Source organism: Pteronotus mesoamericanus, unplaced genomic scaffold (genome assembly GCF_021234165.1).
Source record: "Pteronotus mesoamericanus isolate MK-2021 breed Mesoamerican mustached bat unplaced genomic scaffold, CSHL_Meso_final contig_25, whole genome shotgun sequence".
Lineage (NCBI taxonomy): Eukaryota > Metazoa > Chordata > Mammalia > Chiroptera > Mormoopidae > Pteronotus > Pteronotus mesoamericanus.
Genome location: NW_026555105.1, coordinates 19,994,029 through 20,110,308, shown reverse-complemented (window position 1 = coordinate 20,110,308; position 116,280 = coordinate 19,994,029). Strand labels below are relative to the sequence as shown.

The 116,280-nt window shown below is 45.1% G+C and overlaps 4 protein-coding genes and 1 non-coding gene across 7 annotated transcripts; 3 read left to right on the top strand and 2 right to left on the bottom strand.

The window, feature by feature from the left end:
• The first annotated feature begins 7,387 nt into the window (after positions 1-7,387).
• Positions 7,388-55,130, top strand: TM9SF4 (transmembrane 9 superfamily member 4). 2 transcript variants are annotated; one of them, XM_054573904.1, is made up of 18 exons: positions 7,388-7,469; positions 27,374-27,487; positions 29,722-29,821; positions 34,355-34,523; positions 34,623-34,752; positions 35,592-35,715; positions 36,960-37,078; positions 37,174-37,285; positions 38,640-38,710; positions 40,661-40,793; positions 41,811-41,892; positions 41,987-42,062; positions 45,079-45,162; positions 46,831-47,006; positions 47,483-47,546; positions 49,001-49,120; positions 49,696-49,785; positions 53,187-55,130. In XM_054573904.1, the coding sequence occupies exons 1-18, from the start codon at positions 7,455-7,457 to the stop codon at positions 53,334-53,336; spliced, it is 1,929 nt and encodes a 642-aa protein (XP_054429879.1). In that variant the 5' UTR covers positions 7,388-7,454; the 3' UTR covers positions 53,337-55,130. The 2 variants fall into 2 exon arrangements, with proteins under 2 accessions (XP_054429879.1, XP_054429878.1); XM_054573903.1 differs by having other exon boundaries at positions 7,391-7,469; positions 27,371-27,487.
• On the top strand, positions 26,137-26,271 carry LOC129071044 (small nucleolar RNA SNORA5). The gene has a single exon (XR_008529204.1). It is a non-coding gene; the product is annotated as a small nucleolar RNA SNORA5 (small nucleolar RNA).
• Positions 55,131-63,610: 8,480 nt separating the features above from the next.
• LOC129070783 (putative testis-specific Y-encoded-like protein 3) lies at positions 63,611-70,310 on the bottom strand. 2 transcript variants are annotated; one of them, XM_054573902.1, is made up of 2 exons: positions 68,444-70,310; positions 63,611-63,664 (listed from the first exon to the last, which is right to left on the bottom strand). In XM_054573902.1, the coding sequence occupies exon 1, from the start codon at positions 70,293-70,295 to the stop codon at positions 69,015-69,017; it is 1,281 nt and encodes a 426-aa protein (XP_054429877.1). In that variant the 5' UTR covers positions 70,296-70,310; the 3' UTR covers positions 63,611-63,664; positions 68,444-69,014. The 2 variants fall into 2 exon arrangements, with proteins under 2 accessions (XP_054429877.1, XP_054429875.1); XM_054573900.1 differs by lacking the exon at positions 63,611-63,664 and adding an exon at positions 66,433-66,573 and having other exon boundaries at positions 67,676-70,310.
• Positions 70,311-73,559: 3,249 nt separating this feature from the next.
• Positions 73,560-86,734, bottom strand: PLAGL2 (PLAG1 like zinc finger 2). The gene is made up of 3 exons (XM_054573899.1): positions 86,672-86,734; positions 80,936-81,309; positions 73,560-77,469 (listed from the first exon to the last, which is right to left on the bottom strand). Exons 2-3 carry the CDS (start codon positions 81,193-81,195, stop codon positions 76,239-76,241), a joined length of 1,491 nt encoding a protein of 496 aa, XP_054429874.1. The 5' UTR covers positions 81,196-81,309; positions 86,672-86,734; the 3' UTR covers positions 73,560-76,238.
• Positions 86,735-86,908: 174 nt separating this feature from the next.
• POFUT1 (protein O-fucosyltransferase 1) lies at positions 86,909-112,596 on the top strand. The gene is made up of 7 exons (XM_054573898.1): positions 86,909-87,074; positions 88,928-89,049; positions 93,244-93,426; positions 94,610-94,722; positions 104,599-104,791; positions 106,503-106,745; positions 109,817-112,596. The coding sequence occupies exons 1-7, from the start codon at positions 86,942-86,944 to the stop codon at positions 110,003-110,005; spliced, it is 1,176 nt and encodes a 391-aa protein (XP_054429873.1). The 5' UTR covers positions 86,909-86,941; the 3' UTR covers positions 110,006-112,596.
• Positions 112,597-116,280: the final 3,684 nt, after the last annotated feature.

Sequence of the window (116,280 nt, the reverse complement as noted above, 5' to 3'; positions counted from 1 at the left end):
CGTGGACCTAACCTGCAGTTTGGAGTTAAACCCAGCTGCTCCCAGCCTCAGTCAACCGAACCCCTGCCCTGTGGACATGTGAGAGAGGAGTACATGGTTACTTTCATAAGATTTTGAGTTTTAGCATTGTTTTGTTATTGAGCATTATTATAGAAATAGCTGGCTGAGCCCTGGCTGGTGTGGCTCAGTGGATTGAGTGCCGGCCTGCAAACCAGAGGGTCACTGGTTTGATTCCCAGTCAGGGCACATGCCTGGGTTGTGGGCCATGTCCCCAGTAGTAGGTGTGTGAGAGGCAACCACACATTGATGCTTCTATCCCTGTCTTTCTCTTTCCCTTCCCCTCTCTCTAAAAATAAATAAAATCTTTTTAAAAATTTTTTTAGAAAATAAAGAGAAAGAAATAGCTGACTAAGACATGATCACGACAGTTGGAGCCCATTGCTATGTGGATGAGATCAAGATGTCAATTCATGCCCTCCTGCTCTATCGGTTTACATTACTCTACACTCTGATTTATCCCCTGGTCACAGAAAAGACAGGTGGAAACAAGGGGACAGATAGAACACCAAGAGCATGATCCATGAAAGAAAAAACTGGTAAGTTAGACTCCTTTAAAATTAAAAACTTTGCTCTGAGGAAGACAGAGAAATGAAAATGAAGGGAAAGGCAAGCTCTGATAATGGGAGAATATATTTGCAAAACACGTATCTGTTAAAGACATCATATCCAAAATATACAAAAAAACTCTTAAAACTCAATTTAAAAATGGGCAAAAGAAAAGAAGGGTCAAGCCAAGGAACATGTATAAAGGACCCATGGACAAAGCCAAAGTGGGGAAGGATCGAGGGTGGGAGGTGGGGGTGGGTGGGCAGGGGAAAGGGGTGGCAGGAAAATGGAGACAAATGTATCTGAACAATAAAAAAAAATTAAAAAATAAAATGGGCAAAATCCTGAACAGACACCTCACAAAAGAAAATATGCAGATGGAAAATAAGCAAATGAAAAGATGCTCAATATCACATGTCATTAGAGAAATGAGGTATCACCACCCACTTATTAGAATGGCCAAAATCTAGAACACTGACAACACCAAATGCTGGTAAAAATGTGAAGAAACAAAAACTCTTATTCATTTATTGCTGGTGGTGATGCAAAATGGTGCAGCCACTTAGGAAGATATTTGACAGTTTCTTATAAAACTAAATATATTCTTACTATACAATTCAGCAAAGCACTTCTTGGCATTTACTCAAATGAGTTGAAAACTTATATCCTCACAAAAACCTACATTCTAATGTTTGTAGTAGCCTTACTTATAATTGTCAAAACTTGGAAGCAACTAAGAGGTCCTTCAATAGGTGAATGACTAAACAAACTGTGGTACATTCATATAATGCAACAGTGTTCAGTGATAAAAGGAAATGAAATACTAAGACATGGAAGAAACTTAACTGCCTATTGCTGAGTGAAAGAAGCCAATCTGAAAAGGCTGCATACTGTATATTCCAACTACATGACATTCTGGAAAAGGTAAAACTGATAGAGACAGTTAAAAATCAGCAATTGCCAGGGATTTGGTGAGAAGGGAGGATGGGATGAATCCCCGGGTAGCAGAGAACAGAGGGGATTTTTAGGGCAGTGAAACAGTTCTGTATGATACTCTTAGTGGTAGATACATGTTATTATATATCTGTTAAAACTTATGGAATGTACAGCTCAGAGCACAGTACAGCACAATGTGAACTATGGACTTTGATTAATAATAATGTACCAACACTGGCTCATTAGCTGTAACATATATACCATATTAAGGCAAGATGTTAATAATAGGGGAAACTGGGAGCAGGTGAAGAGGTGTTTGGGAACTCTGTACTTTCCGTTTATTTTTCTGTAAACCCAAAACTGCTCTAAAATATAAAGTTTAACAAACAAACAAACCAAAACATAGGGATACATTTTGCGGCACCAATTCCATGTGAAAAGTGCACACAGTCCTCCCCTGGAAGGCGGCAAAGGGAGGCATGGACACAATGCCCCATGTTAATGGCTTGTTTCAGTCTATCCGCTCGCTGTGGCTTTGAGTTTAAATGTGGGGAACGCGCTGGTTTCCCTGTGATTTGGAACAAAACTGCCTCCTTATTCCTCAGAATACGCCCTTAATTTTGTCATGTCTCTGTCCTCATCACAGGATATCTGACATAAGGCTATATCAATTTGCATTCTATTTGTATCCCTTCCCTTTTGGAGGTTGGCCATGACTGCTAGTTGTCCCCATATCCACCTTCCCCCTTCTTGTAGAGAAATAGAATTTGTATCAGGGCCATGTGACTACCCAGAATGAATGCTATACTTCCCATTTCCTTTTGCAGTAAAGTGTGACCATATGATTAAGTTCCGATTAATGGTTTGTAAGTGGAAGTGTGGTATAGCACCTTCCAACATCCTTTCTTAAAAGACAACTTATGTGAGTGCTGGCTGGGCAACTCAGTTGGTTAGAGCATCACCCTGCTACACCACGGTTATGGGTTCAATCCCCAGTCAGAGCACATGCAGAAAGCAACCAATGAATGAATAAGTGGAACAACAAATCAATGTTTCTCTCTCCCTTCTCTCTTTCTCACTCTCAAAAAAATAAAAAAGACAACTGATGTGGACTCTTGCTTGGCCCTTTATTTTTCCTCTTCCTCTGTCATGCTGTCTAGAATGTGCATGTGAAGGCTGGAGCTCTAGCTGCCACCTTGGGCCCTGAGGAAAATGAATTAACTCTAGGGATGGCAAAGCTGGATGGAGTCCTGGATCTCTGAAGACATTTGAGGCACAATTGCCATACGGCTGGGCTGGTCCTCCAGACTTTCACCTTGGAGGACATGAACTGTCAGTATCCCTTAAACATTATCTGTATCACTGTGCCTGAGGGCTCTTTTTCTAAAACTGCAAAAAAAACCTCAGCTGCCAGTGTTCCAAGAAGGCCGAAAGTGCTAAGGAATTAACACCCTCTAGGATCAGTCCTCAACAAATGACTTTTAGGAGCTGGTATATAAATACCCCAGCTGCCTTGCCTCTTGGTTGGGATAACTGTGAGGTGTGTGTTTTGCGTTGTTTCCCAGTTTCCCCACAGGATTGAGCTTCAGTTACCCACAGAGGTAACTTGCTTGACAACATACCCTCTTCAAGTATAGTTCCAACATGAATGTCACTGGATAGTTTCATTGATAGTCAAGAATAAGAAGAAAATGCAATAATTAAGTATGTATGTCTTCACTCAATAGTAGATGACGAGTAACTTCTTTGCTGAATGGGGCAAGAGTTTTGGGGACAATTTTGTGCTAATCACAATGCAAGAGCTACAGACATGACACAAAGTTTCATGTGCTCTGTTAACATTTGCTCCATCAGTTTAAGTCTATACCTGGATTTGGCGAACTATGGCAAATTGCAGTTTATTGGAACACATGCACACCATTACTTATTGTCCGTAGTGTTTTCTTGTGCCACAAGGCAGAGTTGAGTAGCTGTGACCCAATCACATGGTCTTCAAAGTCTAAAATATTGACTATGTGGCCCTTTATAGAAAAACTTTGCTAGTGAAACAATGACTCAAGTCCTGATTTGTAGCATTTGCTGATTTTTGTGTTGTAAACAGTACTGCCATGGCCAATTTCCAACTACCAACCAGAACTGCATTATGACGTTCAGGGGCCTTTGGCCCTTTGGCCTTTTTTGGAAATTTCTTCCATAAAATATATACTCTATTTATAAATATACTAAATTAAATATAAATTATAGTTGACAATTGCATTAATATCAAGATGAATATATTCATGTTATATATGAAAACATTTTCTTCAACTCCAAAATTCATTTTTTTCCTTCTGATTTCAAAAAAAAATTAATTCCTTTTGAACATTTTTGTGACCCCCTAAAAGCACGGTGGGCCTTGCACACTGTGCCTCCTGTGTTAATGGACAAGTTGGCTCTGCTACCGACACACCAGTGAACACAGAGCTGGGAAGGGATATGCAGTAGCATACCATTTAACAGTATCATGCGTAAAATAGATGTGAAAAACTCAAGAAAATAGATAATAGCGAGATATAAAATGATTAGGAAGTGATGAGTTTTAAATACAGAATGTTTTGTTTTTAATATCATTCAATTTTAAATTTATATAATCAAAGTTCCAATAATGTCTAAGTTCGACATTCACAAAATTACTGAAAATTTCACTGTCAGCTCTTACAAGAAGTATAATCCAGCTCCTACACACCAGTATCCTCTGAGGTCCCTTCATTTCCCAAATAAACTATTTTTGCTCGAACTCTTTTCTCAAAGCTGAGTTCTGGGGGAAACTAAGAGGAAAGTAAGCTTCCATCTTGTCAAATCCCTATTTGGGGGTCAGAGGGCTTCCTTATAGTTGAATCTATTCCCAACTGATAGAGTGAGGCTTGAGATTCATTTATAATGCAAGCATTCAACAATTTTTTTTTAGCATGTACTTAATAGGGACACAGTTGAGAACAATATGGATGTAGCCTGGGCCTTTATGGGAGATGGACAATAATAAATAGCCAATTTGTACCTATATATGTATGTGTGGCCAGGGATCACCTCTCGGGGGAGGTGACAGTTGAGGTGAGAGCTAAACATGTGAAGCAGCTAACCACACACGATTTGAGAAAAGAGGATTCCAGATACGAGGAACAGCAAGTGCAAAGGCCCTGAGGCGGAGATGAGCTCAAGTGCTGAGGAGGTCTGTGTGGCTGGGGCCATGTAAGGGAAGGGGAGGATGAGAGGAGATAAGGCCAAATCATGCAATGCCATGGTGAAGACATAGGATTTTACATGAATCAGAACAGGAAGCCCTTGAGTATTTTAAACAGGGGAGAAATATAATCTGATTCTTGTTTTTAAAAGACTGCTTTGGCTGTTAAATGTAAACTCGAGATTAGAGCTGACAAGAGTAAGTGTAGGAAAACCAGGTAGAAGGCTACCACAGAGGCCTAGGTGAGAGAGAGGAGGGTGGCCCAGGTGAGGATGGCACAGTGAATTGTTACAAAATAATCCCCAACGAATCATACCACCTTAAACTCATGCCCTTGTGTGGTCCCCTTCCACTTGGACTCTGGACTGACCTTGTGACTTGTTTTGACCAATAGAATGTGGCAGAACTGTTGCTATGGGAGTTTTGAAGCTTAGGCCTTAGGAAGAGCCTGGTAGCTTTCACCCTTACCTTCAAAGACACCCTGAGATCACAATGAGGAGAAGCCTAGGCTACCCCCGTCATGGATTACACACTATGTAGAGAGAGGACTATCTGATAACCAGCACCAACCACCTAGACATATGAGGCTACCTTGTACCCTCCAGCCCCAGTTGAGCTATCAGATGAGAATGTATGCGATTCCAGGTGAGACCATTGGAATTGTCCAGATTGCCAACCCACAGAAGCAAGAGAAGTAATAAATCGTTGTTTTGAGTTGCTAAGTTTTAGGGTGGTGAATAATGCACAAATAGATAACTAAAACCACTATGAGAAAGACACAGATTAGTACATCGCACACTTCTCCTTGGAGACATCTAAGGATTAGATTTTCTCCTCTAAACCCAGCCCCTCTATCCCATTCTCACAGGTATCTGGAACTACATGGCCCAATGTTACTATAATGCCCTTTGGTTTGGATTTGGTTTTGTCTGCCTGTTTGTACAACAAAGGCATAGATACAACTCAATGGATTTGAGTCAAGCCTTAACCCTCTTCTGACTTGTTGGCTTACCTTGTCCAAGTTCTTCAACATATCTTTATCTTTTTTTTATCTTTTTTTAGATTACTTATTTAGCCCTGGCTGGTGTGGCTCAGTGGATTGAGCACTGGCCTGCAAACCAAAGGGTTGCCAGTTCGATTCCCAGTCAGGGTACATGCCTGGGTTGCAGGCCAGGCTCCCCAGTAGAGAGGCACATGAGTGGCACCCACACATTGATGTTTTTCTCCCTCTCTTTCTCCCTCCCTTCCCCTCTATCTAAAAATACATAAATAAAATCTTAAAATAAACACCAATGTGTGGGTGCCTCTCACTCACCCCTCTACTGGGGAGCCTGGCCTGCAACCCAGGCATGTGCCCTGACTGAGAATCAAACTGGCGACCCTTTGGTTTGCAGGCCGGTGCTCAATCCACTGAGCCACACCAGCCAGGGCAACATCTCTTTATCTTAATGTCTCCATCATTCCAAAGATAAGAAGGCTGTCCTTCTGATCTCAAAATAATAATTGTAAACATGTATACAGCATAGCATTTATTATGTGACAGGCACTATTCTTAACTTTTGATGTATATTAACTTATTCAGTCCACATAACCATCTTACTAGGTAAGGTCTTTTATGATACCTGCTTGAGGTTCAGAGATTTTTAAAAACCTCAAACCTATTAGGATGGTTATTATGAAAAACAACAACAGAAAATAAGTGCTGGTGAGGATGTGGAGAAATTGGAACCCTTGTGCATTGCTGGTAGGAATGTAAAATGGTGCAGTCCCTGTGGAATATAATAGGCAGTTCTTCAAAAAGTTAAACATAAAATTACCATATTATTCAGCAATTCCATTTCTGGGCATATGCCCCAAAGAACTGAAAGCTGGGACTGAAGCAGATATTTGTATACCCATTTTCATCAGAGATAGTGGAAACTGAGGCTTTAGGAATGTTGAATGACTTGGTTCAAGTCACACACCTAACTAACACATGGTGAAGTCCACATTCAAAGATGTCTTCCTCCACTAAATATGCTGCTTTTCATTCATTCATTTAACAAGTAGTGTATTGTACTGGGCAACTACCATATGCCCGAAGGAGTATACATAAGTATACTCCTGATAATTACAACTATGTAATATCGAGGTATTGCAATAATCCCCTGCCCATTTTATGGATGATCATGAAACAGAACGAGGTATAATCAAAAACAGGATCTTATCTTAGTGGGTATTACAGTCTATTGGAGAGGGTAGAGAATAGTCAAGCAAGTAGTTAAATACATAACTACAAATTATTCTCGGAGTCGGGCTGCTGCCATTGGAGCCCCGGTACCCACCTCACTCTCTTAAACCAGGGGCTCAGGTAACCCTGGCAACGGGCTTTACGGCCAATAGTAAAGATGGCGCCCGAAGAACAAGCGCGTTTACGCACAACCCTCATTACCCACAATACAGTGGGGGAGGGGGAGGCACAGTCTCTGCCAGGAGCTAATATGGCTCCCGTAGGTACACCATCGTCTCTCTTTCCCTTATCAGTGACTTGACTGCCCAGACCAGGGTACGGATCAGGAGCTAAGTCTACTTTGCCCCTCCTGACTGCAACTACAGGAGCTACTGAAGTCGGACGGCACCTCGCGGTGCAAAAGTCCGTAACTAGGGAAACACCACTTCCGTCGACGTCATCACGGCGACACGTGGATCCAAGATGGCGGCAGCGATGGTGAGTGAAGGAGACTCCGGGATCCGTAGCTGGAGTGGGGTTCTCCGGGGGATCCCAGGACCTTCCGGCACCTCATGCCTGCTCCGAGCCACCGCCGAAACCCCTAGATGAGGCCTGAGGGACGTCCCTGACTGGGCTTGTCTCTCGCAAAATTCCCCCTCTCTGGCCTTGGCCCTGCACTCAGGCTTGTCAAGGCCTGGAGTTTTGGGGGAGGCGCTGGGTCTGAGGAAAGGTCTCGGCTACCGCCTCCGCCGGTTCCTATTCCGGCTTTGGTCTCCGCCTTTGGTCTCCGCCTTCTGTGACCTCTATTTAACAATTTTCACTTCCCAGCTCTTACTTTATGAAGAGCCCCCTATTATTCCCGCCCTCGCTCCTCCCTCTCACGTCCAGACCCTGCTCTCTCCGCCTCCCCACTGTCCTGACCAGTCTGTGAATGCGACCTCACCTCTGACCAGCCCCCCAGCCCAAGCCCTGTTTCAGATCCTTTTCCTAGCCCTGTCCTCACCTCCACCCTCACCTGTTCCCACCGCGCGGTGGTCTCGTCTGCTATTAACCTGGAGCATGCCCTTACCCACTCCCACCCCTACCCCGATCTTCCATTCCCACACCTTCCCCTATTTTTTTTGTCTCCTCTCTGTCAACTCCCTGCCTCTCCACTGGTTCTCAAATTTCAGTGTGCATAGGACTGGGGAGGAGGATAGGTATGTTGAAAATGCAGTTTCCTGAGCCCCATTCTTAAAGATTCTAATTTCTTAGGGCTAGGTGATGCCCAGGAATTCGCCGTTTTATAAGCACTCCAGTGATTATGATGGAGGTGGTCTGTACTACGTTTTAAAAAACACTATACTACCCCCTCCTGGCTGCCTCCCCTTTTCATGCCCTGCAGGGCCGCATAGACTGTTAGGGATGAAGATTTATTAGCATTGGAGCTCGTTAGGGTGAATCCCGTGTGTGGATAAGGGTGCAGTGTGCCTGGAAAGTGGGTCAGAACTTGTTGGCTCCTTGTACAAAACCCTGGAAGTAGATCTCTGAAGGAATGGCCTTTCTTCCAGAAGCTCAACTCACATTCTGCTTGTAAAAATTAAAGTCATTTAATCCAGAGTGACTTTTTAGGTCTTCCTGCATGTTGCTTCCTTAGCTGATAACTTTGTCCTCAGAGTGAATGCAAAGGAAGACACAGAGAAAAGGAAGTGACATTTAACTGTAACAAAGGAAAATTCTTGTTTAAGTTTTTTGGTGTTGGTGTTCTCCAAACACGGGTAGGTTATTGACTGAAAACGAGTTCCCTCCTTCTGTTAACCACCTGATGACTTACCTTTTTTGTTTAATGAGTAATTCCTTATTTAGAACAAGATCAGGTAAAAAGGATTTCACAGCTTTGCCTGATTTCTGTGCTGTCAGACCAGTCTGAACTATGAATGGAGAAAATCCCGAAAGTGGCATATTGAAACCACATTCAGAACAAGGATGGTGTAAGAACTTAGGAAAAGTCACACCCTCTCTTGCCGTGGGGAAAAAGTTCTATAGAGTGGCATTTATGGAATTGCACTAGGAAATTCCTGCCCTGGTCAGGGGTCTTAAAGAGGTAATAAATTAGCTACATATATTTCTGGAACACATTTATATAATCAACAACTATTTGTGTGCCTGCTCTGTGCCAAAGCCTAGGGATGTAGTTGTGAATTAGAGGGTCAAGGTCCACCCTTGTGGAGCTTTTCTAGTCTGAAGAGAGGGAGAACAAGTAAACAAATACACGGACTAGATAATGTCAGTGGTAAGTTCTGTGAATACAGTAACTGATTTCAAGAAACTGAGGATGTAACCTACACAGTGACCCACAGAGGTCAGTGTAAGGAGTGCGCACAAGAAACTTCATATCTGATGCAATAGTGAAAAAGTGGGGAAGCATGTTCATTACAGGGTAATATGTGTAACAGGCCAAGTGGGGTCACAAACAGACTTGAGTTTGGTCTGTGTCAAACACTTTATTACACGGAAGTCAGAACAGTCCCCACACCCTCTTATATACAGACTGTTTCATAACCATTGGGGATGTAAGCACATGTGTGGGTCTGCTTTGGGGTGTATGGGTTTCCGAGGCAAGTCATACAACCAAAGGGGAACTGAGCTGCTGAATTCAGTGACCGTGGGAACAGGTTGGGTCTTTGGTTTGCTCGTTTGTTTTGAAAGTAGGGTTGTGGGTGCAAGTTTCAAGTAGTAATATTTATGGGCTTTTCCCTCTCCCTTTTTTTAGTGAATGGCTCTTTTTCCCCACGGGTTGGGCTGCCACTTCCCAGGTCTGTGGTAGCACAGTGGGTGTTTCTTGAACCTGCAGAACTAGAGTTCTCCCACCATAGGAGGATGACTGGTTATAAACTGAAGTTCTCTGGTTTTCCTGCCTTCCTCCTGCCCTGGGTTTAGATGACTATAAAGTTACAGGACACCAAATTGATCTAACTGGGTCAGAGGTAAGAGGCAGGCTCAGTCTCACTCTTTATGGAAATATTGAGCATATGGAATATGTTTTTGGGACTATTGTGGTGAAACTTGGGAACTGTCCATCGAATACATTTGTGAACATCTCAGGAGTTTAGAAGCCTCCATTTGGAGTATAAAATTCTGTGTACTTTTCTCACATATCATTGCTCATACTGTTTTGGGCTTTATCTTTTTTCCTTTTTTATTGGATATCATTCGTATACCATAAAACTTGCCCTTTTAAAGTATACAGTTTGGTGGTTTTTGGTGTAGTCACTAAGTTGTGCAACCTTCACCACTATCTTCTTCCAGAACATTTTCACCCCAAAAGGAAACACATTAGCAGTCACTTCCCACACTCTCCCTCCCCTGTCCCCCACAGCCACTAATTTACTTTCTGTCTGTATAGATTTGCTTATTCTGGACATTTCATACAAATGGAATCATACACTGTGTGGTGTTGAGCATATGGCTTTCTTTTTCTTTTTTTTTTTTTAAGATTTTATTTATTTTTAGAGCAAGGGAAGGGAGGGAGAAAGAGAAGGAGAGAAATAGGAATGTGTGGCTGCCTCTTGCACACCCCCATCTAGGGACATAGCTTGCAACCCAGGCATATGCCCTGACTGGGAATCGAACCGGCAACCCTTCAGTTTGCAGGCCAGCACTCAATCCACTGAGCCACACCAGCCATCTCTTTTTCTTTCCTTCTTTCTTTTTTAGATTTTTTTTTTTTTGAAAGGGGGAAAGGAGGGAGGGAGAGAGAGGGAAGCATTAATGTGTGGGTGCCGCTCATGTGCCCCTCTACTGGGGACCTGGCCTGCAACCTATGCGTGTACCCTGACTGGGAATTGAACCAGCAGCCCTTTGGTTCACAGGCTGGCGCTCAATCCACTGAGTCACACCAGCCAGAACTCTTTTCTTTTTTTCTTTTTTTTACATAGTATAATGTTTTCAAAAATAGTTAATGTTGTAGCATTTGTTAGTACTCCCTTCCTTTTTATGGCCAAATAATATTTCATTGTATAAATAGACCACATTTTATCAGTTGATGGGATTGTTTCCACTTTTTTGCTAGTTTTTGTGTTTTTAGTTTTCTTGAGTTTATACCTAGGAGTGGAATTGCTGTTTCAATTCACACTGTTTTAAGGTTATTTGGGTTTGATCCAGTCCAGAGGTGGGGAATGGACTGAATGGCCTGAAGGTTCCTTTAAGCAGATGGAGGTAGGGCTAGCTAGTCCCCCCAGCTCAGTCAGAAGCACAGGAATTGTTTTCAGTGGTGGAACCTGAATGGTAGAGTCCTAGAACAAGAGGCAGGAGGCCTGGACTCTGCCACCCGTCCCGTGTGTGGGAAATCACTGTCTCCCCTGGGCCTCACAGGTAGGGTGAGCATTAGCCCACAGAGGAAAGAGTCAGCAGACTCTGCTTAGTCCCAACACTGCCACGGATGCACCGAGTGGCGTGGGCAAATTAATTTGGCTTTATTGGTTTGTTTCTACATATGTCATGTGAAATTAAAGTTTGGAACTTTTTAAAAACCTTTTTATTTCTTTTAATAATTTATTTTTATTGTATTTTTTCCATTATCATTATACCCTCTTCCATCTCCACCCACCCCTCACCCCACCTGCAATCAGCACACAAGTTTTGGACTTGAGGATTTTTGAATTCCAGCTTGAAAATTTCTGTGGTTTAGAGTACCTGAATTTAAGGTGACTTTTGCCAATATGCCTATAAAATCAGATGGGTTTGGGTTTTTTTTTCCCCCATGATAATAGTTTTCGTGGTCTTTCCAAATTTTTTGTCTGTTGTTGGTTGCGTTGTCTATCAGCTCTCTGAGTTGCTCCACCGGCACATACTCTGCTAGAACTGCTGTGCCTTTCGAGCTGGTGCAGACACCAGGCCTTGGTTCAAATGTGTTTCTCTAAGGAATCCCTTTAAGGGAGTGCCCTTAATCCCCTCAGGAAGTACAGAGAAGGCAGAGATAACATTAGGTTGTCTCTTGGTTTCTCTTTTACAGCTTGACAAAAGTTTCCCTTTGATCTCATCATAAAGATGCAGGTCACAGAATGCTTGAGAAGGTTGAGTTTTGATCTCTGGCACTGGCAGGAAGGTGGGAAGGACCCAGGATGAGCAGGGCCATCTGGCCACAGGCCACAGTAGGAGTCACCTACCACCCCCCAAACCTGCTTTGATCTCTGAACCATTTGCTGACACTAGTGTTTCCCAAATGGGGCATGGTTAGGGACACCCAGGACTTCTCAATTCTGTCTCATTCCTCTTCATTGCTTCCTTCCTACCATGATGTGTCTCACCTATGCCTGAGCATTAAATTGACAGACCTTCCAGGGTTTGAAATCCTGAGGTTTTGTATTCAGAAGGTATGTTAAATGCTATTAGCAGTTACTAGAATTAGTGGGATGATCAGAATGTAAGGCATAAAAACATCAAATCACTATATTGTACACCTGAAACTAATATAACCCATATAAGATTATATTCCAGCTCTACATAAAAAGCAATAAATTTATTTTAAAAAATCAAATCACAAGTTGGAACTGAATTCTTAAGGCTTTTCAGAAGGGAGTCGGGGTGCCCTTTACATCTTTGGACCTCGGTTTCTAACTGAAGTAGATCAGACACTATAAATTGGCAATCCGTGGACCACATCTTCACACTGACTTAATTGGAGGAGTGGGGTAGGCTGGCACAGCACTTTAAAATTGTTCAAGTTAGTTGCCAATGTTTAATGATTGGGAGACTGCGCAATTCTAGATTTTCATTTCTCTTGAAAATTTGGCCCCGAGTTCCCCAACAGGAGCACTCCCCATGCAGGACCCAGTTTGCCATTTTCTCAATTCCCTCTTGTCTTACTCCTGAGCCACTTCACCATTGAAGTCACTTCCATGACCCCTCTAGGTGGCTGAATTGGCAACCCCAAAATGAGATGGTCTCTGTATAAAGTTTTTCTTATTCTGACATCCTGATTCAAAAGCTATTAAAAGTTTGTGGTAATTCCCTATGTTGCTTGACTTTGAGGGAAAACTTTCTACTCACATAGTACATGTCAGTTGATTAACCATATACCATCTATTATGCCATCTCACAAAAGTCCATTTTACAGAAGGGACTACAGCTTGGTCTAAAGAAGGACTTGGCCTAGAATTTCATGCTGATTGATTTTAGGACTTTTGGAAAACTGTTTGCTTCTTTAAACCTCAGTTACTCTTTTTTATAAATCTGTTTTCTAATTGTAAAATATTTTACAATATTTTACAAATTGTAAATTTACAATTTACAAAAACATTACATAAATTTACTCTTTTAACTATTTTATGTGTACAGTTCAGTGGCATTAAGTACCTTCACGTTGTTGTGCAACCATCACCCCCATCCAGCCTCAGAACTTTTTTTATCATCACTTACTGAATCAGTTTCCTCATTTTTATTTTTTAATTTTTTCTAAAATTTTTATTTTTTAATTTGATTTTAGAGAGAGAGAAACATCAGTTTGTTGTTCCACTTATTTATGCATTCATTGGTTGATTCTTTTATGTGCCCTGACCGGGAATCGAACCTGCAACCTTGGCATATTAAGATAATGCTCTAACCAACTAAGCTAATTGGCCAGGAGGTTTTCTTGTTTTTAAAATGAGGATAATACTCCCCTCAAATAGTTGTGATGATTAAATGAAACATGAGTTGAAATCGCCTAGCACAAAGAAAGCTCTCTACCTTTTCTACTCCAAGGTTTGAAGTTTTCGAGAGGCAAACCATTTAAGCCTGTTGCTTGAACTGAGAGTTTCTTTTATAAATACTCAAGGCAGAGGAGGGGAAGGTCAGTGCATTTCTTAAGTTTTATTTCCATACTTTCTGGCCTCAAGGTTCCGGTCTGGTTGTCTGTCGCTTGATGAGGGTAGTCATTTTTTTTCATTGAATTTCCAGAGCCTGCTGCAGGTTTTTCCCTACCCCCAAAGAACAGTTTTGAGTCTTTTTGTATCTGCTCACAGCTACTCTGTGTCTGGGCTCTGAAATAAAAGCTACATTTGCAGACTCTCCTAAGGTTAATTTGATTCTGTTTTTCTTTTTCCTGTGAGTTCTTTATCTCCATGGGGCTGCTTGGTAAGTGTTCTTTAGTTGTTATTAACTATCCTGCATGTGTGGTAGAATTCTTAGGGAGCTTTAGCTGATTGGGTAATTGATTTCAGTTAACTGTTGGCAAACTGTGCCCCAAAGCCTTTTTCTTTGTGTTTTTTTCCCTTAATTTGGAGAGCAGTTACGGAATGATCATCAAATGGCGACTGTATCTTTGAGAAGAAAAAAGAATCTAGCTTACTGTTAAGGAAGATGCTGCTTTTGCAGCAGGAAAGGCACAGAATAGGAACCAGGAAGACTGTTCAGATTGGCCAGCCTGTATCTCTAGGTAATGTCATTTATGGGAAAGGAGTCTGCAAGGCAGAGGGCTCCAGAAAAGAAAAGGTTAACTTTAACCACAGAGAAATGTGAGTGAATGAAATAATTTTCAGTTCTCAGGGGAAACTTCCTATTTTCTTTGGAAGCAGTTAATGGTTCACACCTTACAAACTGGGTGGTGCAGATTTTGGGGAGTAAGCGGTACTCTTTAGTCCTAACACTCCTTCACTGGGCTGTTTGGTAGAGATTCCACCCCCCCCCCCCCCCGCCGTGCCTGGCTCCCAAGAATAAAATAGTTATGGAAGGCAAATCCTTGATTCTTGGGTCTCTTGAGTTTTATAACTTTTCAGGTCACCCATATCTTTGCCAGTGGTAGGGTGTTAGATTACAGCACAAAGGGCTTCTAGATTGCCATCACCTCATTCCTTGACATGCTGTCTTTGCCATCTCGTGACTTGGAAACCAAGTAAAGCAAAATAATGTTGAATGAGCTGGTTCACATCTCTTAGGACTCCCCCTCCTTTCAGGGCTCCGCACATACAAAAGATGTTTGCTCAATACTTAATTGACTTTTCAGACTGAACCTCACATGAGAATTCCTGTGGTGATACAATTAAAAATTAAAGGTGCATGCAATGGAATTTCCCAAGAAGCGGGTACTTTGCTACTCCCTAATTTCCTTACAGAAATCAACTGTGAGTTAGACATTATCTACCAGGTTGCAAAGGTAAAGAATTACAAGAAGTTGCCCTGGCTGGTGTGGCTCAGTGGATTGAGTGCCACCTTATGAACTGAAAGGTCACCAGTCTGGTTCGATTCCAGGCACATGCCTGGATCGCGGGCTAGGTCTCCAGTTGGGGGCGTGCTAGAGGCAACTGATCGATGCATCTCTCCTACACCACTGTTTCTTTCGTCTTTCTCCCTCCCCTCTCTCTAAAAATAAATAAATAAATGAAATCTTTTTTTTAAAAAGTACAAAAAGTTGAAATGGTATCCAGTACAGGGGTACTTAGTAGGGGCTCGTGAACTTCTAAGTCCTCAGTCCTCCTGGACATGTACACCCAATTCTGCATTTTGTAGCATTTTTCCTGGAAGCAGACTCTGCGGGTTTTATAAGATTGTCAGAGGGGTTTGCAACATCCTACCTGAGGTTAAGAATTACTGATCTGATCTGGTTACCCACACACCAGGTTGCGGAATCCCTTCTGCGTTCTTATCTTGTAACTCCCATTTTCTGTATATCTGTGCCCAAATATTTTCAGAGGCAACCCATTTTCTTCATCTTTGTAAAATGTAAATGTATTTTGAATATGGATGATCCATGTACATGGATAAAAGTTAGCATAAGAAAGCTGTAAGTGAAAAGAAAGTCACTCAGCCATTCCCAGTTCATTCAACAGAGGTAAGTAATTTTGATTTTTAAAAAATATTTCTCCAGAATATTTTTATGCACATAAAAATGCCTATTTAAAAACTTACTGTAAAACATTTTTAACATACACAAAAGTAGAGGAAACAGTATAATTTAACTCCCCAGCCTATCACCCAGCTTTCAATAATTACCCTTATTTTGCCAAACTTGTTTCATCTCTACCTCCCTTAGCAGTCTTTTTTTTTTCCTCTTCAGGTTTATGAAGGTATCATTTAACACCACAAAATTACCATTTCAAGTGTATAGTAGAGTGATTCTTAGTAAATGTGTAGACTTACTCAACCATGATCACAATGACACAAAGTTTTAGAACATTTCTGTCATCACCCCAACATGTTCCCTTACAGTCAAGGGATTGACACTTGGGGTCAGTCCCTTCTCCCACAACTAGCCAACCACTGACTCACTTTATGTCTTTATATATTGACCTTTTCTAAACATTTCACACAAGGGGAATCATACAATATGTAGACTTTTGCACCTGGCTTTTACTTAGGGACATTGTGTTGTAACATGAGTTGATAGTTTACTCTTTTTCATTGCTAAATAGTATTGCATTCTATGATTATACTGCATTTATTTTAGCTATTCATCAACTGATGGATATTCAGGTTGTTTCCAGTTTTGGACTATTATGAACAAAGTTGTTAGGAACGTTCATGTACAAGTCTTGATATGGACGTGTATTTCCTTTTCTCTTGGGTAAAGGCCTAAGATTGGACATACTGGGTAATGTGGTAAGTTTATGCCTGACTTTTTAAAGATTTTATTTACTTTTAGAGAGAGAGAAAGGGAGGGAGAAAAAGAGGGAGAGAAACATCAGTGTGTGATTGCCTCTCAAGCACCCCCCACTGGGGACCTGGCCCGCAACCCAGGCATGTGCCCTGCCTGGTAATCGACCAGCCACCCTTTGGTTTGCAGGCCCACCCTCAATCCACTGAGCCACACGAGCCAGGGCAAGTTTCTGTCTAACTTTTTAAAGATACTGCCAAACTTTCCAAAGTGGCTACACCATTTTGCATTCCCAAAAATATGTGAAGGTTTTTGGTTTCTCCACATCATCATTCACACTTGTCACTGTTTTTGAGGTTAGCCATTCTTGTGGGGGTGTGGTAATAACTTCATTGTGGTTCTGGTTTGCATTTCCCCTCTGACAAATGATACTGAATATCTTCTCATGTGCTTATTAGCCATTCCTATATTTTCTTTGATGAAATGTCTGTACAGATCTTTTGCCCATTTTAAAAGTGGACTTTTTGTCTTACCATTGTAAGAGTTTTTTTTAATGTATTCTGGATAGAAGTCCCCTATCACATAGGTAATTACAAAGATTTTTCTCCTAGCCTGTGGCCTGTCTTTCATATTCTTATTATCTTTTGAAGTTTTAAATTTTAATGAAATCCAGTTTATCAATTTTTAAAATGTAGATTATACTTTTGGTGTTAATTCCTTGACAACTTTACTTCAAGGTCATAAAGAGTTTCTCCTAGCTTTTCTTCTAGAGGTTTTATAGGTTGTTTCTTTAATGTGTTATTTATTTTTAGAGAAAGGGTAAGGGAGGGAGAAAGAGGAGAGAAACATCAATGGGTGGTTGCCCCTTGCCCACCCCCAGCCGGAGACCTGGCATGTTGCCTGACTGGGAATCAAACTGGCGACCTCTTGGTTCTCAGACCGGCACTCAGTTCACTGAGCCACACCTGCCAGGGCAGAAGTTGTATAGTTTTAACTTTTCTATTTAGGTCTGTTGTCCATTTTGAGTTCATTTTCGTGTATGGTGTGAGTTTCCTTTTGCATATGGCTACCAGTTGTCCAGGCACCATTTATAGAAAAGACTATCCTTTCACTGTTGAATTGCCTTGTCAACTTTGTTGAAAGTCAGTTCATCTTAAACACAAAGACGTACTTCTGGACTTTTAATTCTGTTCCATTGATCTTTATGTTTATCCTTACCACAGTCTTGATTACTGTAGCTTTATAATAAGCTTAGAAATTGGGAAGTATAAATCCTCCAATTTTGTTCTTTTTAAAAGTTGTTTTGGATATTTTGGGTCCTTTGAATTTACATATAAATTTTAGAGTCAACTTGTAAGTTTGTACAAGAAAGCCTACTGGGATTTGACAGGGATTGTGCCGAAGCTGTAGATCAGGTTAGGGAGAATTGCCTGCCTGACAGTACTGAGTCTTCCAATCCATGAACATGGAAAGTCTCTCCAGTTTAGGTGACTTTTCATTTCTCTTAGAAATGTTTTGTAATTTTCAGTATACAAGTCCTTTAAAAATTTTTATTCCTAAATTTGTTATTTTTGAAACTATTATAAGTAGAACTATTTTCTTAATTTTATTTTTGTTTTGTTGTTAGTATGTAGAAATACAATTAATTTTTATATCTTGCTCTTATAGTCTATGACTTTGCTCAACTTACTAGCTCTAGTGGTGGTTTTATGGGTTCCTTAGGCTTTTCTAGATACAAGAGATGTGATGTGCAAATAAAAGCACTTTCACTTCTTTTTAATCTGGATGCCTTTAATTAATTAACTATTTGTTTTAGTGCACATTGGTTGCATGTGTAAACTATGCTGAATAGAAATGACAAGAGTGGACACCCTTGCTTTGTTCCTCATCTTAGGCCAAAGCATTCAGTTTCACCATTAAGTGTGATGTTAGCTGTGAGTTTTTTGTAGCTGCCCTTTTTCTGACTGAGGAAGTTCCTTTCTTTTTCTAGTTTGTTGAGAGTTTTTATCATGAATGTGTGTTGGACTTTGCCAAGTGCTTTCACTTCATTGATTGTGATAAATGTGTGATTTTTGTCCTTTTTTCTGTTTATATGGTATATTACATTAATGGATTTTTAGATATTAAGCTAACCTTGCATTCCTGGGGTTAACCCCACTTGGTCATTTTTTATATAGTGCAGGATTTGAATTGCTAATACTTTGTTAAGAATTTTTAAAAACCTTGTTCATTAACAGTATTTGTTTGTGGTTTCCTTTTCTTGTGATGTCTTTTTCTGACTTTGGTACATGCTTGTTTCAGTCTTAGAAAACTTTCCATGTCAAGAAGTATATTAATATTTCCTTCCAATAATATTTGTTTTAATTTTTACATTTAAGTCTTGTCTACTTTCTCTGGTACCAGTTTGGATAACTCTGTGCTGTATTTTTAATATTTAGTAGGACTGGTCTACTTTCATTGTTCTTTTCAAAGTAATCCTGAAGTAAAGGATAAATACCAGACTCACTGCAATGGTTTGTTTATTAGAATAAAAGCATTGAATTGGGGGAGGGACAAGGTAGACAAAGAATCAGAGGAGAAACAACAATTGAAAAAAACAAAAAAATCAGAAAAAAGAATTAGAGAGGGAGAATAAAGGGAGACAAAAAGCAATTAATCTGTGGCAGCACAGTTTTTCTTTGGACACCTCTAATCAGGACCTCAAATTGTCCAGTGTCCCATAGCTTACACGATGTTGACAAACCTCTGATCATTCTGCTGTGCCAGGCTTGGGGCAGCTGGCCTTTCTTCACTGCAAATAACTTGCTGTGTGATCACAGGTATGTCACTTCTTCTTTCTGGACTCCTGGATTACTTGACCCCTGAGGTTTTTCAAAAAATGTCTTTATCAAACCAACTCTGGTTAGAACTTTACCCTTGTTTTGTTCTGCCTTTAGGTTGCTAGGGTTGATACAGTGTCCCATATTTTCAAGGAAATCATGAATTTCTTGAGTTTCAAGGGTGGTCATAAGGCTTCTGGTTCACTTTTCTCACTAAAATAGGAGGACTGTCATCTTTCACCTCCTTCCATGGTCTGATTCACTCATGATAATGGCCTTTTCCTTGGCTGGATCTCACTGTTCTGTTTGAAGTTTCCTGTATCTCCCCACTTTTAGTGTATTCATTGGTCCTGCCTTCCTTTGCAAGCAGAACAAGGCCACTCTGCCTTATGGAGCACCTGCTATGTGCCAGGTGCTTTATGCATACTTTATCTAATCCTTACCACCATCACTGCACCACCACCCTGCCATGAGTTAAGTGTCATGTTCCTGTTTTACAAATAAACCCAAAACTCAGTTAAAAAAGAAAAATCTTGCCCAAAGTCACAAAACTAGAAAGTGGTGGATCTAGGTTTTGAATTCATGTCTTCATGATCCTCAGAGTCTGCTTTTTTGCTGCATCTTGATTCTCAAAGTGTGATCCCAAGACCAGACCAGCAGTATTAGTATATCCTGGAAACTAGCCAGAAATGTAAAATTTCAGGCCGTGCTCCAGACCTACTAAAGAAGATGCTATGGGGATTGGACCCAGGAATCTTTTATTAAGTCCTCGTGGTGATTTTCTTGCATGCTCAAATTTCAGAACCACTACCTACCATTCTGCTTCCTTTGGCTGCTGCTTCTCTTCACATCTGACCAAGAATGTATAAGTGATTTCATTTATACTTATTAGATATCAAATTTAGAACTGGAAATTACTTTGTCTCTGGGATAGAAATGTGCTTACACACTGCCTCTCCCCCAAACACACACACATGCAGTAGCCCAAATAATCTTAAAAACTGAAAATATGATGCATCCATTTCCTACCTAAAGTATCTCCCCACTGCACTAAGGACAAAGCCCAGACTCCTCAATGTGGCCTTTGTGGAATATGTCCCTCACCTGTTTTCCAGCCTCCTGTCTACACAGACTTATTCATGCTTGCTATTCAAGAGGTGGTCCAAGGACTAGAAGTGTCATCATCATCATCTGGGTGATGATGATGCATCTTGTTAGAAATGCAGAATGTCAGAACCCACCCCAGATTTGCTGAATCAGAATATGCATTTTAATAAGGTCTCTAGGTGATCAATGTACACAAAAAAGATTGAGATGCACCAGCCTATACTTCACCTGCCAAAACTTCTTTATGGTTTCCCCCAGGCTTTTGTGCTTAAGGTTTGTTCTTTCTGAAACACTTGTCCCTTCCTTCTTCTTTCTTTGGCCTTTGGGTAGACTTGAGTTCTTAGATCTGCACCCCTCCCCACCAAGACCCGGTATGTTGCTACTCCTGTCTTCTCCCCCACACACTGCCCTTAGCCTCTTAATCCTCCATATCATCTGGAACTTAGTATTGTGATTGGCCCATGGCTGAAGACTAAGTTTAGTGGGCATGCATTCTGGGTCAGAATTTAGTGGGTCAGGCACAGTGCCTGACACATAGTAGGCACTCAATAAATAGTGAACTATGGGATCAGACTTCCTTGCTTTAAGTCCTGACTCAGCCAGTGTTATATTGCCTCTTTGAGCTTTGGTTTCCTGGTCTGTGAAATGGGAATAATGAGTCCCTACCTCACAGAATTGTTGTGAAAATTAATTGGATTATTGCATGAAAAGAACCTAGAACTGTACTGGGCTAACAGCATTCAGTACATATTAGCTGCAGATGTTATCAGTATCATCATCGCATGCTTGTCATCTTTTAATGCAATTCACCTGCCTAAAAAGAGCATCCCTGTTTCTCTACATTCTCACCTTGGGCGGGTTATTTCACCTCTGGGTCTTGAGGTAATCAGCAATCAACTGCAATGACGACAGAAATCCCCAGGTAGTTGTAGTCGTGAGGATGGCACAAATCAGTGCTTTTTAAGGGTTTAGCACAAAGCAAGGACAGAGTAAATGGAAAGAAAGGACTATGTCTGCCGTAGTGTCTTGTACTTGCTTTATAGGTGCTCAGTGATTCTGTGGCTTCCTGTTGCTTTTTAGTGTTGTTTTTCAGCATGGTGAGTATTATTCTCATTGTTGTGTCCTTTTGTTTATTTTTGGGGTGTGTGTATGTTCCATTGATTTGAGACTTTGGAACAAAAGCATATTGATGTCTTTGAGGATTTGCTTTTTATTCCTCTGCAACACAACTTAATCTTTCAGGGAGCCCCTGAGTTGTTAAAGAGTGATGTCTCTGCTAAGGGTGGAGGATTCTGGTTTGAAAAGAAGGTGGAGCTGGGGTGATTTAGATTTAATTGGCTTGATAATCCAGGAGATTGTAATCCTGTGTCCTGGCTTCAACTCACATGTCAAATCAGGTTTAAAAAAAAATGTTATCTGGCTTCCTAGAAGGAGAAATTCAGATCACATAAATTTTCGATTAAGCAAGATATAATAATGTTAATATTATTAACTAATGTCATCCCAATAAATTCAATGAATTTTTAAAAATGTTAACTGTATAGTTTTAATATATGGCCTTTATTGTGTTGAGGTAAGTTCCTTTTATACTCATTTTGTTGAGAATTTTAATCATGAATAGGTGGTGAACTTTGTCATATACTTTTTCTCTGTTGAAATGACCATTTGGGGGGTGTTCTCTCATTTAATGTGGTGTATCACATTGATTGATTTTTATATGTTGGATCATCTTTGTATCCCAGGGATAAAGCCCATTTGACTTGGTGTATGATCCTTTTTAATGTGCTGCTAAATTTGGTTTGCTAATATTTTATTGAGGATCTTTCTATTTATATTTATCAAGGATATTGACCTGTTTTTTTCTCATAGTATCTTTGTTTTGGTATCAGGAAGGTGCTGGCCTCATAAAATAAGTTTGAAAGTATTCCCTCTTTAGAAGGGTTTAGAACAGTTTTTTAGAAGAGTTTAAATATTGGTAATAATTCTTTGAATGTTTTGTAGAATGGACCTGTGCAGGCATCTAATCCTGGACTGTGCTTTGTTGGAAGGTTTTTGATTACTGACTAAATCTCCTTAGTTTTTTATTGGTCTGCTTAGATTTTCTATTTCTTGATTCAGTTTTGGTAGGGATCTTTTCTTTATTTCCTTAATTAGTGTTGCTTAGTGTTTGTTGAGCTTATCTTTCAAACAACCAACTCTTGATTCTGTTGTATTTCTTCTACTTTTTAAATTCTCGTTTTTATTTATTTCTGTTTTAATCTTTATTATTTCCTTCCTTCTGCTAACTTTGGACTTAGTTTGTTCTTTTTCTAGTTCCCTGAGAGGTGTAAATTTAGGGGATTTTTTTCCCTCCGATTTTTTTTTTAATGTAGGCATTTATCACTATAAATTTCCCTCTTAGTGCTGCTTTTAGTGCACTCCATAAGTTTTGGTATGTTGTATTTTCATTTTCTTTTTCTGAAATACTTTTAAAATTCTCATTTGATTTCCTCTTTGACCCAATGGCTGTTCCAAAGTATGTTGTTTAATTTTCTCATGTTTGTGGGTTTTCCCATTTTTGCTGTTACTGGTTTCTAGTTTCATTCCATTGTTATCAGGGAGGATACACAGAATGATTTCAATCTTAAATTTAAGACTTGTAACCTAACATGTGATCTATCCTGGAGAATGTTCCATGTGCACTTGAAGAATGTATATTCTGCTGTTGGGTGGGAGGTTTTCTATTACATCTGTTAGTTCCATTTGGTTTGTAGTGTTGTTCTAATCAGCTGTTACCGATTTTTCTGTGTGGATGTTTTACCCATTATTGTAAATAAAATATTGAAGTCCCCTGTTGTTATTGTATTGCTTTCAATTTCTCCCTTCAGACCTATCAATATTTGCTTTATATATTTAGGTGCTCTGATGTTAGGTGCATATATTTTTTAATTGTTACCTCTTCCTATTGAATTGACCCTTTTGTCATTATATATAATGACCTTTGTCTCTAGGCACAATTTTTTTGACTGAAAATCTATTTTGTGTAATATAAGGAGCCATCTCTGCTTTTTCTGTTGTTTTTACCATTTACATGGAATATCTTTTTCTGTGCCTTCACTTTTAGCCTTATGTGTGTCTTTAGATCTAAAGTGAATCTCATATACAACATATCTCTGGATATTGGTGGGTTTTGTTTGTTTACTATGACTTTTGATTAGGAATTTAATCCATTTACTCCACAGTTTATTCTAATATCATCAGCATTGAGAACCACTATTTACATACAGATAGGGTACAGGCATAATAGGTATTCTTAGGGATTCTTAAACTGCCATATTTTGCCATGTATAATGCACAGGCATGGTTTTATGTGTACTATACACAGGATTATAATGCCCATTATTATACCTATGGTGTGTAATGATTATATCCATGTATACTGCCCATCCTTTTTATCTCTCAAAAATTTGGGCAAAAAAGTGTGCATTATACACAATGAAAACAGTAGGTCCTTGGACAGGTGGACTGGTGGAAGTGTTAAAAACTCCTTATTTTTGAGACTTAAAAAAATAGGTTCTAGAGGACATACAGCAAAGTATTCAAACTTTATGTGAGTGGATGGTTTTATATGTTTATTGATGAGAAGTTTGTGCTTATTAATTTGTTCCATAAGAATTTGAGTACCCCTGTCAACAAACCTAGAGAAGTGATCAGTGCAGCTAAAGAAATTGCAGATGCTTAAGTGACTGTATTCAATGTGAAACGTGCACTTTTGGGGGGCTTTTGATATAGACTGCCAAATTGCCCCTTAGAAGTATCCTTGTTCGTAATCCTTCCAGCATGTGAGAATATCAAAACAGTGACATTTTAGCCCTGACCAGTGTGGCTCTGTTGGTTGGGTGTTGTCCTGCAAGGGAAAGGTCACCTGTTTGATTCCCTGTCAGGGCACATGCCTGAATATTGCATATTCAGTTCCTGGTTGGGGTACATACGAGAGGCAGCTGATCAATGTTCCTCTCCCTCTTTCTCTGTCTCTCCCCCTCTCTCTATAAATAAATAAATAAATCTTTTTTTTAAAATAACAATTTAATATCTAAAACTGACAGTGTTGCCTGGACTGGTGTGGCTCAGTTGACTGAGTGCCACCCTGCAGGCCAAAGGGTTGCCAGTTTGATTCCTTGTTAGGGTGCAAGCCTTGATTGTGGGTCAGATCCCTCGGTTGGGAACATGCAAGAGGCAACCGATCAATGTATCTCTCCCATATTGCTATTTCTCTCCCTCCCTTTCTCCCTCCCTTCCCCTCTCTCTAAAAGTAAATATATAAAATCTTTAAAAAATAAAATAAAATAAAATATCCCTGGCTGGCGTGGCTCAGTAGATCGAGTGCCAACCTGAAAACCAAAGGGTCACTGGTTCAATTCCCAGGCAGGACACATGCCTGGGTTGCAGCCCACGTCCTCAGTAGGGGGCACGTGAGAGGCAACCACACATTAATGTTTCTCTCCCTCTCTTTCTCACTCCCTTCCCCTCGCTCTAAAAATAAATAAATAAATTTTTAAATAAAAATAAGACTGACAGTGTCATCTTGGTGTGATCATTAATGGTAACCTGAGCTTCTAAATTGCTTTTGGTTGCCAATTTATATTATTTAAAGATTCAAGCATATTATGGAAGTATTTGCCTTTTTTTTAAATCTATTGGTCCTTCCTGTAAGATAAATTGATTTGAGGTTTGTCAGTGTATCTTTGCATGAGGATTGTCTGTTTGGGATTTTTGTTTTTGTTTTTTAGATTTTATTTATTCATTTTTAGAGAGCGGAAGCGAGGGAGAAAGAGAGGGAGAGAAACATCATTTGGTCGCCTCTTGTACATGTCTGACCGGGGACCGAACCCGCAACTCAGGCATGAACCCTGACTGGAATTGAACCCCAAGCTTCCACTTTGCTGTGCAATGCCCAACCACCTGAGCCACATCAGTCAGGCAGTCAGGATAAGGATTGTCTGTTTCCTTCATCTTTTTTCACAAATTCGGGGTTGGGTTATTATTATTTTTTAAACAAGTTTTGGGCTTTGTCCGAGTAGCTCAGTTGGTGAAAGCATTGTCCCAATGTGCCAAGATTACAGTGTTCAGCCCTGGTCAGGGCACATACAAGAAGCAGCCAATGAATGCACAACTAACTAGAACAACAAATTGATGTTTCTCTCTTTCTCTCTCTCTCTCAAATCAATAAATTTTTTAAAAATTAAACAACTTTTGAATGACGATTTATGCCAGCAACCCAGGATTTGTCTTCCTTGCTTTTTAATTAACTGGAATTCAAGTACAAGGAGGAATTAGAGAGGAAAAAGAGGACAGGGTTTATTTCTCTCCCAACCTGTATATCTGTTTAAAAAGAAAAAAATGTATTGAGCTCAGAAACTTAAAATTTTAAAGCCATTTTCCTCAACTTGTGTTCCTGGTAAAAATGCAGACAAGTCTGTATGTTTGTCAAGCCCCATGAAGGATTCTGATGCCTAAGTTTCAGAAAGAGTCATCTGCATGTGTGAGTTGTGGGAGTGGGGTGAGGGGTAACTTGAATGATGGAGGGGCTGCTGAGACCAGGTGATCAGGACGCTGTGCCCAGTGTTCAGGTGGGAGGAAATTAAGGTCTGAAATGCTGCAGTAAAGGGGTGGGAGAGAAGGCAGATGCAGAAACAAGATTGAATTGGCCTGCAGCCATGTCAAATTCAGTGCCTGCCCCACCCATGGTAGGCACTGGCCCAGAAGGCTGCCATAGAAACACTGTGACTCATGGGCCCTGATCGCCTCTGCTGGGCCTCAGGGATAAATTTGGTTACAGACACCAAGAAAAAGAAGAAATAAGAAAAGAAAAAAAAAAGATTGAGTTGGTGATCCAAGCATGGATAACAAAAGTTCCTTGTTCAGACCAGGCAGAGAAAACTAGGAAGCTCTTCTGGTTCCCCAAGGGGGCAAAGCTTGCTTTGATGGGGTGAATTTCTTGAGGCCAGTATTTGCTCTTTCATGCCTTTGATCCCCAGGTATCTACCCTGCGTGCAGATTGTTTACTGAGTGCATCCTCCATGCCGGGTGCTGGGGACACAGTCCCCCTGCTCCCACAGAGATTACATTCAAGTAGAGGGGGACAAATGACATACAGACAAACAAATACATATTGTATGTGTCACATTGATAAGTCTGTGAAGAGAAATGAAGTAGAGTAAGGAGATGGAGAAATGGGTAACGGGAGCCTCGAGGATGCTATTTTAGGTAGGATAGTCAGTGAAGTCTTCTTTGAGGAAGTTACATCTGAGAGAGACTTGAATGAACTAGGAATGAGATGAGCCATGTAGGTGTCTGAGGGAAGGGGATTCTGGCTGAGGGAACCGAAAAGGCAATGGCCCTGAGGGGTGGAGAAGGAACTGCTCTCGAGAGACAGGAAGGCCAGTGCAGCTAGAGCGGAGTGAGGAGGAGAGAGGGAAGTGATAAGGTGAACAACTTTGAAGAAGGCTCATAGGAAATATATATTGGTAATAGAGGAGCTTCCAGGCAAAGCTAGCCTGTTGCTATATAGAGAAATGGGAATTAATGGAACACTGGAGCTTTATTCCCCGCTAGCTCTACAGGAGAGTGATGCAATATGAAGTGGTTAAAAGAACGTTCATCCAGAAGTGGGGAAATGTGGCTCCTATATTGTAGTCTTCCCTTCTGCCCCAGTTAATTACTCCATTTATTTTATTGCTCATTTCTGGAAGTGCAGAGTTGGGTTGGTTCCTTGTAGCACTGTGGGGGACATGAGGAGGGGGCCCTTAAAAGGGCCTTGGACTTCCCAGGGTGGGGATGAGACCGGTCAGATAAAGTAGACATAAAGGTACTGTGACTTGGTCTGGCCCAGGGGCATGTTCACTTCTTTCCCTCGTTCCAACGTCAGCTTCTCTTTTTCAAAGCAGGATTGGTTGCAGTGGTCCCTGCTACTTCTCTCCCTCGTGTGTGAAACAAGAACCTTCTATGTCCCTGGGGTCGCGCCAATGAACTTCCACCAGAACGACCCTGTAGAAATCAAGGTAAGAGTCTTCCTGGACTGCTGGAGTCTCTGTGCAGACAGTCTGGCTGGAGGACCATAGCAAGTTAGTCACGTCCCTCCTGTGGTTGCAGAGAACGAAGACCTGTGCCAGTTAGCCAGGGAATTAGGGTTAAGAGGGCTCACTGCGTGCTGCACAGGCTGGAAGCCGAGCGCCTCAGGAGCCTGGCATCTCTGCCTATGTGAATGTGTTCTTGCTGTGTCCCCCTCTCTCTCGGGCTCTGTCTCCATTTCTCCCTGTTTTTCTCTCACTTTCACTCTCACACATTTTCCTCCCCCACCCCCATTTCTTCCTCTGTCTGTATCTCTCAAGCTGCTTCCTCTATGACATTTCTGCCTTCCTTTTTCATCTGCTCCCTTTCCTCTCTTACCAGCTTTCCCTGCATAACATATCATCTGTACACACACAACCTATTATGACCTCTGTTTTTAATTTTAGCTTTTGCCACCAGCTAATTCTTTAGTTGAGTATCTTCAAACTGTGTACTGCATATCTGAGTGGTGGTATATGAGATGATTTTAAGTGGTTGACAAATATATTTCATTTTAATAACTGTTTTCTTTTAATGTATATTAGAAAATGTAGCTAGTACTTCAACTCATAATTTCATGGCTGTCATTGTTGATTTTCTGTCTTAATATTGATATAATGTTTGCTTCTTAAATGTATTTACTGAAAAGTTAGTCAGATCCAAGTAAATAGTAGAATAAATGGTAAGTAGGTAGGGCAAGTTGGTAGATGAACTATTGGATTTAAGAAGCACTGCCCTAAATCAGAATCCAGAGAGGAGCCTTCCAACTAGGCCACCTCACCTTTTCAGGCTAGATACCCATTTGTGGGTCAGTCAGCTGTGGCAGGGATGGAGAGTGGAAGGGAGTCACTTAAAAAATGGTTGACCAGAGGCAGTGGGCAGGCTGGCTTCTTGATTATGTCTCTTAAAACAGTGAACTCTTGGTGGCATTCTCAGAGCCCCAGGCAGGGCTGGGGGGGAGGGGTGGATCTTCTTGGATCTGGTTTCCTAGGAAACAAACTTTAAGGCGAGGATTTGTTTCAGGGGATGTACTGGGGAGACTCTCAGGGTCAGCAGCTTGATGAGAGTGAGGGAAGTGGGGCTGGGCAAAGGGAGACATTGCGCTGTGGTACAGCTGAGGCCGGAGAAAGCTCTCGAACTGGAAGGGCTGGCCCTTCAGAGTTGTTCCAAATTGAGGCAAGAGGACGAGCTCTCTAAATCTGCCACGGTTCAGTTTCTGGATATGGACTGCTACCAGGGAAGGAGTGTAACCTTGTACAAGGGCTCCCACCTAAAAGAGCTCCCCTCTACCATCACCCAGGTATACATTCTTAATACTAGGTCCGTTAGTCTTTTTTTTTCTGTGCGGTGTGTACAGTGTAGGATACTTGGCATTCTCACACCTCCATCAGTCCCCCATCGACAAAATAATGTATAGTTGAAATTTTTGAGTCATCCTTCATATTCTTAGTGATGCTATAAAAAGAGCTAGCAGAACTTACAAAGTTAATAAATTCTGCTTCTAAAATAAATGTGCATTTCTTGCTTTGTTACCAGGTTGGTGTGAACCACATCTTTACTGCTCTGTGCAAAAGTAAAGCAGTGACATTGTATGAAAATAAAGTTTTTATTCTGTCCTGAGCATCATAACATTCAAAAGGAGAAGCAGAAGACAAGAAAGTCACATCCACACGACATGCTCTCATGTATATGTCCCTTTGTTTACCACCCAATTTTACGTATTATCGAGATTTGAAATTGCTACGCATCACGCTCATTTGGGGCATCATTTACAAGCAACTTGGTGGGTTCAAGAAACAGGAAACCAAAGACCACTGTGATTATGAACAAGGAGTGAACATATTTGTCCCTAAAAGTTTTCCTCATTTGGAGTTATTTCCTTAGGAAAGATGCCCAGGATTGAAATTAATAGGGCCAAACGATATTAGCATGTTGAAAACTCTTAGTATATATTGGTTTGTGATTTTAAACAAAATCTATACTGTAGCCTAATAAACCTAATGAAATGAATGTGAAAAAATTCAGAACTGTAGGCAGTAGAGTATATAGTATACTACAGTTGTGACTGTAGCAGTTCGTTTGCCTCTTAGATAATATTACCAAGTAGGCCAGAGATGTGTGGGTATGAAGGAGGATTATTAAAACAGTCTGGATTGAAAAATAATGGCCTCTTTTCTCCCATTAGGCAGTGAAGCTTACCAGCTCTCGAACCCAGCTACCTTATGAGTACTACTCACTGCCCTTCTGCCAGCCCCTAAAAATAACCTACAAGGCGGAGAATCTGGGTAAGTACTTCTCTCTCACTACTGTCATCCTGTCCCATTGGAAACCCAGATCTTTTCCTAATTATAACAGTTAACCTTTGTGAAACACTTAGTATGTGCTGGACACGTTCTACATAGTTTACATAATACCAGTTTATTTAATCCTCATAACAGCCCTAGGGAGGTAGCTGTTATTTTTGTTCCCATTTTGTAGGTGAAGTGACTTGCCTCTGGTTATACTGTGAATCAGCATGGAAGCTAGGCTTGAAATCAGATGGTCAGGCTTCAGACTTGGAGCCCTTGGCTACTGTTCAGATTGGTTCTTCCTTGATTTGTAAATATCATACCTTTTTCTCCCTCTTGTGGTTTCTGTAACCCGCTCTACTTCTAATTAAAAGAGCGAGTGTACACCTCTGGTCCTAAAGGAAGCTGAGACGTCACCATAGTTCTTGTTACGCTGTGCAAGACTCACCTCAAATAATGTATGAGGCCCCCAGGGCAACATCTGGCATAAGCGTTCCATACGTAGCGGCTCTTTTATTCTAATTCAAATAATTCTCTATTTGGCAGAGTTTCAGGCTTAAGGAAAAGATATTTGGAGGCATCTATTCAGGACACGCCTCTTAATACTTATTTCTCAGTGTTAAGGCCTGGACATGAAAATATGGACAGATGCTCTCCCTGACTTCAAAGACCTTACAAGACTTAACTCTTCTCTTATACCTTAGGAAGGAGAAAGGAGAGAGCTGGTTCTTGAGCAGGCCCCTGAAAGGGCTGCCTTCTCTGTCAGGGCTCCCCATGACACAGATGTTTCCAGAACCCCTCATTGACAAGTAGATCTACTGCCAGGTACTGTGTGTCCTAGGTCAGTGGAAGGCAGGCCTTGGAGCCATTTTAACCAAAGCGGGCAGCACCGCCTGTCTCAAAGTCTTGCCTTACACTGTTGGACAGAAATTGGTCTTTGGTCTTGGGGCCTAGACTGACTTCCACAGACTGTCTGGGCTCCTCCTTCTGCCTGCAACTAACCCTTGGCTTTTCTCCCCACACCACACCGTTCTCTGCCCACCTTGCCTTTCTGCCTGGGCGCCTGCCCAGCTTGGTCCACCAGGCTTCCTGACACCAGGCCCCTCACAGCAGCCCCTCCCTTACCCTGTGAGCTGGTGTGGATTCGTTGGCAGTACAAGGCTCTGCAATTGAGCACACTTCAGTGTAATACCAGGTGATCTTAACCTTTCTGAGCCTCTACCACATCTTCCATGAAGCTGGGGAAATGGTCCTGCCTTCTAGAAATAGAAACTTCTATGTGCAAAAGTTATCCTGCCATATTTTATCTCATTCTTTCTTTGTGTAGTGCCTCCCTTTATGGCCTAGGGGCTCTTTGAGCATAGGGATCATGTCTTATTCCTCGCCCCCGCGCCCATCCCTCCCCCGTGCCCCAGCTTCTGACCCAGTGCCTAACAGACAGTAGACATTCAGTAATTGTTAGTGTCTTCCTGAGTGGAGCAGAAACATCCTTTATTAAATGCCTGTTGGATTGTAAGCCTTGTACACTATATTATCATCATCAACACTGTTAATACTTACAGGGCTTTTCCTATGAGTGGGGCACTGTTCTAAACACTTCTGTGCTTTAACTTAGTTAATTCTCACAACAAACCTATCATAGGTTACTATCCCCTTATAATAGATAAGGAGGCTGAGGCACAAGAAGGTGAAGTCACTTGCCCTGGGTCACTCACGTAGTAGTGTCAGAACGCAGGAACTCTGGACATACCCTTAAAGCACTTTACTCAGCACGTTATCTTAGTTGATTCCTATAGTAACTCTGCAAAACCAAATATGATTGTCCTATGTCATAGGAAAGGGAACAAAAGCTTTAAGGGTTAGAAAGACTTGCTTGGGGTCACATGGTTGGTACGTAGAGAAATTGAGGTGCTGGCCCAAGTTTTTTTTAACTTTAAAGCCAGACCTTTTCTGTTGTCCCAGGCTGCCTTCTCCAGAAAGGCTTGATTGGGCTGTCTGAGAGCCTTACTCATGATTATCATCACACTGATTGATTCATCTCATGGGGGAGCGGGGAGGGGGTGGTGCGCACCCATCTGTGGGAGACGTACTGAGGTACAAACTCAGGCTCTCTTAGAGGGTCCACATTCATATCTTGTTGCTCATTCAGCTTGGCTGGCTACCAGCTCACAGTTTTAAAGTTAAAAGGAATACTTCCGTATTAGAAATGAACTATTCCAGACCAGTATGTCCTCTTTCTTGGTTTAAGTTTAATTTCTAAATATCAAGAAGTGATACCCATCATACTTGGACTACAGCCCTGTTCCTCTCTGTGTATGTTCTTCCTCAGCTTGTGACCCTGCCATCTCTATGTAACAACTCACAGTTTCCATTAGTGCTGACCTTTCTTCTGAGCCTTATATCTTGATATCTAACTACATTCAGATACATCAAGTCCAACTGGACAAATTAGAAACATGCCTTCAGTCTAAATTTGCTATACTTCCTGTCTTCCCACCTAGTATGTGGTTGTAGAACCTCAGTCTTCCTAATATGCACTGCTCCTCGCTTGTCCCTTGTATCAGTCAGGACCACGTGCCCTAGATTTCACCTCTGCAGTAGCTCCCGGGTCTGTGTACTTGTTTTCACGCTCATCACTGCCTCATCCAGCCACCATCATGGCTCACCTTCAGGGCAGACCGCCGTCATCCCTTGCATCTTCTTTGTTTTCTTCACAAAATATCCAGAGTGAATTTTCCGTAACCAGAATCAGATAATGTCTTCCTCTGCCGCTGTTAGAAACCTTTCATTGGCTTTTCTTGCTCTCTGGATCCAGTTCACACTTCCAGTGTGGCCCACAGCCCCTGCGACCCAGCTCCAGCCCATCTCCCCAGCTTACCTCAAGTTGCTCTCTGCATTGCAGCCACACGGGCCACTTGCTTTTATCATGCTTTCCCCACCGTCAAGGGGCCTTCGCACATACTATTCCTTCTGTCTAGAATATTCTTCCCTTATCTCTACCTAGTTAATGCTGCTCTTCCTTTATAGTTCATTTCAAGCATCACTTCCTCAGAGAAATTTTTTTAGACCCTTTCCCCCATGTCTAGAGCAAGTTCTTCTTGTTGTCTTCTTCTTGAGAACAATATGTTCTCATTATTCTGAATATTTAATCAAAGTCTGTCTTCCCATTAGACTATAAGCCTCATGTGTATGTCTGTTCAATGTTATATCTTTATGGCCTAGGACATAGCCAATACCCAGTACCTGTTTGAAAATGAATGAGCAAATAAATGACTAGGCAGAGAGTGCCTAGTCATCAAGGAGGTCCACACTGGTAGGCAAGTGTTAGTCCTGCCTCTTGGCTTTAGTCAGTTCCCTTTGGCGTGCCCCCTTTCACATCATCACAGCAGCGCTGTTAGAATGACTCAGAACGAAAACACCACTGAGTTTAGCTGACAATCCCTAACTGCTTGGCACCTGTGAGCATGCTGTCTGGCAGCAGGTTTCTCAGAAGCAGGCATACAAGGGGCATGCCAGTTCATTAAGTAAAAAGATGCTTTAGCTGACAATCTCAGGTGCTGGATTTTACCCCACTTCCTTCCTTGCCTAATTCAGGATCTAAAGACACAGACATAAATAAGAAACACTGCCTGTCCTTAAAAAACTCACAGTCAGAGGAGACAGAAACCTGATACAGCAACATTGTGCAAAGTCACATTATTGACATAAGAAAAGGCACAGAGACAAAGCTAACAATGAAAATAATATTTGTTGCCCTGACCGGTGTGGCTTAGTTGTCTGGGTGTCATTTCGCAAAGCGAAAGGCCACTGGTGCAATTCCTGGTCAGGGCACATGCCTGGGTTGCAGTTGGGGTATGTACGAGAGTCAACCAGTTGATGTTTCTCTCTTTCTACCTCCCTTCCCCTCTCTCTAAAAATAAATTAATAAAAATTTTTAAAAAATAGTATTCGTTGTCTGCCTACTCTATGACTAGTACTTTATTTCTCACTGAAATCCTGTGAGGTGGGTAGTGTTATCCTCATTTTACAGATGAGGAAATCAGGGCTCAGTGAGGTTAAATGACTTACCAAGACTGCTACGTGAATAAGTGGCCCAGCGTTCAGTAGCAGGCAGTCCTCACTCCTCACCCCTCTGTGATGCTTCCTCACGTCAGAGGGCAACTCAGAGCAGGGGGTGATGAGCTCTGTCCTGAAGAAGTCAGGGAGGGCTTCCCAGGAGTGAAAGAGAAGCTGAGCTGGAAATGTGAGGAGTTTCTTAGAAACCTGGGGTAGGCAATGGCACTCCAAGGCAAAGGACACAACCTGAGGCCCAGAGGCGTGGAATGAAATGGCATGTTTGATGAGCCCTGAAGAGTCTGGCGGTGCTAGAGCACAAGAAAGGAGGAGAGGGCAACGGGTGGGAGTCAGAGGGGCCAGCTGAGCCTAAACAGGTGATGATGGCCCTGCAAGTCAGCCCTGGGTCTCTGGCTCTGCTGATCTCAGCAACCTCAGGGATGAAGCTCTGAGCTCCATCTGTCTCTCTTACGGCAGGAGAGGTGCTGAGAGGGGACCGGATTGTCAACACCCCTTTCCAGGTTCTCATGAACAGTGAAAAGAAGTGTGAGGTTCTGTGCAGCGAGTCCAACAAACCAGTGACGATAAGCCGAGAAAAGAGCCGGCTCGTGGCAGAGCGGATCACAGAGGACTACTATGTCCACCTGTAAGTCTCCTCTGCTCCCTGCCAGCCTCAGGCTCACACTGGGCAGGGCACTGATGGGAGAGGTGGTTCAGAGGACTGAGCGAGGCCTTTGGTTTCCAGCATCGCCGACAACCTGCCTGTGGCCACCCGGCTGGAGCTCTATGCCAACCGCGACGGCGATGACAAGAAGAAGGAAAAAGATGTGCAGTTTGAACACGGCTACCGGCTTGGCTTCACAGATGGCAACAAGGTAGAGTGTCTCGGCGTGCCCAAAAGGGCTGGGGAAGCCACGCCCCGAAGTCACAAGCACTTAGGACCACAAAGGAGTGGGAAATATTTAGCTCTATGCTCATAATATCAATAGAAAAGTTGGGGTGGCTGAGGCAGGTTCCTCCAGGCCCCTCTAGGGCAAGGCTCTGGCAGATGCTACCCAGAAGGTGGAAGGCACAGTCCCTAACAACTCAGGTTCCATATGTGTAAGATTAAACTCCTCCAAAATATCCAAGGACAAAAACATTTCTTTTGAGGTACAGCTCCTGTCCTCCAAGGGCTTCTATCCTACCTGGGAAGAGAACCGACAGTTCTCCATCTTAACTCCCGTACCCTTCACTGACCGTGCCACCGCCGTGACTGTCAGTGCCGACGCAGTTCAGAGGGAGCTCGGCGTGCATTCATGTTTTCTCCAAGGGCATGGGCCTTAGGAAACTGGCAGGCTTGAGCTCAGAGGAGTCAGGGCGGCGTTCTAATTGGAGTGAGTGCCGTGAACAGAGCTGCAGAGTGGAGACTCTTCATGGGGCAGGAAGGAGCTCAGGGAGACAAGGCGAACCAATGTGTCTTAGAAGATGATGCCAATCAGATGATGGAAGGCCTTGAATGCCAGGGTTAGAGATGGACTTTTGTCTGGTAAGCCCTAGGGAGCCCTGGAGGGTTTCTGAGCACAGGCGAGCTGTGAGAGCATTGTTTTTGGAAAGTTGGGGCAGCGTCTGTTGGACAAGGGGGTGACCTGATACCTAGGGTGGTCTTGCAGAGTGATTTCCTGGTTGTTTCCTGGCTCCTCGTTATCTTGGTTTCTTTGATGGTCTGTTTTAGATCTACCTGCACAATCACCTCTCGTTCATCCTTTACTACCACCGAGAGGACCTGGAAGAGGACCAGGAGCACACATACCGTGTCGTCCGCTTCGAGGTGATTCCCCAGAGCATCAGGCTGGAGGGTGAGTGGGGAGGTGTGACCAGAGGGGCTGGGCTGGTGGATGGGCCTGGGCTTTTACACCCAGGGTCTTTTCACGCTCGATTCCTTAAATGGCTGGCAGGTCCCAATGTGGCATATGGGCCCAGCCAAGATAGGGTCTCACTGTGTTTCTATTAGAGAAGGCGGAGGACAGGGGAGAACTGACATCTCTTGTATCCTGGCCTGGTACCTTACCACTTTACTACCTCTGGCAACCCCTGATATATTAGCGACTATAGATAAGGAAGCAGAGGCTCTGAGAGGTTGGTGACTTGGCTGAGACCAAGTAGCCACTTGAGGCTTGCCTGGGCCTCTCTTGAGAACCAAGCAGTTCCCCCGGGTTAAAGAAAAAGGGGCAATGTACAGACAGAGTTATCAGGCTGCCATCCTCTGTGTACGTGATTGGTGTAGACTAACATTGGCCCAGGGTCAGCAGACCTGCTTCAGTCTCACCTCTCCTGTTAGCACTTGCTTACTACAGGGCACATTCTTGATTTAGGAGGCATGGCCTTTTGTCCACAGTAGGTATGGGTTTTGGGGCATGGGGTTCTTGGTTTGTTTTTAAGCTGTGGAACTAGTTTTCAAACAAAATCATGCACGGAAGTCTCATATAAAACACCATATACTTTCAGAGCTCCATCCTGCCTCTCCTCTGTGTCATGAGCACAGCTTTACATTTATTATGTAATTATTTTAACATTCTCTCTCCCCAGTTGGCCCCTTGAGGTTAGAGGCTTTGTTTTTCCCATCTTTTTATCTCCAGCACAGTATCTGGGACATAGTGGGTACTTATGGTATGTTTTTTGTTTGAGTAAATGGACAGATAACAGGATGAATGAAGGAGGCATCTGAGTGACTGGAAGACTAAAGTGCCTCAACTTTGGGGACTAAGTGAATGAGTAATCATCTGATAGACTGAGTCCATATTGTTTTGCATGTTAAATGGGTCTGGTGGAATGGTAAATGAATGCTTGAATTGAGCAAAGGAAGATTGACTGATTTTAAACGAGGGACTCAGACCCCTCCCTACACGTACACCTCTCTGCAGCCCTTAAGGCCATATGGAAGGTCAGGACTCTGGAGAGCTGTTCCCCCAGGCTCCACTCAGACCCTGGGTCCCATCAGCATGCCATCCCCTCAGGCAGCTTCTGAAGGCACCCTGCAGAAGAGCCCTGGGGTAGTAGCAATGGCCCCCACAGGAACAGACTGAGTCTCTGTCTCTCACAGACCTCAAAGTAGATGAGAAGAGTTCATGCACCCTGCCTGAGGGTACCAGCTCCTCGCCCCAAGAAATTGACCCCAACAAGGAAAATCAGCTGTACTTCACCTACTCTGTACACTGGGAGGTGAGAAGGGGCTGAGGCTCACAGCAGGGGAGGAGGGTTCTGGTCTGGGCAGGAGTGGTCTAGCAGGGCTCCTAAGTGCTTACTCCCCCCACCAGGAAAGTGACATCAAATGGGCCTCACGCTGGGACACTTACCTGACCATGAGTGACGTGCAGATCCACTGGTTTTCTATCATTAACTCCGTAGTTGTGGTCTTCTTCCTATCAGGTGAGATCTGTGGGTTGGAGGGTGGAATGAGCCGGGCGGGGGCGGGGGAGGTGAGCAATAAGGGGCTGAGGCTCACATCACTTACGGGAGACTTCTTGGTTGTTCTCACGGCCAAGCATGAGTCAAGCATGAGTCAAAAACAGGCCTTAGGGCTCTGTTCTAAGCATCAGATACACAAAGGTGAATAATATTCAGTCTCTACTAGGGAGAGCTCCTAGCCAGGATGGATACCACTCATTCACAGTCACTCAGCAAGACTTTGTTGCACATTCTGTGAGGGTGTCATGCCATATGCTAGGGACATGGTGATAAGCAAACCCAACCCAGTTTCTGCCCTCGAAGTCTATATTCAGGTGGTGGGAGAGAGAAAAAAAGCAAAGAAATAGTGGAGTGATCAGTGCTATGAAGCAGAAAAACAAGGTGACCAAATACACAGCCCTGAGGAAAAGGGGAAGGCTACTTTATAGAATATTTCTCTGAATGAGAAGGAGCCACCATTTGAAGAACCAGGGAAAGACTGGTCCAGCAAGGGTCACTGTCCTGCAGTAGGATGGCAAGAGGGTAGGGAGTAGGTTGGTGGTCAGAGGCGAAATGAAACTGATCATTTCAGTATCATATGAGAAGTAAAGATAATACTAGTTACTGTTTAATTTAATAAACATTTAACCCAGAGCCCAGCTGATGTGCTAATAAGCACTTTACAAGCATGCCAGTCCTTGAAGCCCCATGAGCTAAGTTAGTCAAGGTCATACAGCCCACTGCCTTAACCACTATACTGTGCTGCCTGAAGAGGTCATAGCGCTGTGGAAGTTCAAGTGCAGGGAGCCTCTGAACTGGTTAGGGGTGTTGAAAGGCAAAGATGTCCGAGGTGAGGCTTAAAGCTTGAGCAGGGGACAGTCAGGGCAGAGTCGGGCATTCCAGGCAAAGGATAGCCTAAGGCATGAAGGTGAGAGAGCGATGCAGCTGTGAGCTGATAACAAAAGCCGCAAAGAACTGGGGTGAGGGAGAGGAGGGGAGCCTGGGAGGAGGTGAGGCTGGAGAAGCTGGTAGGACCAGGCCATGGAGTAGCTGGAATGCTGTTCTCTCGAATAAAAAGCAATGTTCTGTGGCTGCCTATACCCAACCCAGCAGCTTTTTCCTTCCTCTGCCTGGGGTTAGCCCTTCGTGCACCCCTGCCAGAGTAGCTGGAGTGGAGCTATGCCCAGGAGTGGATCCGAGGCTGCTGCATAGCCAGTTCGCACTGGAGGGAGCCCCGCATGTCAGTCATCCCTCAGTGAAACCCCAATCCCAGGAGGGCGTGCAGCACAGACTTGGTTGGCCGTGCTGATCCCTCTTCCACTCTGGTTTGTTCCAGGCATCCTGAGCATGATTATCATTCGGACCCTCCGAAAAGACATTGCCAACTATAACAAAGAGGATGACATTGTACGAGGTCTTGGCTGGGGAGGGATGGTCTTGGAGGGGAGGACAGTCTAGCAGTACGGCTCTAGGCCTGCCAGACCAGAAGGAGGGGGTGTGTGTGTGTGTCTGTGTTATCATTTATAGAGTAAACCTTAAAAATGTTTAATGGCCCAGAATGTTGAGGATAGGCTTTCTAATTTCTAAGCATAAAACAATGAAAGAAATCACAGGAAAAAAACTTGATGAATTTGACATTAATATTTTAAAACTTCGATAAGAGATTATACAGTTAAAAGAACTGGTGTAAAATTTTTATTTTTTTTAATCTAAATCTCTAATGTGATAATGAACAAAGAATTTACAAGAACTATACATGGCGACTAAACATGAAAAAACTCAGAGATAACCCTGAAAATTACAGATTCAAAAAATCAAGAGAAGACAATGTTGGACCTTCAATATAGCACAGATTTTTATTTTCAGGTAGAACTAATTTTTGGCAAGTTAACATGAGATAAGCACCCTTCTGTGCTGCCCATGCAAATGTAAAGTAGTGGTTTTCTGAATAGTAATTAATTGGCAGTGCATATAATACAGTACATACTGTAAAATAGCTTGTTTTGAGCCAGTCATTCTTCTAGAATTTTCCTAAGGAAGCATCAGAAACACAGAGACCTGGTCTAAAAATATTTATGGCAGCTTTATTTATTAATTTAAGTACACTGGATGTTGCCTAATATTTTATAATGATGGATTGATTATATTATGGTATAGCTGTACAATGAAAAAGTGTACAAACATTAGAATAGTGCTTCCAAAGAATATTTATTGGCCTGAGGAAATGTTCACAATAAAGCATCAACTAAAAATAACAAGTACATAGTAAATATCCCAATTTCATTGTTTACAAGGTATATATACATATGACAGTATACATACATAAAGGACTAAAGGAAATACATGAAAACAATGACATTGTATATAAATCATTTTCTATATCTTTTTGAAATCTTTGAGTATTTGAGTTTTACATCTTGTTCAGTTTTTCTAGATTTTTTTAAAAGATTTTATTTATTTTCAGAGAGAGGAGAAGGAAGAGTGAAAGAGGGAGAGAAACATCAATTGGTTGCCTTTGCTCGCCTCCAACTGGGGACGTGGCCTGCAACCCAGGCATGTGTCCTGACAGGGAATCAAACCAGTGACCTTTTGGTTCACAGGCCTGCACTCAATCCACTGAACCACACCAGCCAGGGCAATTTTTCTAGATTTGTAAAAAATTTTCTACAGTAAACATTTATTACTTTTTGATCATTTGAATATCATGTCATATACCAAAATTTTTTTACTTTTTTATTATACAATTAAGAGCACATATTTTTATAATCATTAAAAAGATAAATTGCTTCGTCCTGGCCAGTATGGCTAAATTGGTTGGGCATCATCCCACAGACTGAAAGATCGAGGGTTTGGTTCCTGGTCTGGGCACATGCCTAGGTTGTGGGTTCAGTCCCCAGTCAGGGAGCATGCAAAAGGCAACCAATCGATGTTTCTCTCCCCCTCTTTCTTCTTCCCTTCCCTCTCTTTCTAAAAAAGCAATGAAAAAATATCCTTGAGTAAGGATAAAAAGTAAACAATAAAGTAAAATAAATTGCTTCTAAATCTCACCACCCAAAAACTATCATAGTTAGCATTATAGTATGTTGATGTTTACATTATTTTTCCAAGTATTAGATTTGTGGAATTCAGGGAGGATGTTTTCCTTTTATGTAGCTGTAAGTTTCATGTTTGAGCCCTCCTTGTCCCATGTGACAGTTCTCTGGAAGCGATTCATTGTGTCACTTAACACTCTGTGTCAGAGCAGAGGTGATTGACATCTGAGGGACCTTCAGCCCTAGTCAGAGTGGGTCTTTGGGTGGTCCCTACAGGAGCTAACTTCTCCAGAGCCAAACCTCACTTTCTGGCCCTTTGCTATAGGAAGACACCATGGAAGAGTCTGGGTGGAAGCTGGTGCATGGTGACGTCTTCAGACCACCCCAGTACCCCATGATCCTCAGCTCCCTGCTGGGCTCAGGCATTCAGCTCTTCTGTATGATCCTCATCGTCATCTGTGAGTGGGCCTGGCGGGCTCAGTGTGGGACGCTGTCACCAGAGCAGCAGGGGCCTGCGTCTGGAGAGGGTAGACTTTCCTTCCCGTAGAAGGAGGCACATCAGCATCTCTGGGCTCTCCATCCCAGCGGAGAGCCTGGGTCCTTTCAACCCTGGGCCGTGGTGATTTGATCCTTTACAGAGCTTTCCAGCACGGTTGATAGCCCACCATGTCCACTCCGTCAGTGAAGCCACTCGTCAATGCTATGAGGCTGGCTTCCTTTTGTCATCAGGCATTCAGTGATTTACCAAGTCAGCAGCAGGATGAGGGCGGGAATCAGATCTTTTTTTTTCAAAAACAACCCTCCAAAAACTAATATATAGTAGTTGCAAACAGTTCTGAAGTCAGTCTACTTAAAACTTTTTTACCCATTTTATCCATCATTTAATTGACATATAACATTGTTTTAGTTTAAGGTATAGAACATAACAACTCGATATATGTATATATTGTGACATGATCACTATAATAAGTTTAGTTAACACCTCACATAGTTCCAGTGTTTTCTTGTGATCAGAACTTTTAAGATCTAAGCTCATAGCAACTAATCTGCCTAAATTTGTATCTCAACTCCAAGCTTTGTGCTCTTAGACCAGCTTTGTGACCTTAACTTCTGTGAGCATCAGTTTTCCCATCTAAGAAATGGGGAAATTAACCTCCACTTCAGGGTTGATAAGGCAGATTCAGTGAGCTGGCCTTCCTAATGCTCTCAGCTTAATGCCTGTTTGCTTGCAAGAGCCCTGTGGGCTGGAAGCTGCAGTTAAGACACAGCCCACCAAGCCCCAGCAGCCGCTGCACCCCTCTGGACCCCAGCTAAGACCTAGCCTTCTCCTGTAGGGAGGAAGGGAATATACTTATTTTGCCCCATTTGCCCAGGGACATGTCAGCCAGCCAGGATGGAGGATGGGGGATGGGGGATGGGGCCCGCGGTGATCAGCCACCCTGACTTTCTCTGTCCTCCCTCCCCTCCCTTCATAGTTGTGGCCATGCTTGGGATGCTGTCGCCCTCCAGCCGGGGAGCTCTCATGACCACTGCCTGCTTCCTCTTCATGTTCATGGGGTAGGTGTGTCTGAGTGGGCTCCGGGGGCTGGCACACACCAGCTGCGCTCCAGCTAACAGGTCCCTTGGTGTGGATCCCTGCCGTTTCCCACAGGGTGTTTGGTGGATTTTCCGCCGGTCGTCTGTACCGCACTCTAAAAGGCCATCGGTGGAAGAAAGGAGCCTTCTGTGTAAGTGTCCTCAACCTCCTCCCAGTTTTGGTGGGGAGCTGAGAAGCTGCTTCCTGGGCTCCTCAAGAGCAGTGTAGGCAGGCCCTGGGAGAGTTTTAGGACCAGAGGCCGAGCACCAGCATGATGGACAGGGAAGAGTACATCCTGAGGGTCAGGAATGCTGGGCTCTGTCCCACAGGCACAGCAGGGCCTCGCAGGGCCTTAGCTGCCACATCATGCAATGAGAGGATTGAGTTTAGGTGGTTTTAAGCCTACATAGTCTGATGTCTCAAGCAGGAGAAGAAATAGGGGATTCAGAATAACAGAATTTAGCCACCAAGCCCAAGTGTGAACATTTAAGGTCAGAAACTGATCAGGGCTGCTGGGAGTAGTATACCCTGCCCAATGGCATAAAGCGGCAGAAGAGGCCAGGCCTTTCGTCACCATCAGCCCGTTTTCTAGACTTTGGTGCCTCTATTCCCCTTCAGTGAGGACAGCTCCCGCCCTCTCTATCCGCTATCGGGCCACAGAAATCAAAGGATGCCAGGAGCTAACCCTACCTCCCAGGGACTCCTGAGCCCCTTCTCCCAGAGCAAGTGAGGCCTTTAGAGGACCAAGGAGTCCCTTGGTGCCAAATTTGGAGAAGCTCTTGGTCCCAGAGTTCTGAAATCATTTAGAAAGCCTGGGGGAGTGGAGCTTAAGCTCAGACTGTCTCAGCTCCAGCTGCCACACCCCTGGCACGCAGTAAACTCTCAGTATACAGAGAAATGATGGCAATTATTCTGGGAAGATCAAAAAAGGTTCCAGAATTCTTGATACATCAAGCATTTTTCTCAAGACACTGTGTATGATCTACAGAGGCGTAAAACCCTGCCTTCTCCTCCCCTGGTGAGACTTCCCCGGTAAGGCCTCCCACCAGATACCCTCCAGGATCCCCGCAGTGGGTCTCACGCCAGACCTAGTCTGTCTTTCCCCAAACCTGCTCCTTGTATCTGGTGGCACTCTCATTCACCCAGGCCCCCGGTCCAAACACCTGGGTAACTTCCTTTGCTCCTTATACTTCCTCATGCCCCACCGTCTCCTCAGACATTAAGTGTTGTGAATTTTCCTGCCAAAAAGTCCATGAATTCCCTCCCGTCTCCATCTCTAGGACTCTTGCCCAAGTTTAGGCACCTTTGCCTCTCACCTCAACCCTTGGCTGTCCTGGGCCTCCCTGGTCTCTCTGCACATTTCTGACCCTCCCTGGTGCCCTGAGTCCTGCACAGGTGGGCGTGTGCTGCAGCCCGCAGCAGTGCAGGTATATGATTCCTCTCCAGCCTCTGCCGGCAACTTTCCGTGGGCACGTGATCCCCCTGCCCCCTGCCCCACTTCATTTTGTAACTCTTACTAGCTCCAGCATCACTCCTCTAGGAGCCTACCTCCCCGCCCCCTTTCTATGTCCTCTTTCCTGCCCCAGAGGAGCCTGCGTAGAGCCTTGTGCCGACAACTAGCACCGTGTATGTTATTTCCTGTTTATGGGTCTGTCTTTCCTCCTGAAACTTTTTTCCTGTTCTTACCCCTGGTATCTATCACAGTGTACAGTCCATGAATGTCAGCTGGGAAGGCAGACGAGGAATTCCCTGCTACGTGGCAGAGTAAAACAGGAACATATAGGAAGGGAGGAAATGACATTTGAACTCGGTCTTGAGGGCTTCAAATGGATGACAGTGGCCAGCAGGGAGTTCTCAGGTTCCAGAGTGTCCCAGATCCTGGTCTTGGCTCTGTTCTTTTCTTGGTTGGTAACCTTGAAGGGCCCTCTGAGCCTCAGTTTTCCCATCTCTCCAGTGGGGGATGGTTGCACCTGCCCCTGGGGGTGATTGTGTGGATGGAAAGAGACTGAGCATGAAAGGTTCTCGGTGCAGCATTAGGGCGCAGGAGGCACAGCCCCTGAGGTGTTGATAACTACACCTAGAGGCCCAGGAACATGGGCGTGCCGGAGCAGTGACCACTGACTGGGTTGGGAGCTATGGGCCAAAGGTGCCGCTGGCGCTGGGGGTTGATACCAGATTGCAGAGGGCCTCAGGCATTGTGGTCAGTGACCCTCCTGGATGCTCAGGTAGTCAGAGAGGTGCAGGAGGCTCGACTGTGGTTCTGGGGCTTTGGTTCTGTGTGCCAGGGCCCCAGCGCAGGGGATTCTAAGTGAATTGAATGCACCTCAGGGCATCAGGAGCATCTAGAGTCAGATGCCTAGGTTTGGACCTGTGTTCCACCCTTAACTGACTGTATGAATTTGAGGGGTTGTATTTAACATTGCTGAGCCTCAGTGTTGTCTTGTCCTCAGTCCCCATCTAGGCCTGTAGTGAGGATTTGGTGACATGGTGTATGTAGAGGTCAGCACCTTCTACACCTAAGACTCAATTACAGTTTAACCACCAGTCTTGGCAGTTTGGGTTGGGACCCAGACATAAACAATTTGGAGAAGTTTTATTCATTCAGCCCTGGCCTGTGTGGCTCGGTTGGTTGGGCGGCATCCCACAAAGTGAAAGGTTGCTGGGTCAATTCCCGGTCATGGCACATGCCTGGGTTGCGGGTTTGGTTCCTGGTCGGGGTGCATATGAGAGGCGACCAATCAATGTTTCTGTCCTTCTCCCTCCTTTTCCCTCCCTCTCTCAAAAAAAAAAAAAAAGTTTTTATTAACTCATTCCTTGTTCAGCAAATATTTATCGAGGAGCTACTGCATTCCAAGTCTAGGAGTACACCAGTAAACAGGAGGGCACACTCTTCCCAAGTCTATGGGGTAGGCAGACACTGATTAGCTCACAACGATATGGAATTACAAACTAGAATGAGGGCAAGGGAGAGGCAGTTCATTGATCTAAGAGTACAGAGAACAGGAGTCCTGTCTAGTCTGGGGATCAGGGATTGCTTCCTGTGGGGAATGACTCTCAAGTCGTGGAGGACAAGGAGGGAAGGTTGAGAACTCTAGTGTGGGGGCCCCTCTGGGACAGGTGGGAGCTCCGTATGCGAAGCTCCCCAACTTGTCCCCTCTTATTTCTAGACAGCGACACTGTACCCTGGTGTGGTTTTCGGCATTTGCTTCGTATTGAATTGCTTCATCTGGGGAAAGCACTCATCAGGAGCGGTAAGTGCCCTCCCCAGCAAGGGAGGGCCTGCTGTGCTCAGCTCTACTCTCGCAGCTCACTTCCTGCTCTTCCCTTCTCTTTTCTGAGTCTTTAAAGTTCTGTTTCCAGCCCCAGGGGTGAGGGCTAGCCGGGGTTTCCCCAGCCCTGCCCATCGTTTGGCCCAAGCCCTGGCGTTTATGTGGGCTGTTTCAGACTGCTAGCCAGAGCTTACTTCTCTATAGGGAGGTTTCCACAGTCCAGGGGCCAACTGGGGAATTTCCCTTTGTCCCAACCAAGTGAACACTGCTTGGTGTGAGTTTATTAGGTCAGTATCCCAAAACAGGGCTCTCCTCCAAGAGTCCCTGTGTTTCAGCACCAGCCCCTGCAGGCTGTCCTGTTCTCAGAGGGTGATCCTGCCAACCTCAGTCATTGTTAGCAGCAGCCCAGGACCCATAGAGTAGGACTGTGAACTCAGCCGACGGTCTGGAGATGGGGTCTTGATCCATTAGTAAGGCCCTGCTAGAGGGAGGGCAGATATTTGGCCTTTCCAGCCACAGCAGGTAGAGCCACCTCCCGTCGGCCCGCAGTCGCTCTTTTGAAGGCCCTTGGGTGAGGTTTCCAGTCCAGGCTGCCGGAGGGCTGGGTTCTTTCCCGTAGTCCAGGAAGCTGCCCTCAGGAAGAGCAGGGTTGTGCTCTTCCTCTCACTTCCCTTTTTCTATACCTGTGTTCCTTCTCTCTTTCGACATTTTCGTCCCAGTTACCAACGCTCATTACAAACACTCATTGTAGAAATTTTGGAAAGTACAGAGAAATTAAGGAAGAAGTCAGAAATAACCCATAATCAAACCTCCCAGAGATAAACACTGTGTAGATGTTTACTATGTGTTTTTTCAGTCATTTCCTTTTTTTCTTTTTAGATCTACTTAAAATCGAATTATGTAATTTAAAGTTATAAAATAATAACAAATATTTATATGGTGCTTACTTTGGAATAAGTCCTATTGTAAATACTTGACATATTTTAATTCATTTCTTCTTTTTTGCATAATTCTTATAAAACAATACTTTAGAGAGAGGATAAAGAATGAAAAATCAGTTCTAATCATATTTCGGCTGAGGAAGTACTATTAACTTTCTGGTGTAGGTCTTTCTAGGCACTTACACAATGTAAATATTGGGTGTTCTTATTAAAATGGAGTTCTAGACATACAGGTTTATAACCTGGTTCATTACTTAGTAGTATATGATGGGGTTTCATTTTAACAAAATGGGGAACACGCTGTTGGTGCAGGGGCTTTTTTCCCCCTTTATTTCTTCACCTAACATATACCAAACACATAATGTCCCTTCATTCTGTCCTCTTCATCTCCCCTTCGTGTTCTGAGTTCCCCCCTTCCCTGTTCTTTCCCTACTTCCTCCCTGGACGACAACCCCTGCCTGGGATGCTGTGGTTCCATCTTCGTAGCCCAGATGGTCCGCCGTGTGCACTCCACTTTTCCCCGCGGCTGGCATCGGCTCCAGGAGGTTCTGCCAGGAACCCTGTGGGGGTGTGTCTGTAGGACCTTCCTCATTATGGTGGCCCTGCTGTACCCCTCCTTCCCCAGCAGCCCAGAAGGTCCCCCGTCCCCCATGCAGACCCCAGCTTGGGCATCAGGGCCTCATGGGCCCTCCTGGTGCTGTGCCCTCAGGTGCCCTTTCCCACCATGGTGGCCCTGCTGTGCATGTGGTTCGGCATCTCCCTGCCCCTCGTCTACCTGGGCTACTACTTCGGCTTCCGCAAGCAGCCATATGACAACCCTGTGCGCACCAACCAGATTCCCCGGCAGATCCCTGAACAGCGGTGGTACATGAACCGATTTGTGGGGTGAGTCTCTTGCAGGGGCCTTCTGGAGTGGGTGAGGTCAACACTGCTCTGAGCCATCTCCTTAGGGAGACATGGAAGAAGGTGCCTTTCCCCCAAGAGTCTGTGACTGGTATTCTTCAGCTCAGCTGGATCTAACAGACTTCATTACAAAGAGGACTGAGTTATTGCCAGATTTGGTGGTGGCCTAGGAACCAGGACAGGGGAGAGGGGGAAGGGTGTGGTAACACAGGTTAAAACCATCACTTGGACCTCAGGGAAGTCACCCTGCCTATGTGTATCTCAGTTTCCCCATCTATAAAATGGAGAGAACGATGCCCACCCTACTTACCTCTCAAGAGGCTAGAGTGGTTCAAAAGCGTACTGAAAGAATTGGAGCCACCACACCATGTAAGCATGCTCAGGCTGGCCGAGGAGGGAGCCTCGGGCTTCCTGTGGCCAGGTCTCCTCACAGTGTTTACCTTCCTGTTCTGCCACAGCATTCTCATGGCTGGGATTCTGCCCTTTGGTGCCATGTTCATCGAACTCTTCTTCATCTTCAGCGTGAGTAGTGCCACCTGCCCCTCACCCCTCCACACACACACAGCCTTCAACCCTGCGATCCTCGTCCCTACCCCTTCACTTCGGTGTTCTGCTGCTTACTGCCTGTGAAATTTCAGGTGGGCCATTTAACTTCTTGGAGCCCCCATTTTTCACTCTGACATGCGATCAGAGTCCTGCCTCTCGGGATGGTTTGGAAGGTCAAATGAGATACGGCATATGTCCAGGGTCTGGGGTGGGAGGGCTCAGTGAGTAGAAGCTGCTTCAGTAATACTACACTCAGTCACCACTATTGTTAAATTGTTGCATCTGCTTTGACTTCTGAGTTCCTCCACATTGAGTCACTCAAAACTCTCAGGAAATTGGGGAAAATGAGGCCTAATTATCATGATCATTGTGAGGTTGGAATGTGATGATGTCTATAAAAGGCATAGTGCCTGGTGACATTCATAAAACGATTGTTAAGTTGTGACCCTGGCTGGTGTGGCTCAGTTGGTTGGAGCATCGCCCTGTAACCAAAGCGTTGTGGGTTCAATTCCCAGTCAGGGCACGTACCTAGGTTGCAGGCTTGGTCCCTGGTCCAGGCACATATGATCCCTGGTCCAGGTATGTATGGGAGGCAACCAATCAATGCTTTTCTTGCATTGATTTTCTCTCCCTTTCTCACTCTGTCTCTAAGAGCAATAAAAAAGTGTCGTTGGGTGAAGTTAAAAAAAAAAATCATAGCTGTGGTTGTGATGATGCTTGCTCCTGTCTCAAGCCTGCAAAGACGAAGGTTGGCAGGAGAGCTCCTCCCAGCTATTGAAGTCTCTCTGACCTAACTCAGTGCCCAACACAGAGCGCCTTGCACCAAGTCAGTGCTGGACAAGTATTTGCTGCTCTGGAGTGGCCCGGCCCCTCCTTGCTGAGATCCCATCCCCCACTCAGCCCTGCCTAGGGAAAGGGTCAGAGGACAAGTAGGCTGCCCTCCCATGGAGGCCACCTCAGTTCCCTTTGTATGACCCTGGGCCAGTCACCAGCCTCCCTGAGCCTTGACCTGTTCAGCTGTTAAAGTCCACACTTCCATAGATTCACATGTGGAGATGCCCGTGAAGCATATATCTTGCCTGGCATGTAGTAAGCTGCCCCTGGGTGGTGGTGGCTGCTATGTCATTTTGATGGGAGTGGGGTTTGTTACTTTCTACAAGCTGCTGTATTCAGTCTGGGGCCCACCCATCGCAAGGTCAGCCATGCCCCAGCCACTTTCTAAGAATAGCCTGGCTCACCAGACAGAGCCACATGCCAGACCCACAAGCCCCATTGGCATCATGATGGTGTCTCCATTCCTGACCCCGGTGACAAGTGGTATGCCAGTCCTGACTGAGGGCTGGTGTCCTGAGGACAGGCAGGGTATGCCAAGGGAGAGGGCCACTGGGTAGAGGCAGGCTAGCTGAAGGCCGGCTGTGATGTGTCCACAGGCAATCTGGGAGAATCAGTTCTATTACCTCTTTGGCTTCCTATTCCTCGTCTTCATCATCCTGGTGGTGTCCTGCTCACAAATCAGCATCGTCATGGTGTACTTTCAGCTGTGTGCAGAGGTAAGGGGACTGGGGCCAGGAGTCAGGGGTGGGGGACCTGGGGCCAGCATTGAATGGGTCAGCGAAGCTGTCTGTGTTCCCCGTGTGGACTCCTCCTTCTGGCCATGAGGTCTTGGGCAGGTACAGCACTTCCTCCCTCTGAGCCTCCATTTATTCAGCGAACTCCTTCATTAGTAGCTTTGGTTGGCAGCTGCTTAACCTCTCGGTGCTTTCCTCGTGTGGTGAGGATGGCAGCGGGGCCTGACTCAGGGCTGCTGCAGTGATGGAACCAGGCCCATTCACATACGGCGCTTAGAATGGTGCCTGGCACATGGGGAGCATTTGCTTACAACATGTTAGTTGTTGTTACTCTTTTGTTGTTGTTTTTTTTTAATTGAGGTATATTTTATAAACGGTGAAGTATATTCTTTTTAGTGTGTTTCTGAAAACGCATACTGTTGTGAAACCACCAACTACAGTCAAGATATAAAACATTCTCATCACCCCAAATATTACTGTTCTTACTAGAGTCTTGAGCCCCTTAGGCAAGTACAAAACTTGGGGAAGAGGTTCTGACGCTTTTGTTTCTTCCTCAGGATTACCGCTGGTGGTGGAGGAATTTCCTAGTCTCCGGGGGATCTGCATTCTATGTCCTGGTCTATGCCATCTTTTATTTTGTTAACAAGGTACCACCTTTATTTTGATAACAAAGCTTCTTAGCTCTTTCAGGGCAGGATGGTGGAGAGGAAAAACTCAAGTGTGTGAATCTTACTTTCCCATCGGTGTGGGGACCAATGACAGTATAGAACTATCTCTGTTCTAGAACGTGTGTCTTTTTAGGAAAGAGGGAATCTGTATTCTGTATGTTTGGGAGACAAAAGCCTTCAGAATATATAACCATGAGAATATTGCATGCAAAACCTGTGAGATACAACCAAAGAGATGCTTAAAGGAAAAAAGTTACCTAACACTGGTTTTCATAGGAAGTAAGAGACACTGATAATCTTCAAGAAGCTAGGGAAAAAAAGAACATGAAAGGATAAAGAAGATAAATAAGAAGAGTTAATAAGATGATGAAATAGCCTTTAGCACCCAAATTTAGGACCTTGGGCATTCTGTCTCTGGATGCTTCTTTCCCTTATTCAGTCAGGTACCATTTGGTCCTTCACAAAAAGGACAGGATAGGCCAGGGTGTCACCAGCATCTCGGATTGTCCATGCTGTGTAAGCCACATAGGTAACGTGTGGGCACATGGAAGGGAGCCTGGCTCGCCCGACTCAGGCATATTTGCAGAGCTTTTTGTCCCCAGAAAGTGGCATGAATAAAAATACAAACAGCCCCATGACAGTTTTGGTAGATCGATGCATGACACAAACAAAACGGGCCACTGAGAGGAGTCTGGGGTGCTCTGGTGGACCCCTCCCCTCTGAGGCTAACACTGAAGACTTGGTTTCACCAGCTGTACTTTGGGTCCCCAGGACCCAAAAGCAAGCAGTCCTCTGCTTGCAGCCAGGGTGTACTCCCAAACTAGGATCGTAGGTCAGTTGGTTGAAGATTGGAATGTTCTTCCCCAAAAAGATCAGGTTGGAAAGAACTATAAGAATCCTTTAATGTGGTGCTACACCCCTGCCTCCAGTGTGCTGACTGTGCCCCTCTTTTCCCATGATTCCAACAGGTAATCATCTAGGTCAGGGGTCAGTAAACTGTAACCCATGGGCCTATTTATGTGAATCAAGTTTTATTGGAACACAGCCATGTCCTTTATTTACATATCATCTGTAGGTGTTTTCACATCACTGTGGCAGAGCTGAGCAGTTCAGCAGAGGCCATATGGCCTGCAAAAACCTAAACTACTTACAATCTGGCCCTTTAAGAAAAAGTTTGCAGACCCCTGCTCTAGCATATCCAGGGACAGAAGAAACACCCTCCTGACGCTCCCTTTCTCTCTTTGGACAGCTCCTGTCATTACCAAGTTTTTTCTTGATGTACACCAAAATCTACCTTCCTTTAACTTCCATCTTCCTGGAATCTTCCAGAACAAATCTACCATATTTTGCTGTGTATAATGCTCTCCTGTGTATAATGCATGCCCACATTTTTGGCCCAAACTTTCAGGAAAATAATCTTTATAATTAATTAATATTTAGATGTTTTTATTATAAAGGAATTTTAGCATTTATTTTTGAACCTATGGTACAAAAAATTTTCTGTAACAAATAATTACAAAACACAAGAACAGATACAAGGTTATCTCAGGTACTATCCATGTATAATGCACATCCTTATTTTTCCCCTCAAAAATTTGGGTGAAAAAGTAGGCATTATAAATGGCAAAATATGGGTAATTTCCCTCCTCTACAGTTCATATAAATCACAACTGTTTTGAGTAGAAAGTGACTAAAACCCAATTCCATTTGGCTTAAGCAGAAAGAGAATTTATTGGCTGATAGAACTGAAAAGTTTTCAGCTTCAGGCATAGATCCAGCACCCCAAATGATGTCAGGGCTCTGCGTCCACGCGTCAGTTGTGTGTGTGTTTTCTCGGCTTCAGTCTGCAAGCAGGATCTTCCCACAAAGTAGAAAGTCGGACCCTGGCAGCCCTGCAGTCTCCTTTCCTCAGCTTCACGGCCCTAGAGCTAAAGGCACATCTGTCTTTTACCATCATATTATCAGTCCCAGGGAAGACTGTTACTGTCCCAGGTTGCATGCCATCCCTCACTGTTCCCCTGGTCTGACAGGGTGGCGTTCCCTGACTGACTAGCTTAAGTTTTATACTAGGAATGACAGTCCCAACAGGACCACAAAGTAGGGAGAGGATACCTCAGAACATTGGGCAGGAGGAAGACGGGAGACAGTGCTGGGCAAACAAACCCTGGCTAACAGAGCGTCCTGCCCGGGCCCCTGGAGTCTCAGCACAGCCTCCTGTTTGTCCTCCCTCCACCGCGTTTTTCTGTGTTCCAAAACCGTCCCCCTCCATCCCCAGAGCCTTCCTTGGCCTGTCTGAATTCAGAGGGCCTTTCCAGTACTGCCTTTTTGCCTCATCCCTTTCCTGGTTTTACCACTGCCCTGTCCTCTACACCCATCTCCACCACCCTCACTTTATTTCCAGACAGAAGAAAGCTTATGAAAGGAGAGATGGGGGTTGACCTGAAAACATCGCCTTCACCCCAGTCTGAGACCATTTGACCTCAGGAAGAAAGTCTCGAATCAGTGACGTTTATTGTTTTCTCCTGGGCTCCTGGCATTTTGTGACCATGTGTCTGCCCATGAGTCCTGGAACAGGTCCCACTCAGGCCCTGGCATGTTAGGCAGGTATTGATACCAAAGTTACACCACAACACAGAATTTTGGCCTCATTGCCCTGGCCTCTACACTCTACAGAAGAGTCCAAAGGGCCCTAAGATGAAATCCCTGTGAGATGTTAACAGAAGTGACAGAAGCGTTTCAGGAAGAGAAAACTGTAGGCTGGGGCAGGCTCATGGTGGCTCTCTGGTCCTTAAGGTGGGCATCTTAAACACCTCTCTCTTCCCCCATTCCCTATCTTCTGCTCCAGCCATCCAGGAATGTCCCTGTACTGTACTGGGGACTGGAGGATAGAGAAATGACCCAGCTGTGGCTCTCCCTACCTACTGCACTCTGGCTCTCACCTCCGAGGGCGCACCTGTCTTCCAGTGAGCCCGCAGGCCTTTCCCTGGAAAGACTCCTTACCCTTCTTACTCTAGCCAGAAATGGCCTGGGTCGAATGAGCTGGGCCTTTGACTCCCAGCCCTCTAATCCCCAGGTTCAAATCCTAGCTCTTTCTACTTCCTAGCTGTGTAACTGTGTTTAACCTCTCTGTGCCCCATATGTAACATGGACTAATAACCTACCATGGTGGTTGTGAGAATCAAGGCGGTACGTGGGCCCTGGTGCTGAAGAAGGTTCGCTGTGGCTGGGGGCCCCACCTCCCCACATTGCCCACCCGGAGCAAGCCCCTTCTCCTACCAGGCTTCAGCTTCACCATGAGATCAATGGGGAGGGGGCAGTTGGCCATGATAGGCTGACACTAAGCGTACACCCTTCTCTTCTCTCTCCCACGCGTGCCCCAGCTGGACATCGTTGAGTTCATTCCCTCTCTCCTGTACTTTGGCTACACGGCCCTCATGGTCCTGTCCTTCTGGCTCCTCACGGGCACCATTGGCTTCTATGCAGCCTACATGTTTGTCCGCAAGATCTACGCTGCTGTGAAGATAGACTGATGGAGGTGGACCATGGCCAGGCCCACTCCGTCCATGGACGGGAAGCCACCCTGCGTGGGGAACTGCAGGCACGCAAAATAAAATAACTCCTGCTCGTTTGGAATGTAACTCCTGGCACGGTGTTCCTGGACCCCGGGGCTGGCTGCGTTGGGGGGCGGGAGGGCCTGTAGATAAGTCTCGCATTTTTCTTCATCATCTTATTCCAGTTCTGTGGGGGATGAGGTTTTTTGTGGGTTGTTTTTACTTCAGTGCTAAGGAAGTTCCCTCCAGCAGGAACTCTCGGACCTCTTCACATTTATTTTTGGTTAGGGGTTTTTCCCTTAGTTTTATTTTTTTAACAATGGATCCAGCATGGATAAATCCACCAAGACACTGGGTTTTGGTCACTGTCTCCACCTCAGTTTCTCAGGGCTGTTGGCCACCCCACAACTAACTGGAAGAGGAAACATCGGGCCTTCAGGGGCTTCAGTGAGGTTTCTGAGCCTCACGCCACCCATCCTCACCATTGACGCCGCTGCGACAAGCACAGCTCTAGCCGGACATGCATCCTCAGTGCCATCCTGCCTCCACCAGCCACTTTCCTCCCTCATCTCGCGACCCCAGCCTCCTCCCAGGGCTGCCCATGGCAGGGCTTCCAGCCAGGCCTCTGGGTCATCTTGCCACCAGGAGCAAGCCCAGTCTTGGTTGCTACAAGGAGACCCCTGGAAGTACTGGGGAGGAGCAGGAATTTGCTGGACCAGAGAAGAGACTTGCAGTGAACTATTTTCGTGCCAAGAAACCCTGGACCTAGGGCCAGGTATTTCCAGAGCCAAGCCAAGTATCCATGTGTCTGTGTCTGGGCTGAGGGTCCTCACCCCTCAGGATTGCTCTGCCAGCCCCTTCTTCAGGGGGTTGCTGATCTTTGCAAAGTGTGTTGGTGGCAGGGCCTCTCCTCCCCCACTTCCCAGGCATAACAAGGCCTGGGGACCTCAGATCCCTTCCTTTAAGTGGCTGGGAAGAGGCATTTCCTCCCTGACATCTTGCAGCCTCAGTGCCCACACACAGCTCTTTTAGCCAAACCCATCACCCCCCACATGAGTTCTTGCCTCCTTCTGGGGACGCCCAGAAAACTGCTGGTGAGGAGAGAGATGGAAGGTAAGTTCTGTCATTTCTTCCCCAGTCCCCAGGAATAGGTAAAGAGCCCAGTTTCTGCAAGGTGGAGGAAGCTAACATGGCAGGTCTGGCTCCTTTATCAGCACTCACTGTTGGGGCCAAGTCCCCCACCCACTCTGTTCATGTCACGCTTGTTCTTAAATTACAAGAGACCAAACCCACCCAGGGATTAGCATTTAAGTAGCAGTCGCTCACCCTTGCTCCAGCCCCTTTGGGACTCCCACTGCAAGACAAAGCTCAGGATGCTGGTTAAGCTAGGAACACACTCTTCCCCCTCTCCCCTCCCACATTCTTCCAACGGTTCCTACCAGCCCCACCAGTCAAACCAGTGAACTTCTCAACCTTGCCTCACAGTGACTCCACAGTGCCAAGTGGCAGCCACGAAGAATCAGGTTGTAGAAAAGGTTACTGCATGTAAGCAGTAGAGAATGATAATGGAATCTTGTTCGTTCAAGTCTTGGATTTTCTTTTTTCCTAAGAGAGTCTCTTTTGCAGGGGGAGTAGGGAAATGGACTCCTCACAAAGGATTTAAACATCATCAATTTTTCTGACTTTTTAAATCATCATCATTATTATTTTTAATTAAAAAATGCCTGTATCCTTTTTTGGTCCAAATGTAAATAAATATACCATTGTCCTGTTGTCATGTTTCTTGAATCTCTTGCAAGGGTTAGGGGTCTGAAGTGAAGCAACTTCCCCAAGTGAGTTGAGCTGAGAGGTTTCTCTCAAAGCTCACCCATGTCAGGCTTTCTTGGGCTAAGGCGACTGTTCTCCCCCTGCCCGGTGCAAATCCATAGCCTCTCCCGTCTGCTCAGCCCCCGTGTTCTGATTCACAAGCATTTGCCTCTCTGATCCCACGAGAAGGAAATGGTATTTGACTGCAAGCTTTGGTAGCAGTGAGACCTGGTTTTAGATTCCCATCTCCAATATTTTTTTGCCAGCTCACTTCACATCTCTTGTCATGTAAGACTCCTTCCATTGCAAGCAGTAGAAACAGGTCAGATTGGCGTAAGCCTGAAGAGGAACTGATTGGCTCATAAGCACCAAGGAGATGAATGGTTTGGCTTCAGGTCTGGATAGATCCAAGGGCTCAAAGGATAGCCTTAGGATTCTCCATTCTTCCACTCTGCTGCTCTCTGGCCCATTCTATCCCATTGTCAAGAGTCTTACCTGTGGGGGAAGGGAGGAGGGCATGGAACACATTGCTTTAGGCTTGCATTCGCCAGTTTGGAAAGCCTAGGAAAAAAGATCTTCCCTACTTTAGTATATTTAATAGAGATAAGTCTCAGGAAAGGTCTCTGGTGGGCCCCGCTTGGATTACTGTTGGCACATCTTGAACCAGTCATTAAATCCAGGGGAAGAGAATACTATTATGGGTTGCATACTCCAAGAGTATTGGCTATTGTGAATTTCAAGCCCACCAGAATCACTTGGAATGGATTATGAAGAAAGTGACTTCCCATAGGTAAGGGATGTAAAAGCAACAAAAACAACAGTTGCCTGTTATACTCCACCCCCTCCAACTCCATGTCTCAGTTAAATTGTTCTAGTTTCTTAAGATACAAGCTGAGGTCATTTTTTTTAGGGCTTTTTTTTTTTTTCCTGTTACAGGTATTTGATACTAAAAATTTCTTCCTAAGTACTGCTTTAGAGAAATCCCAGAAATTCTGGTATGTTGTGTTTCATTGTCATTCAGTTCAGGATACTTTCTGATATTTGATTTCTTTTAATTCACATTATTTACTTTCCAAGTATTGGGGTTTTTGGGTTGTTGTTTTTTTTTTTTTTTTTAGGGATCGTTCTGTTACTGATTTGTAATTCTGTTTTGGACAGAGACCATAATGGACAGAGACTTTGTATTGTACAATATGACTAAAACCTTTGAGTTTATTGAGACTTTTTTGGTGGCCCAAAATATGGTCTATTTTGATAAATGTTTGATGTACACATGAAAAGAATGGGTATTCTGCTGTTTATAGTGGAGTATTCTATAAATATCAGGTCAAGTTGGTTAATAGTGTTGTTCAGGTCTATTATATTCTTGCTGATTTTTGTGCCTGCATGTTATATAAATGGTTGAAAGTGGGGTATTGAAAACTTTTTATTATAATTGCAGATTTATATATTTCTCATTGCAGTTCTGTTTTTACTCTATGTATTTTGGAACTCTGTTAGGTACATCTTGTTCTTAGGATCAATTTATCCCTAGTTAATAGTCTTTGCCCTGAAATCTACTGTGATGTTAATAGAGCCAATCCCACATTCTTTTGGCTAATGTTAGCACAACATATCCTCTTCCATCCTTTTACTTTTAGCCTATTTGCACTTTCACATTTAAAGTGTGTTTCTTAGAGGCAGTATAAAGTTTGGCTTTGCTTTTTTAATCCAAGCTTACAATCTCTGCTTTTTAATTGGTGTGTTTAGACCATTTACATTTAATGGGAGTATTGATTTGGCTAGGTTTATGTCTGTCATCTTGCCATTCTTTTCCTATTTGTCCAATCTGTTGTTTGCTTGTTCCTCTTTTCCTACCTTCTTTTGGATAAATCAAGGACACTGTGCATTTTAGCCTCCTTCGTTTATTGTCTATAACTTTTTGGATTATTTTAGTGATTACTTTAAGCTTTACAGTATGTCTAACTTATTATGGTCTACTTTTAAGTGATATTATACAACTTCACATATAGTGTAAGAACCTTGTATTAGTATACTTCCATTTCTACAATACCTTCCCAGCCTTTATAATATGGTTGTCGTTCCTTTTTACTTTTACATATGCTATAAACACCATGATGTACTGTTATTTTTATTTAAACAATTGTCTTAAAGGAATTTAAATAATAAAAATCTTACATATATGTACCCAGGTAGTTGCCATTTCCACTGGTCTTCATTCCTTTGTGTAGAACCAGTTTCTGTCTGGTATCATTGTCCATCTGCCTGAAAGACATTTTTTAACATTTCTTATAGTGAAGAGCTGCTGCTGCTGAATTCTTTCATTTTCTGTATACCTAAAACATCTCAATTTTACCTTTGTTATTGAAAGATTTTTGGGGAGAGGCTGGGTATAAAATTCTAGGTTGACAAGTTTTTCTTTCCTAGTACTTTAAAAGTGTTATTCTATTATCTTATCACTTGCATTGACTCCAACAACGGATCTGATGTCTTCTTTATCCTCTCTATATATGTAACAAGTCTCTCTGCTTTTTTTATGTCACTGGCTTTGAGCTATTGATTATGGATGCCTTGGTATAGTTTTCTTCACATTTACTATGCTTAAAGTATATTGAGCTTCTTGGGACTGTGTGTTCATTGATTTCAGCAATATTTCACCAAATTTGAAAAGTTTTAGGCCATTATTTCTTCAAATATTTTTTCTGTTCTCCCATCTCTCTCTTTTCTTTCAGCCATTCTGATTACTTATATATTAGTCTCCTTGAAGTTGTCCTACCCACTGGTGCTCTTTTTATTTTCTTTTTTAAAAAACGATTTCTTCTGTGTTTCATTTTGAATAGTTTCTATTGCTATGCCTTTAAATTCACTAGTCTTTTGCTGTACGTACTCTGCCATTAATCACCTCCAGTGTGGTTTTCATCTCAGACATTATCTTTTTCATCTCTGTAAACTTGATTTATGTCTTTTTCTTTTTCTTTTTTTAGGATTTTATTATTTTAAAGAGAGGGGGAGGGAGAGAGAAAAAGAGGGAAAGAAACATCTATGTGTGATAGAAACATGCATCAGTTGTCTCTCGCACACCCCTAACTGGGGACCTGGCCTGCAACCCAGGCATGTGCCCTGACTGGAAGTTGAATGGGTGACCTTTTGGTTCACAGGCTGGCACTCAACCCACTGAGCCACAGCAGCCAGGGCTAGGTCTTTTTCTTTATATCCTCCCAACTCTACTTAACTTTTTATTGGGTAAAATATACATAGCATGAAATTTACCATTTTATTTATTTTGGCCTGTTCCAATAAAATTTGTTTTTTGTATATTTATTATGCTATGACAGTTGTCCCATTTTTTTTCCCCTTTATCCCCTCCGCCCTGCACCCCCACTCCCACCAGCATTCCCCCTAACCTTAGTTCATGTCCATGGGTCATACATATAAGCTGTTTGGCCTCTCCATTTCCTATACTATTCTTAACCTCCCCCTGTCTATTTTATACCTACCAATTTTTCTCCTTATTCCCTCTATCTTTTCCCCCATTCTCCCTCCTCCCCCTCCCAGCTGATAACCCTCCATGTGATCTCCATTCTGTGATTCTGTTCCTGTTCCAGTTGTTTGCTTAATTTGTTTTTGTTTTTTAGGTTCAGCCGTTGATAGTTTGTTGTCATTTTAATGTTCATAGTTTTGATCTTCTTCTTAGATAAGTCTTTTTAACATTTCATATAATAAGGGTTTGGTGATGATAAACTCCTTTAACTTGACTTTCTCTGGGAAGCACTTTATCTACCCTTCCATTCTAAATGATAGCTTTGCTGGATAGAGTAATCTTGGATGTAGATCCTTGCCTGTCATGACTTTGAATACTTCTTTCCAGCCCCTTCTTGCCTGTAAGGTTTCTTTTGAGAAATCAGCTGATAGTCTTTTGGGAACTCCTTTGTAGATAACTCTCTCCTTTTCTCTTGCTGCTTTTAAGATTCTCTCCTTATCGTTAATCTTGGGTAATTTAATTATGATGTGTCTTGGTGTGTTCCTCCTTGAGTCCAACTTCTTTGGGACTGTGAGCTTCCTGGACTTCCTGGAAGTCTATTTCCTTTGCAGATCGGGGACGTTTTCCTTCATCATTTTTTCAAATAAGTTTTCAGTTTATTGCCCTTCCTCTTCTATGATTCGGATGTTGGAACATTTAAAGTTGTCCCAGAAATTCCTAAGCCTCTCATTGTTTTTGAATTCTTGTTTCTTCATTCTGTTCTGGTTGAATGTTTATTTCTTCCTTCTGTTCCAAATCATTGATCTGAATCCCAGTTTCCTTCACTGTTGATTCCCTGTGTATTTTCCTTTATTTCATTTTGCATAGCCTTCACTTCCTCTGTATTGCATCTGTACTCAATCATTTCTGTGAGTGTTCTGATTACCAGCATTTTGAACTCTGCATGTGATAAGTTGGCTGTCTCCTCATCACTTAGTTCTTTTTCTGGAGTTTTGATCTGTTCTTTCATTTGGGCCATATTTCTTTGCCTCGGCAGACCTGTTATGTTGAAAGGGGCGGAGCCTTAGGTATTCGCCAGGGCAGGGCAACCCACTTCTCTGTGTTGTAGTGCTGTATGTGCGGGAGGGGTCAGAGAGGGAACAATGTAGCTTGTTTAGCTCTGCCACACTTTCATTCACTTCCCCTGCTCCCCACAAGCAGATTGTACCCTTTCAGGTGCTGATTCCCAGATGAGTGGGCTTCTGTATGTTCTAGGACCCCATGGGTCTCCAACGAACTCTCTTGTGAGGCTGGGAATTTCTCCTGCCCCCACAATCCCCACAGGTTTTTACAGCCAGAGGTTCTGAGGCTTTCTTTTTCCTGCGCTGGAACCCTGGGTTGCTCAGTCTGTCTCGCTCCCCAGTTGTTCTGTCAGTTTATCCAAACGCAAATGTGGGACCGCCCACCACCACTTCACCTCCCCACTCTGCACATTGCTGCATGTCCTCTTTTACCCGGCTTCCCATCTCCGCCCCTCCTAACAGCCTGGGTGGATGTTTCTTCTTTAGCTCCTTGGTTGTCAGGCTTCCCATACAGTTCGATTTTCTGGCAATTCTGTTTGTTTTTTGTTTTTAAATTCGTTGTTATCCTTCTTTTGGTTGTATGAGGAAGCAAAGTGTATCTAACTACACATCCATCTTGGCCGGAAGCACTTTAAAGTGTACAACTTAGTGGCATTGAGTATATTTACAGTGTTGTGCAACCCTCACAATTAGCCATCTCCAGAACTTTCCATCATTCCAAACTGAAACTCAGTATTACTCCTCTTCTACTCCTAGCCTCTGGCAACCACTCTTCTACTTTCTGTCTCTATCAATTTGACTACTCTAGCAGAATCATACAGTATTTGTCCTTTTTGTGTCTGGCTTATTTTAGTTAGCATAATGTCTTCAAGGTTTATCCACATTGTAACATGTGTCAGAATTTTACTCCTTTTTAAGGCTTAATATTCCATTGTATGTATATACCACATTTTCTTTATTCTTCCACCAGTAGACATTCGGGTTGTTTTCACCTTTAGGCTGTTGTGGATGATGCTGCTATGAACATTGGTGTAGAAATATCTGTTAGAGTCTCTGCTTTGTTACTTTGGGTGTATGACCGGGAGTGAAATTGCTGGATCACATGGTAATTCTGTTTAATTTTTTGAGGAACCTCCATACTGTTTCATAGAATGGATATACCATTTTGTATTCCCACCAGCAATGCACAAAAGTTCCAGTTTCTCTACATCCTTGTCAATACTTGTTCTTTTCACCCTGCCTATTGTGGCTCAGTGGCTTGAGCACCAGCCTGAGAATCAAAAGGTCACTAGTTCTATTCCCAGCCAGGGCACATTCCTGGGTTACGGGCCAGGCTCCCAGTTGGGAGTGTGCGAGAGGCAACCGATTGATAAATCTCTCGCATGTTCTTCTCCCTCTCTTTCTCACTCCCCCCTCTCTCTAAAAGTAAATAAATAAAATCTTTTAAAAAAATACTTGTTATTTTCTGTTTTTTTTAATAATACCCATCTTAGTGAATGTAAAGTGGTATTTTGCGTTTTTGGTTTGTATTAGTGATTCGTGATGTTGAGCATCATTTCATATGCATATTGGGCATTGTATGTCTTCTTTAGAGTAATAGCTATTCAAGTCCTTTGCCCTTTTTTAAATGGAGATGTTTTTGTTTGTTTTTGGTACTAGGTTATATAAGTTCTTTATATATCTTGGATATTAATTCCTTATAAGATATATGATTTGCATTATTTTATCCCATTCTGTGGGTTGCCTGTTCATTACGTTGATAGTGTCCTTTGATAAAATTTTGATAACTTCCATTTCTGTTTCTTTTATTGTCTGTGCTTTTGATGTTATATCTGATAAATCATTGCCAAGCCAATCTCATGAAGCTCTTTCTTTGTTTTCTTCCAAGAATTTTATAGTTTTAAGTATTACATTTAAGTGTCTGATCTAATTTGAATTTTTTTTTATGTAGTATAAGGTAAGGGTTTGGCTTTATTCTTTTTTTTAAATTCATTGATTTTAAAGAGAGAAAGGGAAGGAGAGAGAGAGAAACATCGATTTGCTGTTCCACCTGTTGATGCATTCTTTGCTTGATTCTCCTATGTGCCCTCACCAGGGTTCAAACCCACAACCTTGGCGTATCAGGATGATGCTCTAACCAACATAGCTACCCAGCAAGAGTTGGCTTTATTCTTTTCTATGTAGAAATGCAGTTTTCCTAGCATGTTTTGTTGAAAAGGCTGTCCTTTCCCCATTGGTTGTGGCACCTTTGCCAAAAATCATTTGACCAGCCCTGTCTGATGTGGCTCAGTGGATTGAGTGCCAGCCTGCAAACCAAAAGTTCACTGGTTTGGTTCCCAGTCAGGGCACATGCCTGGGTTGCGGGCCAGGTTCCCAGTGAGGTGGTGTACAGGAGGCAAGCAATCAATGTTTCTCTCCCTCTCTTTCTCCATCCCTTCCCCTCTCTCTAAAATAGAATCTTTTAAAAAAATCATTTGACCATATTGTGAGGCTTTTTAAAGCTGTGGAATACAATGATAATCTTTAATGTTCTTATCTGCCCATTTTTACCTCTGTTTCAGTTGTGGGTTGGTTTTGATTACTTATTTTCCTCATTGTGGATTATGTTGCTTAGGACTTTACAAGCCTGACAGTCTTTGATTGGATACCAGATGTGAGTTTTACCTTGTTAGGTGCTGAATGTGTTTGTAATCCTGTAAATCCTCTTGAGCTTTCTTCTGGAATAGTTAAATTACTGGAAACAATTTAATCTTGTTGGGTCTTGCTCTTAAGATTTTTTTAGGCAATTCCAGAGCAGTGCTCATTCTAGGGCTTATTATTAGCCACTACTTAAGCAAGACCTTTCTGAGTGTTCTCAGAACCCCAAAATACTGTCCCCAGTGCCATGACTGGTGGGAAGAGACACTATTCTAGCGTCTTTAATCCTTCCTGATGGTTCTTTGCCTACCCTCAGATAGTTTCCCACTGGCTTGTGCCAGTCAGTTTTCTGATGAATATTCAAGGGGACCCTCTGCAGATCTCCAGGGGCTTCTCTCTGTGCAGCTCTCATTCTCTGGAATTCTGTCCCAGGAACTTGTCTCCTTGGTCTGCCCAGACTCTCATCACCGTCTTCTCAACTCAGGACCCTGGGCTCACGTCAGTCCTCCCTCCTTACGCTGCAGCCTGAAAGCTCTTCCAGGGCAGTGAGCTAGGGCACGCACAGCGCTTCCCTTGCTTGTTTTCTCTCTGGGATCACTGTCTTTTATTGGTCAATGTCCAGAGCCTTGAAAACCACTGTTTCATGTATATGGTCTGTTTTTTCTGGTTGCTTCAGGTGGAAGGATAAATATGATTTCTGTAATTCCACCTGGCTAAAAGCAGAAGTCTCTACTGCCAGCTTTTTCACCTGTAAGATCACAAGGCCTCTGTGAAGGACTGTATGAGCCCTGCTAAGTGAAAGGGTCACTCACACAGTAGGTGCTCAATCCGTTTTTCCCTCCTCTCCCACCACAGAAGGCCCTGACTTCTAGGAATCAGAATGACAGTGACTTGGCTGGACTTCAAGAACTCTCTAAGGCCAGAAACCTCACAACTGGACCTATGCTAGCCCTGAAGTCAGTACCGCGTGACCCTGAGGACCGTTACAGTGTGAAAGTGGTCCCTTGGGGGCCCCGTAGAAGGGCTGAATTTTGACTGTAAGCTCCCAGAGATGATGGGTTTAGTCATCCCACTAGACATTGTGGGCAGACATGCATTTCAGCCATGATGCTTGGTCCAAGCAAGCCATGGCACCAGGCTCCCCCAGCGGACACATTACCCCGTTCTAGCTAATCAGGTGCAAGGCGTCACAAGTCCAGGGTGGCTTCTAGGAAAGGTTTCCTCCATTCTAAGGGTGTCGTGGGAAGACACAATCAGCCTTCTCTGGAGCCGCCATATCCTAAAGTGATTCTTGGAGCTACTGCCACCATCTTGGCACCAACCTGAGGGTGGACAACAGGAAGGATGGCAGGTCAGAGAAGGCCCAAGTTCTTGAAGACATCACTGAGCTGCTGAATCAGACAACCCCAAAGCCCATCTCACCTGGATGATCACATAAAACAGAGAAAAGAAATTTCTTGTTTAAGCCAAAGTTTCTGTTAGATGCAATCAGAAAATTTAAAGTATTGTCACTGAGCCAGCCACCTGGAGGGCTGGAGGTCTATGTGGAGCAGAAGACACCTTAAAGGGACTTTTCCCTTCTGCTAAGGAATTCCAAGCTCTCCTTTAGAGGAGAAACGGGCTGAGAGCTGTCAAAAGACATGTCCGAGGCCAACAGTGGGGAATCGGGAGCACGCAGGCCCATCAGCCTTCCAGCTGCGGCCCGCCCCGCCACAGCCCCGTGCCCTTGAGATCCCGAGTCAGCTCTCATGTTGGGGCCTCAAAGTTCATAGCCCAAATCAATGTTTAGTGCTCCTGCTGAGCAAGGGCAAGCAGATAACAGAGGGTTCTTTTAATTTTTGTGTTGAAATCATGTCCATGGAGGAAAATATCAAAGTTCCCCAAGCTGTAATCAGCACAGTTACGGGTAACAACTAATTGCTATCTATTTTTCTGATTGAAAAGAACTTGTCCAAGAGTCCATCCCAGGCCAACAGAACAGGGCAGACCTCGCAGAGCAGAGGTGAGCAAGACCCTGGCGTCAGCGGCCCACGTTTGCTCTCCACGCCTGAGCAGGAAGCCCCTCCCTACCCTGGCCTGCCTCCATTCTGCGAGTATGTGTAAGCCAAGTGGCCATCTCAGTAGCAGGGACTGGGAATGGGCCCAAAGACTGATTGGAAAAGAGTTGCCTTGGGCCATACAGAGTTCCTATCTCTAGAGCTCGTCTTCTTCCACCTAGAAGACCCTCCTGAACCTCGAGGATGTGAAACATTCATTCATTCCACAAAGTTTCTGAGCCCTGCACTGTGCCGGGAGCTACCTAGGGGAGGAGTGTTCTGCAGTGAATAAAACAAAGTCCCCACAAGTGTAGAGAAACAGGCAGATAAATAAATAAACATACAATATAATGTTCGATGGTGGTAAGTGCTACAACAAAATCCAAATCAGAGAAAGGGGAAGGAGGGTGACGGGGTGTTTTTTAGAAAGGGCGGTCAGGGAAGGCTTCCCTGAAGAGATGGAATTGCAGCAGATGGGAAGCCTGCCAGGCAAATGTCTAGAGAAGGTTCCAGGTGGAGGGAAGAGCAAGCAAGGTCTTGAGACAGATTGGAAGACTAGCAAAAGGCTGGTATCACTGGAAGGAGGACAGGCATCAGAGAAGAGGCGACGAGGTCTGATCACAAGGGTCAGGGCCTTGCTGGCCATGAGGAGCACACTGCCTTTTCCTCTTACTTGCGATCAGACCCGTTGGAGGGTTGGGAGCAGAGGAGAGCCATGGCCCGATACAGTTAGGGAGCCACTCTGGCTGCTGTATCCGTATAAGCCCCGGCACATACGCGGTGCTCACTAAATGTCAGCAGTTACTATCACTGTTTTCAGCCTCATTGAACTCTTGAGTTTACTCAGGCAGATACCTGAGTAGTCATCTTGTATCCCCAGTGCTTAGCACAGGTCTGCTAAGATGTATGGATGAGCAAATGAGTGACTTGGGACCTGAATGAGTGAGGAAGCAAGAGTGGATTCTGAGGACAAGACTGATGCCCCAGAAGCAGGGCTGGGCCATACCCTTGCCGAGGTCAGTAGCAGTGTTAAGGAAGCATGGCCCTGGGCCATGCAGCAGAAAGATCAGGTAAGTGCCATTGCCCTGGGCCTAAGGACAAGCAAGATGCAGCTTGACCTCTATTTGGCTGCAGGAGCCAAAGCGCACCTGTCAACTACCAGGTAGGTATGGGGCAGGCAAGCCACATGGGGCAACAGTTTCCAGGACCACCAGGATGCTCTGAAGCTCAACCAAATTCCCCTAGGAGCATCGAGGACAGGTGTTTGGCACAAGAGAAACCCAGAGGGTACAGCTCACCTAGGCACTGGTGTCCAAAATTCAGGTTCTAGGCTGTACTTGGGAGGTGGCAGAGATTATTGTGGGTTAGGGCAACCAAGGAGGGCCTCCTGGAAGGTGGGTAAGGTTCAAACTGAAGATACTATAGAGCTGGCTGGTATCGTCTTGGCTCCAGCTGCCCTGTGAGCTCTCCCACCTCGGAAGCACATTTGATCCTCCCCACCATTACCCTTAGTTTTTGCATTCAATTTCTAGAAAATGGCCTTAAACTACCCATCTAGCCTTGCCTCTCCCAGACAGCCACACCCAGGGCACACGCTGTACCCTGAACACGTCATGCATTGTTTACCTCAGGGCCTTTGGTCATGCTGTTTACTGTCAGAAATTCCCTTCTCCAGCCCCAGTTTCTAAATTACTTACTGCCCATTCTTCAAAGCCCAGCTTTAGCGTCCAACTTCATAGAGATTGCCACCCCCCAACCACACACATCATACATACACAGTTGGGATGAGCTCCATGCCAAGCTGGACTTAATTGGGTTCTCTCTTTGGAGTGACTGTTGTGTGCCAGTTAGTTCTCTTGTCCCAGTGTAATTATTAGTAGTGTCCCCTTCACTCCCAGATGTGTTCTAGCTACATGACAAATTACATGGTCACTCATCATTGCCCCCACCCTTCCCTGCCCAGCTGAAAGCCTTGGGTTGGAACTATGTTGTCAGAGCCCAGCACAATGCCCTAACACACCGAACAGTCATTCACTCACAGTAATTCTGAGGTGCTCATGGGGAACAGCAGCAGACCAACAGGGAAGGGGAGAAGAGATGAAAGGGGTAGAGGATGACTTCAGACAGCCTGGGCAGGGAAGGCCTCTAAAGTGTTTGCGGCCCAAAAGAGTTGAGGGAGCCAGAGAAGGGAATATCTGCAGAAAGAAAGTTCCAGAGAGAAAAGCAAGTGCAAAAGCCCTAAGGTTGGAACACACGTAGTATTAAAGGAGCAGAGAGGCAAGTGTTGGGGGAGTGCAGAGGTCATTGATGGGCGATATCAGCAAGGACTAGAAAATGCTGAGCTTTGTCAGCCACGGTAAGGAATTAGGATTCTTTCTTTTTTTCCCCCCTGCCAATGGAGGGTTTTGGACAGGGGAGTAACATGATCTGAGTTATTTTTTTCCCCAGACAGAAAGGTTTTTATTTTTTCATCATGCATATAGTAGACAAAAGTGCCATGAATACTATTCTGATTGGACAAAGCCACCTCATGAATTTTTGTTTAGAAGCAGGTATCATTACAGTGATGCTGATTACAACATGGCAACTGGGGCACAGAATCATCAAAACCATCAGAGTTACAGGTTTCCTTTTGGAGGTTATCCTCACAACACAGTAACAATTTCCATTCTGAAGTCCTACAAAACCACCATATTCAAACTATTTCTAAGTACAGGGTTATATTATCAGGCCACAACAATTTGATAACAATCATGAATAGCCACATAAGTGCCCAAATGGCATCAAAAAATTACAGTGACATTCTTGTAAATGTTCTCAACTAAAAGCAACAAGCAGGCCTTGTCAGCTCAATTTTCCCAGTAGAAATGGAGAAGGGGATACTACGTAGGTTCTTGCTTAAAAGCAGTGAAATGAAAAACATAGCACTAACTTTCCACAAACACAAGATTTTACTTGGATGGAGAGAATCTCTAAAGTTGCAGTGTTCTGTTAATAGTCCTTTTAAAATGCGTGTTGGTGAATCAAAAAAATTAGGAAGAGATGGGGCTCTCTTCCTTCCACTCCACCAATTCTTAGGCATCTGTCTGTCCAGCTGCCTCTGGCTTCTGTTGCACTCCCCTACCACAGGCACACCCCCATTATTTTGTGTCAAGGCCTCCCCAAGTACTGGGGAGCAGAAGACAAGGCATTTCATGGGTAGGGAACTAGGCAGTGTCACCCCTAAAATATGATGGAAACAGCAAACAAAAGCCTGGAAAGGGGAAGGGAGAGGCACAACTAAGCTCTTGTACTTACAGCATCCCAGGAGGGGGACTGGACCTGCCAGAAGAAAGAGCTGGGCTAAAGTTAGTCTAAAAGGACACACAGACAGCATTAACAAAACAACGAACTATCCCTGCCCCTGGGATAGTACCCCTGGTCTCTGTTTAGCAGCCCTGCGCTGTCCCCCTTTGAAGATTATAGACCTTGCTGAAGGGGGACGGTCATGGGAGCAGAGGGGACAAAGAGAGGCAAATTAAGCAAGGCCGCCTCCTCGACCCGTTTATAAAAATCCTTGCTACTTCCATTTATTTTGTTTCTGAGCTGTTGTTTTAAAGAAAATTAAAAAAAAAAAAGTGAGCTCTGGGAAGGTGTAGGCCCTATGACCAGAAACACCCCTTCCCCAGCACCTCCAACCTGGCAGCCTGAAAACCGGGAAACTGGGGGAGCTGGATGCTGTAGGAGTCCAGGGACTGGGGCTCAGGAAGACAGGCTTCATTGCCCCTGCCTTGAGCACACGCCCAGATACGCCAGCAGAGCAGAGTTCCTGGGGGGTTGGGGGGTATCGTGCATTTGCAGGTGGCCACGCTGGGTCCCCTCGCAGCTCTTGTCCTTACAGACCTGAGAGCAAGCAAAAGGGCTGGTGGCAACCTGGGCAAAACTCATGAGAAGGATGATGGCTAGACACTGGTAAGGTACAGCACAGACCTCCACAGATAGCGGGCTGCAAAGTAGGGCCAACATGGGCAACATCGGGGTGATTACAAAAATGTGTTGCCCACTGCATCACGTCCTTGACCTCACCCATGCTCAACAGCCCTCTGCTGTGTGCCCATTCTACCGGATGTCCCAACAGTCCAGGAGCCTGGGGTAGCCTGGCCTGTCATCCTGAAGCTCTGAGGCCTAGAATGTCCAAGTGTGGTTGACAGCCAGCACAAATGCACCCACTTCATCGTGGATGATAAGACAGCTTGCCACAGCCAATGTGCAAAGCCAGCATAAATATGAAGCCCAGCATGTGGCCTTGAAGAGACACTGGTCCTTCCAGCAATGACTTGTGGCTGCCCACCTCCGAAATATGTGGGAAGGCCATGATCAAAGATGGGCCAGGAAGATGATGGCAGTGCATGTCTACAGCACTGGGTGCTTGGATAGACACTGTGGCCTGTGACTTCTGTGACGCATGGAGGCCGCATGGAAATAAGAGCTTGGTCATGAAGGCCTCGATCTTGGAGCTGTGTCCACTTAATATCCAGAGGGGCCAGAGTGCATGGAAGAGAAGCAGATGACAGAGTGCCATTGTTGGCCTAAGCAGATGTCTACAGGAGGTGGAAGGGAATCTTATGTAGGTAGGGGCCAGGTCCCAGGGCAGGACTTAGCCAGACTGGAAACCATAGGGCCTAGAAGGGGGCTCTGTGGGCCACCTTGCTAGGCCTCTCCTGGCTCTGTGGGGCCTATCTCCCAGCAGGTAGTACTGCAGGGGGTTGGGCCACAGGTCCTCCTTAATAATCTGGGCCACCCTGTCAGCCTCTGGGAGGCTGTGCTGTGAGAACCAGCTGAAGAAGCTGTGGACAGTCTCCCGGTTCCTGTGTACCAGAGCAGGCGGTTCCTGGCCGCGGTGCCATCGGATGCGAGTTGCGATAGACACCACTCGGCCTGAGGATCTGCATTCATACTCCTTCACGATCACCTTGTTCTGGAAGTAGGGATTGCTCCAAAAGCGGAACTTGAACTTGCAGCCCGTCCTGGCATGTCTGAGCTCCCTCACCTCCAAGTTCATCAGGTAACAGAGCATGTCTTCATCTCGGGGGCTGATTATGGCTGACAGCAGCGGGTGGTTCAGGAAGGCGGTGACCCAGAAGCCAGGAATATTCTGGATGATGAAGCTCCTACGGGCTAGGTGCAAGCGGTGCATGCGCCCAAACCTGCGCTCCAGCTGCAGGTAGGCCCTGTCTGCCTGGGCACTCACAGCCTCCAGCTCCCATTGGATGGCCTCCAGTGGGTCCACAACTGGGCCATCAAGGTTTAGGGGCCCGGGGCCCTCCTGCGCCGCCGCTCCCACCTCCAGCTTCTCCTCCCCGACCAGCTTCTCAGCCACCTCCATCTCCTCAGCCACCTCCATCTCCTCGCCCACCTGCTGCTTTTGCACCTCCCCCTCCGCCTCCTCCAAGAAGATGGCGCCCTCCTCAATCGTCACTTCCTCGGCCTTCTCGCGGGCTTCAGCGTGAACCTCCAATCCCACTGCGCCACAGGTTTCTGGGGCCTCGCCCCTGACAAGGCCGTTTTCCAGGTTAGGATGAGTCGCCACAGAGGACGCTTCCTGGCGCCCGAGGACAGGCAGGGCAGTCCCCAGGTCGTCTGAGGGGTCGGGATGGCCAAAACCCCCGGCTTCTCGGGCCCAAGCCGCCGGGGCTGGGCGCAAGCCCCCCTCCTGTAGGAGGACGGGCGGCAGGCAAGCGACAGTTTCCAGGACCCCCGCACCCTCCTCCGCCATCACCTGCGGAAGCCTCTGGCCTGAAGGGGCTCGGGGTGCGCGGGCGACACAGTGGGCTCCGTGAGAGGGGTGGCTCGGCGGCTGGCGGCGTTGGCGCTGGGAATGCGAGGCGGGGAGGCACGGTCTCCTCCGGGGCGCGCTCCGCCCCTCGTGCCCCCTCATTCCGGATGTGATTCACTAGGGTCGCCCGGCTGCGGGAGGCGAGGGGCCCGGAGGTCTGGCGGTGGAGCAGGGAGCTTCCTGGTGGGGAGCCTAGCAGAACTGGCTCCAGACTAGTAGGGCGCTGGCGGTTAAGTGGAGTGTACCAAGCAAGGAGCAGCTCAGAGCTGGCACCAGGGATCATCAGGCCCAACCCCGTTACAGACAGAAACATCACAGCTACCATGTCAGGTGATTACCGTTCCCGCATCTTCGTTGGGCCGGTGGGAGTCTCCCGATGCCCACATCGTCTAAGGCTTTGGGGCAGCTGTAGGACACCTGCTGCTTTGCATTAGGTAAAGTAGGCATATGCAGAGGGGCTGAAGAGGTATCCCCTGCAGACTAACCGGACTCAAACTGGGAGGAGCCGCAGTTGATGGTAATTGACGAGCACACGGAGGTGCTCAAAATATGTGAAGAAAGGAGAAACAAGGTCAGAGTAAAAGGATCTGAGGCAACAGGTATCAAATTCTGTCCAGAGAGCAAATGTGCATCGCCTAGTTTCCCCCAAACCAGCTCGGCCCTTCTGGGCTGGTAGGCTGAAAGGTAGACACTTTGTCCTAGGCTCAGGAGATTCCCCTTGGCTCTCTGTACCAGACATTTGACAAATGTGAACTCGAACCTGAAGTGCAGTCTTTCTCTGCTTGGCTAAGTAAGAGACTGGATGGACCATCCCTTACATCCCTGATCCTACAAATGCCTCTTCATTCCTGTGGTCTTGGTTTCTGAACTTGTGGCCTGTGAAGGTCAGTACACCTATGCCCCTGTTCTTCCTTGCTGCCTCCTCCAGAAAGCCTTCAGCTTGCTCTGGCTCAATGGATAAGAGCTCTGAGCCCCCAGACCCGTCCCGGGGCATGCACCCATAGAGGTCAAGGCGGATTCCCTTGAGGCCCTAGCCAGAGCTCTGACCCGCTGAGATGGACAGCAAACATAAGGAAATGGAAGGCCCGAGAGATGACGGAGCAGCCCACTGCCTTTTTTTTTTTTTTTAACATAAAACACCTGTTACGTTAACACTTGTTAATGTCCCATGGATTCCTGGGCTAGACTCCAGAGTTAATACTGCTTGGCTATGGACACTGGCTCCAGACCACAGAAAATCAAGCTCAGCCTGAGCCCTGGATGGAAGGATATCAGCACAAGGGATGGGGCCCAGGATAGTGATAACTATCTCTATTAGAGAATGGCCAAGCCATGTCAGCCTCTCAACAGTTTGTCAGAAACTAATGGATAGGCCCAAGTGTAGACACGGTCAGGGCCTAGCTCTGTCACCATCTGTGCATGGTGGGCAGGGTTGACATTTTTATTGGACCATCAGTATCTGTTCCTGTGCCGAACAGTACCCCAAATTTCCTTTGAGAAACCAGTTTTTCCCGTCTCGGCCCTGTCATCACTGGCTTATAGTGACTGGTTTGGGGATAGCACAGAACCCCATCAACACCAGTGAGACAGGATATACTTACTGGGGCTTCTGTGAATAAAGGGGCTGCTCTCTTCTGAAAGCCTGTTAAGGTTTCCTTTTCTCCCTGGTCAGCACTGTGAGAATGAACAGGTCTGGAATCAGCAGCATTCTACTCCTACACAAAAGGATAAGCCGCTTTGTCCACCCTGAGGATGAAGTCACAACTGCACAAGATAGGGCAGAGAGAACTCGGAATGCCAACACCAACCATTTAATTGCTGGATCAGTCCTAACCTAAAGACTAACCTACATCTGGCATTTTCAGTTCTATAAAATTTCATTAAGCCTATTTGGTTTTTCTGACCCCTGAATCCAAGATTAAGTGATAGTATGTTGCCACTTACCTCAAAGCCATCCTATTAAGGTCTTATTTCAAAGTGCAAAGCTTCTAGGTGCCAATGTGTAGGTTGTTACTGTCTGTCCTACACTAACCATTCCCTTGGATGCTAAAGATGTTTGTAGATTCCAGTTCTTCCCCAGGCTCTCTCCAACCCTTTCCCAAGCAGATAGGTTCACAACTTCCAAACACATCATTCAGAAGTTTTTAATAAACAACTTCATTATAAAAACTTTTTTTTGAAAATGTAATTCTGTAAAACATTGAAAAATCTACTTTAACAAAGATATGCCCTGTGCATTTTCTAATGGCACTTATATTTTACAATTAAAAACCTTGTTTTATATAAAGCCAAAAATACTCCAAGAGGTTATTCACTGTGTTTACAAAGTGCTAGAAGGTTTTTGTCTTGTATTTTTCTCTTTAAATAATCTGGCGTTTTGAAAGAGTGGCTCCAAAGCCTTGACCACTGGGAGGGAGGGAGGAAGGAAGGGAGCAAGAAGTGGTGTTTCAGGAGCTCTAGTGCTGAATATTCAGAGGTGGAGAGGTGCACATGGGGAGAATCAGCTAAGGAAGTCAGCTTAAATCCGAAGAAACCGGACTGGAATACTTCCTGCAAACCCCTCCGCAGAGGCACTAGGTTACCATGGTGAGCGCTCCTCCTGTCAGAACTAGAACACCCTTTTCCCTGCCCTCAGACCCTACTCTCCAGTGATGAAGGTCACAGCCAATTCCTTCCACAGCAGGTTCAGAGCTCCAGGAGAGGCCAGGGCGGGGTCCCAGAGGAATCTGGATTTTTCTGGCCAACACCTGCCTAAGGCAAAGTTTATTACATAAATATCCTTGTTAAAAAGCAAAATATTGATCCTGTACAATATAAACTGTTAAAAAAATTTCGTGCTTACAAATAGCTCCTAGATAAGAAGGGAGGTGGAAAGGGGAGTAGAAAAAACAGCTACCAAAAAGAAGGGAGGGAGGATAGAGGGCTACTAGAGGAAAGTTTAGGGCAGTGGGGGAATTTCAACTTAGGACAATATCTACGAGCAAAAAAGTAATCACACCTGCTTCCCGGATTTCCATTAATAAAATGCCATTTGTAAAAGGTTGGGGAAAAAATTCATTGGTGCTTCTTTCCCTATCTCTCACCCCCTTAAGATGTGCCCAGACCCTTTGTGCTGACAGAGTTGGGCATGCCATCCTCTGGCCTCCAGGACTGCACTCAGCTGTGACCAGCTACTGTGCAGGATGGGAAGTGCCTGCCCCCATTCAGGGCAGCTCATTGCTGACAGAAGTTAGAAGAGACGGTGGGGAATGGGGACATCACACCCCTTTTTCCTGGTCCTTATTTGGTCTCTGCCACATGCCATGGCTCCTGTCCTGGCCAGATGCCCCTCAGGCTCTCATGGCCTCAGTAAGGGTACTAAGTGGGTTTGGTACTGAGTGTAGGATATGCTATTATTCTTTGAACAACCAGGCTAATAAGGCTTTTTTGTTTGTTTGTTTTAATTAAGGAAAGGGAAGTTTAAGAAACAGCTGGGTGGCTATGGTAAAAAAAAAAAAAAAAAAAAAAAATGGTGAAGGCAGACGTTCCTCTGCACCAGCAAAGTTCACAGTGATAGGGAAATTCCTTGTGGGTGGTCAGGGCATTGAAGGAAGAGGTAAAGGGGCAGGATGGAAGGAGAGGAAAGGCAAGGCTCCAGTTACAAGGTTTTAAATATTCACTCTGCCTGTCCTGTGAGTTTCCCAACATCACTAATGGAGAGGATTCAAGGATGGGACAGGAAAGAGAAGGCAAAGAGGAGGGGTCTCCTCTAACAGCCTGAGACTATATCCTGTGGCCAGAGGCCCATTTACCTCTGTAAACAAAGGGTGTACGGAAGGTGACAGGGAGGGGGAGGATTGCTGGGTCTAGTGATGAAGACCAGAGACAAGGAGAATGGCAGCACTGAGTCCTGCTTGGATCCTCACATACCATTTCCTGTAATACGAGTCCCAATAACATGCACAGCATGCAGGAGGTGGCTGCGTACCAAGGCGGACGCTTTTAAAAATAAACTTTAATCAGTCCCTGGGACTCACTGAAACTAATTTTTAGAAGCAAATCACCTAGTCTGATTCTAACTTTGCCAGACATTTTTATATCTGGTTTTGTTTTTTTTAAAGGTATCCCAAGCTACCCTGCCTAAATCAAAAACATGCTTATTCACTCCACATTGCTTCCAATCAAGGGCTAGGGAGCTACAGTTTAAGGCTTTCACCTCAAACAAAGAGTACTGGCCTGGTCTGAAGCAGAAGCCTGTGTCTTGCACCTGCTCAGTTTCTGACGATATACCAAAGTTATTTCTAGACAGAAGGGTGAGGGGAGAGGACTAGGAGGAGACTGAGGCAGTTCCTCAGTAGTTTGTCCTGAAACCCTAGTGGAGAAGCCAGCACGAGGCACACACCGAGAGAAGTGCCCAGAGACTGCTGGCTGCATCTGTAGGAGTTAACAGTAAAGAGGTAGGAGTGTGTTTCTGAATCAAGAGTGGAAGTATCTCAAAAGGATCCCACAGTGGTGGTCCCTGAGCTACCTCCCTTCCATGAATGGGAAGAGTGCCCATGCAGAACTGAGATGAAGGATGAGGTTTGGCTGGGCAAGGGCTGTGCTGTCTCTGGCAGAGCCCCACAAGTCAGAAGAACTTATCATTTGTTGCAAGAAACCTTGCTGAGTATTGGGGACAAAACTGGGGGAAGCCACAACAGGAAAGTGGAAGTTTTTTGATGGAGAGCAGAAAAGCCTATGTACAGTGGCCCTGAGTCCAAGGAAACTGCAAAGTAGAGAGAGGGACACTGTGGGTAAGAGAAGTTTGGTGGGAGGCAATGATGCACCCACAGATTAGGATTTACCGATCGATCTGCCCAGTCCCAACTTCCTGAAAACTCTTCCTACGATTCTACAACTTCCTGGAAAATGGACAGGTAGGAGAGACAAATGAGGGTTCACACCCTCTCCTTTGCTTTTCACACCAGTCTAGAACCCAAGTCCCTCCTAAGACTAGTGATAACAGCTCATGATGTTCAGGGTTGGGGTTAGGGGATGGGGAGGTGATGGAAGTGGGCATGTCTTTCATTTCTTCCCCGCCCCAGTTCAAAAGTAGGATGAGGGGATCATGATATATACTTGGAGAAACACAGAATTGCAGACCTGTGAGAAACTGCTCCAATCTTCTTGCCTGTCTCCTGCAGACACTGCTGAGGAAGGCAGGAACGACACAGTCATGGAAGATGGCAGAGACTGAAGCAGTCCAAAGTCAGTTTATTTCCCCACAGGGGAAAAATATGACCTCAAGTGAAGAGAAGTCAGCGAGACCCGACTCCGCCTTGTAAACAGGGCTCCGGTTAACACCAGGTACCAAAAGGTTCCAGCTGGTGCCAACTGGAATGGACTGGTGGGAATGAATTCACGGTGTGTAAACAATGTTCACTGCAATCATTCTAAGGCTAACAGCTCGGCAAGAGAGGTGAAATGGTGAGTCTGAAGCGACTGTGTAAACAGTAACGTTGCTGGACAACACTGACTGAAAATGTAGGTGCTGGTAAAAGTGGGATGGAGGTGGTGAGGAAGAACAGAGGCCCTCTCTCCTGCCCGTTCATTGGAAGCAGGTGATGGAGCCAGGTGACCCTCTACAGCAGGGCCTGACCAACTGCTATGGAGTCGGCAGGTTGGGACCAGAAGGCGGGCTTCTTCAGCTATTTTTCTCGAGGTCATCCAAAGTGAAACCCTCTGTGTCTCCAACAGGTCTCCCCATTCTCCAAAGAGGAGGAGGTTCTGACACTTTGGAGAAAGAGAGGACTAAGTGTGGCTCCCGATTCAGATTAAAAAAAGTAAAAGTAAAAATACCTGAAGTCCTATAGTATGCGATCTTTTCATGGGGTTGGGGCTCAAGGCTCCTCCTGGAACTGATCCTGGAGCCTGAGCCCCCAAACCAAGTGCTCCATACAGATACTGGAATATTTTCTGTTTGAACCCAGCTCTGAGAGCTCAGCTGCGTTTACAGGGCATGCAGATGGGATGGGTACTGAAGCTCCCTGACAGAGTCCAAGACTGAGCTGAGGGCCTCCTTGGGGGCTACTGGAATGCCTGGTGGAAACGAGGCAGGGTGGTGGTACTCAGGCCAGAGGTGAAGACAGGAGGCAAGGAGTGCAGGGGCCCAAAGTTCAGAGGTCCCCCAGCTCCCGGGGAATCTTGAGGCTGAGCTTGCAATGTGGTGAGCAGGGGCTGTGCCTCAGCCTGGGAGTAGCCCATGACCAGGCCTCCCGTGGCCCCAGGTGGGTTACACGAGGGCAGGTTGAGTGGAAGAAAGCCCAGTAAGTGGGAGAAGTCCACATTAGCAGCGCAGAGGGCCTCAGAGAGGTTGGCGGGGCTCTTGGTGAGCAGTGCTTCATCTAGGAGGGCCGCAGCTGCCGCCGGCTGAGGTGAGGCGGGCTGGGGTTCAGCGGATGAGAGAGACAGGCTTCCAGGAAGCTCCGCCAGAAAACTATCCACCTCCACTTTGGGCAATTTGTCGGGCAAGTATGAGGTAGATCCAAGTTGGTATTTTGGAGGAAGCTGAGCTGGAGAAGAGATAGGTGAGGATTCCAGAGGGTAGCTCATACCCATGGGCAGCGTGTTATGCACCAAGGAGTGTGGCATGCCCGCGCTGGGCATGGTAGGGATGTGGGTGCCATACATGCCCATGGGTAACATGCCTGGGAAGGCCTTGGGCCCCATCATGTCCCGAGAGGCCATGCACAGCACAGGACTCAGCTCTTCCTTCACACTGACTGTGGAGCTGCAGCTGAGAAGGCCTAACATGTCCACTGGCTCTGTCTTAATCTTGAGCAGCTCCTGTGAGTGGCTCTTCTTGACATGCCGTGTCAGATGATCCTTGCGGCCAAACCGCTGGGCACAGTACTGGCACAGGAAGTCCTTCCGGCCTGTGTGCACTACCAGGTGCCGCCGCACATCCTTACGAGTATAGAACCGCCGGTCACAGTGGTCACAGGGGTGCTTCTTCTCCTTGGCACCCCCTGCTACCCGGCGTGAATGGGCCTTCAGGTGCTCTAACAGGGCCTGGGTACTCTCAAAGGTCTGCAGGCACACCTTACAGCTGAGGTCACCGCTGCTAGCGGCATGCATGGCCAGATGACGCCGGTAGCCCAGCTTCGTATTATAATTCTTACCGCATTCGGAACAGTGGAGAGCCTCCTTGTTGGGGTCATGGGTCTGCAGGTGGTTCCGGAGATGGTCCTTGCGGTGAAACATCTTATCACAGTACATGCACTGGTGTGGTTTTTGGGCTGAGTGGGTGGCCATGTGCCTGGGGTAGAAATGGTAGAGGAGAAAGATGAGATTCCAAGGGCTGGCCAGACAACTGAGGTAACTATTAACAGGGAACTAGATATAAAAATTACGGTAGGGTGATGCAATGCAATGGGTGGAATACCATGCCAACTCTGTTCTAGATATCCTTGCCCACCTGCAGAATCACACATAGGGTGGAGCAAATGAAGGCTTACAGTTATTCATATGGAAAATAATACAATAACCAATAATACAAAAGTAAACTGTTCCATGTACTCACAACTGTAAACCTGTTTCTGCCCCACCCTATATGTACTGCTATTCTTTGCAGCATTGTGTACTGTAGCAAAACATCAGGAATAATCTAAATGTTCACCAAGAGAAGACTGTTTAAATAAATTATGATAAATTTATAAAATAACTCAACTTTTTTTTCTTAAAGATCTTATTTTATGACTCAGCTTTTTAAAAACAAAAAGGCAGCCCTGAGCCATGTGGCTCAGTTGGTTGGGTATCATCCTGCAAAGCAAAAGGCTGCCAGTTTAATTCCTGGTCAGGGCATATGCCTGCACTGCAAGTTTGATCCCTGGTGAGGGCACATATGAGAGGCAACCAATCGATGTTTCTCTCTTGCATCAATGTTTTTCTCTGTCTCTTTCTCCCTCCTTTTCCCTCTCTCTAAAAATAAATAAGTCTTCAAAAAAAAAAAAAAAAAAGGCAGCTTTCTACGTACTTACAGGAAACAAGCTTCTAAAATATAGAAAGTGTAAAACAACAAGACAGAAGAGTGCATACAGACTGGTACTATGCATATAAGAGAGGGAAACATATCAAAGTTTGCATGTATGTGCTTTAAACATTTCTGGAAGGATATAAAAGAAATTGACAACATTGGTTGCCCTTGGGGAGAAGAAATATGCAGCTGATGGGTGTGATGGAGCATTTTCATTGCATATCTTTTGGTATCTTTTTAATTTTAAATTATGTGAATATATTTCCTTTTTAATAAATTGTATTTAAAAAATTTTAAATGACAAAATAAAGGGAAAGTGAAATATATCTAAACTTCCTGATCTGGGGCTGAGTCAAAAAAGGAAGTTCAGTATAGTGTATGTAATATAATCCCTTGTTAAAATAAAAAGGGAATACATGTTTGAATGTCTCAGCAAGGACACATAAGAAAGTGACTCCCCTTCTCCCCCCGCAGCTGCCTCTGGGGGAAAGAACAGTGACTTCAAGTGTGAGAACAATTCATTTTTCACTGTATGCCCATTTTTACCATTTAAACTGTCTGCCATGTAAACTAGCAACATTTAAAAAATATTTTCATTTGCCCTGGCTGGTGTGGTGCAGTGGTTTGAGTGCTGGCCTACAAACCAAATGGTCACCAGTTTGATTCCGTGAGGGGACATGCCTCAGTTGCAGAACGTGTCCCCAGTTGGGAGTGTACAAGAGTGCACACACTGATGTTTCTCACCCTCTCTTCCCCTCTCTCTAAAAATAAATAAATCTTTAAAAAAGAAAAGTTTTCATGTTATAGCACCCTCGTTTCCCTTGGTTTACCTGCTCCCATCTGGCTGGAAACCAGCTCAGAGTCTAGAATTACAACCCAGAGCTCCATAATACGTTCATAATTGCCTCCCCAAGACTTTCAGGGCCCACCATTTGCCAGGCCCTGTGTGAGTTGAGTCATTAACCTTGTTTTCCATAAGAGGCTAAAGCATAGAGCAGTCCCACACACCAGTGAGTAAGTGGCAGGCGCTAAATTTAAGCACAGACCTTGAGAACAGGGTTCACTTAGGCATGCCACCACTGTCTCTAGTATAGCACTCAGTGATCCTTTCTATCTGAAGGGCATCAGACATTCCATTATTCTCATGCTACTCTCATGCTCACACCTATAAGGTTACTATTGACCTCCTGGGACGTAACTGACATGATGATGTATGAGAGCAAAGTGCTGAGTGATCCACAGTCCACTTCCCTCATTTTGCAGGTGAGGAGGCGAAAGCCTGAAGAGGTTCAGTAACTCACCTAGGATCACACAATGACTATGGGTGGAGTCAGGGCCTTGCCTTCTAGACTAGGACCTTTCTTGAAGCCTCTCAGTGACACCCAGTCTGTCCCTAAGGTCATCTAAGAGCAAGCTCTCCAGCACTTTTCATCAGTGTGACTCAAAAAACACATAAAAATTTTCAAAAAAAAAAAAAAAAAAAAAAGATCTAAAAGGACAGCTGCAAATGGAGTCCACCTAAGACACAGGAGCACACAGAATCAAAGCATTCCTGAGGACCACAGAACTGTCATGAGGGCAGTCCTGGTCACATACCCTGCTACCTGTTTTAGTTCCTTCCTATCAACTGTTTTCCAGACAAGGAACTGAGGCTTTCTGTGGTTATCTTGTTCATATATTTACTTGTTTGCTATCTGTCTACACTATTAGGACAGTAAATTCAAGGAGGGCCAGGCTCCCATCTATCTGTGCATGGTGTGTAGCAGGAGCTCAATGAATACTAGTTTGATAGATGAATAGATGAAAAGACTATGCGTCAGGCAGTCTATATCATTTGTAAAGGGCATGTTCGTGTTCCTCTGATAGAAAAGCAAGGATAAAATTAAAATTGCTTTTAAGCAGACCCCTCTCTTCAAAGCTGCTCTGCCATATCTGCTTTATACCAGGGCTTTCACATTCCATTTCACTTTAGCAAGGGTTCTTGGTCATACAAGTTTCATGAAGGACATTGACCCAGAGGATACCAGGGACTCTACAGACACAAAAGTAATAATCTGAGTGACAGGCTGGTCCAGTAGAAGAGGCACTATAGGACCTAAGAAACTATGTGACCTTGGGTAAGTTACTTCCCCACTCTGAGCCCCCACTTTAAAACTTATAGATAGGGCCACAGTGACTCCTTTTTCTCCTAACATACTAAGATTGATTCCTAATTTCTAGCCAAGATTTTCACCATAACCTTACAGGACAGGGGAAAGTAGCACAGAAAAAAATGTTCAATATAGTTTGTTCATGGCTATCTGATAGTGGTACCCATCATATTCTAGTGTTTGAATAAAAGCCACCACCATTGCCCTGGCTAGTGTGGCTGAGTTGGTTAAAGCATTGTCCCATAGACCAAAAGGTCACAGGTTTGATTCCTGATCAGCGCACATACCCAGGGTGCAAGTTAGATTCCCAGTTAGGGCACATATGAGAAGGCAACTGATCGATTGTTTCTCTCTCACATCAATATTTCTCTTTATCTTGCCCTTCTTCTCTCTCTAAAAGCAATGAAAAGTCCTTGGGTGAGGATTAAAAACAAAAACCCACCACCATCATTTTTCACTATGTGATCCCAAATGGTTGGCGTTCAGGACATACTTATTGGAAAAATTAACCTCTACTCTTTTGCCACACTCAGTGGAGTTTCTCTGGCTTTGTCCTCCTGGAACCTCAGGACGGGAAGAGGTATAGGAGTGTCACCTACCTATACAGCTTATACTTAGAGGCAAAAGCCTTGCCACAGTGCAGCTGAGGGCAGCTATACGGTCTCTGCTCTGGGTGGGGGAGGCTGTGAGGTCTCAGCTTCTCCCCATTTGAGAAGGGTGTCCCCGAGATCTCGCATTGGCACTTCACTTGACTCTCCACCTCCCGGCCCCGAGGTCTGGGAACTAGTTTCCAGCCCACTTCCTCCTCCTGCTTTGCATCTTGAATCCAGGGGGGGACGCTGGTGAAAAATGTGGTCATGGCAAGGCTAACGGCGAAGGGCCATGTTACTCAGAAAGCCTCCCCATCGGCTCCACACAGGCTCTCTGCTCTGTCACGGCCTCCAACGCAGCCTTCAGAAAACAATCTCTTCACCTGAAATATCAGAATACCTGGTGTTAGGGAGTCCAATACAATGGAAACAGAGGCTCTGGAGGCAAACAGAGCCCCGTTCCAATCCCAGCCCTTCCAATTACTTATCTGAGCTGTTCCCTCATTTACAAAATAAGGTTAATAATCTCCTAAATCATAAGAATGCTCTAAGAATTAAATGATAATGAATATAAAGGATTCAGTAACAGGCTGGGCACCTGATAAGTGCTTAGAGCTTACTATTATTACTAGTACCGCTAGGCTAACAGGAAGCAAGATAATCTGAGGAAATAAAAACCCTAAACTCCAACCTTTCTCTTCTAACTTCTCTTTGACATTCTTTGCACTAAACTTGTCCACCTCCTCTTCTTCCTCTTAACCCTAACTCCCCCTCATCCACTATTTTCCACAACTCTACTTCTCATGGAGGTGCTAAGGAGCAATAAAATGCCCAAAAGGCAAAAGAGGAAAAGCAGCAGCAGCCTTTATTTAGCAAATTTACACCCTGAAAAGTCATCCTCCTGAGCCAGATGTGTTTCTTAGCGGCACAACACCAAGAGGTTCTATCTGAGGAGGCAATAGCACACTAAGCATCTCCCCTGATCCTTTCTGGTCCCACCCTGCCCTCTACCATCTCTCTGAATCTCTTGGTCTCAGGTCCAGACTATGCTTCCTTAGCAAAGCCTGTCCAATGCCCCAGGCTGCTGAGTGGCCCCTCCTACAGCCCTTCACAGCACACATGCATTTCTCCATTACAAGCAGGTAACAACACACGTGCATTAGAACGTAGTCTCTTCCACTGAACTCTGATTCTTTGAGAGCTCAGATCTTATCTCTTTCATCTCCATACACCTAGCATCTAGAAAAGGACCCTCAACTTTCTTTTAGATGAGTATATTAGTTGTTAAACGTAAGTTGATTCTCATAGGCTTAACTTAGGCTCAAGAAGTTCTGGTGTAAAATGGGTTTATCGCAATTCCAGAGTGCGGAGCCATTATCCTGAAGTCTGATGCTTTCTTTTGTTAAGTAGAAGAGGAGAGAAAGGGGGGGCTGGAGCAAGGTGATACTACTTCTTTCCTGACATCAACTCAGAGGAAGTGGATGGGAGTTACCAAGCTGAATCTCAAAAGTGGGACAGGAGACCCACATTCACAAACTAGTCACAGATTACCTATCACAATGCAACCTGCTACAGCAGGGACTCCCTCTGAAGAGGTCATGACAAAATACGGTTACGAGACTTCTCCACATGAAAGGAGCAAAGGGGATATCGAGGAACTGTCCAAAAGAATCTGGGGAGGTCTCTAACCACACAAACTAGCTGTGGGCCACAGAATGCTTGCTCAGCTCACTAGCACCTGCTGCTTACAGTGACCATTCACCCAACAGACTGGCTGTGAACAAGATGATAGGATCATTGGGTTCATGCCCTGGAGAGCTTTGCTCATCATTAACATGAGCTTCGCTCTGTTCAGGAACCATTCCACTTGCTGAAGAAACATTGCAATGTAATATGATCAACGTTTCCCCATCACAAGTGGAGATTTGCCTAGAAAGATCTGCACAAAGGTTGGCTACATTCTACATAAGTCACATGCTGGTGAAGCGTAGGTAGCACTGAAAACTAGTCCCACCTGAGCCTTCTAGTCAAGGCATATTTTACCTGCTTCACTATAAACCTCAAAGGCCTCTGACGTCTAGCTTTCATTAAGTATCCTCCTTTATCACAAGGGTGGAATTACCTGTTTATAACACCAGTGATTACCACGCACCTTGGAATGGGGTAGAGAGCAAGCACAAGTTTGAAAGTCTAGTTTGGAGGGGATTTCCCCTACCTTCAAAGTCAAATTCTGCTCCCCCTTGATGTCTGAAATCAGGCACCTCAACCTCTGGAAAGTTGGGAATGGCAGGCAGCCAGAGGGAAGCAAGTTGCGTCTCTGGCTAATGTGAAAGGGGAGCATAGCCCTGGAAATTCCGCACAAACTCAGAAAGAGAACAGTACATCCCCCGCCTCCCACACGTCCACCTCATCTATTCTCCTGAACAAGCACAAACAAGACTGAGCAGTTTAGTATGCTGCTACTGAAAGAGTGAGTAATGGGCTTCTAGGAAACAGGCTGGTGGTGGCTAAGAGCTCACGAGGTTGTACTCAGAACCAAAGGAGGAAGGCAGCAGCCATGTGCTTGCCTTGATCTGCATTTAATGGGGCTATGGCTTTAAAAAGAAAACAGCCAACACCCTGATCCTATTCCCCCTATGCTTTTAAAAAGGCACAGCGGAAGTCCTTACCTACAGCCACTGAAAGGCTACTGGATAACCAAAGCTGCTAGTGTTACCTTAGGAAACCTTTCGGGAATCTAGTCTCTCTCGCTCTGTCCTTTGTCTGCAATCTCCTCTCATCCAGAAAAATTCCTAGGCTTCTCTCACATTATCAGGCCTATTCCTTCAGACTTCTTCCTCAACAAAACTGTCAAAGAATTCTTTTCTTTCAAAGCTGCTCTTCTGGTCTCACACGCTAACTTTAACTACAGAGAAGCTGACAGAACCTGTTCCCATAAAACAAACACAATCAATCCCTCCCAGTCACTGGTGTTACTCAGTGTATTTTCATCCTAAGATTCTTTCTGGCACCTGATCTAAAGAGGGAGGTAGCATGGAAAGAACCTTGGACTTGCTATCAGAAGAGTGGCCACTTACTGGCTGTGGAACAATGGGCAGGTTATTTTGTTTCTCTGAACCTCAGTTTCATCAATTTCTACAAGAGAGGTTTACTGGGAGCATTTGAGATCTTGCTTCCCAACACTGTCCTCAGTTTGGCTAAAATAAATGCTTATAAAAATTCAAAATAAAATAAAAGAGATTTATTATCCTTACCTATAATATTCACATGGAGGATTAAGTGAAATAATTCTCTTGAAAGCATCTGATACAGAAAATGTGTGAATACATGCAGTGTTATCTCTGATATCTAAATTGTGTCTGCCTCTTTTCCACGTGGGGCCTGAGTAGTACTTCTGTCCCCCCGCACCTCACCCCCTCTTTTAATGTTACTCTTTAGACCTCAGCTTCCTTCCCTTCCTAACATCTCCCCAGAACGCAACCTTCCCCTTTTCTCCTCACAATTAACCCTCAGACATCCCCTCTCATCAGTCTGTCTTTACCTTCCTACAATACCATATCCTGGGCCAGAGCTCTCTCACTTTAGGAATCTCTGCTATTATTAAGACTCCATACCCCAAATACAAATGCCTGCTGAAAACTCTGTATGGCCACCTTTAGCAGATGAAAGGACAAATTGCTCCCTACTCAGTCTGTTTGTCCTCTGTTGTGAGCCATGATTCCTGCTGCCTTCTGATGCAACTAGTTTTTATGGTGTTACATCATCTCTATAGAAACTGCGTTCTTTCTCCATTATTAGCCTGTTTCCTCATATGTAAAGCTAAAAATACTTACCTCACAGGCTTGTTGTAAGGATTATGTTAGTCAGGTATGCGAAGAGCTCAGCATAGGGCTGGTCTGCTGTAAATACCCAACAAAAGGCAGCCATTATCTTTGCCTTTGTATTGAGTTGCATATTCCCACCTTCTGCTGCCACACTTGAATTCTCTGAACCATCTCAAAAAACTGTTGAGAAATAGCCCTCCTGCAGCAAGGAAAGGGTTAATCTCTAAGTGTTCTTAACTAGAGAGACCCACAGAGGATTAACAGCTCCACTTCAGTGACTACCCTAAAATAGCTTTTATCCCTCCTGCCTAAGAGCTACTTGGGGATTTGAAGAACTTAATTCAACACCTGCTGAAGAGGAAACACACCCTGGAACCCGTTCCTTAGGGTGGATAGAATCTTCCCTTAAGCAGAACCCAAAATAGCAACTGGAAAATTATAAATAGATTTAAAGAAAAAAAGCCCGGTCCTGACCTGCGCACCAGAAACAAATCCAAAAGACACACTGACTGGATGGAAAACAGTGAGAAGAATGAAAATAGTCACCCCCCCCCCCACTGCCACCCGCACACTCTCTCACACACTCGAGTGGTAGGAGAATTAAATTACAGAGAGGTTGGAGTCTCAGTAATTTGCATCATTCCAAGGGACATCAAACTCGATTACCAGGGGTTGGATTTACTCTTGGGCTGCTAGTTCTGTCAGTTTAGACGGACCCTCTCAGGGGTGGCCTTTGATTCGCTATTTCCTCTCGTTCCTGCTGCCCCCCACTCCTGAGGAGGCCTCGGTAAAAGGGCTGCAACTCACTACAGCCCCACTTTCATGAAGAGAAAACCTGATAGATACCCACCCCCACCTCTGCCCCGATCTGGTGGCCTCACCTTGGGGGGTGGGAGGTAGATTAGAAACCCAAGGCCAGCCTCTCTATCAGTCCTAAACTGACAGATGCAAAAACACCCGAACCAGGAGACAAGCTACACTGGTAGGTTAAAGCCCCAATAACCCTCTTCCCCCTCCCGCCCCCCACCCCCGCCCCCGCCGGGCTGAGGCTATGGTGCAGGACTGGATTTGCAGGGAACAATCTGGTTCCTCCAGCAACTTCTAGACCACCCCACTGTGTGGTGGGAAAGGTTACATTCCCCTGGGGCTGGGAGAGATGGGAGTGGACTGCTGCCGGGGAAGGAACAAATTCAGGGGTGGGTCTGGAGATCGCAGGTATAGGAAGAAAGGGTAAGTATGGCAAAGAACCATAAGCAAGCTAACGGATCTCTAAGGGACCCCACTCGCCCCAAAAAGAAAGAGACTGGGGGATTACAGGGACTGAAAGGTTCCAGAGAACCACAAACATATTCCCCGAATTTTAAAAGTCTGGAAATGGGTATCCGGATGAAATATCTAAGGTTAGGGAGTACAGTCACTGAGGAGGAAACTATAGGTCTTATTAGGGTTCTCCAGAGCCAGGTATTGGAGGGAAGCCTGAAAAAAGGACTGTGAGGTTCCGGAATATGAAAAAGAGTAAAGAGCGGACTATCCGGAGCAGGGAAGGGGGCTCTGTGGGTCTGGTAGGCGTGTCTGAGGGGAGGGAGCAGGTGCAGCTTATCTGGGTCTCCAGGGACTCTCGGGGTCGGGGGTAGGGGACCCTTAGGGTTGCGTCTGCAGGTCTCGGAAGGGAGGGGGAACCAGTGGAGTTTCTCAGCGTCCCTCAGGCCCCAGGTGTCGGGTCCGGGGAGAGTTTTCGTCACCCTGGGGCCTATCTGGGCCCGGGCTGACGCAGAGGGGGCCCCGGTTGGGGGTGTGGACGACCGCGCCGAGGGGCCCAAGAAGAGGGGCTCCGCCGCTCCGGGTGCCGGGCGCGCGAGCGCAGCGAGACGGCCTCCCGCCCCGCTCCCCGCCGTCCCCCGGTGCCCTCGCCGGCACTCACCACGCTCGGGCTCCGCCAGGCCCGTTCAGGCCCCGGTAGTGGCGGCGGTCGGGCCATTGTACGGTGCATTGTGGGAGCCGCGCGAGCGGGCGCTCGGGCCGTGGAGGGGGCGGTGCCGCGGACTCTCTATGGTCCCGCCCGCCCGCCGGCTAGAGCGGCCAGGGCGGTGCGCGGGCGGTGCGCGGGGACCGTCGGGAGCGGGGCGGACGCTCACGCCCCTCCTTTTTTCTCCTCCTCCGCGCCGCGGCGCGCTCGGGCCTTCGAGCCGACATGGGCGCCGCCGCGTGGGCATGGCCGCCCTTGCCGCTGTGTGCGTCTCTTCTGCTGCTGCTTCTGCCGCTCCCGGGGCTGCCCGCGGGCTCCTGGGATCCGGCCGGTTACCTGCTCTACTGCCCATGCATGGGTAAGGCCTCCCGAGCCCTCTCTCAAATGAGGAAACTGAGGCCCAGAGAGACGAAGCCACTCCTTTGAGGCAACCAGAGATACCTTGACAGGTCTAGGGGAGAACCCCATCGTGGGCAATGAGATGCCTCAGTGTCCAACCTTCCATTTGGCAGCAAATGAGAAAACTGAGGCCGGGAGAGGTTACACGTTTTGCGCAAAGTCTAAGCAATCCCGGAGCCTAGCAAATAGAGTTAGTGGGACAGAACTTTATGTCATTAACCCAACGCTGACTCTGGGCGATTCTTTCACTCATTAGAAAAGTGTTTGCAAGGCGCTTACTCTGTGCCCAGCCCTGTGCACTGCTCTAGGGATTCAGCAGTGATAATACAGAAAACTCCATGGCCTTTAGAGCTTCCATTTTAGTTGGGAAAGATAGTCAGTAAAAGATAAGCTTAAACAATAAGTAATTACATATTATTACTTACGGGAAAATAGAGAAAGGTAAGGGAGAATCTGATGGCCCGCCAAGGGGTGCAATTTAAATGGGATGGTGGATCATCATTGTAAAAATCATGCATTTCTTTAAATCCTCCAGACCCCTAACCATGATAATTTGGACCTGTGCCCATTTTCATCACACCGTTCTCCTTTCCCAGATCCTCCAGCTGCACACTTATCCCCTTTCTGTTCTTCAAGGATACTCAGATCCTGAAGCTTGTGCTATTGCCTATGCTATTCCCTCTGCCTGGAACACCCTCCTCTTCACTTCCGCCACACCAACTCCTTCCCATTCTCAATTCACAGCTTAAATGTTGCCAAAAAGGACTTCACTGACCTCAACCCAAATAATGTCTTTATTCTCCATTATCAAACTTTTTTCATTTCATTCTTAAAATTATCAAAACTTGTCAGTGTATATTTATTTACACGTTTAATGTAAACGTGGCTGGACCGTGAGTCCTAAAGGGCAGAGACCTTATCCTTCTTGCTCACTCCTGTATTTTGGCACCTAGCAGAGAGCCTGGCACATTGTGGCATCTCAATAATATTTGTGGGATGAATGAATGGATGCCATGGTAGGGATAACAAGGAGAATGAGGCAGGGTCCTTGCCCTGAGGCATTCGTAGCCTGAGGACACAGCAAGTACAAAGGCCAGGAATGGGAAAGGACATTATAGGATTAGTGAAGAACCCATAGTAACTCAAATCCAAGAGGGGAAGCAGAGGAGGGGGACTGAGTAGTGACAGCAGATTGTTGAAAAGATCCCAGTGAATGAAGCATCAGAGTTGGCTCTTCTTGCACAGGTGAATAGAGATAAAGGTGAAAAGCACTCCTGGAGTGAACATCAAAAAGCAAAGGCTTAGGCACTAGTCAGTGTGGCTCAGTTGGTTGGAATGTCACCTTGTAACCAAAAGGTTTGTGTTTGATTCCTGGTCAGGGCACATACCTGGGTTGCAGATTTGATCTGCAGTCCAGGGGCGTGCAATCCCTGGTTTGGGTATGTGTTGGAGGCGACCAGTCGATGTTTCTCTCTCTCCCTTCCTCTCTCCCTTCTTCTCTCTCTAAAAGCAATGAAAAAATCGGGTGAAGATTGAAAAAAAAAAAGAAGAAGAAGAAGCAAAGGTTTGGGTTGAATATGTGTAGACTAGAAATGTAGAGCCTGTTTGGGAAACAGCAGGGAACCTGGAGTGGCTGAAGCAGAAGGGACGGGCCTGAAGGGCCTTGACTGTTAGACCCAGGAGTCTAGACTTGATCCCACACTACCAGCTCCCCTGGCTCTTCCCAACCCTGGCTCTGCATCCTTTATGAGCCTTGCATTCTCCATGCCCTCAATGCCCCAGGCCTCACCTCTCTCGCAATATACCATCCAGGGCGCTTCGGGAACCAGGCTGATCACTTCTTGGGCTCCCTGGCATTTGCAAAGCTGTTGAACCGCACCTTGGCTGTACCCCCTTGGATTGAGTACCAGCATCACAAGCCTCCCTTTACCAATGTGAGTACCCCCCGCTGACCTTGGCCCTTGTCCACTCTTCTCCAATATTGTTCACCTTTGCTTGTTGACCCCAAGTCCTCTGGGCTTTACCTTCCACCCCTCTGTTCTTGCCCTACCCCGACCCAGAACTGTCTTCCCTGGCATAAAATGACTAATGTTTCTCCTGCACTGGTTGTCTGCCAGGTACTGTTCTGAGCGCTACATGAGGATTAGCTTTCTTCTCCCTCATCACATTCCAGTGAGAACTCTGATTTAGAGAGGTTAGCTAATTTGTCCTAGGTCATACAGCGTGTGCATAGTAGAGCTGGAATTCTAGCCAGTGCTGTCTGACTCTAGGGCCTGTGACCTGAATGTAAAGCCTCATTTATTTCCAACCCTGGTTGATCTCACCCTTTGTGCATCCCATTGGTCAAAGGGTAATGGGTGCTATTATCAGTTTTGAAAGATAATATTGAAGCACAGGTTAGTTCATTGTGTCCAAGGCCACAAACCCAAGCTCTCATCCCAGTAAGGAGCTTCCTGAGCATAGTGACGCTCAGTATCCTCCAATTCCTTGCTTATTCTCAGTCTTCCACTGGTCCTGTCTTTGTTCACACTGTATCCATGGGGGCCTGGCAGTAGTAACTGAATTAATATTTAATGAATTGACTTTAAAAGTTTACAATAAGCCCTGACTGGTGTGGCTCAGTGGGGTGGGCGTCATCCCACAAACCAAAAGGCCACTGGTTCAATTCCTAGGCAAGGCACATGCCTGAGTTGTGAGCCAGGTCCCTGGTTAGGGGAGTGCAAGAGGCAACTGATCGATGTTTTTTTCTCTCACACATCACACGTTGATATTTCTTTCCCTCTCTCTCTCTCCCTCCCTTCCCCCTCTCTAAAATTAAATAAAATCTTTTTTTTTAAGTTTTCAATAAACCTTAAAAAATTATACTTAGTATGTTCAAAACATTGTATTTAATTTTTATAGTCTTTTCTCTGCATAGGATTTATTTTTTCCTTCATATGCCTGTATTTAGAGAGGGTTGTGTTTTTTTTAAGATTTTGTTTACTTACTTTTAGAGAGAGGGTAAAGGAGGGAGAAAGAGAAGGAGAGAAACATGGATTCGTTGCCTCTCACATGCCCTGAACTGGGGATCTGGCCAGCAACCCAGGCATGTGCCCTGACTGGGAATCGAGCTTGTGACCTTTTGATTTGCAGATGGGCACTCTATCCACTGGGCCACACCAGTCAGAGCCAGAGAGCTTCTTAACAAAGGTTAAAAACCAGAGTTCTTGAAATCATAGCCTGGCTTGGCCACTTACTAGCTGGATAGTTGAGCAGGGCACTCTTTGTGTCTTGCTTTCCTCATCTTTAAAATAGGCTGGTAATAATGGTAGCTGTCTCCGACCAAGACTTAGTGATTATAGCATGCCTTGAATGACGTACGTCTCTTTCTTAGAGTCAACTGAGCTCATCAGCATAAAGAGCTTAGGACGCAGGAAGTCCACAGTTACCAGGAGCCATTGACGTTCTAATTTTTTTGCACTTGCTGTTATAATTTAGACATTGCCCATTCATCTCCCTCTGGCTTGCTGTTCCTCACCATACCTTCTCAGCCAAGTCTTTTGGAGTCTTCACGCAAAAGATTACCTAACCCACCTCAGTTAGTCTCCCTTTCCCTACTGGGACCATTCTCAGACCGGTCATCAGGGACCTCAGAGTTACCAAATCCAGAGGTCATTTTCAGTTCTTACCTCAACTAACCTGGTGGCACCTCTCTTCTTCCTAAACTTTCTTAATCCCCTAGCTTTCAAGACACAGCCTGCTCCTGCCTCAATCCTGTCCTCTCAACAATTCCCTCTTTGCGCTATATTGGAGGCTGCTCTAGCTCTACCCACTGTTTAAATGTTGGTGTGTCTTCTCTTTCTGTTTGTTTATTAAATATATGACCTCAGATGAGTTACCAAGATTCTGTCTACCTGGGTTTCTTCATAAGTAAACTGGAGATGGTTACATTCCTCCTCTTAGAATTAGATGAGCAAGTCCATAAAATGTGATGAATACAGCACCTGATGTTAAGTCAGCACTCAGTATAGACTAGTTGCTTTTTTTTTAAATTTCTTAATAATTCATTTTGGGGAGAGAGAAACATCAATTTGTTGTTCCACTTATATATGTGTTCATTGATTGCTTCTTGTATTTACCCTGACCACGGCTACAACATTGGTTTGTCAGGATGATACTCTAACCGACTGAGCTACCCAGCCAGAGCAACATTAGTTGCCATTATTATTATTATTATTATTCTTTTTATTTGCTTTGCTATAAATTTCTGTTGACTTTTATGGCTTTTGCTATACTCCACATACCTCCCAAATACATCCATGGCCCAGACGCTCCTCTGACCATAGACCTCTGTTTCTAACTTCTAAGCCCTTGGAGTCCACTTGGTTGTTTCACAGATATCTCAAATTCTCAAAGCCAGAATTTGGCATCCGTCCCCTTAAGCTTCTTTTACCTCCTGTATTCCCAGCCTTAGTGTGTGTTACCTTCATTCGCCTGGATACCAAGTCAGGAATCTACAGGTCATCTTAAATGCCTCCCTTTACTCTATACCTCATGTTCTTTTACACCTGCTAGCATTTCCATGCCTCTCCATCTTTGCTTGGACTTACAAGCGATCCTCAAAAATACATGTTGAGCCCTTACTGATGTGACTCAGTTGGCCGGGCATTGTCCCGCAAAGCAAAAGATCACCATTTCAATTTCTGCAGGGCACATGCCTGCATTGTGGGTTCGGTCCCCATTGGAGTGCATATGAGAGGCAACTGATCGGTGTTTCTTACATCAGTGTGTCTCCTTTTTCTCCCTCCCTTCCCCTGTCTCTAAAATAAATAAATTTTTAAAAATTAAAAGAAATACATGTTAAATGAATACTTGAACAAATAAAAGGACTATTGCAGTAGCCTCTTATTTCCCCTCTTCTAATTTTACCATCCATATATTCTGTCCTCCATCACCAGATTTCAAAAAGGAATATCTAGTATTCTTTCTGCTTAAAATCCTTCAGCAAGACCTTGTTGCTAATAGTTAAGTTTCCTAAAATCTGTTCTTCGGAACACCAATGACTTAGATAAGAAGTGTGTGGTAGTTAAATCATTTTGGGAAATTATATTCTCAATTCTCCATCTCCCCAAAATTGGGGATTCAGAATGCACATTACTATATTAAAGGCCCTGAGAAGTCCTGTAGTAAAGAAGCCAGCTTAACAGAAAACTTTTCAAGCCTGTTTAACTCCGGAGTCTTTTTATTGCAGAAGCCTTTATGCACCTGAGCCAGTAGAACATGCTTGGGAACCCTGTTCTATAGGATAAAGTCTAAATTTTATTCCATGGTGTTCTAAGAAATTGTTTTTAATCTAGAAAAATACAAAGATTAACACAATCACCATCTATATACCCCTGACTAGAAGTGATAATCATTAACAGTTTGCTATAGATAAAGTTGTTAAAAGATAAAATCTCTCTTGGCTCCTGACGCTAATCCTAATCTTTCCTTCCACCCCCAGAGCAAACCACTATCATGGCTATCTTAGCCCTCCTGTGACTCTTTTCAAGTTCTTTTCTACATTCAAGAGTCCTTGTGCCCATCTCCTGGTGTGAAGTGTAAGAACTTCTGCATTTTAAACTCTATTAGATGCTGCAAGATTACATTCAAAGTGGTTGTTCCAGAACGTACACTTCTACTCCAGCCAAGTGCAAAAATGCCCCTTTTTCCCATGTTCTTTCCAGTAGTTAGAGTTGAGCTTTTAAATTTTTGCTCGTGAGAAGTGATGCCTTATAATCCTAATTTGATTTTTCCTAATTACTAGTGAAGTTGCACATCTTTTGTGTGTATTGGCTATTTGGGTTTTCTTTGCCGTGAGTTGTTTACTCCTAAGCTGGGCCCATATTTTCTCTTGCGTCATTTCTCCTTTGCCTTATGGATCAGTAAGGCATTTTCTAACCCAAGGGAAATTACTCTTTGTTCTTTACTTTACAGATACCTTGTCCTAGTCTCTCTCTGTCCTCATTTGTTGTCTTTTGCCAAAAGTTTTTCATTGGTATGTAGTCTGAGCTGAGTCTTGGAGTGTATGGTTTTAATGAATGTCTATAAAACAGCTACTAGGATACTGAGGAGCAACCCCTGCCCTTCCTTTCTCCTCTTTTTTATAGATCCATGTGTCCTACCAGAAGTACTTCAAGCTGGAGCCACTCCAAGCCTACCATCGGGTCATCAGCCTAGAGGACTTCATGGAGAAGCTGGCACCCACCCATTGGCCCCCTGAGAAGCGGGTGGCGTACTGCTTTGAAGTGGCAGCCCAGAGAAGCCCTGACAAGAAGACATGCCCGATGAAGGTAAGTCCTGTGGGTCTGGGGAGCTCTTTCCACCTGTTCCATGGTATCTAGGTCACTGAGACACCGCATGATGGCACTATGTTGGGGAAGGCACCAGAAGGGCGTAAGATAGAAAGATGGAGATTTCAGTCCCATTTCTGGCATTTTTTCAGTGGTATCACTTTGGGTAGAGGACTTTGCTTCGTCTGAACCTTTGTTTCTACCTACAAAATAAAGATGCCACTCCTTGCTCTGTCTCACCCATAAGGTATTACAAGGGCCAGGGTGTAAGAGTGCTTATAAACTGTAAAGTGCCACATTAGTAATAACAAGTAATGCTCACATAGCACTTACTACATACTGTGCCATGCTAAGAGCTTTACACATATTAACCCACTCAATCTTCAAATGCTCTGTGAGGAAAGTACAATTAACATCCCCGTTTTATAGAGAGGTCACTGAGTGCAACAGAGAGAGGTTCAGTATTTTGCCCAAGGTCTCACAGTAAATGCGTGGTGGAGCCACGATTCAGCCCTAAGTAATCTGACTCCATCGTCCACTCTTCTACCTTGTATACTTTCCTGCCTTCAGCAGATAAATGAGAAGCTGTTGTATTTTATCACTACAAATTTGTAAATTTGTAAATTTCTGGCACTTTGGGAATATGGCAGTCTTTGATATATATTTCAGTGCTTAAGCTGAAGTCTGCAGAGTGGTTGGAGGAGCCATGAAATGTGAGAAAGGAGACGGCTTACAGTCCTAACAGTGTTCTCACTTGCTGTATGAGCATGGCAAGTGTCTTACTCCATTTGGCCCTAATTTCCATATGGAAAGTAATGGCATTGGATTAGCTGGTCTTGAAAGTCTCTTGAAGCTCTCTAATCCATGGCCCCATACCCAAGGTCCACTTCCTCCCCAGACCCAAGTCAATGCTACAGGGTCAGTGGGATATGGCATGAGAGAGAGAAAGACTCCTTCATACACTGGTGAACATCTTCTGGAAACCAGGCTGGTGGGGAATTGCCTTCCTCTGGCCCAAGACAAAGACTTACACAGTGGCATTCCTATTCCTACTGGGTCATCCTATGAGGGTGTTTCAGCCTAAGTCAAATCACCAGAGTCCCCTCATCCCCAGCTGCTTGGCCCCATTCCCAGTTGGCTTTCCTTCTCCCTCCTTAAGCCTTTGACCACTCTCTTTCTGCAGGAAGGAAACCCTTTTGGCCCATTTTGGGATCAGTTTCATGTGAGTTTCAACAAGTCAGAGCTCTTTGCAGGCATTTCCTTCAGCGCTTCCTACAAAGACCAGTGGATCCAGAGGTACTTGGAGAGGGGTCAGCATTGCTGGGTTTGGAGAGGGGTATGGGGCCCGTGGACATTCAGCGCCTTCCTGGCTTTTTCCCCATCTGCCACACCCTGATATACGAGACCAAAGGTACGGCTGTTCTGTCTGCTGAACTTGGGATCCTGTGAGATCTGTTCCCATCTTAGCGCCTGACACAGGGGGACATTGACCTGCCACGAGGTTGAGCAAGAGTTTATCAGTCGATAAAGGATGTTATAAAAAGATTATTGTGCAGTCATGAGTGTCGATTTCCTCCTCGAGGCGTGAGAATCACTCCCCTGTTACCTTCCTCTTAGCAAGGTGAAAATTGGAAGCAGCTTCTAGAAAAGAACAACTTTAGGTGCAGACTGAGAAATGATGTCATCCTGATAATTGGATGTGCCTTATTAGTTGTGCTCCAGTCAGCCCTATTTAAAAAAAAAACAAAAAATAGCCCTGCTGGTATGGATCAGTGAATTGAGTGCTAGCCTGTGATCTAAAGGGTCACTGGTTCAATTCCCAGTCAGGGCACATGGATGGGTTGTGGGCCAGGTCTCCAGTTGGGGGCACGCAAGAGACAACCACACACTGATGTTTCTCTCCCTTTCTTTCTCCCTCCTTTCCCCCCCTCTCTAAAATAAAGAAATAAAATCTTTTTTTTAAAAAATAGGTTAGCAGGGCATAGGCACAGGTGGTGAAATATTTATAGAACATCTGTCATGTATGAGACACAGTACTCAAAGACCAGAGGTGATATATAAAAATGAGGACGATCCAGCCTCAGCCTTCAGCTAGCTGCTGTCTGGTTATAGGGATGATAACTTAACATAGTGCACTTGCCCTTAATGCTGTAGATCGCCAAAAAGAATGTGGGCTTAGAAGTAAGGCTTGAGTTAGGAGCAATAAGGAGCTTATGAATTTATACATGGTCGTAGCACTTCGTATTTAGCAGGCCAAGGATAGACTGAGTAGAGAAACAAGCACAGGTTCAGGATAAAACAGGCCTGAGCACCAGCAAGCCCTGCCTCTTTCTCAGGTGACTGAGCAAACCACTCTAGCTAACTGGCCTGGGTTTCCTCCTTGGTTTAATGGAGGATGATGGTCTCTGCCTTCTGGTGTATAAAGCACATGGCACATTGTAGGGGTCCAACCAGTGTTAGCTATTACTGTTATTCTCACGCTTTATTTCATTTAAGACTTCAAGAAATTTCATGTAGTGGGTATTGTCAGTTTCCACTTGACAGGTGAGAAAACTGAGGCCAATGAAGTTAAATAACTTGCCCAAGGTAATGCAGATATTGAGTGGACAGCTGGAGTCTGTATGTAAGCCTTTAGTAGACAATAACTATATTTAGTGCCTACTATATGCCATACACTGTGCTGTCTTTTAAGGTAATAACTCATTTAATCCTTCCACAAGTTTCAGGGGACAGGTGTTATTGTCATGTGCTTTACAGTTAAGGAAATTGAAGAAGAGAGTAGTAAGGTCACTTGCCCAAGATCACACAGCCTGAAGTGCAGTCTGGGATTTGAACCCAGGCAGCCTGACTCCAGAGCAGCCCCATACTTAAGTCACTGCAGAAAACAGCTGTGCCTTTAACAGCTGCCAATTCCTATTTGAGACTTGCCTTCAGAGCTAGTTCATGAGCTACTGAGTATATTCAGTCATGGCAGATTCTAATCCCCCACATTGTTGATTCCAAACAGGGCAGTCCCATTTAATCGCCTTTGTGGTTCTCCCTACTCAATTCTTAATCACCTGGAGCTATTACCCGAAGGCAGACCTGCCCTGAATGGATAGAGATTTGCCCCTTACCACAAAATGCCAGAAAAAAGAAAGAAAGAAAAATGACACCACTCTAAAAGCAGCTCCAAAAGCAAATTCCAGAAAGCCAGGAAAAGCACATGATGCTGTTGGAAAAGAAAGAACAGTGCTGCTGGGATGTTGCTGAAACACCTTTTTATTACCCCACCGTCTTTTTGAAATTCACTGAGTTGTAGGAATTGTGTAAGGGCTTGGGGAAGCTTGTGCCTTAACAGCCAAGTCTTTAGGAAAGGAAAGCTAATAGAGAAGATGTGGTCTCTGGAGGCAATTTGAGAGAGTTAGGGTCAGCTGGGAAGCTGCCTTCCTTTATGCTTTCATTCCACACGAATTTAAGAAGCACCTCCTGTGTGTCAAGCACTGGTCTGGATGCTGGGCATACAGGCAAGAATAAGGCATTTAAGGCCCTTGTCCTGATGGAGGTGAGTCTAATGGGGGAGACAGTGAATGCTTTTCCATAAGACGAACGGATAATGTGTGATTGGCAGGGCTGAGACCTTGTCTTTGTCAGCTTGGTTTGCTCTAGCAAAAGACCACAGACTGGGAGGCTTAAACAACAGACATTTATTTCTCACAGTTCTGGAGGCTGGGTATTCTAAGATCAGAGTGCCAAATGGTAGGATTCTGGTGAGGACCTTTTGGTTTGCAGACACTGCCTTCTTGATGTATCCAAACATGTTGGAGAGAGAACGAGCTCTCTGGTCTGTTATAAGGGCACAGTTCCCATCGTAAGGACTCCACCCTCATGACCTCATCTAAACCTACCCACCTCCCAAAGGCCCCACCTCCAAATGCTAACACATTGGGGATTGAGGCTTCAACGTAGGAATTTAGAGGGGACGCAAACATTCAATCTGTAACAGACCTGAAGGATGGGGACCTAGCCAAGCAAAGAGATGGAGGAAAAGGAAGTTTTTCATGGTGGGGACAGGGATAGCAGAGGCTCTGAGGCAGGAATAAGCGTGGTGTGGTTAAGGGATAGGAAGAAGGCCGGTGTGGCCGGTGTGGAGTGTATGAGGAGGAGAATGGTAGGATGTCTCCATTGTCTGTTGCTGCATAATAAAGCACTCTTGAACTCGGTGCTCGACAACAGTTTATTATTTCTCAGACTTCTGTGGGTTGACTAGGCTTAGCCAGGCAGTTCTTTTTTTTGTTTGTTTTGTTTTTCCATTTTATTTATGCAATCCCAACTGCACAAAGTTTCAGTCCATATTAAACATCTAATTTCTTGGAATGAATACCTGTTAAAATGCCCACCACAGGTTTGGTGTGGGAGATTGCTTTTAAAAATAAAGAAGAAAATGAAATTTACTCATAATCCTATCACTCCTCCAAAAAACACTACTAGCATTTTGATGTATATACTTCCACCCTGCAGACATCTTCATGAACATACATGTACCTACACATACTAACTTGAAATTATTATACATAGTTTGTAATCAAATGTGTTTTCTAAGGAGCAATTAATATTAAGTTACCTGGATAGTAAATATTACAGGCAAGATCAGTTTTAAACGTATAAAAACATGGGATTTCAAAAAATGGGGTCCTGGCCAGCCAGTTCAGTTGGTTGGAATGTCATCCCTACACCAAAAAGTTTGCGGGTTCAATTCCCACCCAGTCAGGGCATATACATAAGTTGTGGGTTCAGTCCCCAGTCAGGGCATGTGCAGGAGGCAAGTGATCAACGTTTCTCTGTCACATCAATGTTTCTCTCTGTCTCCCTCCTAAAATCAGTGAACATATCCTCAGGTAAGGATTAAAAAAAAAAAAAAAAAATGGTACCAGTATACATATATACCAATGGAGTGTATGTATTTATTTATTTAAATTTTTTAAGTGTACAGTTCAGTGGCATTAAGTATATTCAGTCTTGTACAACCATTGCTGCTATACATCTCCAGAACTTTTTCACCATCCCAACAGAAATTCAACCCATTAAACGATAACTCGCCATTCTTCCCCAGCCCCCATAGCCTCTATTCTAGTTTTCTGCCTCTATGAATTTGCATATTCTGGGTCCCTCATGTAAGTGGAATCATATATTTGTCCTTTGTGTCTCGCCTATTTAGTTAGCATAGCATCTTCAGAGTTCACCCAGGTTGTAGCATACATCAGAATTTTAGTCCTTTTGAGTCCATTGTATATATAGACCACATTTTATTTATCATTCATCTATTAGTGGGCACTTGGGTTAGCTGGGCTCTTCTTGCTTATGGTCTCATGTGTCTATAGTCAGCTATCAGTTGGGGCTAGCATCATCTGAAGGCTCGACTGGGTTGCATGTCCAAGAGGGCTCACTTGTGGCTGTTGTCTGGGAGCTCAGCTGGGGCAGTGGGGCAGTGGCAGGCATACACTTGATCTCTCCATGTAACTTGGACTCTGACAAGATTCGGGTTCTGAGAGGGTCCATCCAAGGCGTGAGTGTTCTGAGAGACAAAAGGTGGAAGCTGCTGGCCCCCTAAAGGCTGGGCCTTCAGCCAGGGCAGTGTCGCTCCTGCCAAACGCTGCTGGGAGGGGGCATGGAGCCCACCCAGAGGGAAGAGATTTAAGAATTACTGTGCCAAGCAATCCAGTAGGAAACCTGTGAGTGCTTTTTAGGGTATATGGATTTTCAACATCTTCTAAACTAGTGGACACTGGTGTGCTGTAGAAAATTGTCCTTGCGGGGCAAGGATATGGGTACAGGGAGAGTAGCATTGGAAGGTGTCAGGCTTTTCCCCGGCTCACTGTAACTCAGCAGACTGCTTTCCTTCTCCGGTTGCAGTGCCCCATCTGTAAAATGAAGGGTGAGCAAGGTCACTGGTTTTCAAACTGTTCCATAGAATTCTTGAGAAGCGCCTATAATGCCATGGGGGCGGCCATGGGGAGCCAAGTGTTCTGTTCTCTTCCCCCACCTCCTCCAGCCAGTGACCCTCTTGTGTATTACCCAAAGGTTTGGATGGCCACTGGTCTAGGTTTTTCAGGCTTCACTTAGGCTATACTTAACAGAAAACCCAAACTAATGGCAAGTTAAAAAGACAGAAGTTTATTATTTTCTTCAGTAAAAAAGTCCTGGGGTATGCAACCCTGGCTGGGTGGCAGCTCCATTGTGTCATCAGGAATCAGGCTCCCGTCTCTCTGCTCAGCCAGCCCAATACTGGCTTTTATCCTTAGTGTCACCTCATAGGCTAAGCTTCAGCCATCACATCCTTGCCCCAGTCAACTAGGACAAAATGGGCACAAGAAGGGCACATCCTCACCTTAAGTAGCCTTCTTATAGCTTGCTTACAACTCATTGGCTGGTACTTAGGCACATGGCCATACCTAACTACAAGAAGTACTGAGAAATGCCTTTATCTTGGGCTGCTGTGTGTCTAGCTGAAAGTTAGGTTCTAGGAGAAGAGGATAAGAGGTGTTTCTTTCCCACTAACTGATTTCTCAGAATCCTTCCAGCTCTGCTGGTTCTGAGATGGCAAATACTCTGGTATAGATTTAATACCACAGACATTTATTGCACATTTACTGTTGGAAGGCTATGTTCCATCAAGCCGGATCATTCTGGTGGCATGAAAATAACAGGTATTTGAGCACATAGCTTATCATCCTCCCCGGCTGCAGCCTCCCTGAGAGACCATAACCAGATGATATGTAATTAGCAGGGGCTGAGACCTGAAAAATGAGAAGGAGCCAGCTATCTAAAGAGCTGGAAGAAAAGGTCGTTCTTCATAGCAGGGACATCGAGAGCAAAGCTCTGCCTCACTTGTATCCCTGCATCCTCTACTCAGCATGATGAACATCTGTTGGTTTATGGGCACAAAAGTGGATGATGTGCATAGGGAAACCCCAGCTTGTTGGGGCTTCTCAGTAGAATAAGTGTAGTGGTGAAGAACCCCAGAGGTTCAGTGCACCCAGCAGCAGAAAAGCGAACCTCTTTAGCTGCACAGTGAACCAGGCTAGGGCCCTGACTTGGGGTGAGCCGTTGGGGCAGATGGAGTGGTCAGCCTTTCTTTCCAGATAACACTCTCCTCCCTCACAGGCAGCAAATGAGCACCTCCCCCTTGGCCCCTCGCCACTTGTCAGGATCAGAAGTGACATCCCACTGGAACAGCTGGGAGCTGATGGGATGTTGAAGGGATGGACATTCCAAATCTGGAATTCACCAAGGGTCAGCAGCAGGGTCTTTCCAAGGGGACAAGCAGGGTGCAGGTCCTGATTTTAGCTTAACGTCCCAGCCCTCTGGGAGATCACAATCTTTTTCTTTCCTTTTGAAATCCTTTGAGGTGGCATCTGAAAGGAACTTAGCTGAGGGCCTGGCCCGAAGTAGGTGCTCAGTTAATATCCACCTCTTTCTCTAACCCCTGACAACCTGATCTGGTCCTTCTGGTGAGGTCCCTGAATCCTTCTCATTCATTCGTCCATTCATTTATTCTAAAAATGTTTATTGTACCTACTGGGTGTTGAGGCCTGTGCTAGGGGCTGGGAATCAAAAGAAAAGAATATACCGCAGATTCAGCTTTTGAGGTGCTTGTTGAGTTGAGATGGGAGAGTTGGGAGTGAAGTATTTAAGATATAGATTCTGGCCCCGGTTGGTGTGACACAGTTGCTTGGAACTTCTTCCTGTAACTGAAAGGTAATTGGTTTGATTCCCAGTCAGAACACACACCTAAATGATGGGTTCAATCCCTGGTCCAGGCATAGGCACATGCGGCTCCCCACCCAGTCCAGGCGCATACAGGAGGCGTCCAATCAATACTTCTCTCTCATATCAATGTTTTTCTCTCTCCCTGTCTTTCTAAAAGCAATGAAAAAATGTCCTTGGGAGAGGATTTTAAAAAAAAGTATAGGTTCTAGAGCAGACTGCCTGCATTTAAATTCCAGCTCCGACAATTCCAGCTGTGTGACCATGGGCATGTTACTTAACCATTCTGTGCCTCAATTTCCTCATCTGTAAAATAAGACTACTACAGGGCTCATAGGAGAATCAAATGAATTAATATACACAAAGCAATTAGAACATTGTCACATAGTAAGGCTTGATAAATAATTCACATGTATGTGTGGTTTCCAGATGCAATGGTTTGACTTAGGAGTTTTTGACTTTGCAGTGGTGTGAAAATGATATGCATAATAAATTACATGAGCTGTTCAACACTTTGTTATAAAATAGGCTTTGTGTTAGGTGTTTTTACCCAACTGTAAGCTAATGTAAGTGTTCTGAGCATATTTAAGGCAAGCTAGGCTAAGCTATGATATTCATTAGGTTAGGTATATTAAATGCATTTTCAACATAGCATTTTCAACTTAGAGTGGGTTTATTGGGACATAACCCCATGCTAAGTCAAGGAGCATCCGTACACATAAAACTAAATTCTGACAAGACGTGTGTTACATAGAGCCAGGCTGTCAGTGAATACTTGCATGTTAATTCCTTAGCCCTGGCCCTGGACCAGGGTGTGTGGGAATCGTGGTGAACAAGACTGTTTGGGCCCCTACCCTCAAGGGCTGACAGTGGAGCAGGTAAAACAGTTGCTGAGCACATCAGTGTGCAGAAGGCAGCAGAGGAGAAGAGGGGACAGGGAGCCCTCCTGAGGAGTGGAAGCTTGGGAGTGGCTAAAAGTCTTGGAGGTCTTGAAGGTTTGGAAGGTATTTGTGGAATGAGATGTTCGGGTTGGGCGTGAAGAAAGTGGCATTTTCATTGCAGCACTATCCAGCAGGAGGGGACTAGATGGGTACATCACAGTTTATTTGTGCAAAATAGAACACTTAAAGAGAAGCTAATAGGATCACATGATCCACGTGATCGATAAGACCAAATCTCTAAAACATAAAGTTGAATTTTGAAAAAATTGAAATAGGTTACCTGCAACCTGGTGATGTGATGGTGATGATGACAATGATAGTGATAGTCAGAATTTTCTTGGAGTTTTCTACGTACTATTTCTATGTACTAAATACTGTTCTAAATGCTTTGCTTGTGTTCATTTAATCTTCCCAACAGCCCTATGAGGTAGGAACTGTTATTAGCTCTGTTATGGAGGTGAGGAAACAGGCATAGAATGGTTAAGTCACCTGCCCAAGTTCATAAGTGGCAGAGTCAGCATTCTAGAACAAGGTCATCTGGCTCAACAGCCCGTGCTTTTACCATTACACTGTGTAAAAAGCACACAATATAATACCTTTTTATATCAATAGTAGAAGTGTAATCATGCATAAAGTTTCAATATCTTCTGGGCAGAGTAAGAAGGAAAAGAGATGATAGGATAGAGCTTTTATTTAGGTGTATATATTGTTTTTAATCTGAAGCAAAATATTAATAGCCGCTAATTTGAGTCCCAGGTATGTGGATTGTATTTTGTATTTTCCTGTATTGTTTTAAATATTTTATAATTTTTAACTGAAATTTTTATTGAGGTAATTGTAGATTCACGTGTAGTAATAAGAAATAATATAGAGGGATCTCACATACCCTTTGCCCAGTTTCTTCCAGTGGTAATATTTTGCAGAAGTGTAACATAGTATTAATGATCAGAATGTTGACATTGATACAATCTACCCATCTTATTCCGATTTCTCCAGTTTTACAAGTACTCACTTCTATATGTGTGTATGTGTGTATGTGTGTGTATTTAGTTCTATTCAATTTTGTCGCATGTGTAGGTTCGTGTATCTACCACCACAAACAAGATATCAAATAGTTCTAACACTAAAAGACCCTGTGTGGTCAGTTTATAACCACTCCCACCTCCTTAAATGCACACCCCCCCACACACACACTCCTAGTCCCTGGTAACCACTAACCTGATCTTTATTTCTGTTCTTTTCTCCATTTTGACATTTCAAAAATGTTCTATAAATGGAGTCATACAGTATGTAATCTTTTAGGATTGGCTTTTTTCACTCAGCATAATTCCATTGAGATCCATCCAAGTTGCTGCCTGAATCAGTAATTTGTTTCTTTTCATAACTGTAGAGTTCCCTTGGTTGGATGTACCACAGTGTTCATTCACTGGTTGAATAACATCTAAGTTTTTGGCTTTTATGAATAAAGCTGCTGTGAACATTCATCTGCTGGTTCCTGTGTGAACATAGGTTTTCATTTCTGAGTGAAATGGTAGTTACATGTCTAGTTTTATAAGAAACTACCAAAACGTTTTCCAGGGTACTATGCCTATTTCATAATTTTAAGAACAGGATTTGGCTGGCAAAGGAAGACATTACAGGTAGAGGGAAGATGTCTGCAAAGAGCTGGCATTTGAAGGTTCATGGGACAGGAGGGTGTTTCGTGTGGCTGGGATAGGCTCTGGGCTTAGCTCAAGATGGAACACAGGTTCGATCCTCATCCATTCCATCAGCAAACCTTTACTGAGCTCTTACATGTGTCAGATACTGTTCTGAGCACATGGAGGCACTGCCATCAGAAGCATGAGTCTAGCAGAAAAGACAGGGGTGAAATAATTGCAAGGTGCATAGTGTACAGGAGGGAGAACAGCCTTGGAGGGAGGTCTCATGGTGGACACCTGTAGAACTCTTGCTTACCATGAGTGGAGCAGCTATGCCTGTCTCATTCTCCCCTGGGTTCCAGCACCTAGTAGGCAACCAGTAAATATGCGTGAAGTGTTGAGTGGATGAGCGTAGGCAGTGTACGTATTCCCTGTGAGTGCAGTCTGTCCTTTACCTTCTGGAAGCAGCTGCACGTCCCAGTCCCACCGTGTGGGTAAAAGGGCAAGGCTCTGTCCAGACACCACACCCTGGAGTGAATTACCACTCCACAGATTGGAAGCCAGCTCTACTAGAAATTTTTAATTGTTAAACAAGCAGAGAAGGTTGTAAATTCCAGGCGGCGGGATAATATTGCATATTGTGCCTGTTTGCCGCCACGGCGGTTTCTTATCAGCCCTTTGGGGTTTCACAACCTCTCGTGCTTCTTGCATGTTACAGGGCCCCTCCCTCTGCGGAGTCTCTAGGACATGGTGCAACACCATCTTTTTTCCCGTGGGAGTGGTAGCCAGGCTCTCTGCGCATTCTCCATCTGACTCCCTCCTACCCCATTCTGTCTTATGTCTAGATTTTCTCCAAAGGAGCATCCTGTGCTGGCCCTGCCAGGGGCCCCAGCCCAGTTCCCCGTCCTGGAGGAGCATAGGCCACTGCAGAAGTACATGGTATGGTCAGACGAGATGGTGAGGACAGGAGAGGCCCAGATCCATGCCCACCTCAGCCGGCCCTACGTTGGTGTTCACCTGCGCATTGGCTCTGACTGGGTAACTTCCTCCTTTCTTTCCTGGCTGGGTTGGACATATTCCTGAACAGGGCCCATGCCTGTGGGGGTTGAACAGTGAACCCATTGCACCAAGTCCCAGCCAGGCCAGAGAGTTCTTGCTCAGCCAAGTCCATGGAGTCCCCGTATAAGAATCCCCACTGTGTATCATGATCCCACAATAGACACATCAAATATGTGGCTCCAAAGTGCTTGCTTGCCAACTCTTATTTTAACAGTTGCCTTTTTTATCTTCATCTTGCAAATGGATAAACTGAGGTATCAAGCTAGATTCCAGATCAGGCAGCAAGCCAGAGAGCTCAGAGCCGCAGCCCAGGAGCCCTTTGTCCCAGCTCAGTGTTTAGTCAATAGACTAATTGCTGAAAAACAAGTTCTGGAGATTGGGTGGGGCTCCCAAGAAAGGAAGATGTCATCCTCTAAATTTGGAGTCCACTTAAATGTGCAGAAACCTCATCGGATTATCCTCTGTGTGAAAGTAACTGGAGCAATATAGACAGTCTCCTTAATTTATGTAAGATAAATAGAGTGTATGTATATTAGAAATGCTTGTTGTTAAAGACTTGAAAATATATAGAATTTAGCCCTGGCTGGTGTGGCTCAGTAGATTGAGCAGCAGCCTGCAAACCAAAGGGTCTTTGGATCAATTCCCAGTCGGGGCACATGCCTGGGTGGCGGGCCAGGTCCTCAGTAGGGGGTGGGCGGGAGGCAACCACACACTGTTGTTTCTCTCCCTTTCTCCCTTGCTTCTCCTCTGTCTAAAAATAAATCTTAAGAAAGGAAATATATAGAATTTAGATCAAGATTCATTCAGAGTCAATTGAGAAAGTAATGACACACTTACCCACTAGACTCCCTTCCAGTACCTATTCCACAAAGAAAAGGAGCCAGGCTCAGAATGTGTTATGAGGGGTTTCAGCCAAACCTTCAAGGATCAGATAGTTCTCATCTGTACTTTGTTAAAACATAAAGAGATATAAGATGCTATTTTTTATAAAGCTAGCATAACACTAATACCAAACTCAGATAAGGTCAACTCAGAAATGTATATAGCCCACTCTAACTTATGAACATAGATGGACAGATCCTAAGTAAGACCTTAGCAAGTAAACCCATATTAAAGAACATACAACACAAACAAGTAAAATTTATTTCAGGAATGCAATGAAATTGTATTACCTATATTAACACCCAAAGAAGAAAAATCATATAATCATCTCAATACAGGCCAAGAAAGCATTTGGGAAAAATCGACACCCATTTATGATTTAAAAAAAAAACTCTTAACCAAGCAGGAATAGAAGGGAACCACCTTAACTTGATAAAGGCTATCTCTCTGAAACCCACAGCAAACATGTACTTCATGGGAACTATCAGAAGTGTTCCCACTGAAGTCAGAAATCAGATAAGGCTGCCCATTATGACTACCACGGTTCAGAATTCTACTGGAAGTCCCAGATAATGCAGTAAAACCAGTTAAAAAAAGAAAAAAAAAACTGTAAAAAGCCAATATCCCACTACCAAAAAATAAACACTTTTACTGTTTTGATCCATTTCCCTCTTCCCTCAATACGTTTAAAAAAAAATTTTTTTGAGCTCCTCCCATATTGCCTGCCTTTTCCCACTTACCGGCTCCAGCTTCTGGGGTTCCAGGCCAGTTGCTGTCTTTAACTCTGTGCCCCCACGCTGCCCCGTAGAAGAACGCCTGTGCCATGCTCAAGGACGGGACTGCGGGCTCCCACTTCATGGCCTCTCCGCAGTGTGTGGGCTACAGCCGCGGCACAGCTGCCCCTCTCACCATGACTATGTGCCTCCCGGACCTGAAGGAAATCAAGCGGGCCATAAAGCTCTGGGTGAGGGCGCTCAGCGCCCAGTCTGTCTACATCGCCACGGATTCTGAGAGTTATGTGCCTGAGATCCAACAGCTCCTCAAAGGGAAGGTATGTGTGGGCGCTGTGGGAGTGCGGCGGGAAGGGAATCTGGGAAAGCGCCAGGGTCTTCCCGCCGCTCCCGCTATGTGCTTCATGTGCTCCGGCCACCAGGCTTCTGCTTAGATGTTCAATTCTTCTCCAGTTCCTACCCTTTTTTCCAACACCAGCTCACACACCTCTGCAGATTCTCTCCAGCTTTCCCTCTTCTCCTGCAGCAAATGCATTCCAACTGGGGGCTGTCACAGAACTTTTATCACGTCTTCCCTGAAGTTCTTTCTAAACTGTGTGAGACTCATGTGGAAACACGTCTAATTTCTTGCCAGGAATGATGGCTCCTTAAAGGCAGGTCCCAAGACTGACTCACTGTCCTACTCATTGGTGTCTAGCTAGGTGCTTTGACATCCCCCAGGCCTGAGACCCCGCCTTGCCATCACCAGTGTCTAGGACAGAGCATAACACATGTGGACAGCCCATAAGTGTTTGCTGAATAAGCATGTAAAGAGTGGGCCCCTGAGATCCAATGTAGTGGTGGGGTCAAGAGCATGGACTCTGGAGCCAGAGAACTTGGGCTTTACTCACTGTGCAGCCGTACACGAGTCACTGCCTTTCTGTACTTCTGTTTCCTTGTCTATAAATTGGGACCGAGAGTGATACCCATCTCATTGGGTGATTGTGAAGGTAAAATATAAAGAAACTAAAGCTGTCTGGTACAAATAAGTGCTCAGTAAAGTTAGCTGTCATTGATAGTAGAAGTTGGTGGTTGAGGAATAAAGGGAAGGTCTTTCGTGCTTAATTAATGCTTAAGGAAGTCATGAATAGTAAGCATTCAGTATGTGAATAAGCAGTAGAATGTGCTTGGTACTGTATGCGTGAAGAGCATGTATAGATAAAATGACTGAATTAGTAGTAAGCATTCAATGAGACTTTGTTGAATGAATGAAAGACCTAAATGTTTGTGCAGACCTTAAAAGGCAGTGAGTGTCCTCACTTTCTAGCAGTGAGGGAGGGGCTCCCTTTCACCCCAGACACAGGCTTGTGAAGAAAGTGCTGAGACCCAACTGGTGTGGCTCAGGGGATTGAGTGCTGGCCTGAGAACCAAAGGGTCGCTGGTTCAATTCCCAGTCAGGGCACATGCCTGGGTTGGGGGCCAGGTTCCCAGTGGGGGACGTGTGAAAGGCGACCACACATTGATGTTTCTCTCCCTCTCTTTCTCCTTACCTGCCCCCCTCTAAAAATAAATAAATAAAACCCTTTAAAAAAATTAATTAAAAAAAGAAAGTGCTGAGTCAGTGTACTCTGGTCTCCCACCTACCAACTTCTAGGAGAATATCAGAGCTGGGAGACCTCGAAGCATATAACCCAATCCCTGCATTTTATCACTGAGGATACCAAAGTCCCAAGAAGGGATAGAATTTACCCAAGAGGTTGCAGAGCTAATTATAGTGGGCATTACACAGAATGGGTAAGTTTCAAGGAGTGGGTGAAATCGTTCAGGGGCTTTTAGCCATGATTAAACTCATATTATTTCTTTACTACCATCCAAATAGCAAGATGATGATTTTTTGTTACATCAGAAATCTCTATGTGACAGCAAAGCACTTTCCATCCCAGCTCTGCCCACACCACCACTTAGGTACTAAGTTGAAGCATGTGGAGAGCCCCAGGGAGTTTTTTGTGAGTTTTTAGAGTTGATGTACTTGTTATGCCTTGAGCCTCTTGCCATTTTCTGTTTCCTGTTTCTGCACCACTGTTCTTGCCCTTCCCTACTCCATGGGCTCAGAGCCCCCCACCTCCTCAGCCAAGCCTTTCTTCTCCGTTAAGCCTGGCCAGTGCTAAACTTGGGATACTGATAAATAAGAGGTGGTACTGTCCTCCAGGGCTCTCAGTCTAGACTCAAGAAAAGAAACTTTGCAGAGAACTGTAATACATACCATAGGGTGGGGGTGGGGAGCTCATTCATTCACTTGCCCAGTCAACAGATGTTTCTTGAGGCAGGCTCCAGCCAGCAGTAACAAGCAAACTGACACAGCCCACCCCTTGTCAGGTGCAAGAGACTGACATTAATCAGAGGATCCCTAAGGAGTAAGAACTGCAAACTGAGATATGTGCTCTGAAGTAAAGGAATGTGGTTCTGTGGGAGTGCAGAACAGAGGACCTGGCCTAGACAGGGGGGTCAGGGAGGCCTTCCCCAAGGAGGTGAGACCTAACTGCAGCATGAAGTAGGCGTTAACCAGGCAAAAGGACAAGCACCCCAAATCGGAACAAGAGCATATGCAAAGGTCCTGAGGAAGGTGGGAGCCTGGTGTGTAGTGGCTGGAGGTATGAGAAGAGGTGGCCTGAACAGGGCTTTATAGGCCACAATCAAGATTTGTCATGTTTATCTGAAGAGCAACAGGGCACCATTTAAGGGTATTCAGTTTGGGATGGAGAGAGTGATAGATTAGAGGGATTTAAAAAGGTTTTCTCTGGCTTCTCTGTGGTAAGCAGGCCAGGAAGAGAGGTGGTGAAGAGACCAGTGAAGAGATAAGAGAGGATGGTGGCTGACCCAGAAGTGGTCATCCATCAAGGGAAGGGTTCACCTTTGGAGAATATCTTGGATAATAGATTGGACAGGATGTTAGGCTCGGAGGCATAAGGCAGCAGAACTGGATGGGCGGAGCGCTCGTTGGTCAGATCACAGCTTGGTGGGCGAAACCAAGCCACGGGCAGGCTAGGGCTTCGTGAGAAAGGCAGAACTTGAGCTGAGACTTGAAGGGTATGGTGGGGATTTTAAAGGGTAGTTAAAAGGTATTCCAGGCAGATGAAACTTACAAGTGGAGGCAAGTGAATGTTGTGTGTTTGGAGCTGCTGTTGGCAGTGGGGAAAGAGCACTGAGGCTGGAGTTCTATGTGGGGGTGGGCCGAGGCGGCTGCTGGGCTTCTCTCAGAGGCTGGCCCTACCTCTTAAACCTCTCTGCACCTCCTCTTGGGTCTGTAACTTCGGTACAGAGGGAGAATGCTGGGAATACGGCTGCAGGCCTTGGCTGAGCTGGCCACCTTGGCCTGCGCCCAGGGTAAAATACCCTGCCCTTTCTCCTGCAGGTGAAGGTGGTGAGCCTGAAGCCTGAGGTGGCCCAGATCGACCTGTACATCCTTGGCCAAGCCGACCACTTTATTGGCAACTGTGTCTCCTCCTTCACCGCGTTCGTGAAACGAGAACGAGACCTCCAGGGTAGGCCGTCCTCTTTCTTTGGCATGGACAGGCCCCCGCAGCTGCGGGACGAGTTCTGACCCTGGCTGGAGCGCATCGCCAGTCCCCGCCGCTCCCTCCAGCCAGCCTGGCAGCCAGAGCACCTCCCAGGATTGATCCCCAAAAGGGCAAGCTTCTCTTTTCGGCTGCCAAGGACAGAAAAAAGTACCCAGGACTTCCTGAAGGAGGAAGATGGTCCAACTTCCAGGGTACAGGACTTCCAAGCTCTTAGGGGCCAGACCATCTCCCCTGCTTCTGTGCTTCCTGGCTGTTTCTCCTGGGAGTTTCTCATACCAGCAAAGCGGTCTGTCCACTGTGTTTTGGTCTACCCTGCACTGAGCAGTCTGGGATGCTGACTTCTCTTCAAAGAGATTATATATACACCAAGAGGGAGATTTTTATAGTTTTTGTACAAAGTCATGACTAACCTAGAACTCTCCTTCATTTTAAGAAAATCGGAGTTCATTAACATAGGTACCTAAAGTGACCTTAACTGAATGTAGATGAGGCCAGGGGTGGGACAGGGGTGTTTACCACTTCTCCGTATGACCTCCAGACTCATCCCCACTGCCTGGCCAGAGCCACTGTGGACCCCAGCTCTTGGTCCCTTTTCAGGGTTTGAGGCATGAACACTGTCCTTCATTGTAAACACTATGCAAATAGAAGGTCTCCGTCATGGTGCCCTACAGAGCTCCACAGACGGCCTAGTGCTGCTCACACAGCACACTCCCTGCAAGGAGCACATGCCGTCAAGCCAGACTGTCACGGCCCTGGTCTTAGAACCTCTTGGTAGTTGGTGGGCTACCACTAACCTGGCACCATCAGGATCTTAGAACACATCACCAGGGGCCAGGGCTCACTGGCCTGACGGGATCCTTCCGAAGGCTGCCGCCTCCTCTTCTGATCTCTTGTCTCAGGGGCCCGGTTGTAGAATTTTTCCATTAAGTTGGTATCCATGGCCTGTCCTCCCAGCCTTTCGCCTGCAGCTGGAGCCCTCAGACTATATTCTCACAAGGGAGTATTTGCTAAGCCTCTGACCAGACAAGATGCCTCAGACCAGGAGTCACTGGAGTCCCAGTTTGGAAGGAACTTTTGCCCCTTTCTATCCAGTGTAATCTCTGATCCCATGAGGTTTACTCGTTTCTTTTTCTCTCAGATGCTGTGGTTGTAATAATCCATGACTCCTGTGAGTCTGACTTTTTGGCGTTGTGGCTCTAATTTTCAAGTCTAACACCTGCTCATTTCTCGCAATGACGTGACTTCTCTTGGTCTTCGATCCCAGGCAGGTGGAGGAGACTGTCGTGAGAGCCAGGCCCAGGGCTTCAGTCAGGGACTCTTTCCTTGGGTCACATTTGAGAAGAGCACTTTTTTCATCAGGGCAGGCCAGGGCAGAGGTTGTGAAGCGGCCACGGTGTCAAACACCAGAGGTGACATTTATTGCTTAGAGCTGCTGCCCAACTCTAAGCAGGAAGAACTGAAGAGAAAAGGCTTTTACATTTTCCCTCTTGGGGAAACAGTGAAATGTTTTACGTCCTAAGTGGACTCTGAGAGATGGTTTATCTATTCAGACTTGCCCACTAGCCTTATTCAGAGACACGGAGCCTGTGTGCCCGTGCCTCCGTTAGCTGCTTAGGAAAGTGTAGCTCACTGGCTGATTTCCTTTGCTGGATTCATTTGCCCATCACAGCTACGCATTAGGCACATGCGTTAGAGCCTGGGCTCTAAGGGGCCTTCCAGATCATGCTGATTAGCATCAGCTGTAATAATAGCTGTTTCCGGGGGAGAGGGCACCAGAGTTGTAGTCAGATTCAGTGTGTTCTGTACACAAGCATGTTATTCCTCTTTGACCCAGTTCTCTCACCTATAAAATGGTGATAAAAGTGGCTGGGTTGTTGAAGGGCTCAAATCAGATAAAGCATGTAAAGGAGCACATTGTAAACTTGAAAGAGACAAAGGCACCTTGGTGACGGTTGATTATTTTGACTGCTTCTTGCCACACACCTACTCTGCAGGCGCTGTGCTTGTTCGGTGATTTATGGGCAGGTTCTGATTTAGTCCTCCCCTGGACCCAGCCCGGCCCTGGGAAGTAGAAACTACTGTTATTATCCTCTTCCTGCACAAGGCAAAACTAATTACCAGAAAGTCCTCCGTTTTCCCAAGGCCACACAGCTGGTGGCAGTAAGCCAGCATCTGACCTCCCAAAGCCAGTGCTGGCAGCCACCATGCTCTGCTGCCCACAGTTCACAGCACACCCTTTACTCCCAGGGGCCTCTGCTGTGGGTTGGCTGCTGCCAGGAGGGTTCGGGGAGGGGGAGATCGCCCAAAAAACAGGCAGCCACGTGAAGCTCATAGTCCCCTTGGCTAGTTATTCCACATCCTTTCAGTAACAGGTATTTATTGATCAACTACTATGTGCCAGGCTCTGTGCTAGGTACTAGGGTTTCAGCAGGGAATCAGATACAAAAGTCTTTGTTCTCAAGGAATTTGCATTCTAGTAAGTGGGCAGCACAGTAAGGAAGTGTACTGTGGGGGTTGCTGACTAAGTGCTGTGAAGGAAAATAAAGGGCATGAGGGTGACGAGGGGGAGCAGTGCTGTGTTAGGTACAGAGCGCAGCTAAGGCCTCTGAAGCCGGGGGCAGCGGTGGAGGCGGGGGGGCGGGGGCGGGGGGGGGGGGGGGAGGCCCTGCCTCCAACACCTGGAGGCAGCGCACTCCCAGCAGCAAACAGAAGAAACGGCAAGTACATGGGCTCTGAGGCTGAAGTGGGTGAGTGAAGAATAGCAAGGAGGCCCATGTGGCCGCAGTGGCAGAAGGGAAACAAGCAACAGGACAGGAGGGTTCGCTCGTCCTGCAGCCTGGAGGGCAGCGGCAAGGTGAGGCTTGGCTTTTATTTGGAAATACATGGAAAACCTTTGTAGGGTCTGAGCAGAGGAGGAGCATGGTCTGGTTTCTGTTTTTGAAAGACCTCTTTGCCACATAGAGAAGCAGAGGGAGGAGGACGAGTGGAAGCGGGGAGAAAGCGGGGCTGTTGCAAAAATACAGGAGAGAAAGACAGACGATGGGTCGGGCAAAGGTCGCTGCACTGAAGGTGGTAGGAAGTGGTCAGATTCTGGATATATAAAATAATTTTTAAATTTCAACCTCTTTTTTTTAAAGATTTAAAGTCCATAGTTTTAATCATGCAGTATATACAATGTAATGTCCTTTCACTTGATTGTATTTCATATTCTCCATGTTGTTACATGGCCTGAATAAACATTTTTAATGATATAAAATTCCATTGAAGGGGTGTCCCATTGTTTATTATTGTCCTATTATGAGAATCTAGTATGTTCCCAATTTTTTAATTTTTGAAATTTTTTTTTATTTGTAAGGTTTTTTTTCTTTTTCTTTCTGTTATTGTTTGCAAGGGTTTTTTTTGTATTTAAAATATTCCTGGAGATAAATTTCTTGACATGGATTTGTTAGGCCACAGACTTAAATATAAAAGCTTTCATTATGGAAAAATTCAAATATAAGTCATACGTGAAAAAATAAATTTTCAGTTTCAACAATTGTAAACATTGTACTAGTCTTGTTTCATTTACAGTCTCAGCCCCAAGTCCAGACTTTACAGAAAATGTGACTATGTTTGAAGGAAGAGCCCTCAGGGTCCGCTGACACACTGAATGTGGGGTAGGAGGGAAAGGGAAGTCCAGGATGTGCTGAGGCCTAAGACCCAAGCAACAGGGAGGAGTCGTCCCTGACTTGCAGAGTGACGTTGAGGCAGGTCACTCACCCCTCTACCTTACCTCTGAGTTCCAGGGGCTAATGGTGGCGCCAGCATGTTTCTCAGGATGGTCTCCAGAGGTTCCTTGGACTGCTGGTTAGTGAGGCAGGTTCCAGGAACCCACCTGGACCTGAACAATCAGAATGTCTGGTGGATTGTGCCCAGGAATCAAGAAGCACCTACGAATGATTGCGATGCATAGTGGCCTGAGACCTACTTCAGTTGTGCTCAGACCAGCAGTATCAACATCACCTGGACAGCTTGTTAGACATGCAGACTCCCTCTAAGATGAAAGTCCCATAGAGGTGGTGCTTTACCATGAAGAAAATATGACTGGATATTTTTAAGAGGTTAACATGTTAGATTTTAAGTTCATCAGGGTCTGGATTCAAATTCTTGTGGTCGCTTCTCAGTAACTCTGTCTTGTCAAGTTACTCAAACTTTCTGATCCTAATTTGTCTTTCATGAAAAATAAATGTATACTAGAATCTAAAAAAAAAAAAAAAAAACTAACGGCAAATGCAGGCTCCCACTGCCCCACTCCCTCAGATCTGCTGAGTCAGAAGCTCTGGAAACCTTAAGCTCTCCAGGAGCTGAAGCGTGAGCAACACTGGTCAAAAGACAGGGTCAGCCAGCAAGCACTGATGGAGAGCCGGCTGTGCAGGCCCCGCCCTGGCAAGCCTCGCACTGTCCACCGCACCGTGATCCCCTTGGGGAGCTTTGGGAGGTGCCAGCCGTGCTCAGTTCATGTCGTAACATTGACTTATTTATCTGTTGTGCATTGAGGGAAGTATACAACCAGATAGTCAAACCCGCAATTTAACTGATTCTATTGTTTCAGAAATGGGTCCACATTTTTATAAACAAAACAATGGGAATTACATTTAAAAAAAAATAACTAACTTCCAATAAAGATAGGTTGTGGATTAAGCAGAAATGGAGAAGTAGTGTTCACAGGAACCAGAGCTGGGAACCACTGTGATACATTATAGATCCTCCAAGAATATGGAAGGGAGTAGAGAGGAAGGGAGTAAGGAAGGAGAGAAAGGATAGAGGAAGAAAGAGTTGAGCTCTCATTTCCCTGTTCTGTTTACTTCAAAAAAGCTTAGTGTCTACTACTACTATTACTACTACTACTACTACTATTACTATTACTACTACTACTACTACTACTACTACTACTACTACTACTACTACTACTACTACTAAGCATTCCCAGGCCCAGGAATAAAGTTCCCTTCTCTCCTTTGTTTTCTATCCTTAGTGGAATTGACAAGAAAAACCTGTAGCATGAAGGCAAGTCCTGCACTCTAGATTATGTTGTTAGAATTAATTCCGATTCTTACTTGAAGTCTGGCTTATTTCAGGGTTGGGACCTTTCCCTTGAAATAACAGTATTTAAGGGCAAGCAGGTTTGATTTGGTTTTACATCTATTGATCATCGGCCCACGATGCCAAGCCCAACCAGATAAACAGTGGGAAGGAAAGGAACAAAAGGCATTTTCCAAAAACTACCTCTTTCCCCATGTTCAGTGAATCAGCAGAAGTGGGGAACAATCCCTGCCCAGGGGTGGCAGAGGGAAAGCCTGGGGGGAGATGCCACCCCTTTCTTAAAATCCTCTCAAAGAAAAAAAAGTGCTGACTTTCATTCATTCCCTCCAGTATGGGAACTACTTCCCCTCTCTAACAGCGTCCAAGAGGCACAGGGCACTAGCAGGAGGAGAGAATGAGCTTTTCAGCTTCTTCTCAGTCCCAGCAATTCCAAAGAGAAAGTCTCGGTTCCCTGCCAGCACCTCTTGAAGAGAGCACACTTCAGAGTCAGACATTAGCCAGCTAGAATTTAGTAACACTGTTTTGCTTTCATTAGGCTGTATTTATTTTTGGATACTTTGTATTTGCATATTTTCATTTACAGATGTGGTTTAAAGTTTCCCTTTAAGAAATTTATTTAAGCTACAAAAAGTGAGTTGGTTTTGAGAAAAATAGTAATTAAATAATAGTGTTATTTATGACGATTAAATAATGGTGTTTGGATTATGACGAATAAGTTTGGGAGACCCTCATTCACCCTTATGTTTATGCCAGGCCCTGAAGACCCTCAGAACAAGACCCAGGAGGCTTTCAAGGGGGAGGGGCAAGTATTGAAATTATTTTAAAAGAGAAACTATTGTCCTCACTCTTCACACCTCTATGCTATTGTCAGGACTTTCCCTCTCCTTGTATCATATTCATTAATGTTGCAAGATCTTATTCTAGAACTTTTCCTCTTCTGAGCTCCCGCAGCACCTTGAAATTGCAATAATAACCAACATACATCGTTACCCTTGTGCCATGGCTGTGCTCTAAACATAAGCTAACTCATCAAAGTCACAGAATAACCCTATGCGGTTGGCCTTCTTACGAACTCCATTTTATAAATAAGGGTTCTGAGGCACAGAGAAGGGAAGCAACTAGCTCAAGGTCATACAGCTTGTGAGTGGCTTGAACCTTGAAAGTATGGGACAAATGTCAGTGCCCTTAACTCCTGTGCTTTGCTGTCTCTAATGTC

What these genes read in the sequence shown, in the direction of transcription:
- LOC129070783 (XM_054573902.1), bottom strand. Translation starts at nt 70,295, where the DNA reads ATGAGGGGGCACGAGGGGCGGAGCGCGCCCCGGAGGAGACCGTGCCTC.
- PLAGL2 (XM_054573899.1), bottom strand. Translation starts at nt 81,195, where the DNA reads ATGACCACATTTTTCACCAGCGTCCCCCCCTGGATTCAAGATGCAAAG. An exon ending in TCTAAGTATAAGCTGTATAG is followed by an intron (nt 77,470 to 80,935) that starts GTAGGTGACACT and finishes TTTCTACCCCAG; the next exon opens with GCACATGGCCACCCACTCAG.
- TM9SF4 (XM_054573903.1), top strand. An exon ending in CCAGAGCATCAGGCTGGAGG is followed by an intron (nt 35,716 to 36,959) that starts GTGAGTGGGGAG and finishes TGTCTCTCACAG; the next exon opens with ACCTCAAAGTAGATGAGAAG. An exon ending in ATAACAAAGAGGATGACATT is followed by an intron (nt 38,711 to 40,660) that starts GTACGAGGTCTT and finishes CCTTTGCTATAG; the next exon opens with GAAGACACCATGGAAGAGTC.
- POFUT1 (XM_054573898.1), top strand. Translation starts at nt 86,942, where the DNA reads ATGGGCGCCGCCGCGTGGGCATGGCCGCCCTTGCCGCTGTGTGCGTCT. An exon ending in GCTCTACTGCCCATGCATGG is followed by an intron (nt 87,075 to 88,927) that starts GTAAGGCCTCCC and finishes TATACCATCCAG; the next exon opens with GGCGCTTCGGGAACCAGGCT. An exon ending in AGAAGACATGCCCGATGAAG is followed by an intron (nt 93,427 to 94,609) that starts GTAAGTCCTGTG and finishes CTCTTTCTGCAG; the next exon opens with GAAGGAAACCCTTTTGGCCC.